The sequence below is a fragment of the Amblyomma mixtum genome, chromosome 3 (assembly GCF_055824585.1).
Source record: "Amblyomma mixtum isolate Tamu chromosome 3, ASM5582458v1, whole genome shotgun sequence".
In the NCBI taxonomy this organism is placed as follows: Eukaryota; Metazoa; Arthropoda; class Arachnida; order Ixodida; family Ixodidae; genus Amblyomma; species Amblyomma mixtum.
Genome location: NC_143014.1, coordinates 105019376 through 105163554, shown reverse-complemented (window position 1 = coordinate 105163554; position 144179 = coordinate 105019376). Strand labels below are relative to the sequence as shown.

At 45.2% G+C, this 144179-nt stretch overlaps 2 protein-coding genes, 1 long non-coding RNA gene and 1 pseudogene across 5 annotated transcripts; 2 read left to right on the top strand and 2 right to left on the bottom strand.

Annotated features, from left to right (window-relative positions):
* Positions 1-20142: 20142 nt before the first annotated feature.
* On the bottom strand, positions 20143-31962 carry LOC149351247 (uncharacterized). 2 transcript variants are annotated; one of them, XR_016290557.1, is made up of 4 exons: positions 31398-31962; positions 29290-29616; positions 26497-26582; positions 20143-26417 (listed from the first exon to the last, which is right to left on the bottom strand). It is a non-coding gene; the product is annotated as an uncharacterized LOC149351247 (long non-coding RNA). The 2 variants fall into 2 exon arrangements; XR_016290558.1 differs by lacking the exon at positions 26497-26582 and having other exon boundaries at positions 31398-31956.
* Positions 31963-67700: 35738 nt separating this feature from the next.
* LOC149351246 (uncharacterized) lies at positions 67701-109293 on the bottom strand. Its single transcript, XM_089580528.1, has 10 exons — positions 108881-109293; positions 107864-108087; positions 105277-105395; positions 102234-102403; positions 98015-98254; positions 92923-92995; positions 90878-91080; positions 84661-84912; positions 80862-81112; positions 67701-70705 (listed from the first exon to the last, which is right to left on the bottom strand). The coding sequence occupies exons 1-10, from the start codon at positions 108894-108896 to the stop codon at positions 70349-70351; spliced, it is 1905 nt and encodes a 634-aa protein (XP_089436654.1). The 5' UTR covers positions 108897-109293; the 3' UTR covers positions 67701-70348.
* Positions 109294-109408: 115 nt separating this feature from the next.
* LOC149351244 (solute carrier family 66 member 2) lies at positions 109409-143802 on the top strand. Of its 2 annotated transcripts, XM_089580529.1 has the most exons (6): positions 109409-109505; positions 111687-111948; positions 113886-114022; positions 118616-118684; positions 134965-135181; positions 141121-143802. In XM_089580529.1, the coding sequence occupies exons 2-6, from the start codon at positions 111710-111712 to the stop codon at positions 141317-141319; spliced, it is 861 nt and encodes a 286-aa protein (XP_089436655.1). In that variant the 5' UTR covers positions 109409-109505; positions 111687-111709; the 3' UTR covers positions 141320-143802. The 2 variants fall into 2 exon arrangements, with proteins under 2 accessions (XP_089436655.1, XP_089436656.1); XM_089580530.1 differs by lacking the exon at positions 118616-118684.
* Positions 127080-130309, top strand: LOC149351245 (uncharacterized; annotated as a pseudogene).
* Positions 143803-144179: the final 377 nt, after the last annotated feature.

Below are 144179 nucleotides of genomic sequence, written 5' to 3'. Positions count from 1 at the left end.
GCTGCGCGTTTTGCCTATGTCGGAGCCCGCAGTCAGACGGCATGAAGCTGCATTCAGGTTGAAATCTTCTCTACATCGTGAGACCGCAAAATATTTTCGACTGCTTCAGTGGCAAGGCAGAATGACAACACAGAAAGAAAGGAACCAGCGGGGATCAAGTACTGATAAATCGGTGTTATCAGGTTATCTGCTATGTCAGCCAACCATGGTGTTCGGTGGTACATATATGTTACCACCAACCAATTTAAATCAATGATGCAAACCACAGACTTTCTCAATATCACCTGTTTCTATCGTTTATGTCTACGTTTCGAATGATTCTACATTTTCGAATGTTTCTATCGTCTCAACTTCATGCCTTCTTAAGTAAACCATCGTGCAAGAAACCGCGCCAGACTGGGGCCAAATTACGGATCGCTTTCAATATCAAAACAGTCTCAAAATGTTCTCAAAGCCCCGTTCCTATTGGTTGGCCGTGACTGGCGGGCATATTGGTCTTTTGCGTCACCGGCAGCAGCGGTTTTCGCCGTGAACGTGGCAGGACTGATGCTGTTGCGCACCTAATTTTGCCAGCTAAATCAGAGACTTTTTTGCGAGCGAAAAGGCATGTCTCAATCGTTTGAGAGAGAAAATGGCGGCAGTATACTATCCTATAGGCCGGTTGCGTCGACGCGAGCAACGGCGTAGGAGGGTGCACGAAGACGCTTTTGACTTGACTCGAGAAGGAGACTGCGCAGTGGCTGTGCTACGAACTCGCCTATGAACTCGAAGGTGCGCAGGCGAGTGGGCTGTCAGTGCGGCGGCAGGTGCTATAAAACGCGAAGCATGCACAGAAGAACGACTAGTCCGTTCGTCTTTATAGCAATTCCATCCATCATTTGGTAACCAGTTTTTCAAGGTTTCCTGCACAGTCAACAACCAGCTTGCCTCCGTTCTTGCCCTGTTAATTTATCATGACCCGTGTAGGCTTTCGCCTGGAATTTAACAAGGTATTCTGAAAACGGCTGCCATAGACGATTACTATAGCTATTACCGTGTAACATATTAGTTTTCTACGTAATGTTAAATATGCATGTACCGTTTCCACAACGATAAGTCGTATTCAGACCTGCTGGAACCCATGTGAGTATTTCGACCAGACAACATGAAAACATGCAAACTATCGCTTGCAGCTTTCCAGATCCAGAGTCGTCCCTGCGTGGTCTGGCGATCGTGACGTTACTACTGCAGGCGGGCGGCAGGATATGTGTGCTTTGCGACATAGCACTGATGCACGGCGGTTCGGTCCTCCTCCTCCTCTGAGCCAGCTCGCACGTGTTCGCAGCGTCGCAGCTCGCAGTGTCGCATGTGTTCCAGCCATGCGTTCCGGTGTTCTCATGTCTATTCATTTAAGGCATTTAAGCCAGGGATCTTTTCTGATGAGATAACCAACTTTCCTCCATCTGCACGTTCACTCCACCACCGATGACCCTGCTCCAAAAAGGGAGCAGTCAATCACAAATTGCTTTTTGTAACGTTAATACGATAACTCAATCAGTGAGCGGTAATAAAAGACGGAAAGATTAAGGTATGCTTAACCTACAGTGAAAGCACGGCCGGTCACACGAACTGGAGGATGTCAGTTTGGTCACACTTCGCTTCAAAACGCGGCTGCCGCGGCAGGGACTGACCTAGCGCTGCGTGCGGGTGGAGTGCAGGACACGACTAGAAAGCGCTGTGCACGAGAGACGCACGCCTGATCTAAAGCGTTATTCTGCACCGTGGACAGCCCCTTTCAATCCCTCCTTCCCAGCACAGTCCACGACCCGCTTACACAAGCAAATTAGGCAGTCTAGTTCCAAGTCCAGCCTTATTCGCAGTTCAGATGACGGTGCTAGAAGTGGTCTAGACCCTCCGCTGGATTTGAGGAAAGGAAAGGCGCATAACTGGCTCACTTTGCCGATGGACACCTCAACCGCGCCGTGAGGGGAAAACACGAACGCTAACTGGAAACAAGCTTTTAGTCGGCGTTCGTGTTTTTCTCTGAGGGCCTGGTTGAGCTGTCCACCGGGAAAAGTGTAACTCGTGATTCTGGTGGTGTGACATTGACTCGGTCGTTGTACCCCCTGTGTTTGGCTTTTTGACTGAGCTACTACAGTTTTTGCAGAAATAGCAAAGACCTTCGTTATGTACCGTACAGCTTGAGTGCATAACACTTATAATGAGGCGTATTTTTAAACAAGAGTTGCAAACACATTTTGATGACGCATAGATCCGCTTCTAGAGGCCTAACAGTTATATCAGATTATCTTAGTATACTTCGCGCATGCGTTTTTTTTTTTTATTAGCAGACAAGGGTAGCCTCGCTGAGAAGAACCAGTAACTTTCCTGAATAAGGCCTAGTGAAGAAATAAGGAAATCGGATAAATGAAAGCATGATCGAACATGAACGGGGACTCTCCGTGTCCTCAACGTAATTAAGACTCGGCATACGTTCCGCAAAAACGAGTGGCAGTTACCAATCAGTAGAAATTTTCTTTGCGTTAGCCAAGCAACCGTCGTTTCGGCGTTGTGAGTGTTGCTTTGAGAAAAGGATAAACTTAACTTTAGCAGAAACTTCGGAAAATTGGAAACTTCTCAGCCATATAAGTTCATGTTGTCTTTCTTCAAGTTACAATGTCGTGTTAGCGTCACCCCCGCGAACAATCACATAATCACCTCGATCTGTGTCACCCGTTTCCAGCCACATTTGCTGTTGCGTTGCATTAATAACTATTGCAAATAATACGTTCAACTGCAACTGATAGTTGTAGTAGTAGAACCCTTTATTTCAGAACACAAATCAAGTGCCCCAAGCGTGCTTCGCCGAGCACGTCCTCTTCACGAGAAGAAGCCAGCGAGTTATTAACTTTATCTTTAATTGAGAAGTAAGGTGGCAGTAATTCCATTACTTTTAAACCCCATAAACCATAAACCAAATCGCCTAATTTTCATTTTTAGTGCAGCGAAAATGGTCTTACAAAGGTTTAAATGGTCTTCTATTCCTCCATTTACCGGTCGATGCACTTTGGATTGGAGGGACATGATGTAATTGCAAGGGTGCGAAGAGTGTCACTTTCACCGTTCACCAAGACTTTCTTCCACAAGCTGCACACTGTGACATGTCCGTGAAAATATTGCTTCAGAAAAATGACATTTATGTGTCGTCGGTAAATTGCCGTCTGTTTTACGCTCTAGAGACATTTGAGCATTGTTTCGTCAATTCTTTAAAAACGTCGATGAAAAACCTCGTATAATGGACCGGCAATGTGAATCTGTTGTTGCAACAAAATTACCTTTGAGCAAACGATTGTTGATCTTAGCGAACTGCATGACCAGACAACCAACCGGACTGACCCCCCCCCCCCCCCCCCCACACACACACACACACACAGTAAGTAGCCCGAGCAGGATTTTTACTAGGTGGAAGCTAGAAGACCCCACAGTGCCCGACGAAAAGGTCGTTAGAGGCGACGCAGAAAAAAATGCGCCACGACAAAGAGTTGAATCGAGGGCACAGGATGAAATGCGCACTCAAAACTTTTTCTCAGCGTAACATGCAGCTGAGTTTTATCTGGCGGTTCTTTGTCTGCTGACATTTTTATACCGCTGGCTTCAGGTCATAATGACCGCGAATGAAGCCAACTTTACAAACAACAAGCTTGAAATCATCTCACACAGTCTTTCCCGTGCAGTTACCTTGACAGTGGAGCCACTTTCCAGATTCCTGCCGCGGGGTGGCAGCGATATCACTCTTCCATCGATCTGGGAGCGCGTGCCCGAGGGCTCCCCGAGATTAATCCTCTTTTCTTAACGGGCGCCGAAGGCATCCCGCGCGGACAACGCTAGCGCGGGGCCCCGCTCGGGCACGAAAGGGGTTCGCGCCTCCGCCGCCACAGCTCGGGGCGGGCAAGGGTTGGTTGGCCGACTGTTCAAGGGTTCCTTTGGGGGAATCAGGGGCACGCAGCTGTAACCCCGGTAGCCACGCTTCCGAGCAGTTGGGCCCTGTTTTAATTCGGCAGCTTAGCGCCGGGCCGGAACTCGCCGGGCAGTCTGCACGGCTCGGTCCTCGTCGGGGAGCCTCCAATTAGCAGCGCCACCTCGCCGCGGTTAGCCGCGCGGCTTCTGTGAGCTGCCATACAATCCTCCCGGACCTGACCGGACTTTTGCAGGGCCTGCGGGAAAATCTCCTGGAGATAGGAATGCGGACCGGCTCCTGCGGCCGGCTCGGATTAGGGCGGCGAGCTAACAAGGATAGTTTCCAACCTGCCGAATAATATCTCTTCCCGGCAACAGCGTTCTCTCTGCGGCAGCGGGACAGGTCAAGTTTTCCTTTCCCGCTTCACTGGGGAGTTGGGCCGAGAAAAGCCGGCGCGATGAGAGCGAGTTACTACTTTCGAAACGAGCTGCTGGTCTGGCGTGCTATCCTGCTCCCCTGTGCAGTGTCGGAGTGCCTGGCGAAAAGTAAAAAGACAAAGCGCGGAATCTAAGCATACGTAAAGCAATAAGATGAACTGTAAAGAAACACTTCATCCTTCGAACTGAGCCTCGACGCATACTTTGCTTCACTTTTGCTGCGCGGTGAGTGGTGCAGCGTCATTATCGAAGGTTATATGCTGCCATCATACCACAAAGCATTCTGAAGCATTTCATTCGCAATGCTTCATTGACGCTGTTAAACGAAGTTTACTGAGACGAGCCGCACCTGCGCTTCGGCCGGCAACCATTTTTCTGGATCACGGTCTGGGTGTAAACATGTCGGTGTTCATGTCACTATCAGCAAGTTTCGTCGTCTTGTACGGTATCATTGAGACGTTAATAAACGTTTTTAACGTACCAGAGACGATTAGCGGAGACGCATACTGGTTTACCGGACGTCGGCTGCGCAGGCGCAGTGACCCCGCCTAGCCCCACCCATGTCGCTGCACGTGTGCAGCAGTCGCCCGGTGAACCAGTATGCGTCTCCGCTAATACGTCTCCGGTACGCTAAAGACGTCTGATATGGAAGCAGAACGACTGCTACTGTGACAAGCTGCTGTGTGCGAGACGAGCTGAGACGAAAACACGTCAAGCTTAGACAGCATACGCATGCACCACCAATTACGCAGAAAAACACGCATTATGCGAACTCGAATCAAACGAGATGCAATGTAGATAGTACATACAAAAAGAGAAAACATTTATCAGCATAAAACGCCGCTAAAAACACCCGCTTCGTGAATAAATTCATTTCAGCCGCACTCGCTCACTTGCTGTCTACGTATGCGCTACCCTCAAACAGTCTGCTTGGTTGTCTCTGCCAAAGACAGCCACCTTCTGTGCCATCGACAGCGTTCGGTTCTGTGCCGTGCTGCCAATCAAACAAAAAATCAGGCAACATGACATTTCAACTTTAGATCCCCCAGATAATTTTATGTTCTTTGAGCTGCCTACCATTATACTGGTGGTGGTGGTGGAAAAACTTTATTGTCATCAAGACAAGGAGGGTGAGCGATTAGCTAGGGTCGTCAGGAGGCGGGAAGTCCACGTTTCTGGGCGACCTCTAGGGCCCAGCTGACTGTCCGGAGTTGTGTCTCCGGATCCGAGATGAGCAGCGCAGTCTCCCCCTGATTCTGGCTTGAGGGTTGGAGTCCCTGATGGTGGTGTAAGTCATTAGGTCACTCGTATAGTATATTAGAGTAGCTTTAGAATGATTACATGAAATGCAGCGGGGCTGATATACACGGGGGGAGGGGGGGGGGGGGGGGGGGGGGGGGGGGCTACATATGAGGGAATATATATAAGGGCACGGGAAAGTATGGGTTTGTAATTCCCTCCAGGCAACCTGTTCCTATTTGGTTAGGGATTTATGCAAGGAGGGGTGGGGGGGGGGGGGGGGGGGGGGAGGATATATTAATTTATTCCGGTAATGAAGTGTCATATCATGATGTGTGACCATGCGCTCTCTCGCCGATCGCAGGTGCGGGCCGCCCACTGCCCGGTCGTTATACTGAAACAAGCGTCAGTTAAAAGGTCATATCCGAGTCCGATGCGCGGTAAACAGTACATGGTGGCGCTACGGCTATGCTGAAGATTACAATCTCTCTCGCTCACACGTGCCGCCGCGGTGGCTCAGTGGTTGTGGTGCTCGACTGCTGAGCCAAAAGACGCTGGTTCAATCATGGCAGCGGCGGTCGCATTTCGATGGAGGCGAAATGCTAGAGGCCTGTGTGCTGTGCGATATCAGTGCACGTTAAAGAACCCCAGGTGGCCGAAATTATCCGGAGGTCTCCACTACGGCGTCCCTCATAACCTGAGTCACTCTGGGACTTTAAACCCCATAACACCAAACCAGCTCTCCCCCCCCCCCCCCCCCCCCCCCCCCCCAACACGCACACACTCGGAATTCTGCGAAAGGGCTCCAAATCCTGTCCAGAAATGGCATGGGTGCATGACAAAAAGAGAACTAGACCCGTGAGCCTCCGTGGTGTATACTTCACTCATTGACACTGTGAAATGTTGTTGCCTTCACATTCCCACATATTTTCTGAGGCCGTCCCATGCCCACATTGCCAACGCTTGTTATTCATTCGTTAAAGCTAGCCGCGGTATAGCTAGGTGGTTTTGGTGTTCGGATGTTAAGCCCATGATCACGGGACGGAATTTCGGCCGCGGCGGCTGCATTTCGGTGGAGACGAAATGCAGAAACGTCCCCAAGAACGCCCGGCGATCGACGGCAGCAGAATTTTACACGCCGGAAAGAACTTTCCTCAAGCAAACTTTGCCGTCGCCAGCAACTCGCTGCCCGAGGCGTAGGCCGCTCTACATGTCATGCCTGCATTCGCCGCAAACACTCCCGAATTCGCTAGACACTGCCACGAATGGAGGCGCCCCCGTAAAATGGAGACGACCTCGTGCTTAACGCCATTAAGTAACAGCATTTGCACACATCGCCGAACTGAAAGAGCACCGCGATGTGGCTGTGCTATAAGCGAACCGCATGAAAGAGCCTCTCTATTAGTATACTGGAAAAGAAGAACATGTTGCTATGTTATAACATGAAGGTGCCTTTTTTCAACAGACAGAGTGAAGCATAGCCACGTCGACTCTAAGATCTGGAGGCATAGTTAAGAAACTTAAGTTTCACTGCCGGCTGTTGAGAACTATAGCTTGTAGCGCTTGCTCCCCAAACGAAAGAAGTGCGTCAGCTGATGCATTTGACGCTGCCGGCGCTGATGACACCATTGACTCAAGTGTGGAGGAATGCGTGACTGACTATTATCGTGCTGACAAAGTCAACAACAAATGTTCTGTAAGCTCCTGAAAATGACGGCGAAAATCTTCCATTTCTGCAGGCGAACACTGCATGGTACTTAAAACAGGGGTAAAGGGGCGTTGTTTCTACCTCAGTCATGTCTCTTTCTCCTCTTACCTTCTGTTACTGAGTGTACAGAAACGCAGCATATATGCCATCTCTGGTTTTATAGGGTTTAGTGTCCCAAAGCGACTCAGGCTTTGAGGGACGCCGTAGTGGAGGGCTCCGGATAATTTCGACCATCTCTTTCTTTCTTTAACGTAAATTAAAGAAACGTTCAACGTTTCTTTAACGAACCCGCTTAATGGGATTCTTTAAAGTGCACTGACATCGCACAGTGTATGGGCCTCTAGCATTTCGCCTCCATCGAAATGCGACCGCCGCGGCCGGGGTCGAACCCGCGTCTTTCGGGTCAGCAGCCGCGCACCATAACCACTGATAGACCGCGGCGACTTCTTATATGTAGTCTATCTGCGGAACAACGAATAGGAAGAAAGCAGACTAACTGGGCCAATGGAATTGGCATGATATCTGCCTAATTCTATTTCGTTCCTTATTTTCAGTCTGCTATCTGAGAGAGCGCCGCTGGTCCAACGTCTGGCTCACAGCAGCGTCGAAATCTGCGGCACATTTATTTTTTTTTTAGTGTGTTGCAACTTAAATACAAGATAGATTAAAAATGTATGTAAAAACATAAATTCTCGATACTGCGTGGTACTCCGATATTTTTGTTTTTGATGCGCGGTATATCTAAAAATTAGAGGACGCTGAAGCTTCACCTTTTAGAGTGGAACGCGATAGCGTGTTGCAGGTTGTGGTGGTGTAAATGAACGCATTTTTCATTTTTTCAAATTGTTTAAATTAATTCATTGATCGATTACACACTCTAAATTTTCTTAATTACCATCATCAAGCATTGGCTTTTCCTTCTGAGCATTTTGATACCTTTGAATTCCCCTTTTTCCATTTTTTCATTTAATTCCATTAATTAATCAATTAACTACAATGATTTCATTATTTTCTCATCGCCTATAACACAGCAATCAATCATCAATCACTAGAACCACAAATTACTACGATAAATTTTTTTTTTACGAAGCCACAGATTATTTCCGAAACGCGGTGCCGACTACTACTACGCAGACGGTTTTCTACCGAACGAGCTGTATACGCTGTCGCGTAGTACCGTACATTAAACGTATCGAAGCATAGCATCGAAGATACATGTATATCTTCCACACTGCCCATGCCTGCCAAACGGCAACTTGTTATAGCAGTTGGCTGGGCCTGAATCATCGGATGTCTGGTGCACAAGTCATACAACCAGTTGGTTGTTTTCGTGCATTGCATTCTCGGATTCGCATTGGCATGTTACTGCTCAGACTGCCACTCGTAGCAGGCATATCTGATGTTCCTATATCTTGCGAGAGAGAAACTCTGTATCATGGCAAAAAAAAAAAAAATAAAAAAATGAAGGGGAGATTAGCCAGAAGAGCTAGTGGCATATGCTTCCGGTCGATAAATGGCCTGCTGAAAAAGGCGCAGCAAAAGGCTCTCTCTTGTTTCCGGGGGACCGCGTCAGGCCACGCTGCAAGCGAAGCCGGACACGTCCGCCCGTGATGCCGGCCGCGATGAGCGGCGCTTTCGCCCGCAGCGGCCGCCCAGCAGTTTGAGCAGCGCTTGATTCAATTGTCGGTCAGCAACGCCGAGACAGCGCAATTCCCCGAAACGCCCGCGGACTTCCACGCTGGCCTGTCGGGGAGAGCAGCACTCATCGGGAATACGGAAGCAGAACATGTGACCCCCGGCGCCGTGCTTAAAAGAAACAAGTCAAGTTTGTCACAGGAAAAGAGAGGAGCACATTGTACGCTTCTTTTCCTGCCTTCGTTGGTTTTCTATGCGCGCGCGCAGCGACGCTTGAGGCAAAATTCTCTACCTCGATTCCCTGACAAAAATGCGGAAATCAACTGCATCCGTTTCGAGGTTCCATTCGCCGAAGTCTTTATTTTTCGGGTGTTCAGTGGGATGTAATTTGAAGCGTGTAGGCAGGGAAGCAATAAAATTAGCCAGCCTTAATTCGCTTTTCGACGCAATGCAAATTACCTGCGCACTTTGATTTTCTTTAATATAAAGCGACGACTGGGCACATCAAGTTGAAATTTTACATATTCTTTTTTTACTTCTAGCCGTGCTCGCACAGCGATGACGGAAGTGAGGTTCTAAGTTGAGACCAGTTGAGACTGGGCGTCGCATTTTAGTTGCTAGAAACGGGAAATAAACGGGTCCTAGATACTCAACGCATGTCGACAGTCATGATAGACTGAATAACATGGACTCATCAAACGTGTCGTCACCTATTGGACACGTGGTGCCATATAGGGCCGGTGAGTCACTGGCGTCGAAAGTAAGCCACGGGTGTGAAGTTGTCACGATCCGTTCTGATGTGGGAACGGGTTAGAGCAAATGACTGTATGCTTCGAAAAACGTCATTCGAATTAAATCAATTCAAATTTATTCCGCAACAAAAAGTTACGAGGAGGACAGGTAAAAGCTGTGAGAACAGCTTGAGGAGCCCTGACCCCCTAGCACACGGGGCAGCATATAAGCGTGCGGCTAAGGAAGTACAATATACTAGGCCGAATACATCCATTAGTTATGCAACATCGCTGGAACAGTGAATTATAAGGCAAAGATAAAAAGAAGTCGCCGTATCACATCATTATACAAACAGTGCACGCAGTTCTTTTGTGATATACCAGGTGTATCAATGTTAATATCATTTATTATGCGATTTACAAGTGTGGGCAATTGAAATTTCAACATTTTATGGCCATAATTGGTTCTGCATTTGGGGACATACCACACTTCAGAATGGCGTACATTATAAACAGGGAAGTTTTCCTCTAGCGATGCTAGGCTTGTTATGGCATCATTATTTTTTAATAAACCGAGTTTATACATACGGCATAGCTTGTAATAATACACTGCTTAAAGCTGAACCTGAATTATGTGGTGCTTCTTGAATAAACCTGCAGTGTGAGAGCAATCTAGGACTTACAGGCTAGGCGTAAAGCTCTTTTTTGTAAGACGGCAAAGTTTACTAATGTTTCCAGCTGTTGTTCTTGACCATACAAGGCACGCATGACTTAATAAAAAAGAAAATAAAGAATTCTATAAGAGTATGTTAGCAGAGGTTGGGAAGAAGTAGAATGGCTTCTACAGCTCCCACATCGGCGCACTCTGATACGCCGCCAGTACTGCCCAGCAGTTCGCGGAGTTTGAAGAACAGTTTTAGGTATCAGTTAGGGATGATCTGCGCAAACTTCATGACTAGTTTTCAAGCGCTGATTCGGCCAACTTCGCGCCTCCTACTACTCTCGGCCGATGCTATGGACACGTGCCAATGCACCAGCGCGAACGAAAGTGTTATGTGCTAGATTGTGGCGTTTTAACACGCATGAAGAGGAATGAAGTCATGCCAGAAATTGACAAAAGGTGACGTAATCGGAAGTGCGAAGCTGATTATCGCATTTGGTCAAGGCGTACAGTTTATCGCTCGTATTCTTCGTTTAGCAGCGGCGAAAACTACGCGGAATCCTGTGCCTGCTATGCCCTACTCCGCCCTGCGTTCCTCGCTGGCGTTTGCAGAATGACATAAACAATAGCCGCAAAACTTCGGCGAGTTGTGCGCGAGGCAAGACAAGGGCAACGTTTGTGGTAATCTTTATAGAGTTTGAGTTGTCGGCAACGACGAGGTAGATATTTCTAACGAACTTCACGTTCTTTGTTTTTGTTTTTTGTGGGTGGGAAGGGGGTGGGGCGTTTTTAAGTAGCAATATGCATGCATACTATCGGCAGCAAAAGTTTACGGGTGCCAGTTCTTGGAGAAATTGTATGTATCGACACTTCGCGACCCGGTCGCTTGGTAGTGGTACCAGCTGATGGAGCATGCATGCCCCCCACACCTTCAAACACCGTGGGAGTCAACTGCATTTGTACATGCACTTTCTCGACTGCCCATGCCCCTCTACTAGGATATAGAATATATTGAACCATGTGCATAATCTTCAACGCGCTCCGTCCTTGTTTTGCTAGCTCCAGCAACACCGTTCGTCGTAAAGCATTCTATTGAGCTGCCTTCACTTTTCTCGACCTTGAACTGCAATACTGCAGGGTTCAAACTGGGGCCTGATGCTGTCTTTTGATTGTTTTTGCTCTGCAAACAATGTCAATGCAGACTCATGCCTCTCGTATATATTTCTCGTATCATGTCTCTAGTATACGAGGGGGGACCCAAAAGAAACCGAACTGAGAGCGCGCTGCCATTCGTAGACGTAGTAGAGAGTTCTACCGCTAGATGGGGTTAGTAGAGACACGGCCGCTCAATGGAGGCGCACTTGGTGCGGGCGTAAGGCTAAACGGAGGAAGACGATCCTCATGTCACGTGACTTTTAATGACGTCATTCCAAAATGGCGTTTGTTTAGGTACATTTCTGGGTACTTTTTGTTGCAAAATTAGGTAAAAATGGCGTCGCAAAATTTTGAAACGTCCCTAGCCATAGTTCCTAGGTCGCTGGCGTCTCCACGGTTGCCACGGTGACCATCGCTGTCATCGCCAACGCCACGGTGGTTTGTTGACATGGCTGCGATGGCTGTTTACCGCGCGGTGCATTGACGTGTGGAGTAAGTGCTGCCGTGAAAGTCATCAAAGGTTGGTGCAATGGCGAGTAATATTGACCGCGCTAACGTCCGGACTTGTACCCCAGTGCCCTAGTGTTGTCTTTATTATGGAAGTTTGCAGTGCGACCCAGCCGTGGTATGATATCGGAAGCCCCTAGAGACGTTTTGCAAGGCGGTGCTTGACTGAATTTGACGTCACTTCAGTTCTCTTCGGCACCTTTCGGTATTGTATCTCGTGTTTGAACATTGCCTCCTCTAGAAGGAGGCAGTGGTTTGAAGCATTGGATGAGTGTCGAAAATTATGTTTCCTTGTGTTGCGTGTAACTGATTCTGACCTGTACGTACTGATAGGATGAGCTCGTATGCATAAAAATGGTGGGTACTGCGAGCCATTTGGCAGTTGCGGTGCATATATGCTATGTTCCTGGAGTCCTGCATGTGTGCCCACCGGCGACAAGCTATGCTAAAAAAAAAAATTTAAATGCGGAAGGAAGGCGGACTGGACGTACACGCTAGCCATTGAAAGGACAACACATCTTCCGTCTTAATGTTTAATATGCCTGCAGTGTCTACCCACAAACTAGCCAAGCTGTAATGGATTACTTCGCGTTGACACCCATGTTGCGCAAAGCACGCGGTAGGCCACAGCTGCTTTGTACGACGCCGTAGCGTTGCTCGCGACGCATCGTGCCACATGAACTATGGTACGCCGCTTTCTTCGCTGATAGGCGTTTAGCAAATGTCGTAGTATGGTCACACCACCGAACCTTTGAATATCTGGAAAGCTGCTTTTCTTTTATCTATTTGGTGAAGTGTTTTTATACTCATCAAGTAGAACGTGTGCTTCTTGGTGTATTTCTTTTAACGTTCAGCATTGGAATAAAGCCAGACAAGGCCGAAACTTGTTTTGCTTGCTCTGTCATTTCTGTAATGGTTTGTGATGAAGTGGGAGGCTTGACTTAGGCTTTCAGCATCCGCGTAGCCAGTGTGGCCCTTGGGTTTGTTTGGGAACGATGTTGGGTTATTGCAGCGTAAGTAAAACACAACACAGAGAGAAACGTAAACACTCCGGATGATCAGTTTCTTGCACTTTCTGTGTGTTACATTTTCTGAGCTTCAATTTCTAGACGCCGTGAATGCATTCCAAATTTCACAGCTGTTTTTTCTGCTGCAGCAGTTAGTAAAAACATTGACTGATAGGCAAGTTGGTATGACATAATAAGGCAAAAACAGCAGACCTGCATAAGGAAGATGCTGTGTCTTGTCTCATCTTCCTTGATCCTTGTGCAGGTGCAGTGTTTTAGCCTTATTAGTAAAAGTATGTTGTACAGGGACGTTGGATGTCATGCATGCCATAATGCGCTGCATTAACTTTGTGCTAGCATTTGTAGCTAGAAGGGTTTCTTTTTGACATTAGCATTGTATAAGTGAATATAATTTGTGCGCATACATGAATAGCATGCTGGCTTGGCCTTATGTAGGCGACTGCATCATTACGAAGTGTATGAGGTGTCACATTAATTGCACGCCTGCTTTTACTGCACGTTGCCAGTTTTGAGGGGAACATCTGTTTTGTGTGGAGTCAGCAGTGACTAGGCAAGCGACCTTTAAATGCAAATAAGCTTGCTCCATAGATGGCAGCTCTGTGGGGCAATGGACACACACAAAAAAAAAGAGTAGCCATGACCTTTCAATATAAAGTGAAGAAGCAGCATAAACCAAACATCAACACGCCATGCATGTGACATGCTTCTCTGCATACAGTGAAGAGCTTAAAAATGCATGAAATGTAAACATGGCTTGTCTGCTTATATTTGGTTGTTCCTTTTAGAGGGAAGCATTTTGACAAATTTTTCTCTGGTTTATGGCAAACGTCTAAAGGAGTGTGGGATTTCAGTAAGGAAACATTTACAGTTGGCCACATAAGTTTGAAGTATTCAAATTAGAAGGTCTGAAAAAGCTCTGTGCCTTTTCTTTCTAGCTGCATTCTAATTTTCATTCTTCGCTTGCCATGCTGCTGAATGGGTGGGTCTGCTGGTTCCTGAATTACTGTTTTTGTAATGTGCACAGTCAGAACATGTGTATATCACGAGTATGAGGCAACATATTTAAAAGCACAATGTGAAAAGAGCTTGTGGATGCATTTTTGAAGGTTGGCAGCTCAGTTCGCTGATATGTATAGGTGCTTTTTATATTGTCAAGGCCCATTAGGTATTAAAGGAGTAGAGACAACAAAATTTTAGTTGTTTCTTTCGGTTAGAATGATGCGCAGTACAGCTGCATGGATTGCGACGACAAGAGGCGATATATTTATAATTGCATTTTTTCTCTCGCACTGCTTTAGCTTAAACAACCGAAAGACGACTGTGATGTCAGGGATGTGTTCAGGTCATGTGAGGCATACAAAGACAGCAGTATTGTTGCAGCTTTGTTCACTGTTATTTGCATCAACTCGTACACAAACCTGTCTAAGAGTTGGAGTCACATAAAGTGAACAGGCAGCGATTATATCTCTTTTTGCATGCCTCATGTGACCTGAACATGTATCTGACTTCAGAGCAGTCATTCGGCTGTTAAAAACCGAAACCAGATGACACGAGAAAAAAAAATTAAATTGTAAATTATTTAGCTGACAAAGTTAAAATCCACATGGTGGCTTGTGTACAGCATTGCCTAGTGCATCACTGTAAAGAGAAATGTGTATCCAAAAATTTGGTTTCTCTACTCCATTAAAGATGTGGCCCATGACATGTTTGTGGCAGACCTTTGAGTTCATCATTCTTTTATGAGAGTTGTGAAACTGGCTCACTAGAGTGTAGCATATCAGGAGTCAGTGTTACTGGAGTACTCTGACCTCATGGTGATTAAAATAGAAGAAAACTAGTTGAGTCCACAAAGAATGAGGTGCTCCTTTCAGAAGCAGAGCTGCTGTGAAGAATGTTGTATGAAAAGACAACCATCAGCTCTTTGCTACATTTCAGTTTATTATTTTCTTGAAGACCTAGTAACGGGTATTACAGAAATGATAAGAGGTATGTTACAGAAATAATTGGTACCTGCATATTAGCACGACAAGGGGTGACTAATAAAATTTTTGTAGGGGTCTATAGAATTTTGTCTCCATCGAAATGCGACCGCCACAGCCGGGATCGAACCCACGTCTTTCGGGTCAGCAGCCAAGCACCATAACCTCTGAGGCACCGCGGCGGCCAGTGATGTTCTATTACTGGCCCTCGGTACGGTGGGTTCACGGTTTTGCGGTAGAAATGTTATTGGCTACACCTGTTGTGTGTATATTGGCTGAATATTTTTGTTCAAAGTAGTGCAAAATTTGTGAGTTCTTTTTTCTCTTAGAATCCACAATTCATACTGTGGCAGCTGTTACACTTGTATGACACGTTGATAAAACTAGCCAAAAATTATAAGCTTAAGCGTGTAGCAAACCAAGAAGGGCATGGGACTATTATAGTAATTTAGATGGAGTGGGGAAGTTGTCTATCGTTAATTTTTAGATTGCAGATATAGTAAAAGTAGACGATACCTAGGCAACATGGAAGACATAAAGCAGAGACCTGGACTTTTGGTTGCTTATAATGTGGTCAGCCGTTGCCCCGCTGCAATGGCTGAGTGGTTAGGGTGCCCGCTGCTGTTCCCAAGGACGGGTTCGATCCCGGTTGCGGCAGCTGCCTATCAGTGGAGGCGAAATGCTAGGCGCCTGTGTACTGAGTGACATCAGTGCTCGATAAAGAGCCCCATGTGGTCAAAATTAATCCGTAGCGCTGCACTATGCGTTCCTCATAACCCATGTTGCCTTCGGACATTAAACCCCATATTCTATACCATACCATAACTTTGACGTGTTCTGTGTGCTTGACCATTTAAGCTGCAGTAATTGCTGAGCACTTGTTAAGTTTTCATGAGTATTTTTATGTGCAAATGCACAGTGTGTGACGGGGTGCATATCGATAATTACGTATGCATGGCACTCATGCTAAGACTGGCGTGCATGTGAATATTTGTGTCCATCGTGTAAATAAACGGAAGTTGCATAAATAGTGAACTAAATGTAGTGTCAAAATGTCTGTGAAGAAAAAATTCTCATGTTTGCATGTGCTGTTGAGTCATTTTGATTGTAATGGCAAGCGTGGTTACGTTCAAGATTGCAGCAATATCTCGGCACATTATGATTTTGAATGGTAAAATTTTGTCTGTCTTGCATCCGTTGCAGTTTCAAGTAAGGTGGACGCACACAGTTTCAACATTGCTGCCAACATGATTTGTGTGAATGGCTTTGGCACTGTTGGGAGTAAGGCTTCTAGTCCATCTGAAGTGCTCTGATGAAAAATACCTTTTATAATGGTACTTGTGGTTCTTTCATGTCATTAAAACTAAACTCAAATAATAAATAATGTGAGTTTGAGCTGCATAAGTGAAAGTTATGTGACCGCTTTGTTCATGACAGTACATTTGGTTCGGTTCAATCCGCTACAATGATAGAAGACCATTCTGCTTTGAAACAGCAAATTGACATGCATTCAAACTTGGGATGAGCAACAAGAGAGAAAGCGTGCATATTGTTGACGATGCAATGTTGACCCTTAAGTGCCCCTGTTACGTTTTCAGTTTTCTTGCCTTAATTTTCTTATAGTCGCACTGGTATAGAAAACTGCCAAAAAATAGTCGCACGTCCTAGCTTTAGTCAAAACCAAGGAGAAGAAAACATGCATATTTATATTTTTGTTTTTTTTTTATGAATCAATTTTATTGGCGTTTCCTTTGAATGAGAGTGTTGATTTTCGTCAACTGCATAAACGACTTTCTTATTTATGTTGCAATTTTTAACGTCTAATGCTTTTTTTTTTCTAGTTTATTGCTGGTTTCGGCTATTTGTATATACTTTTCTTTGAGGGAACGCGCGATGATGATGATGCTAGCGCTCTTACAGCGCCCCCTACAGTCAGTTAGCAAAGAAGGCAAATAAGAAAAAAACAACATGGCGGTTGTTTACGTACGTTCGAATCGCGGTCCGCGGCTGTTGCGAGTGAAGTATTCGTCGGTGTCTCGTGTTTGTGGCGTGTGTAGTTCTTTAAATTTGCCCCTTTTTTGTTTGTGACCAGTAGACCGCCTATGGAATGCGTGTTTACCTCCCATGCGTCCCTAAAGGTGAGTGAGCAGGACGCAAGCCCGTGCCGTCAAGTACTGGCGTCCCTGATCTGGGTGTTTCCAGCTCATTCTGAAAATATCTGTGCATATAACTCTTGTTATAATCATCACGATGCAGTGTGTGGGCTGTGATATGTCGTCGCATTGACTATCTCATGATGCAAGGGTTGGAGAACATTGCAGCATGTCGTTTCCAGCCCGCCTTCGATCCTTCAAGACACTGATCTGGACACCAAATGGCGACAGTACCAGTTGACGACTTTTGTGGGTGCGAGGTGGCGTAGATCTGCTAGATCACAGAGAGAAGCAATTTCCGGCAGAATAATCGCAAGACTAACCCACCTGTGGCTCGCAACAACCTCAGTGGACTGAAAAATGCTCGGGACAGAGCGAAGCAATAAAGCTGCACGGTGCGAACGCTAGATACGTTGCTTACGTCTCATGTAGTACCTATCTGAATTGAGTGTTCTGGAATGCACTGGCAGTGTGTACTTCTGCTCTTGGGCCGAGTCGTCCTTCATGGCGCAGAAAGAGTGCACTGAACGCATGTGCATACGCCGGGCGGCGCACCTTAAAAGTAAAATTGTTTCCATGTTCACTGCATGTTTTCAAAGGCACATGAGTTCTAAGGTAATCCTCCGAGTTCACGTTCTGTTGGTATAGTCATATTTGGTCTGTGCAATCAATGACTCTGTGCCCACATACTGTCAAAAAGCAAGATTTGTCAGATCTTTGTCAGCCAGAGATGATGTGCTGGCATGCATAAATTAATATATAGCATCGTAATAGTGTGACACTAAACACATTATTAAGATGTAATAGCAAGTAATTTCGATGTTTGTGTAGACCAGTGTATTTGCCTTCATTGAAAAAGATATTCAAGAAAGTGCTTTGGTGTTCGTATGAGGCGGGACAGAACTTGTGTACTAAGTATGTGATAGCCAAGTGCTCAGGGCGAAATGTCACCTATCACTGCCTCTCGCCGGGGCAGGTGGCTCTCTGGAATTCTTTACTTCAGCATACTGCAAAACTAAAATATGTGAAGAGCTGCACTCAAATTTCGCTTTACCGACTGTAGTTATTGGCTGTTGATTTTTTTTTTGCACGTGGTTTACTGCTCATTGAATAACACACATGGCTCAGTCTGTGCATTGTACTGTGTGCTACTTACTGCATGCAATGCTTCAAAAGCAAGGGTTCGGGCAAGTTGTTTGTTCTAGTTAAGGTTGGTCGCCGAACAGAAAGGGACGACACGGGAACCAGACACACAGCACCGACTGTCGAGATTTCTGTCAGTGCTGTGTGTCCGGTTCTCATGTTCATGCTGTCTTTATTTCTTTGCAATGTGACCAACCTTAACTTCAAAAGCAGTCTTCGCACTACGTATAGGGAGGGTGCACAGAGAGAGCCTGGTAATAAGCGTGTTCATTTTGTGCTCGTGTCTGTGTACAGCACCTGGTGCTAACTGCTCGCTATACTGCACATTTAAATTTAGGTGCCAAATATACTTCCTTGTGTTGCAGTGTGTGCACACCAGGGAATGATCTCGCATTTTGCATGGTGCAGCGAGCACTCTTCTCCTTAACATGTAACAAACTGTAGCTGTCTTTCAAAAATATCATTTTAGTGCATCAGCATCAGAACCCCTCCATGTTGGAATAATCCGTCGGTCTGAAGCCTCAGGTGACAGAGTGGAGGGAGTGAAATCCACCTTCACGAAATTGCAGGGAAGAGGGAAGAAGAGAGGGCGGGAGGAGGCGGTTGGCAAGCGGTTGCAAATCTGAGTCGAAGGGTGGAGAGAGTGGATGTGTCACTGATGGATGGGATTTCATCGGGTGAGTGGAGTGGGGGTGTCACGTAGTGATTGATGGTACCCATTCATACAGTCTGACCCTGTCAGCGGCTGCTCGGTCCGGCAGGAACATAATGCTAACTTTGGCTTATGGGGTTTAACGTCCCAAAGCGACTCGGGCTCTGAGGGGCGCCACAGTGGAGGAATCCAGTAATTTCGACCAACAGTGGCCCTTAACGTGCTCCGACATCGCACAGCATCTGGGCCTGTAGTGTGTCACCATCGGAATACAACTGCCGCAGCCGGGATCATACCAGCGTCTAATGGAATTTGTTTAATTTTGTCGTTACACTCACAGCAAGATTAGTCTTTCCCAAGTACAAGTTGTATTTAATGTCAGAGTCCAAAGAAGGGCAGCTTTCCAAAGCCACAGCTGGGCTTGTACGGCGTAATTAAGCAACATTAACATCCTTTAGAATCAACGTGTTTGTACTATGATTACACAATGGACACAGTATTTATTAAGGCAAACAATGGCAGCGTATATATGCCTGCAAATGTTTAAATCAAGAATAGTATCTGCTAGCTTATTAAAAATATATCATTTATAAAATAACCGTCCAACTTCTCAGAAGTACCAAATCTGTGGAGAAATACAAATTGCAGATTGCCAATATGCCTAGGAAAATACATTTTGGCTGTCAAGAAAGGATTAGGAGCACTTTATTATTACGCGAGGATTGTGGAAAGATGGGTCGGGTCACACCCAATAGTGCAAAACATGAACCCTTGGTAAAGATGCGAAGTTGTGGCGCCTATGCACTCATATGCTGTGCATAATGGGCTGCCTTGCATTACCATAACCTGTCCAGGTAGACTGCCACAAGTCAATAAAAATCTCCAATATATACAACCGCAGTTTTCAGTTAGGTACACATTTTATTTGCGACATTCTTAATCTAGCTGGCAGGCTATCGCCAGCCCGAGGTGAATGTGACGTGCAGGATGAAACGGGTGCCATATGTGGATACTGGAGTAAATGTGATGTGATGAGCCTTGGGAGCATTCCTCTTCACATGGCACCAGGCAGTCTTGCGGCCACATAATACGGCTGGCAGTGCTTCATTCTGTAACCTGTAATACTGCAGTTACTTGCATCATGGATGCAGTTTCTTGTGGGAAAAAATTAGAATGGTAAGTTTGGTGCATTTATTACATGGTGTGATCAGTTGAACTTTCCCCAGATTTTGATGATTGATGTAGGGAGAGAGAGAGAAAAACTTTATCATGGCAAGTGTGTTTAGACCCCCCTTGGGTCCCTGGACCACCGCACGGTCCCACTCTACGTCGTAACGTTCATGCGGTGTTTGTCCATGACGTCGGCACCCCGAAGCACCGCAGCAAGCTGCGATGGCGGGTCCGGAGACGAGAGCACGACCTCCCAGTCCTCCCAACTTGATAACGCGGGCTGTCCCTGCGGGGGAGGATCAGCAGGGCAGCCGAAAAGGATGTGGGAGAGTGTGGCGTGATGTAGGGAAAGCATTTATTATGCAAATGCATCCATTATTTAAGTAAATATGGTGTACAAGAACCTGGAATGGAAACAGAAATCAGCATCTGCAGGATTGAAACAAATTCGTAACAACTTTGCCGCAGCACCATACCCATGACTGCCAAACCACATTTTAGCCCCTAGCCTTTCACTCTACACTGTCCTTAATCTGTTCATTCCCAATGGGCCAGACATGAGGCCGTATGGCACTCGGGTATCCGTATCTGCCTATATGGACATGCCACGTTGTCTACTATACAGCTTTTTAAACACTTGTAGCAACAGTGTCAGTTTTCTCAGAAGCATGGAACTTTGTTACGATTAGTTTTATGACACACCCAGCACATTAACAGGCATTCTAGCCAAATTATAATTTCGTTGCAGTTGGGCTTTGAAGCATTTTTCATTAATGAGTAAAAAGGAAATGACATTAACTGGGCACTATATGTTTCATCTAAGCTGCCTTGTATTGAAGAAGCGTAGCTTGTTGGGCCAGTTGGTGCATGGTAAGTAGAACACCAGCGAAAAGGACGCATTCACAAGGAGGAGAAGCGTTGTCCTGTGCACTTCTCCTCTTTGTGAATGCGTCCTTTTCGCTGGTGTTCTGCATATCTAAGCTGCCTTCTCGACAAATAGGGGCATTTTAGAATTTCTAGGCAACAAAGTTGGCACAGTGTTCCCATCACACAACAGAAGGCTCATTGCTTGGAAGGCTGGTTGAGAGACACTGTGTAAGAGCCAAGCAAGTTCATTTATGAAGTGCTTTATCATGTGAGGGAAGGCTATTCACGGCTGTTTCTATCATGGCAAAATAAGTTCGTGTCACAAATTGCACCTGCAATGTTCTGAAAAATGAGTAATACTGTTTTTCTGTTGCAGCAGTATTCTCTTTGCAAAATAAGATGAATAGTAGTTTTGCGCTGCAGCTTTCAGTGTGCAAGATGACAGCTACGGCTTAGCCTTTTGTCAAGAATACTTTTTTCTCATATGCATTGCAGAACTGTAGAACCACATATTGTCAACTGTCCTAAAAGGCAAGGTGTGTTGCGGGGCGAGTTGGTTGGGGTACATCTTGAGAAAAACAGCGCTTGCAGACAAAGGACCAGAACGAGAAGGACACACAACTGCGCTGTTTTTTTTTCTTTGTGTCCTTCTTGTTCTGGTCCTTTGTCTGCAAGCGCTGTTTTTCTCAAGATGTCCTAAAAGGGCGGTGCACTGTGACAGCACGACGCAACAAAGAGGAATGCAGCATGGAGCGACACTTCATACTAATTTTATTGAAGAGCGCATGCCTCTCTCAGTGCATCACATGCAGACAAAATGAAATCAAGCAAGGATGACGAAGAAATAAAATTATAGTGAATGCAAGGCAGGTATGAACAAGAAAATGAGTGCACTAATTTCCCAAAGATGAAAAATGTTTGCCAATTGTCAGAAGTTCTCTGTTGAGCAGTGCCAGAGAGGGCGTACTCACACAAGCAGATTCTGAGTAGGGAATGAGGGGCCTGAAATATCTCAATTTCTTAATTGTCGTGTTTAACATTTGGGAGTGACACATGGGCTATGAGGGACACCATAATGGAGGTCTCTGGATTAATTTACACCACCTAGGGCCCTTTAAAGGCCTACTTGACCGAAATTTTTCAAACCGTAAAAAGGTTGTTTTTTCATAGTACACCCCCGTATTATGCTACCCACAAAACATTACGCTCCAGTTTCAAGCAGTTACGGTGAAAAAGGCACGCAAAAATCGGAGTTTTCAATACCGAAACTGGAAAAACGGGCGCCATTGCCGCCCGCCGGAAGTGACGCATGTTTGAGACTACTCCGGACGGGTTCGGAGCGTCTGCTCGTTGCGGCTCGAGCAAAGCGCTGGTAGCGGTAGCGCGTGCAGCACTTTGTGCGATAAATACTGGTTATATGTGAAAACCCACATCTTGAAACGGATGAAACGCCCTAGAAAAAGTTTTAAACGTGTTTTATTTGCTGTAGTAGACTAGAAAAGTCCTGGCTCAACCTCAGTGAAGATGATCGCGCCGCAATGCTTGTGAGCGCTGTTTGCCTGGCAGTATTCGATTACAGCTTGTGCAAAGTTCGGATATAGCGGAGAAAGGAAGCATATTCAAATGGAGGCCAAGTAGAAGTGTTTGTATAATAAAGTCGGCTTTTCTGAGCGGGCACACGCGTGCCAACAGCACATGTGCGCTCTGCTGTGCGTGCAATATGGTTTTTGTTGTCTTGATAAAAAAAAATGACCTGCCTTCTCCTTTTCCTTCTCATTTTTCTCCCCCGTCGAAAGGTATTCCTGCCTGTGCACAGAAATTTGGAACAGGTGCTGTGAACGCCAGTTAAATCAATAAAAACAGATGGATGTGTAAAAAGAGAGCTGAAGAGAATTAAGTGCTGCGTTAAGCGAAAGAATATGCCAGAAGCAAAATTTGTGTTGCAAAATAAATATATATTTTTCTCTTCGAGGACCGTGGCATCAGTGCGGTGCCGATGGTGGGCTGGTTTATCTTTGCGCGCCTCGGTCGGGCAAGCCACTGCGCGTTGCGAAATACGTGTCGATTCAAATGAACAAAAACTTATGCGTTGCGTTCATTACAGTATTTACCTAGAACCACTTAAAAGCCCGTGTACTGCAGGGACGGAAAGGTTTTTCTAATCTTTTCAAACCACACAGCTGGGCAGAACGACGTGGTTACCGAACCCCAGTCGACCGTATACGCGTGCACCGCGCAAATTACCGTAAGTGTCTCTAACCAAACATATAAATTTGATACTTATATGTTATGGATCACCAACTAGCCCGCACCCTTACCCTACTAAATAAAATCAAAATTCTTTGAAAAGATTATCATTCAAATAACATGCGTGCAGTTCTCTGGGGTCTTGGAGACGCGTCTCGAATGGTAACGCTGAAGCTTCCTGTAATCGATCTAAAGTGTGATGGCGTGAGGCAGTAAGAAAGTCGACGTTTTCAGTAACGCTTGTGTGGCCTTCCAGGATTCTCAGGCTGACCTGCAAATCTTCGAGGCAGCAGATACACTCGGCGCACGACGGCATTATTGCGCATTGGGCAGAGCTGTACCTGCAATAAACGGGTGTGCATATGTTGATTCCTTTTCAGACGAACCAGACCTCTCCTTAGACCTCTGCCTGGTGTAAATAACGTGCCGTCAAAAGGGCGTTGCTCGATGAGCAAAGCCGTCCACTTTAACTTCTGGACCGGCTTAGCTAGCTTGTGACAAGCGGTTCCCCCCTCCTCTTTATTCTCCCGATTAGAGACGCCTCGAAGCCTTCGGTTCGTGGCATGCTTTGCCGATCGGGCCAGAAAGACGTAGGTGCTCTGATGCATGATGTAGACCGGGACAGGTCTATTGACAAAGCCCAACCCACAAAAGGGGTTAGCGCGAGGCAGAAGCGTCAGTCACCCACCATTATCTTTTTTGAAGAAGAGAGGGGAATTCGCGTTAAAACCTGAGCTCCAGACAGCTGACAGCAGCTTTCGAGATCGGGGGTGAAGGGCAGTGGACGAGAGGTATACATGGTACTTTCCGCATTCCTCGTATTCCCTTCCGCGGCCATGCACTTCGTCTACATGATGCCAGCAGTTTATTTTTCTCGGATACCATCGAGCTTCGCGGTGAAAACAGCCAGAAACGCGCCAGAAGAAGAGCTTACAAGGCGCGCGCACTCACTTCAGAACGCCTGAAACTGGCGAGCCGGCGATGCCGGTGTCTCAAATGTGCGTCATTTCCGGTCAGGTTTGTTAGTTGTTCAGCACACCGCTAGGGGTCTGCGTCGTCTGCTACAGAGGTTTTTAAACGCTTCTAACTGAAATTCTAGACACTTCACAGCCCTAATATTAAATATAAATATTGATAATAACATGCACACTATATCGAGGGCAAAATTAGCCGAAGTAAAGTTTCGGTCAAGTAGGCCTTTAATGCACGCTGACTTTGCACAGCACATGGCCATCTTTGTATTTTGCCTCCACTGAAATGTGGAGGCACCACAGCCTTCAATCAAACCCACAGCCTTCGGGTAAGCAGTATAAGAATGCCAGAGCCACTGAGGCGCCGTGGCGGGATGAGTTCTCCATTCCTAGGAGGAAAGTTTCGGGAAAAAGGAATGACTAGAAAAGAAATACCTAGTGTACCCTCAATGGTGCTGCTTGATATGGGATGTGATGGCGCACCTTTCTCATGACGATGTGGGCTTCAAGAAAATTAGCAAATGGCATTCCTCTTCCCTGCTGTGTCTTGAGCTTGCTATGCTAAAGCACTTTGTCAGAATAGCCCGCCAACTAGCTCATAACATAATTCGTACTCATCGTCAACTGCATCGACTTCAAAAAAAAGATTGAGGCCATCCTTATGTATCCTGTAATCTTTATGTATCCTGTAATCTTTATGTATCCTGTAATCTTTATGTATCCTGATCTTTATGTACTCTGTAATCTTTATATAATCTGCATGTAATCCGCCCATCCCTCATGTAATGCCCCACAACCGGGGCCTTTGAGGTAATAAATAAATAAATAAATAAATAAATAATCCCTCACCTGAAATCTGCCAGCTTCAGCTGGCAGGGCCTACAAACGCCAGCACAGTCGGATGCTACTTTCTGGCTGCTCTGCATCTGGCACGAGTGTAGCTCCATTATAGTAACAGCATGCATGTGCTTGCACATGCGTTGCATGGTCAACACGTACATGTGTACATGTTGTGGCAAGCCTCGCACTGCTCACAATGAAGCTCGCAGCCACTGCACGATTTGCTAGTTCTTTCCACTGTGTGCTTGAAGTTCACCAAACTTTGTGACTTTACATGCCACTGGCCATCTCCCACTCTCTCAGTACTGGACTTAGAAAGCTCAATCCCCACTTTATGCTTCCTAAATAGGGCAGATTTGCGGTGGTCTGCTCCTCCTTTGACACCTGTTGTAAAGTTTTTCCGATGTGAAATTGAAGAGTACTTTGATTAATGTATCCAATCACCCATTTACCTTGCCACCAAAGTGAGAGTACTTCAGTGCCTTGACTCCAAGTGATTATTTGTTGTTAATCCAATGTACTGCCGATAGCAGTAAGCCCACTGACATGCCCTCTTTGCGTATGTTTTCTCAAAATTTCTGACGAAGCCAAAGGCAATTAAGCTGATGCTCTTTGGAGTGGATACCAAGAAGTGCAGGAAGCAACTGTTGAGACTCAGTCTCATCTGTCCACTTCATCAGAGTGTGCAGCATGTCCCTTGTTGTACTCCTGCAGTCCTTGTTTGTGACTGTATTCAGGTGCGTGCTCCAGTTGTGTAGCACCTGCCAGCTGCAAAGCAGTCGACTCCTCAAGGGACCCATCACCTGCTCCCATGCACTGCCATAAACAGGGGCATCATCAGACATAAATGCCTGACATGGTATTGTGTTTTTTTCTTTGATGGCCTCGAAAAACCTCACCACAGTGCCCGTGTTCACCCTTTTTGAAATCAAGTAGGCACACGGGATACCAAAGGCATCTTGAGAAATTGTGAGCAGGGTTGTCAGTTGGAGTTAGTACTTATTTATGCCATGGGTGGAGTCAGTGCACAGTTTCGCTGCCCCCAATTCATAAAGGAGCTCTCGTTGTGGGAACGTCATTAATGCTCGCTCAAAGTCACCATCATGACTGTTGGGGTCACCCTTCTTCCTGTAATACAACAGTGGCGACTCATTTTCTGCCCTCCTTTCTTCGACCCATAATTAAACACTCTTAAAATTGTCTGCATCTCTCTGCTCTGTTTTGCCAATCCTAAACTTATCTGCAATGTTACGGAGGTCCTTAGTGGTCACAAGTTGCATCCGTGGGCTTGATCCACTTGTACCTGCTCGGATGTTGTGCACAATGGTTTTTTCTGGCACTCCTTCTGCTAACCGGCCTGAAAATGGTACAGAAAAAAACTGTTAACATCTCTGGTGGTTCATCTGCCTACAGCCATGTAATAAAGTGACAAATACTTCTGGTCGGATTCCTTCGTCTTCCACTTTGTTCCTTTTCACAGGTGACACACAGTTCATCTTACTTTCATTTCACTTTTGTGGCACTGCAAAGCACACAACAAAATGGTTGTTTCAAAGCCAGATGGGCTTTATTTTTATGAGCTTGAGTGTTTAAACTTGCATACTGCAATGCAAAACAGGGAAGTTATATACAGCGTGTTATAAATGCGGAATATAACAGCACTGAAAATGTGGACAAGAAAAGAATAAGGACATGTGCTTCTCATCCTGTCCCATTTCATTCTGCATATTCAAAAAATGCACCGATTCGCCTGACAGCAACCTTTAAAGGAGTAGACACACCAAATTTTTGAACGCGAACTTTGTTTCTTTGGACTTGTGCACAAGACAATAGTGTGCACGAGTCACAATGTAGAATTCACTTACGCCAGGTGAATAATTTCTAAGTGAATATTTTTCTCATGCTGTTTCAGTTTCAACACCTGAATGACTGCTGCTAAGTCAGAGACAATTGGAGGGCATGCCAGTCATACATAAACTGAAATATAAATGCTGCTTGTTCATTTTTTTTTTTTTGCTATTTCAACTCTTGTGCAGGCTTGTGTTTTATGTTAGTGGTTTTTGAGGAAAGGAAATGGTGCAGTAACTGCCTCAACCATGCCATGAAGGAAAGAAGGAGTGAAAGAAGCAAGAGAGAAAGAGGTGCTGTAGTGGAGGGCTCCGTAATAATTTCGACCGCCTGGGGATCTTTGGGCACTGACACTGCGCAGCACGTGGGCACCTCTTGCCTCCATCGAAACTCAGCTGCCGCAGCCGGGTTCTAACCCGGGTACTCCAGCTTAGTAGCTGAACACTCAAACCACAGCCGTTCCTGCGAGCGTTACTGATGAAGTGCCAAAACAGCCAAATAATTCTAATTAATGAAAGTTCACTGCAGACGATCTGTCTTATGAGAAAAAACATGGCCTTTATACAACCATTAGACTGGTGGCGTTGCTTTGATCAGCAACAAAATGCCTACGCTTTTGACAGGCAGCCAAAAAAAGAGGCTAGCATCGAGTGCAACTGTCAGTCATTCAAGACACGTTTCATAGAGCTCAAGCCGACTTCTTACGGATGAAGTTCAACGTCAGCCGATTGAGCGACAGACCTAGGATAGTCAATGAAACCAGCAGAAAAACAAAAGAACAGACATTGGAGTAGTTCAGTGCTAAACGACATTCCTAATTATGTTCAGTTCGAAAGACTGGACCCCTTCCACAAAGCATCTCTAAACTAAACGGCATGAAGTTCGTACAGACTGTGCTGTGCATGCAATGTGCCGTGGATCAATTGTTTTTCACCCTTCGATGCGACCAAGTAGGCTCAAGTGAATTGCACTACAGTCAGATACAACTCGAGAACGAAGTGGCAGATGGCCCTTAAAGGGTCAGTCTACTCACCGAGATGAGTGTATAAATAATGGCATATTCTGGTAGTTGGCACCCTATAACATCAATAGCGAGGGGTCTGCGCCCGGTTTAGGCAGGAATTTATATTTTATTTCGGCGTTAAAAGTCGCGTAAAAAAGCATGGTGGCGACCCCAAACGTTCATTTTGTTCAAGAAAGTGGTAGTCTTTTTTTTGTAGAAGCATAAGTGAATATACTACGTACCATTTGTATGCCCCAATGTCAGAGAAACGTACGTTTTGTTCTAGTAAACTGTAGAAGGCGTGCCGCTCGCTTTTTCTGTGAATCACATGAATATTTATAGTTACACGTACGCAAAACGCAGGCACATTCCAAATTTTACTTCAGCGTATGCTAGCAGAGACGCAAAAATAAACTCAGCCTATAGTGGCGCCATCTGGTCGTCAGGACGGGAACCATTGCTGTAAACAAACCGACTGTCCACTTAAGCCTAGGAGCGGCAGAATCGTCACTCTAATTATTAAAATAAAGCAAATTTATCTCTTATATGTTTTCTTCTAGGCGAGGTGAGACGAAGCGAAAGACAGGCGCCCCATTTATGGCCAGTGAACGCACTGAAAAAGGCAGCAAAAACGAGAATTCAGTCCGAAGCGAGAGGTCCGGCTTCGACAGGCGCCGCCATGTTTGTCGCCGCGCGGAGGAAATCCAGATGGTTGCCAGATGAGACTACCATCTCATACAGATGTGTTCCCACATTAATAAATTATATTTTAAAATGTTCTACTGCACTCCTTGGCACCACAGCTGGCTAAACGGTAATTTGAGTAAAGAGCTATCGGTTGCCGCAAAGAAAATATGGTCGATAAAATTCAGTAGACTGACCCTTTAAAGAAGACCCCCCCAGTCAATGGCGTCAGCTGATTTTCATCAGTTAACCCAATTAAAGCCATAACTAATCCCCTTTCATCTGCCACCCTCCTGCAGTGCTACCCCCTAGGATTAACCATGACATCATGAGAATCGGTCGACGCCATTGGATGGCAGGCTTCCTTTGAGGGGCATTGGCCACTGGGTTCTTAAGCTGTGCCCTACTATAACTTCTTCCGCCCCCTCGTTTTGTGGGACATGCCTTCTCCCACTTTACAATAGGCATTTTCGTGTTGTCCCACCTCTTTTGTGCCGTAGATGCATCGCAGAATAAAAATCATTGAAATGATCACTCGAGTTAATGAGCAATATCTTCCCCCTAAAATACATTTCTATTGCACTTTCGTCTCCCATTTATGAAAGGTTGGTGGAGTGTAGCTTCTAAACGTTTTCACATTCTGGTACAGTCAACACAGCATGCACAAATGCTTTGTACAAGAGGAGTGGCTAACCTGCAAGCCCTCTGGCATCATCCTGGGACAGCCTTTGGTGGCAGGCCTCATTGAAGTGTCCGTAGTGTTTCTTTTGAAACACTACATATACCTTGCCCTCTTTCTCCATGACCTCTAGAGTAGCAAAGCAGTGTTTGCTGATTTTGCAGCTTCCTTGCCCCTTTTCCTGCCTTTGGCGCTGTTCTATAGGAAGCTCTTCGTACGAGCCGGAATGGTGGCAGTGCAGGTAGCGTTTAAAAACCCTTGGTGCACATTCCTTCTTTCCTGTAGAAGCTATAAAATGGCAGCAAGTTTTGCTTTCTTCTCCGTCTTTCCAGGCGCAAAATCCTGAAACGGAAAGATTGTAAACATAACTAAGCACTCCACATAGTATTAGTTAATTATTAGTGTGAAAGCACAATTCCGAACGGTAAACCCCGAGCAAGATCCTGCGATGTGTATGTGGGTTTGTGCCAAGAGCATAGCAACGGCGACATAGCAACCACAGCCTCACAGCAGCATTGCAACATAGTTATGACACGATGCCAACATATGATGTTAAGTCCATGACCACTCATGACTAAAAAGAAATTTTAAAAAATTGAGGCGTGAACAAAGGTGGGCTCCATTTTGATAAAAACGTGTACACAATGATAGCACATGAATAACGGCATAAGGCATCCTTAGAAAGCCAACAGTAAAGTAACAAGACAAGGCAATGTTCATGAAATTCTGCTTTTGCACGTTTATAACATTTCGGCAAAACTTCTCTGTCAATTTTTTGTGTATCACACTACTTTCATTTTTTGAAAAGCAAGGCCAAATTAAAGTTTGTACTTTTTACATACACTAATGAAAAATGCATGTGCTATGGAGTGGGCACATATGCAGTACTCGCACTACTACTGGCGCTCTGCCTCTGCCAAGTGCGCATGACAATCACAGATTTAGCTTCACATTTTTAGCCTTTTGCCTGCAGTGCAGAACTGCATTTCCCAGCTTTTTTATTGTTAAAAATTTATCAGTCATTCGCTTACTGGTTTTTCCTGCTATAGTGCATGGGGAACAATTTTTGGAGAAAATTATTAAGTTCAGGTTAAGTTATTACACGGACTGTTACATGGAAGTATTTCAATTTTACTACACCCTGCAAAAACTCATTCCTGCACAGCAACCTTTTACATGGCCCTGTCCTTTGACCACACATTCAGGTCAGCGCTGTTGACTTCTAAAGGCAGAACAATGCTGGGCATTCTTCCTACACACTTCTGCATGTTGCGATTGCCATGGCTTCAGCGCTGCTAAGCCAGTGCATGCCGCGACAATGTTGTGTGTCCTGTCGAGACATTGCAGATGCCTGCAACAAAGCATAAGCAAGGCCTGTAGCAGCGAGTCTGCTGCAAGGACCAGTTTTTTTCCTGCAGTGGCCACTTTAAATATGAAAGAGAGTGCACTGCTTGTCACTTTGCTTATGGAGGAGCTAGGACACCAAAAAAAAAATTCTGCAGACACACATAAGACTGCTTACCAGCGAGAATGCCAAAGCATTAAAGTGCACAGTCATTCTATGTTGCAGAATGACGAGTCATGAGTGCAAGGCATGACTACGCAACTTTGTACAAACTCTGCACACCTTATGTTACTAGTAAAGTGCTGAGTCATGCTACACTTCAGAATGATTAGGAGTCAAAACTATGACTACCTAAACTTTGTACAAACTATACACCTTACATTACAAATAAGTGCAAAATGACTATGACAAGTCATGGCTTTCAAAGGTTATAGTACGTTACGTTTCACATTTCACTCGAATGCCCGCAAAGGCTACCTCTGCAGATCTGTCGCACTAGACCAAGCCCATTGAAATCTTCATGGTTCCTTTAAAAAACGTGCATGTCATCGCTAAGTTTTTGTGCACAAAACCACGTGCAAGTTTCCCCAGGTGAGTGTAAGCCCGTAAATAAAAAAAAAAAAGAACGCGCTTTGTGTTTACAAACTTAAAATGCGCGCACTCGAAAAGTCAATAAACTGCAACTTTTCAATCGGTAATCTAAGCGCGCGACTGCATCCCGCTTTGGCCCTTTATTGCTTTAATCACAGCGTGCGTGCATGCAGACTTCGTTTCTTACCTTTATTAGAGTCGAAGACTAGATTCTCCACCTCTTCCTCGAAGTCGTGGTGCCGTCGCAGGTCACGAAGGGCGACAAAATGCTTCGGACGTAAGTCGCACAAGAACGGCCGTGCCTTACTACATGTTGTTGTTGTGACTGAGAGAAGGATGCATGGGCCTGCCTACTGGCTGGAGCCGAGCCACCACCGCTGCCGCGTGCAGATAGAGGAGAGATCAGAGGAAAGAGAACAAGAAAAGACGCGTCGCAGCAACAACCGCGTCCTTCCCCACGAATATCCTTGATGGGTGTTTTTAAATTACTAGTATTGAAGAACGCCTTGTCGCAAACCGCTGAAGCAACGCCATCGCACGTGTCCGTCTCCATGCTCAAGGCAAAAAAATAAAAAAAAACAAGCGAGCAAGAAATGCACCTTGGGATACCTTGGGATATTGAGCAAGGATTTTCAAGAAGAGTTGAGATTTTCCCTGTCGGTTGAAGCGCAGTGTTCCCCAAAAGTCCCCACAGAGTGACGTAGAGTAGAGCAGTGACGTCTGTTCTCGGTTGGCCAATCGCAACGAGGATCACCTTCCTCTGAATACGCCCTCCGCTTGGTGCGGCCCGTCGCGTCGCGCCTCAATGGCTGGGGAAGCGCGTATTGGGAGAAGTTGAAGTTTCCGCCGCTATTCTCCGCGGGGGCGCCACCACTCCGTGACAAGCCGCCGACGCGGAAGGAGTGCGCTGGCTGTGCTGGCGCGTGTTTTCGCTGTAACTACTCTGCATGACCGCGTGGTTCTGCTAGTTCTGCGTGCTTTTCATCGGTGCCTGCGTCAACAGCGTCCAAAGCGCATGCGAAACCATGCCATGCAACTGCTGCGTGCCGCTGTGCAACGCAAACGCAAGAAAAGATCCGAAGTTCGGTTACCATGAGTTCCCGCAGAAGCAATGTCCGGAGTTGATTTGAGAGAGAGAGAGAAGACCGCAGTCACACCGAGGACCTCTGCAAAGCCTTTATAACCAAACTAATGCGACCACTGCTGACCGATTTGGTAGAAAACATCAACCTTACGGTGGAAAAAATCATACTTGCTCATAAACCGCTTTCGAGGAAAGTTCTTCGCTTGTAAAATAGGCTTGAATTCCTTCGGTGCATCACGTGGCTTCAAAATAAAACGAAAAACATTGGCTGAGCCTGCTGGCGTCTGGTTGAACTGGCTGTCTTTTGTTGTTTATTTTACAACTGTTTGTTTCAGCAGTATATTTACGAGGGTAATCCCAAAAGTGAGTTCTCCAAAGGGCTGCGGCCGCCGAGAAACTATGTGCGTGGCTGCTCGCTATACTGCTGTGTTCATTGTTCCCCGTCTTCCAAACAAGCCATGACTCAGCGCGAAAGGGACTGTCAGACATGGCCCGGCAACCATTTGAAATGGAGCTCCCGTTTGTCACTACCGCCAGGAGCGAAGTTCACGCAAATGGCGTTCAACCAATCGAAAATTATCGCCAGTTGACGGAAGTGTACGGAGAGTCTTGCATGGATGTTAAAAACTTCCCCAAGTGGTGTAGGAAGTTCGCAACTGGTCGCACTTAAATTTACGACGAAGAAAGAAGCGGGAGGCCGTCAATTTTTGATGAAACAGTCGCGAAGGCCGAATAAATGATGCAGCAATAACGGAGGATCACACTCGACGAACTCTGCATTTTGGTTCCTGGCGTTTCTAGAAGCACTATTCATAAGGAGTTTAACAGCAAAGTTGAAATATCGGAAGGTGTGCGCAAGACAGGTTGCGCGAATGCTCACAGACGACCATCAACAACAATGCGTTGACTCCTCCTGCGAATTTCTTCCGCGTTCTGGAGATGAAACGGAGATATTTGCATTCTATTGTTACGGGTGATGAAACCTAGACATTCCACTTCACGCCTGAGACCAAACAAGAATCACGTGAGTGGCGGCGCTCATCTTCGCCCAAGCCGCGAAAATTCAAGCGAACACAGTCTGCCGGCAAAGTCATGGCAAAACTCAGGAAAAACTCAGGGGGGCGATTCAAGATCGCAGAAGAGGAACAACGCCCCACGTTGCCTGTCAAACCATCGCTCTCCTAGAACAGCTTGTATAGGACGTCATCATGCAGCCACTCACCCTACAGTCCGGACTTGGCACTAATTGACTACCACTTCTTTCCAAAGCTAAAAGAACACCACGCTGGAAGGCGCTTCACTGATGATGACGAAGTGAAAGATGCGGTCAAACGCTTCCTCAACGGCATAGCGGCGAGCTGGTATGACATGGGCACACAAAAACTGCCCCAGCGTCTGTGAAAATGCATAGACTCCAACGGCGATTATGTGGAAAAGTAGAATGATGGTGTCCCTTTTAAGGTTTGGTTTATGGGTGTTTAACGTCCCAAAGCGACCGAGGCTATGAGGGACGCCGTAGTGAAGGGCTCCGGAAATTTCGACTACCTGGGGTTCTTTAACGTGCACTGACAACGCACAGCACGCGGGTCTCTAGAATTTCGCCTTCATCGAAATTCAGCCGCCGCGGCCGGGATCGAACCCGCGTCTTTCGGGTCAGCAGCCGAGCGCCGTAACTGCTGAGCCACCGCGTCGGAGTGTGTTCCTTTTGAGTGATTTGTAATTTGCTTAAAATAAAAATGTCTTTCGATTGATAAAAAAAACTGCAGTCCTTAATTTTGGGATGACCCTCGTACGGGGTGGTACCCACTTGAAACTATTTCCAGCGAAAACGGAGCAACAGGCTGAATTATAATGCTGGACGTTACGACCTCAAACGTAAGTTTACAAAAAGTGCATGTTGAATAAGTGGCCCGAAACCTTGTCCCGAGTTCAAGATTGTAATATGTAATAAGTTATTACAGTGGTTGAAACGCCTGTCACCGAATGGGTGACCGCTCGGCGAAGCGCACTTCTGCCTCGATTCTCGCTGTAAACGCTCAGGCGATTTGGAAAAGCGCAGTGATGGTGACATGCCGCTATCACGCTATCAATAGCAAACTTGCACGTGGCATCACCATAATCTGTGAAACGCAGCTTGTAAATGCTAAAATTATAAAGCGCCTACCGCGCGGACGCCTAAACGAAAGCACTGCTTCGGCCGCTGCGCGCAGCTCTCCGCCCGGACTCGTCCCGGAGCGGTGGCGCCGCAGCGGTGGCGATGAGAACTAAGCGCGATACGGCTCTTTCGGGCGACGCGACGGGCCGCACCCAGTGCGCTCTCCATTGAGCGGCCGTGGTAGAGACCTCCACGAAACAGCTGTGCAGACGACATAAATTTGTAGGCAAACATTTGAGCGTAGTGTTGTGTTTCGCTTGCAGCTATTTTGTTCCGCCTGCGAAATCTTTATGGCGAATTTAAAAGAACAGAGAGTGTGTTTGAAGTTTTGTTTCCTGCTTGAGAAATCGGCAGCGGAAGCTTACCAAATGTTGCAACAGGCTTTTAAAGAGGATGCTATGAGCCGCACACAAGTTTTTGAGTGATTTGGGTGCTTCAAACGTGGTGAGATGAGTGTCGAAGACCATGCTCGTCCTGGGCGTCCTTCAACGTCTCGAAACGATGAAAACGTTGAAAAAATCCGTCAAGAAATGAACAAAGATCATCGATCGACCAAATTTCAAAAGAGGCAGGGGTGAGTTGGAGTTCCTGTCAGCGAATTTTGACTGAGCAGTTGCAAATGAGACGCGTTTCCGCTAAATTTCTTCCTCACATTCTCACACAGGATCAAAAGAACATTCGATTAAATTTGAGTAGGGATTTATAAAAAGAGATTGAAAGTGGTCCAAAGTTCTTGACCAAAGTCATTACAGGTGATGAGAGTTGGTGTTAAGGGTATGACTTAGAAACTAAGCAAGCGTCAAGCCAGTGGAAGTCTCCCAACTCTCCGAGACCAAAAAAAAATCAGGGCAGTTGAAGTCGAATGTGAAGACAATGATCATTGTCTTTTGTGATGTTCGTGGAATTGTGCACCAAGAATTTGTTCCCCCTGGCCAGACTGTTAACCAGCACTTTTATTTGGAAGTTTTAAGACGTCTGCGAGAGGATGTGCGGAGGAAACGCCCGGAACTTTGGCGATCAGGTGACTGGTTCCTTCATCACGACAACGCCCCCGCACACACGGCCTTACGAGTGACCCACTATTTTGCCTCTTGGGGATGGACTGTCGTTCCCCACCCTCCATATTCACCAGACCTAGCCCCGTGCGACTCTTTCTCTTTCCGAGAATGAAGAAAAGTCTAAAAGGGAAGCGTTTTGGTGATGGGGAGGCCGTACAAACAGCTTCGCAAAGGGCACTGCACGATATCAAAGTTGAAGAGTTCCAGAGACGCTTCAAAGAGTGGGACAAAGGACTTGACAAGTGCATCGCATTTCATGGAGAGTACTTTAAAGGTGACTGAAGGAATTTTGTGCAAGAGTTAATAAATAAAGTTTTTATACAAAAAAATCCGGTTTCTTTTGGGTCCCCCCTCGTATATACGTACCAAAAACCTGGTTAATCACTATTTTCTAGTTTGCAAAAAAATTAAAGAAATAAAACAAAATCACCAGGCCACCAGCGCAGGTGCTGCGACTTTTAGAGCTAGCCGATCGTTTAACCCCACCTGAGACTGGAGAGCGGATAGCTACTTTAGAAACGCTTTCTGACGGCCTAAATCTTGCGAAAGAAATCCTGCTTTGGCATCAATTCGTTAGTCAAGAACTGAGAGATCTATGTTAAATTGAATTCAGCGGAAAAATACAGACAAGGGACAAAGAGAGACACACTGAGACGTTCACGAGCGCTAACTACCAACTGTTTATTCATGCTGAAGTACAGGGGATATATAGGAAGGAAATGAAGAGCATGCGCGTAGCGAGGTACAGATAATGCACATCCGTCAAGCAAACGAGTTAATCAAAAAACGAATCTAAAAAAGCACATTCAGATGAGTATATGTGTACCGACGTGTCACTGACACAACGTTCGGACAGCTTTCTGATATAATAAGCTTCTAAAACGAGCCTTGCCTTATCATTACCGCTCTTGCCAAGAATCGTGGTCTTCTCTAATCCCGCCCTACATTTACACGAAGCAAGGTGCCGCACAAGATTCACATTCGTGTCGTTATTTTCTATGTTTTTGGCATGCTCCCGTAGCCGGTCATTAATACAGCGGCCAGTTTGGCCAACGTATGAAGCCCCACATGAGAGGGGGATGCAGTACACCACACCTATTGCACATTTGGCGTAGGCGAACCCATGTTTTTTGTTGCAGCCCCTGCCGGAACAACCAGTAATGCGAGGGCATAGCTTGGACAGCTTGTTTGGAGCTGAGAATACCAAGGGCACGTGGTGCCTGCCAGCCACTTTTTTGAGGTTGTGAGAGAGTTGGTGTACATAAGGGACCACCACCGGCTTAGAAGAAGGGGTTTCATGTCTTTTCTGGGCGCCTTTATGCTTCTGCAGGAGGGTTTCGGCAACAGCTGAAATGACCGGGCCAGGGAAGCCTGCTACTGAAAGTCGCGAAACCTGATCGTTCAAACTCTGTAGCATTTTATGTGGGCAGGATTTTCGAAGCGCAGATTCCAGGCAAAGCGACGCAATAGCTCGCTTTACCACCTTGGAATGAGCGGAATCAAAGCTGAGCAACTCTTTGTTGGCTCGGGGGGAGTACATCCAGCAGGTATGGTCTCGGCAGAACGTGAGCTTAAGGTCTAAAAAACGCAAAGTCTGACTTTCAGGTAGTTCATGGGTAAAAACTAAACCTTTCCCCAGTTGATTAAAAGTAGATAAAACCAGTGAAACAATATGGTCGAGGGATGTAAAGTTCCCTGACCTTAAAATAATTAAAAAGTCATCAACATATCTAAAAACTTTAAAAACTGGCCCCCCTTGAAAAGTCCGTGCAAGAAGGCGGTCAATTGAAGATAAAAATATGTCACATAAAATGGGAGCTACACATGAGCCGATACAAATGCCCTTACGCTGCAGAAAAAACTCGTTGTCATGAGAGATAAAAGTTACCTGCAGGTAGTATTCTAGTAATTTTAAAAAATTGTCGACCGAGATACCAGCTGAGTTCTGGAAAGCCACAGCCCCCGAGCCTTCAATGCTTTCTCTGACCGAAGCTAACAGCTCAGCATGTGGAACAGAATAGAACAAGTCTTGGATGTCAATGGAAAAGGCTAAATCCATCCGATCGTTATTCTGCACAAAATCGGCAACTTCTTGTGACTTCTTTATCAGAAAGGGGTCATCAACAGGAATGTGCTTAAGCTTGCTGAGCAAAAAACGACTGACGTTGTGTTGCCATGAACCCTTCTCGCTAACAATGGCCCTGAATGGCATATCCGGTTTGTGCGTTTTTGCCGCGAAAAAAATATCCAAGGAATTCTTTGAGCTGGCATTGATGGCAGTTGCCAGAAAAGACAACTGTAGGCTGCTACAAAAAGCAATGAATTTAGTTTTCACCCTGGTTTGGCTTCGTTTGACAGGCATACAATTTTTGTGAACCGCTTGGAGAGCTTTTTCTTTAAAAAGGCCGTTCGGCATGACAACAAACATGCCTTCTTTGTCAGATTGCAATAAGCTTAAACCATGGTCCTTAAAATATTTAACAACGGAAAAGACATCAATGGAACCAGTCTTACAGTACATGGGATGTTTAGCACACCTTTTTAAGCAGTCCACGCCATCCAGTAGGCAACGTTCCTGGTCTTCGTTTATCGCCTTTGAGGCTATAGTCCTGTTGATGGCGAGGAGTTCATGGGCGGGCACCTCAGGTTGAATGCCGAATTTGGGGCCTTTTTCCAGGACGCGTGAAATCCTTTCAGGGATTTCACGCGTCTGTCCCTTGTCTGTATTTCTGCGCTGAATTCAATTTAACATGCTTCACCAACTAGCCCGGCAGCTTGCTCTCCTGAACTGCATTTCTAGTACAGCGGGCCCATCTTTTTGTGTGTCACCTGCTTCCCCTTCACGCATCGATCTTCTTGTTCAGCACATCGTCAGCACAACATGTCAAGCACGTCAGTTAGCCTTCTGCCTCCGGAAAGGGGTCACGCCAGACATTGTGAGTGCTCTTTTTGGTCCCGTGAAGCCGTCATGGGGCCATGTGAAGCGTCTTGTTAAGATTATGCGGTCAGAATTGTGGCGACAGATCCGGCTTTACCAAGACTGGCTGAGGGTTTTGTGCCAAAGCTTGTTCCCTGTGGGTGTGGAAGATAACAAGCTAATGGACTCGAAGCTTCAAGCATCGAACCTTATTGAACAGCGATGGAGAGCTGTCCTAGGCCATCTTCTAACCACCCACTCCAAGAAAAGGCCGAACCACGAGAAGGAGCGTGTGGTCTTCACCGGTGGGGCAAGCCTCCCTGAAAGGATTTCACGCGTCCTGGAAAAAGGCCCCAAATTCGGCATTCAACCTGAGGTGCCCGCCCATGAACTCCTAGCCATCAACAGGACTATAGCCTCAAAGGCGATAAACGAAGACCAGGAACGTTGCCTACTGGATGGCGTGGACTGCTTAAAAAGGTGTGCTAAACATCCCATGTACTGTAAGACTGGTTCCATTGATGTCTTTTCCGTTGTTAAATATTTTAAGGACCATGGTTTAAGCTTATTGCAACCTGACAAAGAAGGCATGTTTGTTGTCATGCCGAACGGCCTTTTTAAAGAAAAAGCGCTCCAAGCGGTTCACAAAAATTGTATGCCTGTCAAACGAAGCCAAACCAGGGTGAAAACTAAATTCATTGCTTTTTGTAGCAGCCTACAGTTGTCTTTTCTGGCAACTGCCATCAATGCCAGCTCAAAGAATTCCTTGGATATTTTTTTCGCGGCAAAAACGCACAAACCGGATATGCCATTCAGGGCCATTGTTAGCGAGAAGGGTTCATGGCAACACAACGTCAGTCGTTTTTTGCTCAGCAAGCTTAAGCACATTCCTGTTGATGACCCCTTTCTGATAAAGAAGTCACAAGAAGTTGCCGATTTTGTGCAGAATAACGATCGGATGGATTTAGCCTTTTCCATTGACATCCAAGACTTGTTCTATTCTGTTCCACATGCTGAGCTGTTAGCTTCGGTCAGAGAAAGCATTGAAGGCTCGGGGGCTGTGGCTTTCCAGAACTCAGCTGGTATCTCGGTAGACAATTTTTTAAAATTACTAGAATACTACCTGCAGGTAACTTTTATCTCTCATGACAACGAGTTTTTTCTGCAGCGTAAGGGCATTTGTATCGGCTCATGTGTAGCTCCCATTTTATGTGACATATTTTTATCTTCAATTGACCGCCTTCTTGCACGGACTTTTCAAGGGGGGCCAGTTTTTAAAGTTTTTAGATATGTTGATGACTTTTTAATTATTTTAAGGTCAGGGAACTTTACATCCCTTGACCATATTGTTTCACTGGTTTTATCTACTTTTAATCAACTGGGGAAAGGTTTAGTTTTTACCCATGAACTACCTGAAAGTCAGACTTTGCGTTTTTTAGACCTTAAGCTCACGTTCTGCCGAGACCATACCTGCTGGATGTACTCCCCCCGAGCCAACAAAGAGTTGCTCAGCTTTGATTCCGCTCATTCCAAGGTGGTAAAGCGAGCTATTGCGTCGCTTTGCCTGGAATCTGCGCTTCGAAAATCCTGCCCACATAAAATGCTACAGAGTTTGAACGATCAGGTTTCGCGACTTTCAGTAGCAGGCTTCCCTGGCCCGGTCATTTCAGCTGTTGCCGAAACCCTCCTGCAGAAGCATAAAGGCGCCCAGAAAAGACATGAAACCCCTTCTTCTAAGCCGGTGGTGGTCCCTTATGTACACCAACTCTCTCACAACCTCAAAAAAGTGGCTGGCAGGCACCACGTGCCCTTGGTATTCTCAGCTCCAAACAAGCTGTCCAAGCTATGCCCTCGCATTACTGGTTGTTCCGGCAGGGGCTGCAACAAAAAACATGGGTTCGCCTACGCCAAATGTGCAATAGGTGTGGTGTACTGCATCCCCCTCTCATGTGGGGCTTCATACGTTGGCCAAACTGGCCGCTGTATTAATGACCGGCTACGGGAGCATGCCAAAAACATAGAAAATAACGACACGAATGTGAATCTTGTGCGGCACCTTGCTTCGTGTAAATGTAGGGCGGGATTAGAGAAGACCACGATTCTTGGCAAGAGCGGTAATGATAAGGCAAGGCTCGTTTTAGAAGCTTATTATATCAGAAAGCTGTCCGAACGTTGTGTCAGTGACACGTCGGTACACATATACTCATCTGAATGTGCTTTTTTAGATTCGTTTTTTGATTAACTCGTTTGCTTGACGGATGTGCATTATCTGTACCTCGCTACGCGCATGCTCTTCATTTCCTTCCTATATATCCCCTGTACTTCAGCATGAATAAACAGTTGGTAGTTAGCGCTCGTGAACGTCTCAGTGTGTCTCTCTTTGTCCCTTGTCTGTATTTTTGCGCTGAATTCAATTTAACATGCTTCACCAACTAGCCCGGCAGCTTGCTCTCCTGAGAGATCTATACTCCGAAGTAACTGCTAAAGCCCGGAGCTTGCAGTATTGTCTGCATTATACTCAACGCTCGACGTTATCATATGCTTTGGGAGGATCTCCAGAAACATGGCGCAGTGTATTGGATTCTGTGCCGAAGAAGCTGCATGATGCTGTCCGTCGCACTTCTAACACCTCGTTCTGAAACCTATTTGGCTAAGATGTAAGAAATATTTCTCCGAAATGAAAGGAACAACGCAGCCGTGCAGCACCATTTCTATGAATACAAGAAGCTAGGTTGATTAACTTGGCCTGGTGTTGTCTTAATCGCATCCTTAACCTTGTTTATTTACAAGTGGTGTTAGGTTCGTAAGTCTGACTGTAAGCATTTTCTCCTAGGCGGGTTTCCAGCGCATTACACCCGCCTGCACCCTGCTTTCTACCATATCCGTGATGGATTGCCGTTAGGTGCCTCTATTACGAACACTGAATTTTTATTAACGCCTGCTAGCCCCTGGAGAATGCTTATTCCTTTCTTCTCAGTCCGTACCATCGATAAACCAGCAGGACCGGACATTAAGTGTCCTTTAAACTTGTTGCGATTAATAAAAGAGCGCTGGTGACCGCAGAATCACGATATCAAAGACCCCAAGGCGATCGCTTCTTGTGGCATAGTGAGGAGTCGACTAAGAAATTCCAGCGACACCAGTACTGAAAAGTGTTGTCTCTAATTCTGAGCAAGACTGGCCACGGGCATACGCAGCAGAACACGACTTCATTTTCGCAAAACTATGACAAGCCCCCAGTTCCGCAAGCATGCATCACGTGTGTTCGTACTGTGAAAGCACGGTGCCCGATTCGAATTTAAATGCCGAGTAAAAAGCGAGAAGGAAGCCAAGAGACCGCGAAACTTGTTACCCAAGAAGGAACTTCGATAACGAGAAGGGCTGAAGCCCAAAGCTTGAATTTCACTTGGACGATTCACATATTTGAAACGGTATTCTTGACCCGTTTTGCCTGGCAAAAGTTCAGAGACAAAAACAAGAGAACACCGTGCTCCGACGGACGGTCTAACGAAGAGAAAAAGAAATTTATTATTACATACAGTTAGACACGTTTCTTGAAGCGTAATGATATCCATATAAAGCTAGTTGCACCGATATACCAACTGGATCCGTTGAAGGCTTGAAGCATCTTTTCAAATTAGATGCGTCGTATATTTAAGAATTTAAGAAAGATGAGCGATAGTGGTTTCTAATTAAATATATTTGCAGGGTCACAAGTTTAAGTACATTTACCCCTTCTGAAATTGAAGGTTCGTAATTAAGGGAGATATCTTAGGAAAACAGATAAGACCCATGCGTTAGCCTTATGGAAGGCCAGTTGTACTACTAACTACCAGGCATTCCAGCCAAGCCCGCCCGTAATTTTTAAAAATAGAATTTCTGACATACAAAAATGACTTGTCTCGAGGATCCGGCTCGGGGTTGCCCTCACTCCTGCCGTCACCCCGGGCAGGTGCTGCGCTGACTTCTGTGGTAACGGCCTCCTGGACATCGCAGACTCCTCATCTGACCTGCACCTTCTGTCCCACTCCCGCTACAGAGGCGACGATAGGTGATTTCTTGACAACTTGCCCTGGATTTCAGGCGGCACGCAAGCTGCACTTCGGCAGCCAGGAGTATCACCCCAATCGGCTTGTGTGGTTCTGCATCTGTTTGTTGTGTCTTGCGCTCTGTAGACTGCAAGACACAACAAACAGATGCAGAACCACACAAGCCGATCAAACATAAGATTATCTGGGTACCGGGGCACACGGGGGTGGCAGGAAACCAGGAAACCAGGCAGGAAACCTGAGCCTACTAATGTCGCACTGAGTCTGTCCGCTGAGGATATGAATGACTACGGAAGAGTAAAGACAGCTCTGTTCCGTCACTTTGGAGTTGAAACAGAGTACCTAAGCGGCCGGACGCGCTCCAATGCTAGAGTGAAAGAACCATTTAGGCGCGATGCCGCTTCTGTCCAGACAGAACCCGCTAAGCATCAGACTGTCGTGGAGTGTAAAGATATCAATGCTGCGAATGCGAAACAGGCGCGTAATATGCCCGGGTGGGAACGAAACGCGTGCCGAGCATCCAACGTCAACGACCTTGCGGAATCCCTGCCAGTACCTCAGAAATACTCGGCCATACTAAACAACTACAAAGGCAGCAAGATTCGGTACCCACCACCGCACAAATCCTTAAAAAAAGAAGACGCTGTCACATGGAGACAACTACAAACGGGGTCATATCCAAACCTAAACACACTAAGTAAAATTCACCCCACACTTTACGACCACAATTGTCCGTGGTGCCATGAAAAACCTACACTGTATCTCATAACATGGGCATGTCAAAAAATTGACGTCGTTCCAATTATACCAAACCCAAGTGCGGAGCAATGGGAGGGTCTGCCCTCCAGCGACTGCCCCGATGACCAGATCGGTCTGATACAGCGAAATCAGCTGACGGCAGCATCCAGCGGAGCCCTGGAATAGGGGCAAGCGACCGTTGCGGAGATCTGAAACGCATAAAAGCACTTGCGCTAGAGCTAAATAAAGTTATCCTATCCTATCCTATCCTATCCTATCCTATCCTATCCTATCCTATCCTATCCTATCCTATCCTATCCTATCCTATCCTATCCTATCCTATCCTAGTTGACCACCAGACACAAGAATCTGAACCCGTGGGCCCCCAACATCAGGCCTTGTTTGCATTTATAGCTGCAGGTCTGCTTATGTACATCTCACTTATCCCAAAGGGCACATTTCCAGAATAAAAAAAAATCTGGCTTCAGCTCCAAGGATTGTTTCCACGCCGCTGGTTTCAGTATGCCAACCACAGGAGGCAGAAGCCGACATTTACCATCCACTGGGGGTCTGTGACGACAAGAATCCGGCGCCACGCCGTAGCGGGTCTTCCGCCAGGCAGTTTTTCATCATATGATGCTTGGACGCACGTACCGCACCATCGGTCTTTTCTAGACTTCGTTCGATCAGCCAAACTCTTAATTTATATAACTATCCTTGTTGTTTCATTCACATAACCATTTCCACTTATGCCGTGGGGCAATAAACACCGCTGAAAAAAAAGAAAGAAAACTCGTCCAACACGCCATCTTGCTGCTGCGCCTTGAAGATTTTCGCTCAAAATGCCGTGGATGAAGCAGGACCTTGGAGCCCAAAGCGATCCGGCGAGGTCAGAGCGAAAACGCTTAGCCCGCCACGGTTCGAGGCAGCGGCAAAGCGACGTAAGCGAGAAGGCTCGTCGGTTCGAACAGCAGAAGCGAAGCGGACAGTTTATGTTGATGGGCGATTTTAGATTAAGATAATGCAGAGTGGCTGTCAATATTTTAGATGCGACTAATATTTTAATATCTCACTGCCTGATACAACCACGATATTAGAGGTTCACAAATCAGAAAAAGTCTAGGGTGGAAGCTGCGGTCGGCACATAGAAAGATGTTCAGATTGAAGGTTTTACATAATGTTAACAGCTATAACGCAGGAATCGACAAAACCATATATTTAAATCAACCTCATTCTCAGTCCAAGAGAAGATCGAGGCAATATAAAAAAAATCAGGCCATATCAAAGTCGCATAAATGCACTGAAGTTTTCGTTCTTTCCACGAACTATAGGAGAATGGAATTCGCTCCCGGATGAGATAGTGTCTGAACCTAACTTTTCACCTCACATCACATCACATCACATCAATCTGATTTATTTCATGCTTCCAGTGTTCTGCTTTTTGAATTGTGTAACAGCTTTTGTAATTGGATACCTTCTTTCCTGTTCAATGTGTCGTCCTCCGTTCTTATTTAACAGTTGTTTGTATTTTCGTTTATAACTGATTCGTTGCTTTTGTTCGTGCTCTTCTTTTTACCATTGTGTTTGCAAGTAGCCCCCAAGCGATAATGCTCGAAGGGCGCTGTAGGTATTTGTAATAAATAAATATCTCACTATCTCTCCACTCTCCACACCCCCCGGATTCATTTCTGCTGAGCTAGACTTTTTCTTTTCACAGTTTTGCAGACCAACCGGTTAATCAACTTGAGCGGCCATCATGCCTGGACAAGACTCACCCTCCCCATCCTAACACCTTTGCCACTTCACGTCCTCCTCTCCTTCACCGGGCCTTCCTCCTCGGAGTGAGGACCCTATTTAAACCCCGCCAATGATCAAGACAATGCCAATGATGATGAACTTGTCTTCGTATGAGCGAAGACACGTCCTCTTGTGGAAACGTTGGACAGCACCCTGAAGCTTTACCCTCCCTTGCTCACTTTGTGAGTGCGAAGAACCATCTGCCTACCGTTTCTCTACCATGCCTGATGACTAGAAATAAGGGATCTGCCATTACTTTTTTTTTAAATTTACTTCGAAGAAGAAAAAATCTTTCATCGAGAAGAGATAAACTCCCGCGCTCACATGCACTACTGCTTTTGTCGAATTTAGTTACGAATGACTGGAAATATGTAGAGAAGAGGTGCCTGAAAATTTATACGGTATATACTCTAGAGGGTGCGCAGTGATTTTTGTCGATTTCTAAAGCTTTTTTTCTCTAAAATTTCGCAGACTTGGCGCACAGAAAATTTTTACTGCTAACTTTGGAGGTATTTATCTAAAAGTAGGAGCTACAACTGCAAACGTTAGTTCTGTATTCTACAGAAAATTATCTACTAACTAATGGAAAATTCGCCAATATACCTGTATTTTATGGATAAAGAAATACTGTTGCCCAAACTGCAAGAAAGGACAAAATCACAAGAGCTTTGGAAGACAGTGATTTGAAATGAATAATTTTTATAATTTTTTATTCCATCCAGACATTGCGCATTATGTAAACATATTGCGTAATATTGCTGGTGGAGTAGATACAGCACCTCTTGACATTGTGGTGTTTTCCTCCGACTTCGCCACCCACCTCACTCGCCTTGAGACGGTCTTGAAGTGCCTGACTGACGCCGGTCTGCAGCTCAATCTCAACAAGTGCCATTTCGCCGCCCGCCAACTCACCATTTTAAGGCTTTCCGTGTCAAAAGATGCCATCCTTCCTGACCCAGCCAAACTCCGAGCTATCGCTGCGTTCCCGAAACCGACTTCAATCAAGCAACTCCGCAGCTTTATTGACTTGTGTTCTTACTTTCGGCGCTTCGTCCGCAAACTTTGCGGCCATCAATGCTCCTTTGACTCAACTTCTTGGCGGCCACAACGACCTTTCTGTCTGGTAGCCATCTTGCGACACTGGGTTCACGTAATTACGCACCATACTTACATCGCCTCCCATTTTACGCCACTTTTACCCGGCTGCGCCTACCGAAGTTCACACCGACGCCATTCACGCCGGCCTCGGCGCTGTTCTGGCCCAACGCAAACCTGGCGCTGAATAATACGTCGTGGCGTACGCCAGTCGGACTCTAACCAAGGCTGAGACCAATTATACCGTCACCGAAAAGGAATGTTTGGTCATTGTCTGGGCGCTTCAGAAATTTCGGCCGTACTTATACGGGGGCCCATACGATGTTGTTACGGACCACCACACTCATTCTTGGTTATCTTCACTGAAAGAACCCACCGGTCGTCTCGCCCGCTGGTCGCTTCGACTGCAAGAATGTGATATTCGCGTCGTCTACCGGACTGGGCGCAAGCACACTGATGCCGACGCTTTATCCCGCTAACCGTTGCCCCCTGACGTCCTGTTGCCGCCTGCCTCCAGCTCTGTCTTTTCTTCCCTGTCCGTTGACAACATGCCTGCAGAACAACGGAAAGACCCCTGGCTGGCGTCACTCGTCGCTCTCCTCACCAACTCGTCACCCTCGTCGGCCCCTCGTGCCCTTCGTCGCCAGGCGCAGCACTTCGCTCTTCGTGACGGCCTCCTCTACAGATGCAATTATATGCCAGACGGCCGTAAGTGGCTGCTTGTCGTACCTCGCCACCTCCGTAGTGCTATCTGCGCTTCTTACCACAACGACCCCCAGTGTGGCCATGCGGGAGTGTTGAAGACTTATGAACGGTTGCGACATCGCTTCTACTGGCACGGCATGTGTACGTGCGCTCCTGTACCGACTGCCAGCGTCGCAAGCCTCCTCCCCCATATCCTCGTGCTCCGCTACAGTCTCTCCCTTGCCCAGACCGACCATTTGATCGTACCGGCATCGACCTGTATGGGCCTCTGCCGTACACGCCAGCGAGGAATCGCTGGATAATCGTGGCCGTCGACCACCTCACTCGATACGCGGAAACTACAGACAGCACTTCCGGCCGCTACCTCAACTGATATCACCTCCTTCCTTCTCCGCCACTTCATTTTGAGACATGGCGCCCCTCGTGAGCTTCTGAGCAATAGAGTCAAATCATTCTTATCTCAAGTTGTTGCAGCGCTCCTCCATGAATGTCACACAGTCCACCGGACCACCAGCGCTTACACCCCGCAAACCAATGGGCTCACCGAACGCTTCAATCGCACACTGGACGATATGCTGTCAATGTACATCGCCTCCGATCACTCCAATTGGGACCGAATTCTACCATTTGTTACATATGCCTACAACACCGCTGTTCAAGCAACCACCGGATTCTCTCCATTATTTCTCCTGTATGGTCGCGAGCCTTCGTCTCCGCGAGACACCATCCCGCCCTATCGACCGGACATCTCAGAGTACACGTTCGTTTCCGAAGCTGCCAGGCACGCTGAAGAGTGCCGCCAAATGGCCCGTTCCCTGACATCAGAAGATCAACGCAACTTCTTCACTACACTCTAAACAAATCCTTTTTTTTTATGCACACTCTTCTATTGCCGATTTTGGTTGTGAATAACTTGATATATATCTTGTGAAGCGTCCTTTAAAACTTTTAGAGGACAAGTCTAGTTACCATAGATGTATTTATTTTACAAAAGGAATAAACAATGACCAAAACTATTTCAAACTGCATTCTATGCACGCTTATCTACTAAACGGTACAAAACTTACTTAGATATATTTCACGGATAAGGATATGCTATTGCTGACACTTCACGAGAGCACAGAACAAAAAAAGATTTTGGATGATGATTAAAAGCTTCTTTAATATTGTTTTTTTATTCTGTCCACGTATTCTGCGTTAGTTTCATAAAAATGTTTAATATTGCTGACAGATACAACACCTGAAATTAGGTCTTTCTGCATAGCTCGACACCCCTTGTAGCTGTGAAGAAAACCGTTTTCTGCAACGTCGATGAAAGGCCGGCAGCTCTTTCGAAGGGGCAGTTAAGTTAAATAAATTAACTATGTCATTGTGAAAACCCCATAAATGGCGCAGTACATGAAACACCACCGTTACAAACAGCCAAGGCTTCATTTCATATAATAGATATGCGGGCATTTAAATTCGTATAAGGTAAATAAATGCAAGATGCCGACCAGCCACCCATACCAAGATCTTATCTGGAATCGTCACACATTTATTTGGCCACTTTGACCATCGAGTCAGTACTATGTTGCTGGCCTGTATTTTGCCAGTCTCACGTAGGTGTCAATCCCCAAAGTTAGGCCAGGCTCGGCAGCCGCCCTCGGCCCGACTTGACCCAATATTTAGGACTGCTTCCCCTACCGCGTATGATGACGTTGCTGCTGCAGCCTCAGGGAAAACATTTTAAGCCGATAATGAGAGCTGAAAACATTTTAGCTTTCATTTTCGGCTAATTATGGCGAATATCGTCCGAAGCTGACGCTGAACATGAGGGCGAACTTGTCCGAAATATTTCGAAACTTTCTGTCTCAGTGGTGTCCAGCAGAAAAGAACCTTCAGCCTATAGAGCCGGATTTGAACAGTCGGTGACGCAAATAGATCAACTTCGAATGTTTGAGAAGGCCGCTAAGAGAAAAATAAATCTTCAGGAAGGGAAAGGCACAGTCGACCACTACCGCGATCTGCAGAGCGCGCTGACGCCACCTTTTCTTCAAAGGTCGGCGCTGCATGATCACGCGGCACCCGGGACGCCGCGCACCAAAAGCGGCGAAGACAACCGAACGCACTGTCGCTCGCTATGAAAAGCCAAGAAAAGCAATGTGGCTGACGACGGAGGATGCAACACTCGAGTGCGGCTACCGCCATCTACGAACCGCACTCGAATGCGCGACGCCTTTTCTGCGATGCACTCTGTCTACATCCACTCTCGGCGCCCAGACAAACTGAAATTTTTCGGACCGGCGTTGACACAGACTACATTCTGACAGAATCTGGTAAGTACTGCACTCAAACATGGTATTAAACACAAATCACTCCCAAACGCCACGTCTTTTCGAGCTCGAACACTCTCTTTGAGCGACGAAGGGGCCTTATGGCACCCAATTTATTTCCCATACGTCAAATTGCAATTCCCCGAAATATAAGTTGATTCGGTGCAGTGGATATTCTTAATATAAATAGTTTTCGTTTTTTTTTTGCAAACAGCTTGCTGGTCTGGCAATTTTTATTCGCTGACGTTGAAGGACGCATGAAACCCCGCGTCATTTGCAGCGCGCTGTTCGCCGTGTTGTGGTGCTGGCACGCCGTGGATGGGGGCCGCTCGAAAAGTATTTTTTTACTTTAGAGAAGCATTCATTTTTCTGTTTTCCAGGAACTTTCAGCGTGGTATGCGAGCTTAGTGATATCCTTGGAGGAGTAGGATAAACTCGCGGCGCCCGTCTCGAGATTGCCGAAGAAACGAAAATCACCAAGCCGTGCTGTATTTTAAATAATAAGTGCAAAAATTGGAGGGGACACTTGAGCTCCGCCTTAAGGGTATACCCTTGACACGATAGCTAATAGGTTAATGCCCCTATATGCAGAATTTGTCTTTCTCTACTTAACATTCATAGAAACGTGGAAGTCGTGGTTAAGCTGGTTAAGCGATGCGCCACTGCCCTGGGATTGCAGGCGCTGCTACCGGTGGGACTTGTGCGATCCAACGTTATTATATATATAGTAACGTTGGCGCGAAATATTTTGCTCTTCTCCAGCAACTTCGCGCGACTAGCTATTAATTTAACCGCCACCTGCCACGGTGTCCGGTTTGCTCACAATCCGGTGGGCAGGCTGTGATGACGCCACAAGGATATACATGACCTATAGGTGGCCCAGCTGCTTCCTATAGGTTGTTTCTGTGGGGATTTTTCGCGGATTTTTCGCTCCCGTCAACGACGCCGACGACGCCGGATTTTCTGCGGCACGCTCCTTAACGCTCTCGCGTTAATATTCTCGTGTTATGAGAGTAGCACTTTTCTGTCAGCCAAGTGCCCGGCGTATGTAACGCGGGACATCCCGTGGCTGCCTTCGCTGAAATGCTCCTCGAAGAGCGTCAAGGGGGCTCTGTCGACTACCAAGTCGTTCCCGCTGCTCCGCCGGCTAGATAATTAAAAACCCAAATAACACACGAGAGCACTATTAACTCTTTCACCACGAAAGAAGCCGATATAGAATTGTTGAATGCGACGGCGTCATTCCTGCACACATGCTTTCGTTCGTTCGTTGGCTGTTGTTTTCCAATATGTCACACAACTAGCTCAGACACAAGCCCTCATGCTTTAAAAACGGTATGTGTGATTATATGATGAATTTTTATGGCGCAAGGGCACCTTTGGCCAAAGAGCGCAAAGGCACAAGGAGTCCTTCATCTACTCAAGGTGGGGTCAAAGACCAATTTTCTAAGCCTTTCACCCCGAATAAGTAGAGCACCAGGCCAAGGGAAAGCTAACTGTACCCACCCAGACAACACCAAAGGTCCTGAGGATGTCTTCAAATGACAGGACATTCTGAGCCCTTTGATTGCATCGATGGCTAAATGCCCTCATGAGGATGTTCTCAGTTCGTACTTTGCTGGACGGCTCGAGAAAAATTCCTCAAATGTCTTACAATCGTCTATATATCGCAGGATAGTACTGTGGAACTGAATTGAGATCAAGGCAGTTTGCCCTCTTGCACTGGGCCCTTATTAATTAAAAACTGCAGGCGTATTAAACAATATATATGTAGAATAGTGACCTAATTAAGGAAACCATTTTGACCACCAAAATTATATGCCTTCAGGAGATATCTTAAAGGGACACTGAAGACAACGCTATAAAAATTTTTTTTTGTCAGTAAAACGCGATAGTTAAGCATTTTGTGGCTTTGTTGCCGCTTGTCCGGCCGCGAAAGGTGCATTTATTGCTAAGAGATTTGGATTCGAAGTTGAAAACCTTTTTTCCCTCCGCTACGATTCAAACTCGGGACACTCTGATGACGAAATAAGACAAGAGTGGCGTAAAGCGGCGGAAACTGAAACGAGTATTCCGTGATTGCTGGCGGCGAGCGCAGTGCTCCCGCCAAGCAGCAGCCGAAATAAAAATTGGCTGTGGTTTAGCTCTGGCTAAACCTGGCAGGTAGCGAGAGCTACAGGCCATGACTACGCTTAGGCTTCGTTGTGGTTAAGCGATGTAATGCTAGTGTTGATTTACTTGGCTAATCTCTGTCTATATGCTTGGAGAAAGACACATGGTTAAGCAATGGTTGCAAGTTTATTTATCCCAATGAATACGCTTCGGTCGTCAGTAAAGTAGTGAGACGCTGAAGCCTGGCTTCCTGCAGAGGCGACGAACTCGGCCCGTCGTCTTCGACCGTCACGGATTCACTGTCGGAGGCTAAGCGAACTCGTCTAGCCGCGTCGTCATTACGACGCTTATCAATACGTTTGACACGCTATTCTTCAGTCTCTTCGTCACGCTGTCTCCTCCTTGTTTCGTTCTGGCACCGAAGACTGGCTTCTTTCAGCCTATCCGACTCATCGCTCTCCATAACGGCTCGCCTCCCGCTACGCCGAACACTGCGACACCCCGTCTCCCTCTACTGCGCATGCGCACAACTGGCGAGGCGAGCGGCGTCTGCTCCATGACGAGCGCAACGGCGGAGTGCCGTCATGCCAGATGTCGCGCCGAGCTACAGAGTCTAGCCTCTGTAGCCGAGCGGCGACGCCCGCCAGCTGCGGCGGTTGCTAGGCAACGGCTCAAGGTCGGTGCAACCACGGCGAAAGTGCGACCATGCTGAAGAGGCGAAGCAGCTGGCTTAGTGGACGTTGAAGGCCCATGGGCGTCCGGAGGGGGGGGCAAGGGGGGGCGGCTGCACCCCCCTGGAAAATCACTCACTCTAACCGTGAGTGATGGCCGCACACCAGGGGCGGCGGTGCGCTCAGCAAAAAGAGTAAAAGCGGCCCCGCTTCCAGCTTTGGGTCACATCTGCGAAGTGCCGCGTCCGGGGACGCGTCGTTGCAGACATACAGCGGCACCGGCGAGCATGTGTTTCGAGGCGTCTTGAGATGGGTGCCTGTTTCTTTGATCTCTAGAGAGATAGCCACACGGAGGCAGACAGTGCACAATCCGGCCACCGATGAATTCTTCAGGAGGGAGGGACAAATCAGCCGTGTCCACCCCCGCTTTGTCGGGCTGCTCAAGGGCAAGCAGGCGATGAGTTGGCGCCGCCGCCGCTCGCTGTCTCCTCCGATCCACGGGAGAGCGCAGTTCGGTAGAAGCGCCGCTTTCAGAATCTTCGGCAAAGGGGATTAGCAGTTGCTTTTGTTCACGGCGACGCAGTCTCCAGAGGCGCCCCCACACCAGCGTTCCTTGCATCTTCTCCGGAAGCCAGCGCCTTTGGTCAAGGCAGCCCGATGGCGCCTGACTGGCTCGCCTGGCTCGCCTGTCACCTCTGGCTGGGCCTCAAATCCCAACAGCGCCCATGTACTGTGCGATGTCAGTGCATGGTAAAGAGACCCAGGTGGTCGACATTATCCGGAACTCTGTACTACTCCGTCCCTCATAGCCTGAGTCGTTTTGGGGCTCTGAACCCCATAAAAACACACAAAACAAATTTTCCGACCGGAGTGGCGAGTGTCCCTTCCCCTAGGAAGTCGCGAGGCGTTCCTTTCACCCCCAAAGTGCTATTAGGAACGACGACAACAAGTCTCGCCGGGTGGCCGCCAGCACGCCTGTTTCTACTGTGTATGGCTGCTAGCGACTTGAGGGTGATTGCTTTCGGGCCTGCCGCCATGGACCACAAGCACCGAGAGGACCCAGGTGCCAGCTGACTTCAATTACGGAGTTTGCCCGGTTGGAGTGCAGGAACAAAACCAGACCCCCTTCACAAAGTGCCTGCACGTGTAGAACGCCGCCGCCGCCTCGGGGAGACGAACGTTATCTTCCCCATTTGCCGTGACCGTGCCAGGGAACAAAGGGCCTCGTCTCCGGTTGCTCTTTGGCGTGCCCAAGCACCGCGACAAGCTGGCGGGCCTCATCTCCGACCCAAGCACGAGGAACCACTTTCGGCGTTTTCGTGACCTCGCGTCTGGCCTCGAGCGGCGGGTGGCATTTGATGATCAACAGATGTCGGTGACCCGCAGAAACCTTCGGCTGGCCGGAGGCCATCACCTACCGCCGTCAACGCTACCTCGACGACAACCTTCTTTCCCTCAGACTCCACATGTGAAGGGGGCGTGACCATGAGTGCAGTGTCGTGTGTGTGCGCACAGGTGAAAGCTCTAGGCCCCTCCCCCTCCGGCAAGGGCGTCCTCAACCTAGGGACTTTAGGGAACAAGAAGGATATAAAACTCGACAACGGATGCGGCAGAATCGTCTCACTTCTAACCACCAATGTAAAATGTAAATAAACCTATTCTCCTTTCGCCATCTACCTCTTCGCTCAGCGGCACTCCTGTCCTGAACCCTCAACTCCAACAGTGCGTATTCGGGGATACTGCGGCAAGTAGGCCCTTGCATGTGTGCGCGCCTCTGTGTTTGTGCTTCGGTATTTTTAGTGGCCGGTTGTCAACGAAGCTGAGAACAATCAAGACAGCGGACGAGAAAACGACGAGCGGCGAGTAGTGTGTGTGCAAATACTCGACTGTGCGGTTGCGCGAGCAAGATGGAGCGAGGTGTATGAAGCTGCGAGCGTGCATTTATCTTGTAAATAAGTTTTCGTTGTATATATAGTCATTTTTTGCTTTCAACGTACGCATTCAACCGTTTTTTCAATCAATGTGTATATATTTTTAACACTACCAACCCCGAAGAACTCCATAGCCAGCTTTGTCTCGCGCGGTTCCGAATGATGGACATTCGGCGCTTCTTCAAGCGTCAGCGGTTGTCTGACGAAGCGTTATCCAAATGCGCCCCTGCAGATTCTGGTGTGATATGTGACAACGGTGTAGCATTTGAACAGAGTGATGCAAGCTTTTATCACCGGACAGTAGCTGATGTCGTCGACTCCATGGAAGGGACTCTGTCAACAGTGAGTTCAGGTAATGCAGCAGGCCGAGATGATTCCATTTCTCCTTTCTTGGGATTTAAGTCCGGATTTGACCAGAGCGATGCAACCTTTCGTCACCGGACAGTAGCCGACGTCGTCGTCTCCATGGAAGGAACTTCACCAGCGAGCTCCGGTCCCGCAGTAAGCCGAGACGATTCCCTTTCTCCTTGCTTGGGATCGAAGTCCGGAGACAACATCAAGAAAACAAATAACTTGCCTCAAGAATATGACTTAGGAGAGTTTCTAGGCAAAGCTAAACTCACTGGCATACCGGACTTTTTGAAGTTACGTCTTCTTACTAAGCCATGGTCACCAAATGTTACATACGATTTTAAGAAGGATGTAACACCTGGAAAGAGGCCTTTTCGACATCAATGGCTGGGAGATTACGCCCCCTGGCTTGCGTACTCAGCGACAGCGAAAGGCGCTATTTGTCGTTTTTGCGTCATTTTTCCTCCACGTGTTCACCGGGGTACTCAAGGAAGTTTTATCGTGCGCGTTTTCAGTAACTACAGAAAAATGCACGAGGCGTGCAGGGATCACGTAAAATCCCAATGGCACCAGGAGGCAATGACGGCCTCACAGAACTTTATGGATGTGATGAAAGGCAAGCAGCTACCCGTTGTAGAGCAGCTGAACAGAGCACTCCACGCGCAAGTTGAAAGGAACCGTGAGAAACTATTTCCAATAGTTTCCACCATTGTCTTTTGCGCGACGCATGACTTGCCAATTCGCGGCAAGCAGTCCGATAGTGGAGTCTTCAATGATCTGCTTGACTTTCGTGTAGAAGCTGGAGATACTCTACTTCAGGAGCACTTCGCTTCTTCTGCTGGCAATGCCAAGTACACTTCTGTCCGCGTCCAGAACGAGACCATCACAATCTGTGGCGACATCCTGAAAGAGCAGATAGTTACCGAAGCTAACAAAGCGTTTGCTTTTTCCGTTCTTGCTGACGAAACTGCAGATATTTCAGGAAAAGAGCAGATGTCTATAGGCGTTCGCTTTATTGACAAGGCGGGAGCCGAAGTGTGCGTTCGAGAGCAGTTTTTGGGATTTGTAGAGCTGGAGCAATTAAACTCCGCTTGCATCGCCGCGGCAATCTTGAAGTTTTTGACGAATGTCGGGCTGATTCTTTCGAACCTCGTTGGACAGGGGTACGATGGATGCTCTACAATGGCTGGAAAAGAAGCTGGAGTGAACAAAATTATACAAAAACAGTTCCCGAAGGCACTATTTTTCCACTGTGCAAGTCACAAACTAAATCTCGTCATCAACGATCTGAACGACGTCTCTGAAATTCGAAACACAATTGGCATAATCAAACAAACCATAAACTTCTTCCGCGAGAGCGTACTCCGGAGAAAATTGGTGCCGAACATTCCGATGCTGTGTGAGACAAGATGGTCTGCAAAATATAAGTCTATTAGGATCTTCTCTCAGCATTACGTGGCCATAGTCGAAGCACTCGAGGAGCTCGCGTCCACGGAATCATGCTCGAACGCTGCAACTAGACAACGAGCTCACATCCTCTACTGCGCAACAACAAGCTCATCTTTCATCGTCTGCTTGCATATTGTAGCGAAGTACAGCGCTCGGCTCGAACCAGTTACGAACATTCTGCAAGGTGTATCCATGGACTTCCATTCTGTGCATGACCACATCACTGAGCTGCAACGTATTTTTCGCGGCCACCGGACGAACGCTGTAGAGGAGTTCTCTAACATCATGAATGCAGCAAGGGAGGCAGCCAATCACTTAAATGTGGTGATATCTGTGCCAAGACAAGTCTCTCGTCAGGCCCACCGAGACAACTACGGGATTCAGTCGCCGGAGGAATACTACCGTGTGGCAATATATGTGCCGTACTTGGACTCCCTCACTGCTTCTTTAGCTCGGCGCTTTTCTGAAAGCAATGAGAGGAGCTTCAAACTTCTCCAGCTGCATCCATCAAAAATGAAGCACTTGAGCCGTGTTGAGTTCGCTGTTCTCGCCGAAGAACTCCAGTGCTTTTACGGCATCGACAACTTCAAGGAAGAGGCCATCTCTTGGTACGAGATGTGGTGCAACAAAACTGGGGACCCATCAGAAATAACTTCCTGCGAGCTTCTACATCAGGCCAAGACATTCTTCCCTGGTGTTGCAAAAGCCATTGAGGTGGCTCTGGCTTTGCCAGTTACTACCTGTACGGTCGAACGCTCCTTCAGTACAATGAGGAGGGTGAAAACGTGGCTACGCTCAACGATGACAAACGACAGACTGGACGGCCTTTGTATGATGAGTGTGCACCGAGAGCGTGTAATGAAGCACAGGAATGAATTTATCACCCGTGTCATCACGCAATTCGCCCAGAAAAATCCGAGGCGTCTACAGTTGCTGTTTACTGACTGACTGTCGTTGCGTGTTTGTGAACATATTGTGCTGTGTGCTGGTCATCAATCCGGGTGTGTCGAGAACCCGTATGCAGCAAGACTGAGCACTCTTCTCCACGAAGTGATAGTATCTTTTTGCATTTTTATTAATTTTAATTGTTTCTTCGTTGATAAACTCCAATGTATCTCTCCTAGCCACGCTTTAATTTGCTGTTTGTAATTTTTCTTTCATGTGTGTATTTTACTTATTTATTTTATTTATTTATAAATAAATAAATTTACTCCGCAAATAGTGCCTTTTTGCTACGAACATAACCCCCCCCCCCCCTCCGGCGCCAACAGCCAATGGGCCCCCCCCCTGCAAAAAATTCTGCGGACGCCCTTGTGAAGGCCTCTAATAGCCGTCATCACTTCATTTATGTTTGCACCAACGTTAAGATGGATCCCGTTCCCAATTATCGATTCCGACAACGAAGTTCTCGCTAAGAACTGCGGCCTGCATTAAAGGAACTATGCAATAAATTAACTGAGATTACGTAAAGCACACGAGAGATAGGCATTCCATCACTCGTCACCTCAGCGCAAGAATTTTTCAGCTAGCATCAATAACAACAATGTTATAGACGATTAAAAATTACGCTCCTCCATTCCCCCTCATCTCGTACACGCGGGGCACCAGAAAAAATAAAGAAAACAGCTCTGGAACTGGGCCCCGCCCATGAATACGTCATTCGCTGACGTTCGGTTTGCGACTGCGAGTGGCTCCCGAACTCCCGGCAGAAAGAGGCGGCAGAGGTAAACTGAAACCATATGCGCGAAGGCAATGCCCTGGCTCGCGCTTGCCCGAGGGGGTCGCGCGGCGGCACGAGCAGACGATTTTCACAGCTACCGGAAGTGTGCCCACGACGTCGTGGCTGCCGACGTCACGGGACTAGTGACGTCTATTTTCACGATTTTAGTTTCAAAATCGGCCACTACGAACACACCAATCGGCCCGCGGATTTTAAAAAACACGGTTTTTAAAAAATTCATAATAAATTGCCGGCTCAGTTCCGAAGACTCATACTTGGTGTGAATGGTTCTTAGCATCATTTTTAAGCATTGAAAACATTTACAGGCGACTTTTAATTCGTTCCATAGTCCCTTAAAGCGACCTCGAACCCGCACAGCGTGCGACGTTTTTGAGGGCGCTGAAGCGGCGGGTCTTGCAAGAAAGTCCTAGCGCCGAGGAGTCGGCAGCGTCGCTGTCACCACCGAGCCATCGACACGACTGATATGTAGCTACTGGTACGTGCGGGAATATTTAAATTCTGTAATAATAGTCCTCGTAGGGCTGGTTATGCAGCCCAGCGTCTTGGTACGTTGACGATGCGAACACTCCGAGCGGTACATTTGCTAACGTTAAAGGGCGTTCAACATTGGCTGTACACAGCTTTTTTCTTGTCGAAGTTGCGTGCCGTTGCACGAACTTCATCCGAGGAGCACTTAGAGAGGCACCTGGAGGCCCTCTGCTGCTCCGCCCTCGTAAATCGAGGCGCATAACGAAACCATGCGGGCACGCAGAACACATAGCCGCGAAGCACCCCAAAACATATAGAAACTCAGGTGGTCGCCTGCTGTGCCGCTAACTGCAGGTTTTCTTTGGCATGCAACGTTCAGGCTGCCTTTTTTTTTTCGTCTTCCTGGTGTGATAAAAGTGCACTAGTGGTTTCAAAACAAAACTTATATTCTTCAGTATCGATCAAACACGTAACCTTCATGCATATTTGTCAGCCTCAGAGATCTGTGTCTATTCTTGCTATTTTATCATCACACTTGTACTTACGAGATTGGCCTGTGGCAGCGAAAACTGCATTTTAGTTCTTGCTCTTTTCTAACTTACAAGAGCTTTTGTTTTTAGAAAGAGCGGTGTTCTTGTGGTTAGGAGCTGGTGTTCTATCGATAAAAACTGACTTAAGTTTATCCTCAGTGTCCCTTTAAGATATTTTTAATTTTACACCAGTTTGTATGCATCGCATGCTTCTGGTGGAGTTGGACTGTTTAGATTTTTGGCCGCTCATCTTTTCCACTCAAGCAGAATTAAAGTCCAGAGAGCTATTCCCTGCGGCCCTTGGTAAACACTTCTTTTTGCCTACTCTGATTACCTTTGCCTATTCTGGTTACCTATTCTGAATACGCCACTCCCATGAAAAAAAAGGTCTTGATACAAATCCTGAAGTAGTACTGAAACCGTCCCCAAACATGATCCTCAAGACGTGATGAGAAGGCGCAACGGATGCACAAATGGATCCCGGTTGGACTGCTTGAGGACCAGTTAGAGGCAACCTGAGGACGTCTGAACATCCTGACGCAACAACCTCAGGACGTCTTTGCGTTGTCTGGGCAGTGTATTACCAGTGGGTACCCGGTGGCACTGGAGATCTAGCCCACACATTCCGCATGAGAGGCGGATGCCCGTACAAGTAGGCCACCGCTGCGTGCGTGCGTGTTAATCGAACATGCAATCTTTTAAAGCTAGTAGAGCCCTGTTGAAAAGAACAGAGCTTCTTGGAGCCAGTGTCCCAGTGCCTTGTCTTATGGGCCCAATATATGCCGCTAGACATCGGGATGCAGTTGTAAAGGTGTAGGTTGCGCAACCACAGGACAGACCTTCGTTGCGCTTGTGTGTGTCTCTGTGTCTTTCTTCGTAGCGCTTGTGTGTGTCTCTGTGTCTTTCTTCGTGGTTTGTCCTGTGGTTGCGCAACCTACACCTTTACAACATCATGTACCAACTAGGCCCAACGCAAGTTTTATCGGGATGCAGAGTTTGGAATGCTGGGTACTAGTTGCTGGGACGAAAAACTAGAGACTCGGAAAAAGAAATCATTGCGAAATATTACTGCACAATCTTCAAGAAAGCACAGAACCCCAGGATTGATTGACTGAACTTTTATTGACGAGGATGGCAGCTGGACAGCTTGGGTAGGCCCTCAGTCCAGGGAAGCTTCTGCCGACCTTCTGGCGATGACGAGGAGCGCTGTCTTGTCGTCCAGGCGTGAGCTGGTCAGCTTCCCTTCCCACAGCTCCGGGGCCGCATTACGCGGATTAGATGGTGGGGTTTTGAGGGACATGTCCATGTGATATGTTAGGGTGTTGCCGCACCATGGACATTTACCGTATTGTGCGTTTTTATTGTAAAGACTTTCAAAATTTTTCTTACCTCAACCGCTGGCTCGTTCGCGGTGAAACTGCACACAGAGCTTGCGTATTATGGTAACTTTTGTATCGTAGCAAGTTTTACAACGGTACTTAATTAGTTCAGCCGTGCATGATGCAAAAGCGCAGTCGTGTGCGTCGAGATCGGCGTACCGAAGCCCAAAACACCGTTTTTTTGCTGAAGGGCGGCAGTAGGGCCATCTGTCGTCTGCAGTGAAAAGCGTCACAAGGCGAGCGTTGCAAGGAGCGCGGGGGCCTTTTCGTCTGCTTCAACTGAAGCGCTTCGAACATTTTCGGCCAACTGAGCGGAAAAAATGCCAGAATCAACTCTTTTAACGATGCTTTGCCATTAAAAGAATATTGTTTGACGTCTTTTTTTCGTCCAATGATTTTATTCAATTCAGCTTATATCGTCTGCTTTCGTGGCTCTCCTAAACATAGAGTTTCTTACGATTACCTAGAGGGAAAGCTGGCGGCGCTGCACTTCAGCCACCATGAACGCTCAAAGCATCATGGGGCGGTGAGCTACTTGTTGCGAGACAGTCGTAGTCTTTTGGGAACATAGAGTGGCACTACTAAAATTTTTTATTCCGAAAACGCTGTTCGTGTGTGCGCAGACGACTTTCGCGCGAACGCAGTGGGCAAAACCCATAGTAGTGAAAACGCGACGCCACACGACGCCAATAAAAGGTTTTACTTTTCCAAAATGCCATTAAGAAACCTCTTATAGTATTTAAACAACAACATCTTTTATGAAAACATATTTACTTTTAAAAGTGCGCCTGTGAAGTACGAAATATTAGTTTTTATAGTGTTCATTACTAGGCCAATAGGAGAGCGAGTCGTCTCTAATTTTGGGCAAACTTTGCACTTAAATGCTTTTCTGCTCGTTTGTTGCAATCATTAGACAAAATTTTCAATGTTAGGACGTTTGTAACTATCAAACAGCTTTATTTTTTATTATTTTTTGGCCAAAAGTTGCAGTTCCGCAACAAGTAGCTCACCGCCCCATGATGCTTTGAGCGCCCATGGTGGCTGAAGTGGTCTCGAGGGGTCGCCATGCAAACTCCCATAGACGGGCTGCCAGCTTTCCCTCTAGGTAATAGTAAGAAACTCTATGCTCCTAAAGCGTCGGAGGACGACGTCGCGTAGTCCTGAGCTGTGTTCTCCTTGTTTAATTTCGTTGTGGAAGACAGATGGCGCTACTGCCGCCCTTCAGCAAAAACTCGGTGTTTTGGGCTTCGGTACGCCGATCTCGACGCACACAATTGCGCTTTTGCATCATGCACGGCTCAACTAAGTAAGTACCGTTGTAAAACTTGCTACGATACAAAAGTTACCATAATACGCAAGCTCTGTGTGCAGTTTCACCGCAAAGGAGCCAGCGGTTGAGGTAAGAAAAATTTTGAAAGTCTTTACGATAAAAACGCACAATACGGTATATTCGTAAAGTGTTGGTGCCCATGTAAGCGACGTAAGTGGTGTAGGCTGGGGTAGGTGTTTATCTGAAGACACCGTGGAGTCTCCAGAGGAAAGGGAGGAATGAGGGAGAGAGTGGAGGAGTTGGGTGTCTGTCTGGGTGGCGAAGTGGCAGGACAGAGGGCATAGGGCAGGAGGGGATGACCCCGCTCGGTAGGTATATTCTCGAGCTAGGGTGCCCGCCTTGACGTTGCCATCGAGGCCCTCGTGACAGGGGACCCTGGTGATAATGTGTCCGAATATGCGTAGCGCCTGTCGTGGGGCTCGACCGCTTGGATATATATGCTCGACAGGCGGAGTCGATGCATATGTGAGCGCTGTTGGAGTGGGCGTCGCTCATTTTTATGGCGAGGGCGATGGTTATCGCTTCAGCGGCGGATGAATCTGGGGCTCGCACAGAGGCTGCCAGAAGTGGGCCGTGTGTTGGTGCTGTCTACGGCTGCACAGGCGAATGTCAATGGGTAGGCGTAGGAGGCAAGACAGTGGTGGAATCTTGTCTGTACTGTCTTCGCAGATGCCGGAGTCAGTCTTGCCAGCCTTTTGGAGTTCGCGGTGCAGGTGTTTCGGTGCAGGGCTTGGGTGAAGGTGAGTGCGGATGGTGAGGGGTGATATTCCTGTGAGGGCGTGTTTGCGTTGCTTTGGGATCCCCGATGTGAATGAGGATGGCCCGTTCCGCTGAGGTAATGAGTAAGCGCATGCTTTGGGAGGAGAATAGGGTGCCTCGATGCGCGCCCGCGCATCGAAGCACCCTAGAGGAGAAGCCCGCACCTCGGATCTCGTTGAAGGTCTTGTGGATACTCACTGTCACCAGTCGAGATGTTGACGTGTACATCCATGGTGAGTCCAAGAGCGCTTTTGAAGAGTGCGGATGTGGAGTTCACCCTTGAATTCGTTGGTCTTGGTGAAATGGAGGTATGGACTTAAATGCGGCTGACGGCAAGGGCCTGGACAAGTTGCAAAGTGTCCTCTTTGTCCATGCCCTTTTCTGTGCCACGATATGCGGTGGACCATGCCGGTGATGTTGAAAACCGAGGCGCGGTGAGTTTGAAGTGCGGTTGGTTTGCCGTTGCGAACGTTTTAGAACTTCGGACGGCATTAAAGAAAGGCACTGTTGATATTTTCATATTTTGTCCAGATATTCGGCCTTATACAAACATGCATAGGCACTAAAACATATGTCGCATAGTAATGCTGGTAAAACAGATACAGCCTCTAAACAAAGCCTTTCTACGCATGCTGCTGTTTCTGCCGACTTTAATTGTGGAGAACTTAAAATGTCTTGCAAATTTTTCGAAGAAATTTCTGGTTATACCGTAGAATGTCCCAAATTGTTCTCAATTTTTCGATGTTATTGTGTTTCTAAAATTTCGCAAACTTGGCGCACCGAGAGGGGGGTCACTGCTGGCCTGTATCTGGCCACGTTGCGCATTCGTGTTGGCGCTCTACGCTCTGAAGAAATCTGCACCCTTTAAAGGGACGCTGAGGAGAAATTGAAGTTCGCTTGTATCGATAAATTACCCGCTCCCGATTACAAAAACGCCACTCATACTGACAACAAAGCTCTTGTAACGTAAAAAAAAGAGCAAGAACCAAAATACAGGTATCGCCGCCACAGGCCAAACTCGCAAGTATAAGCGTGATGACGTCATAGGACAAGACAGTGTTACTAGAACCAATGGTTCTAGCAACACTGAGACACGAGAAGCCAAGAATCACTGAGGCTGGCAAACGAAGGTTGCGCGGTTGAATAAGTTTTGTTTTGAAACCAATAGTGCGCTTTTATCACACAAGGAAGACCGACAAACGACAACCTGAATGTTGTAAGCGAAGAAAATCAATACTTAGCGGCGCCACAGGCGGCCAGATGAGTTTCGGTATATCATGGCGCTTCGCGTATGCGCTCTGCATGGCCGCGTGGTTTTGACGCGCCCCGATTTACAAGCGTGGAACAGCAGAGGAACTCCAAGTGCCGCTCCAAATCCTAGTTAACTTTTGAAGGAGCCTGTTTAAGGTTGGTAAGATGATCGCCACGGTCGATGAAAAACTATGATGGCACGATTTTCGGTGATCGTACAAGGCAGTTTGCAGTGTAAAGACCACCTTGAGTCTTCGTACGCTCACCCGGCGAAACGTTCCCGGTTGTGCCAGTGAACTTCCAACTACTTGACGCTCTGTGAGGCTGAGGTCGCTGAAGTGCAGGCCGAAGTTATTAGACACTTTTAGCATAGCGTGTACCGTGTTCCCGTTACCGGTACCTGAGTTCCGGGAGCCCGCGCGCAGCCAATGCATGCGCAAATCTCCTTGACGTCGCCAGGTGGCGCCACGTACCCTACAGCTACGCGCGCGCCTGCAGCATCGGAACCAATCAGCGCCTGCTCACCGGCGGTAGGCGGGCTCCTGGTATTCCGCTAACGGTAACAAGTATACTAGTAACAAGGTACACGATATGCTAAAGGTGTCTATTTGCGAGAACTTCGTTGACTTCGAGAACGGAATCCATCGTTACGCTGGCAAAACGCAGGTGCAAACGTAAACGAAGCGACGGTATAGCGACGGCCGCAATAGCCGATACAGATGCCTTCAACGTGCGGCCGGCCGTAGCTTTCTTTTCGGCTGCTGCTATGCCGCACTGCTGGCCACCAGAAATCACGGAGTCTGCGTTACGTCATGTACACGTCATGTTTCACGCCACTTAGTCTTGTGCCGTCATAAGAAAGTCCCAAGTTTGAATCAGCGGCGGGAAAGACTTTTTCAACTTCGAATCCAAATTTCTTAGAAATAAATGCATCTTTCGCTGCCGGCCAAATGGCAGCAAAGCCACGAAATGCCGAACTATCGGATTTTGCTTTAAAAAAAAAATACTAATAGAGATCTCCTCACTGTCCCTGAAAAGGGTGTTCGACGTTGCCTATAATACGCTTGCATTATGTAGAGTACAGGCCACCGAGTGTTCATGACGAGCACTGAACCCAAAAAGCGAACCGATCATCTACAATATAATTTTAAAAACTTGCGCTTCCATGCCTCGCGGCGACCTGCAGTGCCTTTCGCCCGAATCCGCGCGCAACGCATCATGCTGCGCTCGTTACGTCAGCAGCGAAGGGCTGTCATTGGTTCGCAGTGACAACTCTTTCTGACGTCACGCAGCTCTCATGGCCGCGACCGGAAGCTCCGCCCCTCCCCCTCTCCTCCCGCGCGCGTCGGCAGCCGGCGGAGGGACCGAGTGGGTGGGGCCGGCGAAGGCGCTGACATCTCAGCGTGCAAAAAGTAACGAGATGAGAGAGAAAGGAGCGAAGACGCGTAAATTCAAATTTTTACTGCAGATAACTCAGCTTCCACAAAATGCATTAAATAAAATTCTTGCTGAAGGATATTTGTGAAACAGCGTCCTTTAACATTCTAGGCATACCGCAGCTTTTATTCAGAGCCCCTTTAAAATAGTACAGACACCTAATTTTGGAGGAACGTTAAATATGACCGCTAAATAATTTATAATCGAATTTTTCTCTCGTGCTGTCTTGGCTTCAACAGCTTTGAGACATCAAAGTTCCGTATGGGTCACATGAGGCATAAAAAGACAGCAGTATAATCAATCGCTGCTTCTTTCGTTTCGGCTCTTAAGGAAGGTTAGCTTTAGTGTTGTAGCAAGTTAAGAAGATGACGAAGCCATGATAATATCGCAGTTGCTTCATGCTCCACGTAACCTATATGCAATCTTGACTTCACAGCCATCGTTCGGCCGTTGAGACTGAACCAGCATGAGAGAGAAATTCAATTATCAATTATTTAGCGCTCGAAGGAGAATACCACATGCCACGCGGGGCCATGGTCTGCGGCGTCCTGTATTACTCCACTGGCTAATCGCAACAGTAAACAAAAGCTTATAATTTTTTTCTTGTGATAAGCTTCTTGTTTAATTAACAAGAAAGGTTTCAACAACAGTCTACTTTTTCGTCGTGGAGGAATTCTGTGCGGCAGTCCTGAATGTGGGCGGAGCTTCCTTGCAGACTTCAGTTGCATGCACCTGTAATGGCTTACGCATCATTATGAATAAGAAAACATGCACCCATAAATTAGGAGTACATACTCCTTTCAGGATGTGTTTCCATGTCGACTGGTCGCACCTTGCAACCCCGAAAATTGGTGTAAAGTATGGCTGTCACACCCAGACGTATGGGTGTGATAGCTACAGTTGTACCCTTTTCCGAACTGCTTTGCAGCTTCACAGGTTTTGACTGCAGTTGAACAAGTATACCTGCTGTTCTATAAGACGCTGGTCTGGCGCGTGCCCTCTTGGAGGGAGTCTGTACAATTCGTACGAAAAGGCCAACGACCTGTCTCAATATGCACTACAATTTCACGGCGCGTCTGCACCTGTCTGCAGTGGTGGTGCATTTCTGATGTCTGCATGAGGTTCACAGCATTTTCTGGAATATATTCAAAACAGGAAAAAGAAAAAAAAAGAGCCACCAAAGAGCTAGGCCAGCCGTCGGCAGGCCCACTCGTCACGTAATTATGCTTGAAGGTTAAAATGCGTCATATAAAGATACTGTGGTTAGAGTGACACACAAAAGACACCACCAGCACGCGCCCAAGACAGGCATACTTTCTCCACATTAATACAAGCCATTTGAATGAGTCCCCATTTGGAATCAGCGGTGCTTAGCCTCAGTATTGAAACGCACCTTACAAAGATACTGTAGTTACAAAGTGTCGCACAAAAGACACCACGGGAGCGTGCTGAGGTTGGGCCAACCATTTTTCGGTCTGTAGACGCTGGCCCGACTTTGTGCCGAGGTTGTGTTTGTTGGGTTACGACTAGTTTCAACAATGTATAAGAAGCGTTTTGAAAATAAATGGTCAGGGTAGCCTAGTGCGACTGAAAACACCAAATTTTCAAACAGAATCGCATGCCTTTAAGAATTTCCGGAATCATCAAAGGTAAATCTGGAAGTTCCAGGCACTGTATATAAGCTTAATTCCAGGAAAACTTGTCTGAGCTATAAAGTGTGGCTTGCGGCATCAAAAACCACCCTGAGCAATTTCCCGAACCAGCTCGGAGTGGTTACACTTGTTCACTCCAAAGCAGTGCGAGTTGCACGATAGCGGAAAAAATTTTGTAATTCAGGCTCAGTTCTGAGCAAAAATGCAGGTACAGTTTTGGCACAGATCAACATCCTGCTTGAGGTTGCGGAACACCAGGCTGCAGAGTTTATTGCCGCTAGTTCCGGTGGTTAGAACTCATGGCACAGCTGAGGCAACTAGTGCTTTTCCTTTTTGCTGTCCATAGTTTTATTGGCAAATAAGTTGGTGCAGGTCAAAACATGGAAGGAAACACTTTATTAGCATACTTTGTTTTTCAAATTAGTTCGCCTGCAGACGCATGTCATCCCTTCATGCCTTTTAACATTCTTCACTGTAGTAAAGTTGTTCTTCACTGCAAAGTGCTTTCTTTCAATATTATTGTAAGTATGTGCATTTGCTGCAGTGCTTTGAGGCAGTCATATGGAACACAAAGCGACAGGTGCAGCAGTGCCATCAGGCGACATTTCTAAACTTTCTATTCCAGCTGCGGCCACATCTTTGTGAATTACCCAGACTCATCCCTACTGGAACTAACATTACGTCCTCTGCCATACTAAAAGAGCATGACACTGCAGCAGCGCTCTGTGTCAAGATCCCAACAACCAGTGGGCAGAGTGTGGAAATAAACCGACATATGCTTGTGAACGCACAGGTTGCAGTCATCATCGACTGCATTGGACAAAATCTATAGCGTGCATCCATGCCTCCTCCTGCTACCACGTTAACAAAATACTACGCAGCGACATCATGCTACTGGTGAGGCAGAGCCAGCCACTGATAAGATTTTACTAAGTCAAGGCCACAGCTGGCATCCTAGCTGCCAGCTACTGCTGCCACGGTACTCAATGACAGTTACCATGCCTTTTCGTTTTTCATAACCTTCTCTTTCGCCGCTCCCGCGATGCTGTACATAAGTCTTCATATTAGGGTCCACCTCATATAACCGATATAAAACTAATAACAATCCTTTCCTCTGGTCTTGTGCTTTTTAACAACACAATTTTTGCCTGTGTTCAGTCCCGTCTACTTCAAAATTTTCCTTTCCACGCTTCAATTTGAATGCAACACCTTTGAATTCCATTACTAAATAAAAAGTTTCAACCCTGAAAGCAAAACACACTGTACACACTTCATTACAATATTAATTGTACCAGGCTCTTCACCTTAGAATGCAAGCTGGTAAAAAAAAATGACAGGTGTGGCTTTCCAAATAACAAAAAAGTTAAAGATACTAAAGAATTTTGTTTCATGAAAATGTGAGCACAGTTAGAAACCAAATCTGCGAATTTGACATCAGTAGAATGCTTTTCTCAATTTACCATGAACCAAGAGGGCATATGTCAATGCAAATAAAAAATGCCAATGAAAAGACAAAGAGCGCTGCGATTTCATTTATTAGCAATGTGCAGTATACATGTTGATTTGCTCATCATGTGATACAAGTTGTGAACAAGAGCAAAGCCATGGCTTTGTAAAGCAGAAATATCACTGTTTGACACATACGATGCAATAGCACTAACAGACGGGACAGGAAAGAAGAAGACAGACGCATGCGCGTTTGTCTTCTCTCCCATTCCATCCATTAGCCCTGTTACATCATATCCGTCAAGATGAACCAAACAGCCCGACTCAGCCCTCTTCTAGATGTCACTGTTTGAATGCACCACTGTACTTAATATACACACAAAATGAACAAGGAAGGGGAAAGAGGGGAGGCCTTCCCTCCTTTCTTCACTTTGTGTGTGTGTGTCAAAAAACCATCTGCATGCCCTCTCTCTACCATCATGCTTAATGTGGCCTGAAACACACCAGTGGCTATTACATTGCAACGAAACAGGCAGCGACATTTCAGGCTATCCTGCGCTTTTGTGCGGCAGCTATATGCAAAACTTGTCAGCATTTATTAGCTTGTGCTGCTCCATGAAGCAAGCTCTGTCCACATGTTGTGCGTTGTAGGTGACATGAGCGTGACTATTTTTTGAACAGCTCATATGCCTTGGCCTAGCTCAAAAACATCCTCTGGATATTTTTGTACACATGCAGCTTTCAGTTCCATTTTTCAGAGAACTACAGTAAAGAGGCTTCGCCTACTTAAAACACAAAGCAGTGATTATGGTTAAAGAAAGAAAACAAGAGGTGGGTTCTGCAGGGTAAAAAGCTGCTCCACCTAAGAACAAAAACTTCAGTAACTTGAACAGCCAACATTACTCATGTGCTAAAAGAATTCTCTTGGCATCTGGGCTGATCCTTATTTTTGTGTCTGTGAGCCATTCCAGCACCGATTCATGACAAAGAGTCAAAAAGCAATGACACACTGGAAACTGCAAAAAAAAAGGGGGTACAAAAGGGGAAGGACATGTGCACAACATTTTTAGAGAAAAAACATGTAACACCCATGCACTCAAGTCAGCCCATACCATTCAAAAACTGTATTCCAAAACATTAATATTTGTGCTGTGAGCAATACCTGAAATCTCTTGCACTGAATTCTGCAGCAAATGAATTCTGAATTCTACTGCAACTGAACTCTTCAGCAATATCTGCTGCATTCAATTTCTGAAACACGAATATCAATACTCAGCTCAAAAAGTCATTACAATCACCAGCCTTCACCAAGCAAGAAGCAATATTTACAAATTAAAGCAGCAAAAACAAAACCATCTCTACATCATTAAAAGTTCCTTTTATGCTCCATCACAGCCAGAGTATAGTTTTACTAGCACAGCCATCTATGCAACGATACAACCTAAACATAGACATTATTACTGTTTAGAGAGTAAAAATTACAATAAACTTAAGTAAAAGAATGTCCATGAAAACTACTCTTTAACAAAAGAGCAATCAGTATTGCAATCATACTCATAACAAACATGCACCCCTTATCAAAAGACTTCGGGCCAGAAGGTTTGCTTTTCAGCCATGTTGTGAAGCATTCAAAGCACCCATCATGACGTAAACTTCTATAAGGCTAGAAGCACCCTTTTCTTGCCTTTTAGGGACCTTTGGTCTATAAGTGTACCATGACTGCTCCAATATGCAGCTCAAAAGCAGATTGTGCGACTGAAGATTTTTTGTCAAGACTGTACATGTCATGACTGCATTTACTCGCGTAATTTGAGCACTTTTTTAAAAATAAAATGCTTATTAGCATATTCTTTCTACAAATCCAGACACTGAACACTATGACACAGGTAAAACAAACACTTGTCAAATGGAATAAAATTGAGCTAAACAACACTTTGGGACTTATACTTGGCGAGCGGTTGTTTAACCAATGCCGTAATTCCTTTTCCTAGCCAGACGAGTTTTTGTCGAACCTAGGACCAATGACAAATCAATAGCCATAAATGTTTTCTTCATTACTCTACAGTGTTAGCAGTATTGTAGATGAGAGCGGAGGACTAAAAAGCAGCTAGGGCAGCACGTGCACATTCAGAAGGCACAGTAGAATTTGTAGATCAAAAGCTTGCAGAACCTGCAGAAGTTGTATGAATTGTATACAACTTGCAACCCACATTATATCAAATTCTGTTTGTGGCTACACATACTGCCCTAGGAATATGAAAGGCATATAAGAAAATAAAAAAAAAATGTAGCGCTGCACTGTCAGGCTAGCCATTTTCTACAAGATATGCCTGACAATTTCCACATCCACTGGTGTAAACATAAACTCCACGTTGACACACAGGTACATAAACTCCATGTTGACACACAGGTAAAGTGTAAATAATTGGCTCTGAGTGCAAAAAGCAGCAATAAAAAAGAGAGCATCATGCCCAAAATTAGCAAAAGCCAACAGAGAAATAAAGAAAATAATAAAGCAAAAAAACAGCTTTCCAAGCACAGTTTCTCGACTCCTTCAAGAAATTCATCATGTCATGAGAGGCAGCTGCTATGTAAAATGACATGTACGAGCAGTAACAAAATTATCAAAACCCAATGCTGGCAACTTCAAAGTACATCAAAAACTATAAACAGGTTATCTTGCATCTTTCTTTCTCTCCACTTTCCAGCTGCTGTTTCTTAAGCTGAATTCTCAAGGGTGGCTACTGGCGGTGATGCCCAATAAGCTGGTTGTAATGCCGACTCTAGCAGAAAGAGGTTGGCAGTAGAGGCCGCAGCTGAATCTTGTCCAGGAGCTAAGAGTAGCAGCTGCTTGTCTGGAAGAAACTCTACTGTCACAGGGTCACGCACAAGACACTCAAGCACTTGACTTGATCCAGTGGCATCCTCTGATGGGTGGCACAATGGCTGCACATCTTCAGATGCCGCGCACACTGTGAAGGTAGTTGTGCTTGTAGTGGTAGGGACCAGGCATGTCGAATCTAAACCTTGTTCGATGCTCTCGTTTGTGGATGGCTGTATAACTGGCAACTGTTCCTGATAGAAGAGGTACAACATAAGCAATAACATAAGAACCAAGCCCTTGTGCTAACGCAAAGCAGAAAATGAAGTTACCATTGCCAATTTCATGTCCATGTCAATGGTGCTATACTTGCAAAAGTGCAAAAGGGGTTCTTTTCTAACAATGCACATAAAAATGAAATACCATCCCCTATGAGGTATTTACTAAAGCTATCACTTACCTACATTTGCAGCATCTGCAGTCTAATGACTACTGTATTAACACTCACTGCACACCACAATGCCAACTTGAACACTACATATATTTTACATTTTCTGTGCAGCCTTTCGCTACTCTTGTTTGATGATTATTAGGCATAAAGAATGCTCGCTTATTATAGACGAGGCCGGTGCTACCATCAAAATATGCTTGACAGCAACAGCAATTCATCTGAAATACAGCGAACAACTTTGGCTGCACCATTCGGTTGTACCAAATGATGAGCCACTGTAAAACCTCCTCTATGGTTAAAAACTCATTCTTTCTGAAAGCGCAGAGATCGAAAGCTCCCGCAACACCACCCCGAAAGGAATGTGGCGACCCAAATAAGTTACCCGCCGTGGAGGCTCAGTAGTTAGGGTGCTCAGCTACTGAGCCGGAGTTCCTGGATTCTAACCCGCTTGCGGCGGCTGCGTTTTGATGGAGGCGAAACACAAAAGACGTCCGTGTGCTGTGCGGTGTCAGCACAGGCTAAAGATCCTCAGGTGGTCGAAATTATTCCGGAGCCCTCCACTATGGCACCTCTTTCTCTCTTTCTTCTTTCACTCCCACCTTCCTCCCTTTTTTTACAGCACAATTCGGGTGTCTACCAAGATGTGAGACAATTAATGCGCCATTTCCTTTCCTCAAAAACCAAAACCAAACAAACAATAAAAAGCCATGAAAGCAATAGAAAGGCGCCATTGAAACTGTAGATAACCACTGGCCAAGCGAACGCCAATGGCTTACTAGGTCAATCATTGTGTGCATATGTGCTGCATGGGCAAAGCTTCCAAAGTGGAAGTAGAAGCGCGGTGTGCGGGAGACAGGCAGCATCGAAAGCGAAGATGCTGCACACAGTCAACAGAGGTCAACTAATGCCAGCGATTTGAGAAGTTTGAATGCCTTGCTGGACATGTTCGTCAAATGGTACCTCTCGTTTGCCCAGTCCGCTCTTCATCGTTGTGCTGCTACCACATGCAGGCAGCACACATATAGCAGACAGCAGCTCATACACTCTGTGCACATGTGTGCTGCACTACTTTTGTCATTGAATGGGCCAGGAACAAGAGCTGACGCTGTTGAAAACCAATGTGATCAGATGCATGTGGATTTGTGGCAACCTGTCGTTGACGCATAGCTAGCAGAATGTCTCCTGGGATGACTTTGTTCGTGCAGACGCCAATGCTGAAGAACCGTGCTGACAAAGCCGCTGTATGAAAAGTACAAGAGCACCTCAACCCCCAGGATTCCGATTAAGGGCAAGAAATTTTACATCAGAAAACCGTGCAGAACTTCATGGAAGGAGTCCATCCCCAAACCCCTCACTCCAAAAGTGACCCATGAATCTGTCCCTTGGCCTTGCCATGAAGTTACTCAATATCACAGTGTGGCAAGTTTACAATGTGACACCTGAAACGTTTCTTTCACATGTTTCAGTGCTACATATGAAAATTCAAAAGCATATAGTACTAGACTTTGAAAAAATTACGTTTATGCCTGTTGTGTAAGTGGCGAAATTCAGCGGCTAGCGTAAACATTTCCATTTTTTTAAATCTCTGCCCCCTTTACTCTTTCTTTAATACCTTCCTTCACGGTATGGTCCATGTGCCCATCTTATGAAGTAGGACTACTACTGCACCTTTTGCTAACAACTGCTTATAACCTCTACACTGATGCATACTCTCAGTGGCTTCAACAAAGCAAGGATGCTCGTGTCTCAAGCTACACTATAAATCAAGTGTGAAGCGCCACCACTGCGAACAAGCGATACTGCTATCTTCGAGTTTCCCGCATTACACAGCACAGTGGCATGCATCTGGATCCATGGTGCAACAGATGATACACCTCACTATAGATCACAAAAATCGAGGTTCGAATCCTGGCAGCTAGTTTTTCTTTTAAGGCCGCATGCAGCAGGTGGTCACAAGAGGTGCAGACATCTGAGGCGGCACTTGATTCAGGGAAGTTGCAGATACAGCTCTTGCAGTAAAACTTAAAATTTTAGGATACTGTGAATAAATGGCAAACATGGCATGATATGTGGTATGTGACACCAAAGTCTTTGACAATACTGGAAGAAAATCAGAAAAATTCCTAATTCCCAGCAAGTGATGTCACCCAGTGACATCATCGTACGTTAAGAATCAGACTAAGGCCCCTGATTTTAGCAAAAGAAATGTGCTTTCTAATGCATGCCTATACAGTAAGACCTCATTAATTCATATTTCAAAGGGCCAGAAAAAATGTCAGAATTATCCGAAAGTCAAATTATTGAATGGCCTCAAAAAATGTCCGAAACTGTTCGCATCACGGTAAATTTATTGTTGAAAGCTTGGGTCACCTGCTTATGGTATGAAAACTGTGCAGCTACAAAGATTTTTTTCAGTTTTGTGAACTGCTTTACTGCATGCATGCTGCGGGAAATGCTGAAGCAGAACTACTCCAAGATGGTAAAGGCCTACATGGCCCCCTTCATGGTGCGACATGGTAGCGGTGGAGCCTCTTCACAAGTGCTGTCATCACATGTGAGGAGGCTCCACTGCACTAACTGCGAACAGTACTTGACGACCGCGTAGTTTTGGAGCAGTGGAAGAACTGAAGAACCACATGGAATGGAAGCACATGGAGCCCAGACGTCTCATAGGTCACAGTGTTCAAAGTGTAGGCGATAATAGGCAGTACGTTGTCTCAGTTATGATCCGAAACTACATACATTAAAAGCAAGTTAATTAGAGTTCTGTTGATGCACTTAGTACGTCATTCGTTTGTGGGTGGTAAGCCCTGGAGTGGCGAAATCTTGTTAGGCATGGATGCAAGAGCACCTCCATGACATCTGCACTGAACTGACGGCCTCAGTCACTAATTATAACTTGAGGTGGTCTATGGCATAGGATGATGATGCGGAGTAAAAACAGTGAGACTTAGTATGTGGTAGCTGATGGGAGGCAGGCTGTTTCACAGTAACGAGTAAGATATTGGCACAGACAACGATCCATCCATTGACACTGGACCTTCTTTGGAAACGGACCCAGCAGATCTATACTGACTTACTCGAACGGAGCGCTTGGAGAAGTCACAGGCTGCAGCAGACCAGCTGGAGTGGTCGCACGGCATTTGTGGTAATGACATTGCGTGCAACTGGCCACATACTGTTCAGTTGTGGATTGTATTTTCGGCCAGTAAAACCGTTCTTGTGTGGGGCGGAGTGTTTGAGCAAATCCGAGATGACCAGAAGTAGGGTCCTCATACATTACGCATAAAAAAACAGATGGGCAAAGGCTTTTTGGAACCATGAGCATGAATCGTGCACCCAGGGGGAAGTATTTCTTTTCCCACAAGAAGCTATCACGTACACAAAAATGGCCAGTGGCCCTAGGGCATTGCGTGGTGGTGAAGAGCGGCTTGAGACCCACATCCTTTAGTTGTTCAACTTGTTCAAGATGTGAACATCTGGAAATTCCGGTGCAGGGAAAGAAATGTAATTGTCGAAATTGCCAGCATCATACTCAGTGGTGGCAAGCAGAAGCCACGAAACACAGTTTGTTTGGTTTATTCGGGTCCCACGGTGACTCGGGCTATGAGGGACGCCTTAGTGAAGGGCTCTGGAAATTTCGACCACCTGGGGTTCGTTAACGCGCACTGGCATCGCACAGTACACAGGCCTCTAGAATTTCACCTCCATCGAAATTCAGCCGCCGCGGCCGGGATCGAACCCGCGTCTTTCGGGTCAGCAGCCGAGCGCCGTAACCACTGAGCCACTGTGGCGGGGTGAAACACGGTCTGTGTCGGCATGTTGTCGACCTCTCTTGTACACAACAACAAAATTATACTCTTGTAGGCAAAGGGCCCAGCACAAGAGATGATCACTGGGATCTCGAAGGTTGACGCCAGCAGGAATAGCGAAGGTCAGAGAGGATAGTGAATGGGTGTCCATACAAGTATGAGCGTAACTTCTGGATGGCGAAGATCACTGCAAGACATTCCTGTTCCGTAGCCGTGTAGTTCTGCTCCGGCTTGCTTAAAGAGCAGCTTGAATACGCAATAACATGCTCTTGCTTGTCACAGTGTTTCACCATAGCCGCACCAGTGCAAACACCACTTGCATCCAGGTGAACATTGGTTGGCACAGAAGGATCAAAGAGCCAGAGAATAGGATGCGACATTGAGGAAGTTCAGCTGACGAAAGGAGGCGTCGCACTCGGCGACCCAGGAAAAGGTGCACCTTTGTTTGGTTTGGTTTATGGGGGTTTAACGTCCCGAAGCAACTAAGGCTATGAGGGACGCCGTAGTGAAGGGCTCCGGAAATTTCGACCACCTGGGGTTCTTTAACGTGCACTGACATCGCACAGCACACGGGCCTCTAGAATTTCGCCTTCATCGAAATTCGGCCGCCGCGGCCGGGATCGAACCCGCGTCTTTCGGGTCAGCAGCCGAGCACCATAACCACTGAGCCACCGCGGCGGGGCGGTGCACCTTTGTGTAGATGACACATCAGAGGGTTGGTGATGTCAGCGAAGTAGTGTATAAAATGGCAGAAATAAGAGCACAACCCCAGGAGCCGGCAAAGCTGCGACATTCTGTGGTGGTTTAAAGGACACAACAGGCATAGTTTTCTGGGGATCAGGCCACATGCTCTGACTGTCAACAATATGTCTGAGCGCCAAAAATTGGTGCTCGCCAAACCGGCACTTCTTCGAATCGAGAACTAGACCAGCGTGACACAAGAAGTCCAAGACAACAGCTAAGCGTTTGTTATGCTCATTGAAGGTCTCATAAAAATTAAAGTACCATTTTAAGCCACGCAAGACTCTATCCATAAATCGTTCAAAGGTTGCAGGCGCTTTGCAAAGTCCGAAGGGCATAGCACTGAATTCAAAAAGGGTGTTTTTTTCCTCATCCTTGGGGTGCACAGAAATCTGCCAGTAACCGGATCTTAGGTCTATAAAAGAAAAGTAAGAGGCAGCAGAATGGCAGTATATGGAGTTATCTATATGAGGCAGTGGGTATATATGCCTTTTATGGTGATGGCAATCAGAGGGCAACGATCCATGCAAAACCTCCACATACCGCCCATCTTACGCATCAGAATTACTAGAGCAGCACAAGGGCTGGAAGACTCCCAGGTGATTCAACGAGCGATCAAAGATAATTCAACTTTTCTGTTTTCTTGATTCACATTATTCAGCAGGCCAATAGTGCATTCCATATTGCGAAAATGCTAATATATTGGGAGAAAAAAAGTTATGAATGACCGTATGGCACAGGTAGTGTTCTTGCACACGGTACTATTTTGCAACTTGCAATAACGTACGAATCCGTGATATTCTAGTCATGATGCATATATTTTACGTGCTGAAAGTATGCTTCAGAAAGAATGCGTCAGGTTTATTCCCGCCACTATGAGGAGGTTACCACTTCTTAGAAAAAAACCTCGAAAATGCCACAAGTCTCACATAAGGCTACAATCAAGAATTTTTTTCTCTGCGACTATAAGTCACGTCTCCCTGAAATTCACAGGATAGATAAGTACCTAATGGCTAAAAGAGTGTACTGACTTTCATTGTTGTATAAAAAAAGGAAACACAAGAAACAGTGCACTAAATCGGGCATTTTGAATATGGCAGTTTTTTACAAAAATCAAAGGAAAAGAAACCCATCCCTAATTTTTCTGAAAACTTCTGAAACAAGACTCTAGAAGGAGGTAAAAAAAATATATGAAAAAACATGTTGTATTGTACTGTTCAGAATAATGTTATCCAAGCTCAAACCTGTAGCTTCGCGAACATTAGCAGGAGTATCTTAAATGAAGGCGTGGAAACAGCAAATTCAACCTCCACTGTTCTCAATTATCCCCCAATGCCAAGATCGAGACCTTTTCCACCGAGAAAGACCATACCTTATAACATTTTTACGGACAAGCACTGATCTGTGACATAAGCAGGATTCAGTGGTGCTGCTATTGCCAGGTGCAGGTAACAGCTGGGGTGCAGCCCATACGATTGCATGTAAACAAGAGTTTTAAATGTCATTTTCTGACTTCACAGTGCACCTATGACAATGCGCGTGTCCCCAGGCCATCACTTCGTTGTTCCACTGCAGGCATACCATGTCTCTTTTTCTCCTCTAATTTGCATTTGATTTTAAAGTACATTCGGGGCTTTTTTTAGTTCCTCTTCATTTATTTTGAGCAGACAAGGTAAGGGAAAAGAGGGGCTCGTTATGACATACATGATGGAAGCTAACAGTCACCGAAACCAAGTAGCATGGGGGTTGTTTTTTTTTAATTTTTGGTGTTCATTAACGGAAGATTAACAGAGCAATCCTTTTTTTTAAAGATAACTGATTAGAAAGCAGAAGAAAAAACAACCACATGCCGCCAGAGGGATCCAAACCCACGACCTCCGAATTACGTGTCTGAGCTACAGCGGTGGCTGTCCAATCTTCTGCTTTCGGTGCTTTTATGTATTGCGTGTAACGTAAGCTTGAGGTTGTTCACCACCACCGCCCTCGTCCATAGCGGTGGACATAGTACGTCCTGTATTACCGTGAGTTTGACGTGGAAAACGTCATCGAACGGTGAGGGCGGAAGCGTTGAGGGGAGCTGAGCGTGATGTTGACCATGTGAGTAACTGTACATTCAGTGGATGAAGGCTCCATGGGGTCAGCTGGAGCAAACTCAACCATTGCCATAGCGGAGGGCGCATTGTGTCCACAGGCGGCAAGTTTCAAGCCTTGGATGGCGGTGAGGACGGTGAGCGGCAATGGCAAAACCACGAGATGTGGCCAGGATTCCCATACTGGATGTAAACCACAAGGGGACGAACGGAAGTCCATGTCCTGAAGTCGTCATCATTGTTTGGACCCAGAGGGAAGGCACCTCGGCATGCATTTGCTTCACAAATGGCTGCTGACCACTCAGTGTAGGGCACATGATCTTCCTGATGCGTCATATGTGGTGTGGTTGTGATTGCTGGGGCGCCCAGTACCCCACAAAGTCCGCTGCATTGACAGATAGGGGGGCTGTGGCTCATCCAGAGGGTATGCAGATGAGAGCTCAGAGGGATGACAAGTGAGATCCTAGCAATGGACTAATTCTTTGCAAACAATCTGGCGAATAGTGGCGGCAAGACTGCTGAAAGAAACTGTGTCAATGGCTGCCACCGTAGTTACATTAGCCAGGTGACCAAACCTTGGCATTATTCACCGCATCTTTAAATTCTCATATGTGTGGCAGCGCTTGATGATGTCTGATACAGAGCAAAGGCTCTCTTTGCTGATCAAAAAAATGTAGATGTCCTCGGCGAAACCTTTGAGCAAGTGGCCCACTTCGTCCTTATTGGACATGTGCGGACCGACAACCTTGCAAAGTTTAGGATCTCCTTGATATACTCAGCAAGTCTCTGCACGGAGCTGTGCCCTATGAGCCAGTGTCTGTTCGGCTCGCTTCTTCTCTGCAGCGGAGTCGCCAAAGAACTTGATCAGTTCCTGCACTAAGTGTGCCCAGGAGGTGAAGGCATCTTTGTGGTTCTCGTACCAGGTAAGAGCAGTCTCTCAGCGTGAGAACACCCCGTTGGCGTTCCACTTCGTTATATCGGCTGACCTGCTGGTTGTGGGTGAGCCACTCATCTACATACAGTGGAACCTCGATTATACGACGTTCAGGGGACCGCGCGAAACCGTCGTATAATCCGGGTGTCGTATAATCGAATATCAAGCGTGATATTTTTTAAAGGCTGAACTTCATCGGCATCTTTTTTTTTTTTTTTTTTCGGAACACAAATGAAGCACATTTTGCCGGCACAGGGCTAGTCTTCAACAAACAAGATAAAATGGCCGTTGAGGCTGCCGTGAGCAGCGGGGCAGTGAGCAGCGGGGCAGCGGCTCGCTTGCGCGGTTTTCTTGATAGGTGGAAAGATTAAGGCGCACCGGTTATCGGCTGGCTAAAGTGTGCCTACCGTATTTACTCGATTGTAAGCACCCCCTTTTTTACACGATCGCGATGCCCTAAGTGAGAGAGGGTGCTTATTCGAAAAATCTAAACTGACCCCCCCCCCCCCCCCCCCCCCCCCCCGGCCCCTCTTTTCGTGGCGAAATCTCGATGAAACGGGCGCGAAAAAAAAAACATTTTATTTAGGAAACATTCAAAAGAAAAATAGCTGCAGACAGTTCTGTGCCGCCATCTGTTTTGTAGTGTCGGAACGCCATCTGTCTTGTAGTGTCGGAACACAGCAACACAAAAAGCGCCGTAGACGCCGCTGTCCTCGCTTTGGCAGCGCGGCCTCGCCCGCTTATCTGCTTTTTCAGCAGCGTCGGGTCCGCCATTGCTGCGACGCGACGCGCGTCTTATCTTTTCTCTTTATCTTTCCTCTGATCTTTTAACTCTCCTCTATCTGCACTTGGCAGCAGTGGTGGCTTGGCTCAAGCCAGTCGGCAGGCCCGTGCAATTTCCTTTTCATCCTTCTCTCAGTCACAACAACAACGCGCAGGCCGCGCCTCCTCGGGACTCCGCGCCTCCTCGGGACTCCGACTGCACAGGCTCCACGAAAAAGAGAGCAAGTGCACTTGGCGGCCTCGGCAACGCTCTCTTCCGTGCAAAAAAGGGGGTGCTTAGATTCGCATGCAAAGTTTTTTTTTTTCCGAAATTTTTTTCCGAAAATAGGGGAGGGGGGGGGGGGGGGTTAGAATCGCGAAAATACGGCACATCCCGGCCTGCGTTTGCTGACGACCTTTTTTGACGGACGGTACGAGCCAAGCCAGACGTCGTACGAAGCGGGGTCCTTCTAAAATTTGCGTCGTATAACCGAGGTTTTTAATGCATTGTCTCTATGGGGGTTTTGCCGGGACCGCACAAATTCGTCGTAAAATGCGGGTCGTCGCATGACCGGGGGACGTATAATCGAGGTTCCACTGTACATCCTCACCAGCTGCACCCATGAAGGGATGGTGCTCACAGTAACGTGGCCGGAAGCTGCTCAATGCTGGCCTGGGAGTGGCGTCTCCGTACAGGGACATCTCAAGCACAGGAGCTGGCAGATCGGCAAGATGTCAACTACGGCAAGGCTTGACCTGAAGGGCTGTCGTTGGTTAAGTTGTACTGAGCACCTCCACGAAGTTGTTACGAGCACAAGCCTTAACGACCGATGAGGTGGAGTCACAGGTCCTGTGTCAACAGCGAGTCGCTTGAGAGCATAGCCTGAGAGAGGGCCAAGAATGTTGTTCTCTTTCGTACGCACATAGCACTTCAACACCTTTACGGCCGTTACACCATCGTATCTAAAACTCTTGCATGAACAACAGCTTTATAATTTTCAGCACCATTGACTAAAGTAAATACAATTAGTTGAAAAAGTGTTTTTACATGTACCCCTACACGAGCAACTGCACTGCGCTTACAAATAATGTAGGAACAACTTATTGTATGTTGCAGAATCACGAAATGAACAAACTTTATTTAGCTACACAGTGCCACTGGTACATCAAGTGGCACTGTATTGTATGACAGTGCACATGGTGGTGATGCTTTTGCACGTTCAGTCAATTTCAGAGGAACACAAGCTATCCACACCTTGTGTTCCAGGCTGGTGTGGCTCAACACTCTGGGACGCTAGCCTTCCTGGGCTAATGATGTGGTAGCAAAGCTTGGTTCGGCTCAAGGGCCCACACTTGTGGCCAGTCAGGGAAGCCAGTTCAGCAAAACAGTTCAGGCAAAAAGCCAGTTCAGGCATTTTGAAAATGCCTACTGTGCCATTTAACCTTTTTTGTGTGCCAGAAGCATTCAAAATATTCACTTTGAAATTGTTCGAAGAAAATTCTTTGAACCAAAAAAACACTATTTGTACATGCCTAGATTAAACTAAAGGACTAGAAATATGTTAAGTTTTAGAAAGTAAACAATAAGTTAAAAAACCCACTCAAAGCAACTTCACTCACACTGGTGAGAAGCTCACTGGTGACTTGTACTGGCTCTTCGGGAGGCGGTAGTAATGGAGCAGGCGGCAAAATACCTTTGCGGTGTAGCCGGCAATGTGAGCGCAGCGAGTCTTCTCGTACGAAAGCTTCTGGGCACTCACTGCACTGAAAGGTGCGACTGCATGACACCGCCTGACGGGCATTGGCTGCTCCATTTCTGGCCTTGGATGGCTTCTTTGAGTGCTTGTTTTTTATGTGGCTGCGCAAGTTGGCTGAAAAAAAGAAAAAGGAGAGAAACTCATATTAACAGCTGCGAAATTTTAGTAAGAGACAGTATTCACACGTGTTAATGTTGAGGCTTAGGGTGCCTTCTGCCACCAGTTGACAGACCCTCAGATGTCGAAAAGTAAAAAAAAAAAGGCAGACCAGTCTCTTGTGTTCTACGTACAAAATTAGTGAACTAAGGATAATGCACATCGTTTGTCGCATGAGAATGCGTCCCTAAGCGTTGCCCTTTGTCATACTGTGCACTGAGTCTGTGGCCACAAGATAGAGTAAAGTGCACTTTTCACCATGACTGCGTCATAATAAACCACAATATTTAAATGGCAACTGAATTTAGTTTGACAAACTGCTCTACTGTTGTGAGAGGCACCATTTCGGCCTCTCAGGTTCTAACACCCAGTGCTCATGCTAGCACCGGAACAGGCTCTACTCACCCTAATTTTATGCAATACCTTAACTCACGTGGCAAGGGTCCCAAGCCAAGATTTCCTAACATTACATAAACACTTCATTCTATCAAGTTACCATTGTAGATTTCTTAAACCTGCAAGAAAAAGGCATTTGTTTTGTTCAGTGCAATTCAAAGTAGTGCCTCAAAATTGGTGCAGGTTTAATTCTAATCCAGATTTAAGATTCTTTTTTATCTACAAGTGCCGGAGTTTACCCCATAGGATGCACCGTGCACTTGCAAGGCAGGAAAAGGAGGCCACTGCAAACACATAACAGCTGTTGTGCACTATGTAAACTCAACACAAAAAAATCCTTGCACTAGCAGCCCGAAAAGCTGGGTTAAGCCTTCTGTGAAAAGCCTTGGCATTTATAAGAAGGGGACCTCCCAGGAAGCTTTCTTCGGTGAACAGTGAAGCAAACTGTTTCATTATGCCAAGCTGCTCTAACTGCTGCACTGCTCCTTTGTAGCGGCGTCCAGGAAACTCCCAGAAATGCATTTATGGGAGGTTTCTGCACCTGTTTGAGCACCCCACAGCATAACAGTGGCTTTTTTTCCATGGTTCAGGCATTATGTGAGGCAAGAGCTCCGATTTATCACGATTATCATTCACCATGCATGCCCAACTGCTTATAAAAGAAAGGAGAAGGGGCGTTGGTAGCCCTGACAATGTTTCATGTTTCGTACAACAGGCAGCGCACCCCTGCAATGCTCGGGGTGTACAACAAACCGTTTACCGTCATTACAACTAGAGCTGACCACCTCCTTGAACTATGATGGACATAAATGGATAAGACAAGACAGAATGGAATAGGTGCACAATTGAACTTTGCGCAAAGTCTTCGGTTGTTTCTTAAAATCAGCTTCGTGTATGGATGCAATCTTGTGCAATGTGTCATTTTTACGAACATTTAATGCAAGCGTGGCGAAAACTTAAGTGCTACCATTGTCAAATTGAGCGGAGTTTGAAAGTGATGCATGTGATGAGGTCACGCTGGTGACTATGGAAAGCCTAGCATAAAGAGCTTTCATTAAAAGAAAGGCATGGAGGTTAACTAAAGGTTCCAGTTGGCTGCTACCGTGCACTGGGGAAAAGAAAAAGGAATGTAAAAAAGAAAGAGGATAGTGATAACACAAGGATGAACGACATGCATGTGAAATTGTCATAACCCATCACAAAAAGTCCAACACCCTCGGAAGGTGGAGCAGTGCATGGCCAGCCTTCAGGGCTGACGATCGCTGTAGCCACATCTGCGGTTTTGGATTCTGTCAGCAGGTAAATCGCTTTCAGCTCTCAGCAATATATGCAGGGCGTACGCAAAGTATATGTGCCATCTCCTCAACAAAGCCATAGGTGCTAGAGGGAAGGAAATAGGATTTTCAACATTATAAGCAAGCAAGGGAATGAGCACAAAAAAAAAGAAGCAGCTTACATAGCCACATACTATAAAATGAAACAGTGTGTTATGATTCTTTGCATTGTGCACGCACTTTTTATGTGCCTCTTCCTTGTTCCTGTCATAGTCTCAAGGCACAGCAGTCTCCTTGCTAAAGCTTATCCTACATCAGTATAAAACTTCAGCTAAGTGCCATCATATTCTACTTTGTCTACTTGCTACCTAGAAAGAATAAAAGTGCAATTGTAAATACAATGCCTGAGCACATCTATACCCTACTCTGGACAGTAGCTTGTCTTCCTTCCAGGTAACACAGTTGATCATTTGCTTACTCTACAATTACCATGTATGTACCAAAATGAAACACTGCTCAACTTGCCTACAGGACCTGCCTACCTGGTCATTGTACAAGAAAGATACTATACAAAGCAAGCAAGGAAGAGACAACAGTGACTGCTCAAGAATTAATGCAAAACTGTCTGTAGCATCACCACTTCAGATGCTCACAAGCAAAACACTTTTGCTCTGCAACGTTGCAACCAGTGTTTGCATCAGCGAATTCTGAGCCAAATTCTGCATAAAAATTAACAGTCCACTTTGAACTGGTCTGCACTGATAAGCTGGTAAATGGCCCTAATAAATGATGGGCTTTCTATTCCATTGTACTCACACCATGTGGGTGCTGAGAGTACTGAAAGCACACTGCGATACTACCGTATTTACTCACATAATGAACCCACCCACATAATGAACCCAACCATAGTTTTCTTGTTGAGAATTTACTTCTTTTTTTTTAAGCATTAGCTTTTCTTAGCTCGTTCCTCAGTTGCATGCTGCATGCAGAGCAGACACTGTCAGTGCATCAAGATGCTGCTTGCAATAACATCACAGTGCGTTTATCTTTTGACAGCTCTTGCGGAGGTGGTACACTCGGCGGACTTGACAGAACGTCAAAGGAGTGCCGGGGGTGGTGGCTTGCTTAGTGCGCTGCTACGTGCCTCAATGCGCCAGTGCATACTTGAAAAGCCGACGAGTGCTCAAGGATCAGAGAGAAGCACAGCAGTTTAAACCAGAAGGCTAAAAAACGTCCTCTACGCTGAAATGCTATAAAAGAAGCAGGACCTTCAGACCCCCAAGCAAGCTTGAGAGCGGGAGCGAAAAACACCCAACCTCCTGACAAACATTCGCATTACACACTTGTAACTGTCCTGCGAGTTTTTTTTTTAACCTCATGTAAAAAAAGCGCATTCAGAGCAGGTGTTCAGCATGTTCGATTTATCTCGCCACGATTGGACGGTGCCGTTGAGTATCACAAAATGGTCTGATCCCACCGTGATACAGCAAACACCCTTTGAAGCAAATGATGCTAAAACCGACGGCATGAACGCACCTGACCGCATGCTTTTGTTGGTGATGGATGGATGGACAGATGGGTGGGCCGGTAGATGTATGATATAAATTTCGACTCTAGCAAAAAAAATCTGCCGAGTCTTTTTTTCCCCACATAATAAATCCTCCCCTCAAATTGATATCAACTTTTCCGGAAAAAAAAAAGTGGGTTCGTGCCGCAAGTAAATACGATATGTAGCTTTTCAGCACTGATTTCTCACCATCACTTCACCTTAGGCACAAAATGCATTCCACATAAACAACATGATGAGAAGAACAAGGTGGGGCACAAGAAACCAACCGGGGTGCTTGGATGCATATGAGCAGGTCTGGCACTGGTATGGTCGAGTTCCATCATGGATTCTCATGTGGCTGGTCAAGGAGCTGCGCCGCTCGCACGTGTATGGGCACTCGGTGCAGCGCAAGCTTGCTTCCCGATGGCTTGCCTTGTGCAGCCGCAGTTCTCGCTTCGATGAACAGGTAAACGAGCACTGGTTGCAGTGAGCAGTGTGCTCGACACTATGCATTGCCCGCTCATGAGACCGCAGGTTGCCTGTTGAAAGACAAGAGTAGCTTTTGCAATCTTATGTTAAGAATACAAAGTGAAAACATCCCATCAATGCCAGTTGATAACAAGTGCAGTGAAATATCAATTACACAACTCCTAAGGGAATGCACAAAACTGTTGTTTTATTTTAAAGAAAAACGTTGGACTGCTTCATACAGAATAAACACAAAGAGCTTGTGAAAAGTCATTAAGGAAATGATCGGCTTGACTCAGAAAACCTCCAGCTATGAAACAAATAAAAGTAACATAGCCCTTTCTTTCTTATAACTCCTCATTGGCACCATCATGGTGTAATACTATAACCACTGTTAGTGGGCAACAGCATCTGCACTAATCCATCATGAAATTCTTTATAGTAGGAGAAGTGGTTGCACAAACTAAAACATATTAAACAATGCTGACTGTAGTCTGTGTTGCTCCAGTTTCCTGTCATCGTATTGTCCAGATCCTCATGTATTGCTCACAGGTCTTTTGAGCACATTCCACAAACAACTGCATGCACATCAAGCTTACTCCAAAATTAATTGTTGGAGGATTGCCGATGAAATGTGGAGGTGGCCGCTATGTGCTGAAGGTGTGCTTGCTCATTGGCAGCTTTGGCCCCATTTCAATGAGCATCCAATACAAGTGCCTTTGCTTCCAGAGTGACCTAATGCTGATTTTTGTTTGTGTCAAATGAAACAATCAACAGCAGCTCTACCATATACACTGCATGACATAGCATAGCTTTCTTTGAATGTGGCTGAATTCAACACCTCATCATCAGCAGTTCTGCTTACTACAGCAACAGCTGTACACTGTTTGCCGTGAAGGGTGTTGAAAGTACAAGTGAAAAAAGAATTTTCCTGCCACATCAGCACTATGTTTTGCTATAAACTGCAGGCCTGTTTCAATAATTGGCAGAGTATGTTTAAAAAATTTTCACTATGAGTGCAGTGAAGTCTCTAAAGAGAGGTGCTGTGAGGTACCTGTAAATGGTTCGGTTTATGGGTTTTAGCGTCCCAAAGTGACCCACGCTATGAGGGACACCGTAGTGAAGAGCCCCGGAAATTTCGACCACTTGGGGTTCTTTAAAGTGCACTGACATCGCACAGTACACGGGCCTCTAGAATATCGCCTCCATTGCAATTCGACCACTGCGGCTGGGATCGAACCCGCGTCTTTCGGGTCAGCAGCTGAGCGCCCTAACCACTGAGCCACCATGGCGGCTCCGGTACCTGTAAATGTCGTATCATACAATATGGAACCATAGCACCAGTGTGCCAGTGCAACAGAAATGTTTACAGCTAATCTGATGCCCATTTGACATCACAGCTCCAGAACACTGCTTGGAATGAACTTTGGCAGTTTTGTTACGACTGTAACACAAAACGACACAATTAAACACAACTGAAATTTATGGGCGCTGTTTGTAGTAACCCATTCAAAGTGCACTTTAAATCTACCTTATGCTGTGAAAATAGCAGTAAATATAAACTCACAATATTTAGGAAACAATTCCTGGATCTGCAAAGACAAGGCTAATATGAAGTCATCTGCTGGAAGAATCAGCGGTTACTGAGGGATATACCAATTGCAGACTGTGGGGATACTTCGAATCCCAATTTCCTGTTCGCATGCGGCTATGCCTAGCCACACAATGTGGCCCCCGAGAGCTGCCACCTTCAGCAGGTGACATCAGCGCTAGCTCACGTTACTTGCGTGACACAACTGCTTTCACACCCTTGACCCTTTGTGTGGACAGTGCTGAAAGAGATGGCGCTAGCAGACCTTCAAGACATTCACCCCACAAGGAAAAGCTCTCCCTTGCTTGGAGAAAGCATGGTGCGCCATAGTGCCTGTATCCCATCTCACTTCTCTGTGCTGCCTACAACTAGGCTGGTCACATGGTTTAGGGGTTTTAACAGCGGCTCCATTTATTTAATTTTCTGCCTATTTCAGCATGTCCAAGAATGAAAATCTGGCTCTTGTCAACGCAAAAACTTGAATCAAATTTAAACACCCGTGCACTGCCTACAACCTAGTGCTGCACATCACGTGCTACACACACACGCTCTTTTTATTTTATCTTGATAAATCACGAAGACTACAAATTCAGCAGTCTGACAACACAGTGGCATCGTGGCTATCAGCCACCTAACTACTTTTACCTTTGCCAACTGCACTGCCATTTCTGTGCCAACTACATAGCACTACAGAGTTAGTACTTCACATCCTTAAGCCTACAGTGTGTATACAGTAGAATCCCATATACGCTTTCCTTACAGTGCTTATCCAAATCATTAAATTCAAACGATGGTGCGAAATGGCCCATTCTGAACAATCCGGATTGCTTTCAGACAAGTTACGCTTTTCAGTGAGTTGCAAAAAGCCTGTACTACTTCAATATCGGACACGATTTTTTTCGTTAGTCGCAAGTGGAAGAATTAATGAAGTTCCCGTCAAACCTGTCAATACAGAGTGATCATGATGGGCTTAGAATCCAAGTTGGCATCCTCATCTCCCACCGACCCTTAGTAATGGTGGTGTTCTTGTAATTCCGCAGCATTTATGATTCACTTTGTAGATGTGTGAGGCAGCTTTGTACAGAAAAATGACGTCCATTCCTGATTTTAGCTCAGACAGAGATGAATGCCCCGCCCAGTGCAGACCATCGACAGGTGCTCGTCTGCAACTTTAGTTTTTGTCGTTGCCGAGGAGATTTGCTGCTTTCTGGGCCTCTTTGAAGGTGCTGGGCATGTTCTGAATGATTCAGTGCCACCAGCAGTCTAGCAGATCGACTTTTCTCACAGACGGCCGGGTCTGGGGTAGACCGTGGCACTTGACTGCAGAGCAGTCCAAAGTGCTTAGCGCAAGCAATTAATTTTGTTTTTTTTACTAATCGGAAAGTTTAGCATGAAAATTTATGCAACTATGAATACTCGTTTCTGACGTCGTAATGCACAAAACTTACATTCAAAATTTTTTATTTCCTATTTTATAAGATGATAAGACAGAGAGTGTGAGAACATTTGGCTGGTTTCCCACTGAGACAATGCAAAAAAATGTTAAGAAGAACGGCGTCGCTAGTCCCTTTGGTTAAGATAAACTTTAGCAGGGGGTCCTGAAACTCGGTGACTCCGTCTATGGTACTTGCGAAGTGCCTCTGTGTCACTTGTGAGGCAAGCCAGGAAGAAAAAAAATACAAGAACGCTTTCCCGAAAAAAGCATACCCTTGCAAGAAAGCTCCCCCGCACAGTTGCACAAAGGTGTGGTGAAGCTTTCAATCAGGGGTGCACTTTCCAGTGGGGAACCGTCTTTGCGGGGGTTCTTTCTTGAGGGTACGGGGAAGGCAGGGCACCAGCATGTCTGCCTGCACGTGGCACGGATTTCTGACATGGCCTAACCTCTGCATCGCGGACGAAAAGGTGTGCAGTGCGTCTGCTCGTTCACTCGGGGTTAAGTAGTTTTACAACTGACTCGGCACTGCAACATGTTGTCTTCAAAACTTCTTTCTGGGTAAGCTAGTGCATCCTGAATCTAAGAAATGGAACAAAGCTAACACATGTGGTTGCATGTGTTAGTGTTGTTGACTCACAACATGTTTTCCCAGTGCAGAGATCTGACATGGATAATAGCGCTGCATGCATGTTGCCTGCGCTGGACAGAAAGATGTGTGGTGCACCTGCTGTTGAAGAAGTGAAACGGAGATCAAGACAGAAAGAAAAAAGTAATCATGTGATGTCAGAGCCTGTACTACACGGCTAGCCAGCTGGGCACCTTCAAAGCATTTGGGGCTGGGGGAAAGCTAGATTACAATAAAATAACACAAATAGAGGTCGCTTTGAAAGAGAAGAAAAAAAAGACTAATGCAGTTTTCAAGTGGAATGATGTGTTAAAACTGAAAGAAAGTTGGGCGAGTTGCTAAGTGTTCACTGTGCCTCAACATCACACAATGAATACTTACCTGCAGTGATTGTGTGCTTTGACGCACAACGAATATTTACCAACTTGCTCAAATTTCATTTTTAATCAGTATGGTTCCTAGTACACTAGGCTCTCGTGCATGTCAGAACTTGTCTGTGTTTCTGTCTTTGTGCTGTCTTTTTTTTTCACTGTTAGCACCCAAGAGATAATGTGAGCTTGTTTCATGCTCTCACCCTTCAGCTCACTTCATGCGTAGTGAAATAAATGCTGTCTTTGCAATTATTTTCTCACTGAAAGGTAATTTTATTGACTGATCTCATATCTGGATGCACCTTGCATACTCACATAGCCATTTTGAAGGCACTTCTTATCAGGTGAACATACCTCATGGTCCCTTCATGTTCATCTCAGACGGACGGGTAGTTTGTTTTTTTAATTCTGTAACAATGTGCACAATCATAGCATCTTCAATGGTAACTTCAAAGCACTACAGAGCACTCCAGCCAACAGCATCATACTAGGCCAGTCAAAATAGGATGCCCTTGAGGCGTTCAACAGGTTCTTTCCGAGCCCTTGTCTCTGGTAAATTGGTTTTTGAGGAAAGGAAATGGCGCAGTATCTGTCTCACATATATCGGTGGTCACCTGAACCGCGCCGTAAGGGAAGGGAGGAAGGTGGGAGTGAAAGAAGAGAGAAAGAGGTGCCATAGTGGAGGTCTCCGGAATAATTTCGACCACCTGGGGATCTTTAACATGCACTGACATCGCACAGCACACGGGCGCCTCTTGCGTTTCGCCTCCATCGAAACGTGGCCGCTGTGGTCGGGTTCGAACCCGGGTACTTTGGCTCGGCAGACGAGCGCCTTACCACTGAGCCACCGCGGTGGGGCCTCATAGCACTCTGGGGCACTCTAAGCCAGCAACGTCAAAGCCACGTGCTCTGGGTCACTCACGTGGGTACTTTCTACCAATCCCAGCGCAACACCAGGATGCCAGCAATACATGACGATGCAATCACATGGTGGAAATCAGCTGAAGTTTCACATACTTGAGATCCACAAAAGTTTCAAGCCGACCAAGTTCACCAGTATGCAATTGCATCCCAAGATATTCCTTCATGGTGAGCAGCAGCAGTGATCACAGTGCTAAAGTCTATGACTGCCTCATCTGCCTTCTCAAATATAGAAAAGGCTTAGCGTAACGCCATTTCTCCATGTTTTCCCTGCTGCGTTTTTGTGCTCTGCAGTTACAGTAAATGTGTGCCGTGTAAAAAGTGCATATGTGCATTGTAAAATGCAATATCTTCATAGTTTAAATTGGCAGTGACAGCTGGCTGAAGGTGCAACATGCTGGCCAAGCTTGAAAGTTATGAAAAATACAGCTGTATGTTGGCAAAAAAGCTCTTAGATAGGCTGCTCTTACAATGACATACAGCATTTATGAAATTGTGGGATGTGGAATAAATAAATGTATTAAATATTGCTACCAATTGGTGCTATCCAAAGAGCTTTCACACTGATCTATTTCTGTCATGTGGCCGTTCTGAGAGTGCCTTGCGTATTCGGCTTAGAGGTACTTCCTCCAGCTCAGGTTTAGAGTATATCTGCCTTATGAGTCTAAGAATCAAAGTGCCCAGTCAAAGGTGTCATGAGACACTGCCACTAACAGCCCCTCAATGCCTAATGCAGCATACTGTTATTAGCAAAGTGAAAACATGAAAACAATTAATTTCACATATACACACATGAATTATGCAGCCACATCTCCACATCCACATTCTTACAAGCATTCTTACATTCTTTATTTACGAAAAAAAAAAAAAGCCAGTCTTCTCATTCACTTACTCCAATATGAATTCTGGCAAAGAACTGCCTATAAAACCTGAGTCAGAAGCTTCCTATCTCTCTTCAGACATGCATCAAACAGGCATCACAGACCTGAAGCATGATGAACATGGAAATAACAATTCTGCAGGTAGAAGAAGCACTAAGCTAAGCTTTGATGGCATCCAAAAATACAAAATGTGTAAATACTGGACACTCAACTGAGCACAGAGGCCTGGTAGGAGCAATGGTGGCATGCATAGGGCCGTTCGCCTGTGTGGGTTCGTAGGTGACGCTGCAGGTCGCAGCTGATGCGGAATCGAGCAGAACACTCGGGGCACTGGAAAGGCGCATCACCTGTGTGCGTTCGCAGGTGCACCAGGAGCTGGTTCTGGTGGCGACCTGCAAAGGGGCACATCTGGCACCTGCGCATGGGGGAAGGCCCTCCTGATGAGGACTGCCAAGCAGCTCGCTAAAGTGATCAGTGAAGCAAGGCTTACTCAGGGGCAGTTCTTCATGAATTACCTAGAACAGTTTCATTGAGGATAAGCTGCCCTATGTCATAATCTCCCAAACGCAGAAAATGGCAATAACCTTCTCATAATACAGCACATTAAGTAGCAATTCAGTAGCAATAAAGTTGAAATTATTTCTTGTCACACTGATTCCTGTTCCCACAGTTTTATTTCATGCACATCGCAGAATAATTGGAACCGCCTTCCCGGACTTATCGCCACCGCTGAAGATCATCAACGTTTTAAAAATGCACTAGCTAACATTGTATAATTAGGAGCCTAACAACCAGCATTTTTTATTTTGTTTTTTGTGGGAGCGGCGGCACCGATAACTTGACTTTTGGATAATTTGGGCATTTTTTTCAATCCCTTGAAGTCAGAATAAATTAGGTTTTACTAGCCATCATGTTATTTTTAGTTGCCAGTCATGTGCCATTTCATAGATTTCATTTAGTCACTCTTCTTGCATGACCACATTGCAGTTTGCAAATTGTTATCCTGTCGAATCAACCAATATACATTTCTGTGCACGTCATGTTTTTATATAGTGCTGAGTCAACTTAGCTTTGCTCAGTTTCTGTTGCAAAATTCATACGTCATTTTGAAAAAATAAGGAATGTTTACTTATTTATTTTTTTCAGGAAACTTATTTTTGTATTGAACAGATATTCAATTTTCAAAGGCAGTCTTTCTCCATATTTGTATTGTATTCGTATTCGAAAATTTCAGTGTTCCCACCCTTATTGATTTCTCATGATGCACAGCAGGCCACTGGTGGGCCACAACTACCTTATCTAGAATAATGGCTGGGTCTCTTTACAGAATCAAATACAAAAGTAGTTTTCCCATCTGTTCTCACATTACCATAAAAAAGAGGAATGATGCAGCACAGCCGGAGTAAGCAATGTGATGCAGTGAACGCGCTAAATTTATGTGAACAAGAACACCAAGAGGACTTTTCCATAAAGCGATATCACAATCAGCTTTTTTTTTTCCCAAGACGCGGCACAGAAAACTGGTTGCAAACAAATGCCATGTGGGCACTGTTGTGCCCACCATAGGTTTGATCCACTTCCACAAGGTGCCCACTGCATTTTACACCAACATGAACCCCACATGCAACACATTCCGTGGCTAGTCAGTGCTTTGTTTTCAACCAGTCCAGCATGGAAGAGGGCTGAGGAGGACAGGAGGACAGCATGCATGCGCAGTACAGCCACGTGAAAAAGACAAACTGTCTGTTGTTGTATCTTGGCTTCTTTCAAGACACTAACAAAGCATGACACAATAATGCAACATACAGCCCCTCTCTGAAATCATTAGCTATTGCACTTGTTTACTCTGCAAAAAAATAAAAAAATTGAAAAAAAAAAATAAAGCAGGCAAGGAAGATTGGTTTGGTTTGGTTTATTGGGGTTTAACGTCCCGAAGCAACTCAGGCTATGAGGGATGCCGTAGTGAAGGGCTCCGGAAATTTCGACCACCTGGGGTTCTTCAACGTGCACTGACATCGCACAGCACACGGGCCTCCGGAATTTCGCCCCCATCGAAATTCAACCGCAGCGGACGGGATCAAAACCGAGTCTTTCGGGTCAGCAGCCGAGCGCCACAACCACTGAGCCACCGGGACAGGGCGCAGGCAAGGAAGAAAGGCACTGCTTAAGTGCAAACATATTCATAGCATTACAGTGCTTCCTTAAATGCTTGCAGCTTGAAAGAAAAGTTTGGCTTCAAAGCCTGAATGGCACTAACCTATATGGTTTGTCATCAATGTGCACCCTCTGATGCATCTTGAGAGTCCATCTATCAGCAGCAGCGTAGTCACCTGCATGAACCACAAAGCCTTCTTGTACAGACCATCCTCACTGGCAGTAAGCACAGCATAGGGGACAAGCATCCAAGCATTGCTCTTCTCCTCTCAATGGCTGAAACAAAGAAGAGCAAGCAACAGACTGAGTGTACATTACACCGACATCAAAAATGGTGTATTCCATTGGACCTTTTGTCCAATGCGCACAGACTTCATTCTCTGAAGGTTTCCAACAGCTCACTTAAAATTTTAGTACCAACATGTGTACTAGCCATTCAGCCACAGCAAAGGCACCCTTATTGCCTTGAATAAGCTGCTTAACCCTAGGCTTCCTCATTTGAGCTGAAAGTATGTTTCACAGTGACCTTCTGTGCAGTGCTTTATATTAACATAAAAAATGTGACAGCACCAAGTAAATTATTCAAGAGCAGTTAAAACCTGGTCTAAGAGAAGTTTACAGGCGCAGGAAAGTATTAGACTATGACTTTCATTAGTTAATAAAGTCCCCTAAAAATTCTCAGCAGATTCCCGAGAACAATGCTCATAAGTGCGAAGTGTAAAGGGTTCACACTGAATGAGGAGATGTGGGTATAATCTTCATAAAATTTATATATTACCATAGGCATGTGCACAGAGGGGCCAAAGGAGGCAGTGGCCCCCTTGCAGACATGGGGAAGGGGGTGCAAATTTTGTACAATATTGCTCCCTACTACTCAGAAGACAAGAACAGACACTACGATGAACTTCACCTCCCCCCCCACTTTCAAACAACCTGTGCCTGCCTAGCATATTATACACAAAGCACCTACTCCAACAAGCATGTATAAATGTTCACTACCTCTCTCTCACATACACACACATACACATGGTGAGAGAGGACAGACAGTCTCCACTAATACTCTGTTACACACACAAAGATGTGTCCACAATCACTATCTCACTGAGACACCTCCTGCAGTAGTTGTAGGTTTTGCAGCTGCTGCCAGGTCTGAAAGGAACTAATGGTGCAGAAATTCGCCATTAGGCACTGCTATTTGAGGTACTTCTATCGTACCTAACATGATGAAATGTACATGCTTATACGGCTGTCTGTTCATGCACTGCTATCCTTATTTGAATGCAAGTCATGGTTATTTGTTGAAGGCACACTCGTCCCTTGGAGCTCCAACAAAAATGTCATTTGGACACAAATTTTCCTCATTTTAAAATTGTTTGAGGTTACTGCTATGTAACAAATGTAGATGTAGAAAGCTACACATCTTAAATGTTTAATGCATAATTAAGATCCAGAGAATTTCATATCCTGACTTGTGACTGGTGACAAGTCATGGCTGCATTACCATGATATGAACCAGAAGCGAAGCAGCAGTCCACGCAGTGAAAACACATGGGAAGTCCACCACCGGAAAAATTATGGACAGCACCACTGGCCAGGAAGCATATGGTCATAACATTTTGAGAAACGGAAGGCACTATCCACACATCCATACTGAGAGGCTTGAACTGGGGATGCCCTTCAACAGCACCACTTAGTATGTGGCAACCCTACGCAAGCTCCAATGTGTAATTCAACAAAAGCGTCCACAGAAGTGGGCGGAAGGCATACTCTTGTAGCACAAAAACGCCCGCCCCCCTACCAGTAGCAAAACAACCAAGGCACTCGCCAAGACGGGCTATGATGAGCTGCAGCACCCAATGTAATCTCCAAACTTGGCCCTGCGGAGTTACTATCTTTTCAGAGCCTTATAAAGACCCCTGCGTGGTCAGCATTTTGCAAGCATTCACAAACTGCAAAACCACTGTCCAGGCATAAGTGCGCAACACACCAAAGGAGTGGTTCTTGTAGGGCCTAGCCAGGCTCCCGCACCAGTGGCAAAAGTGCACTGCTCTCCAGGGTGATTATGTCGAGAAAGTGAACCTTTCAACAGATATGTAACACACTTCTTTATGCAAAAAAAAAAAAATGAAGTGCAGAAGTAATGTGGAGTGAAGCAGTAAAGAAAAGTGAAAAAAAAAAGCATGAAAAAGAGGCCTGTAGCATGCATTGCACAGACAAGTGATTTGAGGTGCCAAAGTGAGGGAATTTACTCTAGCAGGCACTGGGTGTGTTTTTTTTTCAGCGACTGCGTGTGAAAGGGCTGCTTGCGTTGATTGTTCCTTTCCTCTTTCTCGTATACCTGAGTAACCTCCAAGCTGGAAAAAAGTCAGGAAAATAGACTATACACTATAGGTCACACCCCACCCCCCCCTTTCTGGCTGTGTCCCTGCTTCGTATATAAATTTGAATATATGTATATAATGTATACCGATGCATATGTACTGTTACTATTTATAAGCCTGTTAATATTTAGTTGCACGGGCAAGGGCATGTTATTTCTAGGTCTCTTTAGGGCCCTACCAAAATTTCTGTACACTAAGTATGTGTAGTCTAGCTACATTATAAAAGGGGTGACTGTAACAGACAATCAGGCATATGGGACATTTTTAATACCTTAGTTCCCCATCCTATTGCTCCCATTAAGCTGAACTCTTTTGTAAAAGATGTTGGGTAACGACAACATTCGGCAATAAAGAACAGGTTACTTTTAAATTTTGATCAACAATCTCAGTTACAAGATAAATTTTAACCTAGAGGGGTTTTCCCTCCACTCCATGGATGTGGCACCATCGTTCACGAACTATGGTCATGTCCATGCTAGAGGGAGACTGCAAGGCGTCATCACTCATGACAAATTTATTACAACTGCAAATAATACAGAGTGGAGTGGCTAACTGCATGACACCGAAGAGAGGCTCCTTAAACTTTTGCGGTCCTTAGTTGGGCCCCACCTGACATTACGCCTCGGCTGTGGCGGTCTGTTGTCGGGCGCCGCCCGACAAGCTTTTCTATGGCTGAATTGCGCGCTTTTTTTTTTCCTTTTTGCCATGCAGGATGTGCTATCTCTTACACAATTATTAAACTAGATTTTTTTTGTGTTTGTATTTTTTAAACTAGAGGGCAGCCCAAAGTGTTTTGGAGCTTTGGCATGTGCGAGTGTTTTGCGGTTCTGTTTACGCACCGCTTGGCAGCATAGCATAGCTGCGTTCTCACTGAGTGCTTTCTACGGCAAAACTTACCAAGCTTTCAGAGAAAGCAACAATGATTTCAGTTTGGAAGACAACTATGTGCCTCCATCAGATGATGGAGACAGCGATTCCACAGAAATAAGCGGCGGCAGCGATGACAACAACTGCGCTGGAGACCCTGGCTCTGGTGACATGCCAGCATGAAATGGTTGAGGAAGCTGTTTTTCTGGCTTCTGAAGTTTCCATCGTAAACAGTTTCGTTTTGATGAGAATGCAGCAGCTTCTGCCGGAACCTCATTGAGCAGTGCAGGTTGGTGATGTGAAGGCCCGAGCTAAAAAGCAGGGGCCCATCTGCACATTTGAACGGCGATGAAAGGCTAGATGGCAGGCCTCACTTCAACCGAACGAAACAGTGTTTTTCTGCCAAACGTGCCGTCAAAATCCCGGACTTCACCCAGGAGAATGCTTCGAGCAGTTCCACACACTGCCAAAATACTGGCAAGAGGTTTGGGCAGGCACAAAAACCTCAAAAATAAACATTCACTGAAGTATTTTAGAACAGCTGTTGTTTAGCAGCGCAGAAAATGGGCAAAACACTAGTTTCGGACCGGTACGGCCGCGAAACGGGTAAAAGTTTCAGACCGCAAAGAGTTAAATGCAAGCGCTGTGTAAAGGAGCACTTCCAACCTACCAGCAGAGGTACAAGCATCCGTGTGCATTATTATACTGCCTTGTCTCTTGCTCTCTTGAGCTGCTAGTATCGACTCTTACTCAATGGTGACTACACCAACCTATATAGCTTGGTGAGCATGATTTTTCAAGTTTCAACTTGTAGACAATGTCAAATTTCTCTTGCTACTACATGAACCAGGTAAGTGCTAATGACAACAGTATTAGTATACAAAACCAACGACAAAAAAAGGACTTCTATCTATGCAGATTTTGAGTTCAATCAACTCAGTAAAAGAAAAAAAAAAAGAAGGCAGTAAAATAATAATTCTAGTGTCAAGAGGAAGATAGGGAGCGGCGGCAGCCGCACCGCCAACACACGATGCGAGATCGTTGCTTTGATGATCTGAGCTTGGACCGCCATTTTGGCTAGCTCGCCTTAGGCTTTTTTCCTTATAAATCCCGTGACAACGTTAACGCCTTTGCTACCTCCATCGACGCCAGTCTTGCCACACCACAGCGCAACCAGCTTCTTCACTTATTGGACAAATTTTGCTCCTCTTTCGACGTAGCTCAAAGCCAACTGGGTCGCACGTCTACCGTGACCCCCCTGATTGACACCAGAGCCCACATGCCGCAGTGTCAATGCCCGTACCACGCTTCGGCAGCCAAACGCCAGGTTATTTACATGCAGGTGGACAACATGCAACAGCAAAGCATAATTCAACCCTCTAGTAGCCCATGGGTCTCTCCTGTCGTCCTGGTGAAGAAAAAAGATGACACAGTATGGTTTTGTGTTGATTATCGGCGGCTTAACAAGATCATCCACAAATACGTTTATCCACTGCTCCGAATCGACGACGCCCTTGACTGCTTACAGGGCACGGAATTCCTTTCATCTTTAGGTCTGCGATCGGGGTATTGGCAGGGCCCTGTGGCAGAGGCTGACTGTGTCAAGACGGCTTTTGAGACACCTAATGGCCTGTACGAATTTAACGTCATGCCTTTTGGCCTTTGTAATGCCCCAGCGAATTTTGAGTGCATGACAAACTCCATTTTATGCGGCCCGAAGTGGAAAACATGCCTGTGCTACTTAGACCCAGCCAAAGCTGTGGATCAGCCCGTCTCTGTCTCTCTGTCATCTATGACCTTATGACCATTCCTGTGATCACATCCACGTGACAATATAGATGTTGTTGGCTGTTTTAGCTTCTGTATCCATTTTTTTTTATGCATCAGCTAGCACGTTATTTCAGCTGGCATTTAAATGGTTCAATGAAAAAGAAAAAAGCCACTTGCATTGTCCACAGCTGAATGGCCTTTCTCCCAAATGTCTCCGTCGGTGGTCCGCCATTTTATCTGACCGGCTGAACTCTTTTGAGCATTCAGGACACTTGTAAGGCTTCTCGCCAGTGTGGATGCGGCTATGCCTTTGCAGATCTTTTCTGTAACGGCATGTGAAGCTACACCCGGGCTGGCTGCATCTCAGGGAGGCAGGCTCTGCACAAGACTGCTTCTGTCCGTGCCTCTTCAGGGACCCTGCAGTGATGATCATCAGAAATGCCAATCAAAGACAGCACCAAATGAAAAATTTGCCACCAGATGTGTTATGGCATATAACATGTCAGAAAAAAGCATGTAAGCTGACCCCACAGTTAGCCTGCCCTCTCCCACACATGCAGATATATAAGCATACACATGGGGAAATACACCTCAGCCTTAATACAAATAGCAATTCAAAAGAGCTGCAAGATATTTTGTTAAACCAAAAGGCTTATCAAATTTAAAACTCAATGAGATTCATGACTATCTGTGGGAAAATTTACACAGATATTCAGTTCTTTCGAAGTCCTAGCTCTTCTCATGGGTGTCCAAGCCAAGTTAATAATGGCAAAAAAACACAGCGAAGGGATGCTGGTCAAAGAGAAGAAAATGACCAAAGAATTGCTGTTTTCACTATGAACTCAAAACCAACTTCCCCAGCTTTCTGCCACCCTGCAGGTCAATAATACTTCAGCTTGTTTAGTGCAGCATAAACCATTTGAATATGCACCACCGGTACTACCAGTAGCTTGCATTCAGTAGAGTTCAAACAACAACAAAATCTTTTCTCATTTCTCATAAGCATTTTGTTAGGATCTTCACTTGAGACCTTTTTATCTTTTACAATTCTAAAACCAAGTACTACTTGCAGAAACCCACTCATAAGCAGTGACAATTTAAACCCAGCCCAAAGAACACTATAACAGACTGCTTAACATTCAAAACTGGCTGAATGGTTTGGTTTATTGGGGTTTAACGTCCCAAAGCGACTCAGGCTATGAGGGATGCCGTCGTGAAGGGCTCCGGAAATTTCGACCACCTGGGGTTCTGTAACGTGCACTGACATCGCACAGCACACGGGCCTCTAGAATTTCGCCTTCATTGAAATTCAGCCGCCGCGGCCAGGATCGAACCCGCGTCTTTCGGGCCAGCAGCCGAGCGCCGTAACCACTGAGCCACCGCAGCGGGGCTCAAAACAGGATGAGTATAACATAGTCTACCAATACCTCACATACACTGGCAAACTACCTAAAATGTACTGGCACTCTGTATTAAGCACCAAAGTGTGAAGATACTTTCCCAAGCGTCTTCAAACACAAGCCAACTGGAAAATGAAAAAGCCTACCAAGAACTAAACAGCATGACATCTTAATGAACACAAGTTTTAATGTGGCAGCGTTAAGGGCCCCGTGTCGCAGAAAAGCCAGTGTCGCTGGCGGCGGTGTTGGCCGTGAGCGAAAAATCCCAGATGCATTAATTAATAAATAAAACCGAGTAGGAAATTTGTCGAGTTGGGGAATCGAACCAGGGCCTCTGGAGTGTGAGGCGAGCACGCTAACCACTCCGCCATGCCAGCTCGATGGTTTGGAATGAACAAAGGCGCATCAAGTGAATACGGGTGTTGTCTTAAAAGGGCGCTTTAGAGACATGTACTGTGATGTCCATTCCTTTCGGGTGTACACTGAGATATGAGAGACAGGCGTATTTCCTTTCCTTAAAACCAATTTTCATTTCATTTTCCTTAAGGCCCTTACAGCACGGTTCGGGTGTCCACCGAGATACGAGAGAGAGACAGGCTTCATTTTCTTTCAACTTTCATTTCATTTTCCTTCCCTTACGGCGCGGTTCGGGTGTCCACCAAGATATGAGACGCGCAGTTTCCTTTCCTTCAGGGAAGGCATGGCGCCAAATGGGCGATGGCGTTTCTGGACCCCTTGGCAACGCTGCAACACGCTGTCGCATCCCACTCTTAAAGTCTACGCTAAAGCGTCCTCCAAATTTTTTCATGGTCAGACTGCTATCTATGGTTCTGAGTGAAAAACAGCTTCTAATTAAAAGGCAGAAAATTATAACTGCCTCATAAATCAACTGCTGATAGTTAACATTCAGTTTATGTGTCTACGATTGCATCTGAAGAAATAAGATTAGCTACAGCTGAATTCTAGTGAGTTGAGACTAATGATTAAATACAACAAAAAGTTATGCAATAAGCAGCTAAAACAATGCCCCTTGGCATAATTCTTCATAAGTCGAACCTTGTTATAACAAACGGTTTATATGAAATAATGAATATAACGAAGCAATGATGATTCCCCTTGGAAGCTCGGTCAACGCGGGCTATAGTAACATGCACCATGAAATGATAAAAAGTATAGACTGGTCATAGTAGCTAGAACAGTCCTGCCACATACATTTAAAGTAATTAGGCCTGAGTGAATATTCGATAATTTCGAATATTCGGTCTAATAGTAAAGTATTAGATGTTCGACTCGAACCGAACGTTCGGTATTCAAAATCTCAAAGTATTCATCCCAAACGAATAACGTTTCTGTAACTCTTGCGCGGAAGCGCGGCGCCCACATCTGTACTTGCCAGGTGTTTGCGGCCGCACTACCCGCAGTGCGCACGCGCCGTAACCACGGTACAGTGGCATGCATCACTAGAGAGATTTAGCAAAGCACTATCTGCTTCTGCACGCCGCTAGTGCTTGCGTACCTACTGATTGGTCCCAATGGGGCAGGCATGCAAACAGCTGGCCAGCGCCTCGCGCTTTGTGGCATCCTCAGGGCGATCTGCACATGTGCAGTGGCTCCTCATGGAATGGAAATTTCTCTAATAGGAGGATGTGAGGTTCTCTTTATTTCCGCAGAACAAGTTTGAGCAGACTGCAGGTGCTGTAGCCGCTCTTCTCCGCATGAAATTCGTGAATCAAGTGTGATGGCGCGAGCACGAGGGGAAGCTAGCATGAGACACATGTATAACGAGTGCCCCTTTCCGACGCCAGACACGGGGTGGCACTCGGCGTACTTATACAGTAACTCTAAGTGCGTACGCCTAGCAGGCATAGGCATGCGCACAGGGGGGGGGTGACTTCCTTTATCTTCTAATGGGGGCGCCAAGTTTCCTCCATACCTATACTCTGTCGGACCTGTTCAGTCATTATTTAAAGTGCAGGGTTATGGCCATGCAGGTTTTCTGAGGTTTTATGAGTGCAATAAAGTTAAATGCTTTCTCTCTTTTTTTTTTTATGGTAAAGGCCTTGTGTTTTTGAAAAATACATGATTTTTAAAATGCCTATTGTGCCATTCAACCTATTTTGTGAGCTAGAAGTATTAGAAATATTCATTTCGAAATTATTCGAAAAAAAGTAATATTCGATTCAAATTTGCTTTGAACGAAAAAACCACTATTTGCACATGGCTAGAAGTAATTTGAGCAAGCTTGCTTTTTACAGGTGTACAGCCTGTGTACAGATCTTAATATCCACTCCTAAATGGCATCTGTCCATATAAAAATATTGTGCTGTGCACATTCTACTTAAAGCAGCTGCGGACATCAAAACAATACACAGAACAGATGGTAAACAAATACTTTCAACAGAATTTAATAAAAAAAAATGGTGTAAAAGAATTCATGGTATCATATATGAGGTTCGGTTTAATGTTCCGAAGCTGCAAACAGGCTAGGAAAAAGACGTCTTAGTGGAGGGCTTCAGGTCAATTTGACCACCTGAGGACCACCCGAGAAGCGTGCACTAACATCATACAGCACAAGGTTGGTTTTGCATTTCTCCTGCATTGAAATGCAACTGCTGAGGCCAGAATTCAATTTAGAGCACTTGGGCTCAGCACCTGAATGCCAATGCCATGAGCCACTGTGGTGAGTCGAAGTTTAAAGAGAGAAAAAAAACAAACAAACCTAAAACTCCATTTTCCTGATAAAGAAAGTCCATGACATATAATGTGTAAATAAGAAATAAGAATCCACACCACCTCCCCCCTCATCCCAACCACCTCCTCCAAGAGTCAGTCATAAATCTGCCCCAGCCTCCCTCCTACCTATTAGATTAGCAGGATAAAAAAAATGGCTCCAAGAGCTTTCTACTTGAACAGAAAAAAACAGTTCTGCAACTGCTAATATCAATTCAATCGTTTACAATGAGAATGTCACACATGTATGAACAGTAGCCACTGACCTTCATTCTGCTTTGAAGAGGACACATCTAAAGCAGTCGGAGCAGTACTATAGACGGCAGCAGCACCAGTGCTAGATGTACTATGCACTGTGGGGTGGGCTGGCCATGACACGTCTGCAGGCAGCCCTGAAGCCTGCAGAACAGCTGCAGAATAGGCTTGTTCAGGTGACCTGCACACACGGAGCGTGGAACTGAAATCGTCTACAAAGACACTGCAGCTGTTCATTAATGCTGTAATAAACCAGTTACTCAGTCTCTCCAAGAATTAAAATGAAGCAAAGAGTTGTGTGAATAGTCCAACATTTCAAATATCAAAGCGAATAATGTGGTAATAGATACAGGCTTCCAAGCAAATAGTAATATTTGGAAACCCTGAATATTTTCCAAGTATTTTGAAGTTCGACAATGCAGGAAATTATGTCGTTAATTAGGACAATGAAAAATCAATCATAAAATACAATCGCCAACCGATTATTCCGACAAAAAAAAAAAGACAATGCTTCAACTCCAAATTCCAAAGCTGCTAGAAGCAATTGATGGTTGTATTTATGCACGTTCTGATGCCTCCACACGATCACGCTGCTCAGGATGCCGGCACGCGCTGTGCACACAGACGGTAGAACGGTAGCTGTGTCTGTGTCCACAAACTGAACCTTCGACTGCTGCTGTCCGGCACATCGTGGTCAGGTGAACGTCAACACGCCAATGCATGAACTTCAGAGGGCCCGAAACGGAAAAGTGAAGGTGACAAAAAGGATAAGAATGCTGAACTACCAACATGCCTGAGGCAAGGCAGGAGTGCTGCGAGCCGGCCAACGACGTGTATTTTCTGCCTGAAGTTGTGCATTAACTATATTTAAATAAGGCTAAAGTACACAGCCCCCATCAATGACTGACAATTGGAAAAAATGATTTTAAGTGTTCGGCAAACATACACGTCAGAGATATTTTCGTATACCTAGTTAGAACAAGCCTGACCCGTGCAGTGCACAGGTACTGAAATCCTATCAGCCACTTGAAAACTATAGGACCTCGTGATGGAAAAGCACGATGGCAAGTAGGGCATTTCAGACTTCGGCATCAGACACTGCATCCAAAATGTCCTTCATAGAAGCGATGGCAGAGCCTTACGAAGTGCACAATGGTGCTCAAGAGCCAAGGCAGCAGTGGACGCATGAGCGCATGCTTGGCTGGCTGATTTTCCTCTCAAGTACGGCCATTTCTAGTCTGTCTCATTTAGATTATGCTACGACCAATAAACACATATCATTGCTAAAACGTCCGAAATTTGAACCACGATTCCACAGTGAAGCCTGTTTCACAAGCAACCGAAAACGCTCACGATTTCTGCCACTGGGGTGCAAAAACCTGTTTCGAGCGGCCAGAACAATGAGGTTCCAACAAGTTAGAAATTTTTCGCCCCGTTGCTCAGTCGCTCAGTCCATCCAGTTGCTTGCATGAGAAACAGCAGTTATGCATCAGCTCTGTGGGGTGCCTGACTCAATTCCTTGGAAGTCTTGAAAACGAACAGTGCCCAAAAAATCAATCACCAACTCTTATATTAAAAATGAGCAGCATATGAAGAATCGCGTAGTAAAGGCTTGAGACTACAACATTTAGTGCACTTTGGCTTGCTGTTGATTGAGCACAGCTGCACACAAGTTTAAAAGCATTTATTTTTATTCGGCTTTATTTTAGTATTTCAGTTGCCTCAGTGCATTTTGCAAGCCACATCATTCGGCATACACTACTGAGTGCTAATGAACCGCCTCTTTTTCTACTATAGTCACAAACTATTCGCTTCGATTTAGAAAATATCCACTTCACTTCAAAATTATTCGAACAGAATCCTTACCTGCTTTGAACTGAAAATTCATTATTTGCACATGCTTGAAATAATACATCTAAAAAGTCCACAACACAGAAGAAAATATCAGCATAACAAACATGCACATGTGAACATCATCCCCCGATACTTTCCAAAATTTTTTCCTCCCATAGTATACCGGAAAGGTGCAGTAACTGTCCCACTCACTCTAGGTAGACACCATAACTGCACTGTGAGGGAAGAGATCAAGGAGTTGGTGAAAAAGGACGAGAGAAAGAGGCACTGTGGTGGAGGATCTGGGTTAGTTTTGACCACCTAGGGATCTTTAACGAGCACTAACATTACACAACACACAGGCATTTTTTGCATCCCGCCTCCATCAAAATGTGGCTGTGACTGCCGGGTTTTGGTCCTGTATCCTCGGACTCAGCAACTGAGCAGCCTAGCCACTGAGCCACTATGGCAGAATGTGAGCTGCTCAAATTTGGCCTTAAAACACTAACTATTGTGACTACTGGGCCCGTACTCTGAAAGTGTACACTTCAGTCCACACTAACTGGTTGCAGCCCCAGAGGCAGCCATGACGGCTGCATGACAACTAACTCTTCTTTTTTGTTATGTCATCCTGGCTGCAACTGCACTTATCACTGCATCAATAATTGTAGCGCAAAAAAGATTAATTTAAAATTTGTGCTATAAATACAATTTGTATTAAAGTTTTCAAAAACAGAAATAGACTGCTGTCTTAGATATAATGGCGGCACAAACTTCTATGCAATTATCTCCAACCAAGATGTTGGAGAGAATGTTCCACTAAGCCACGGTCATATAAATATTTCCAATTAATAGACACTTCCAGGATATTTCCCTCAACAATGTGCGCACATGAATAGGGGATAGTTTCTGGCTATTCAAGTGCCACTTTATATTAAATAAAATTACCTCAAATTTGACACCCTTAATAAACTTTAAGAAAGTTTGCTTGGTTGACATAAAAGCGCACCCATCTATTTTTTCGTACACTTCAATGAAATTTTTGTGCCAATATTTTTCTGGGTTCCCAGCAATTCTGTTTTGCAAATACTAGTCAGAGTATATATGCCTAGATCAAGTGTCATGTTGACTTGCCATTTGTTTCATTCCACCAGTTTATGAAAAACCTTCAGCGCTGAACTGGGCCACATTGAAGCAGTGCATACCTCCCTCGAGTTTTACCTTATATTAGTGAGCACATGGGCTGCTGAAGCATGGAGTTCATGGCCCCTCTCAGCTGGTGGTCCACTGCCTTCTTGGTGAAGGGGCTGGCCATCATGCAGTAGGTTCTGCTGAATGCCCTGAAACAGTGCAATCCAAATGTCCTAGGTAGCCATACCTGTGCTCAACATGCCACTGGCCAGAGAGGAGGGTGGAGCTCTGGAAACAGGACCCTTTACAACAAACCAGAGAGAAAAGTTGAGTTACGGCTTTTCATTTATATCTGACAGCTGGAACTCATCCAGCCTAGGTTACTCAGAAGGAATGCCTAATGTATCCTTTATTTCCTTTCCTCTACTTGCCCACCTACCGTGAAAATAAAGACTACCTGTAAGTACTAGTGACACTAATTTATTGCTGATGTCTACGCAGACAGAATACAAAGCATAACAGCAAAAGGTCAGCCCATAAGTTAGGCTGCTTCTTCGCCATGCTTTTGATGTGTGAACTGAAAATAAAGAGTTTAGCCTGCGGTAATTTCATTAAATTTACAAGCAAATTTATTTTAAAACTCAATTTTAAAAAATGCACACAGATAAAAGAAGGCTACTTTAGTAGCAAGCAGAATCCTATTTGTGCACAATTACAGACTGCTGACGAAGACAAAGCAGCACTATAAGCAACATCAAGCCTCAACAGTATGCACATGTATAACTAGCTGATACATTGTAGTTAACAACGCCGAATGTAGCTGTGCACCTTGAATAATATGAACATGAACAAACGAGATCAAAAGCTTCGGGGACGTGAGTCTTTGGAAGGAAGTTTCTTGGAGGTCTGCCTTGCGACGAAGTTGCGTGATATCATTATCAGCTGATAGAGTATGCATGTGCCCTGATACCCTGAATTGATTTACATGCCTGCGCTGAAAAAAATTTTTTTTTTTTCTGCACACTTTCGGCCCGTAAACTTTTGATCACGATAATAGTACCTGAAGCACTGTGTGGACAAATTAGTAGGCTCTCTGTTTGCCTCGCCTAATTTGCACAAAAGCCTCCTCCTATTTTTTTTTTTAAATAGCTCTCATGTGGCCGTGCACAGTATCAGTACTTTTGAACATGACTGCATAGCATGCCTCTCAGCTCACAGAGATGTGGTGGATGCAAGTGAACATAATCCATGTTATCGTCTAAGAAGTCGTTAAGCTGGTTTACTACTAAAGAAACAACAAGAACCAAAGTTGGCCTGTATCGACCGATTACTGCGTTCTGATGACAAAAATGCTACTTTCACTGAAAACAAAGCTTTTATCAGTTTGAAAGGGTAAAAAAAATCAAATTCAGACATTGCTATCATCAAACATTTTTGCAAGCAAGCTGCGGTGTGTCAAGAGTTGTCACACAGAACCCCGAGGCTAGGCTACACCACCGTTCACTTCCAAACAGTGATCTTGTCGTCATGATTTTGAACTGAGTGGAGAACTTTTAAATCTAATTTTTTCAGCAATAACTATATCTTTTGCTACCGGAAAAACACCTATGTAGCCATAAGGAGCCGCAGAATTAACATTTACTAAGAACAAAAGTTTAATGGAGTTGTCCTCAGTGTCCCTTTAAGAGTGGAAATAAACTGCTACACAATTTGTTTTTAAATGTTCCGTACACAGTCCTTGCTTTTACTACAAGAGGTGACTGCAGAATCACTAGTTATGGTTTTATAGCGCAGCTCTTCGGCGCCCGTTCCTGCATTCCGCACCGTAGTCGGCATTGCTACCTAACATGCCACCTGGTAGGTGGCATGTGACAGGTGCCGTGTTGGCAGCAGTAGCACAGCGAAATGCCACCTGCCACAACAAGAATGGAGGAATGAACAACTGGAAGATGACTGCCACTGGAAGATCCCAGACGGTGGCTAGCAGTGTACATGCCACCTGCCAGTCGTGAAAAGCTGCACTTGAAATTCCCCATTACCGACTACGACTATCATAATCGTTTGTCAATTTTTAAAAGCAGAGGCAAACTGATCTTATTAGAATTTCAAATACTGAGCTGGAATTGATGGCACATAAAGTTTTAACTGCAGCTGCACTAGTTGCCTGGTCTGTACACAGCAATACTGACAGCTAAGGAGATGCGTTTCACTGAACTGAACTGGACAGCTGCTTCAGAGGCTTTCATGTTTCATACAACACGAAACAAAATGAACAAAGGCCAAAGGCAAACCTCAGTCCGCTAGTTTTGCTTAGTTAAAACTCCCATCTTCCTTCCTTCCAACTACCGTGGATGCTCCAAATAAGGTACATTTTTCTTCCTGTTAGAGCCTAGTAGGGGCACTGCTTTAGTTCTCATTGCCTGCATGTGCATGTGGACAAAATAAGAGCACACATGTAACAGCTCATACAGTCAAGTTGGGAATAAGTGCGATGATGCTTTGGGAGATCATTTGCTATTAGCATTGTAGCCGTTTTAAGACTACAGAAATGCGGCAAGTGGCAATGGGCAGGCAGTGGCTAGAATTATGAGTGACAACATCTTGTCCATGCAAAAGCACTTTGTAAAGCTATATGAAGGATGCCGGAACAATACTTCATTTGAGGCTACCCTCTCACCAGTTGGGCATCGAACTGGCTTGTGCTCTTATCCAAGCTGCTTGGTGTAGTTCCCGTATGCTGGCTTGTTAGAGGAAGCAGGGCATCTGCACTTTGGGACAGCTCTTCTTGTTTTTTATGAGCCAGAAAGCTCTGAATGTCAGAGAAGGTAGCATGGCATCTGCCACATATGTGGACATCTCCAGATCCTCCTGGTGTAAGTGGCATTGTCACAAGTGCTGCTCCTGTAAGTATAATTATCCTGCGTAAACACAACTTGAAATTTGTCGTCACTTTACATTAAAGCAGAGTTTCACACCCATGACAAAGACTCATACACTAGAATGCATGCTGTAAAATTATAGCGCACAGTTCAAGCAAGAGAGCCTTCAAATAAAGAAAAATTATGCATATCAGAGTTATGTTTAGCATGAACATCCACCATATGTGGCTCCGTTTTGCTTCATGTGTAATGACACTAACAGTTCTACATATGCAAGTGCTTCATGTCCTTCGAGATGAAAACAAGAGATGTCGTGATGCACTGCAATCCAGCTATTAGCGAAAAAAAAAACAAAAAAAAAACTCCTTCCGCTGTTGATTTTCATACAACGCTAAATGAATTGTTCCCAAGTGGCACCAAAAAGTTGTTTAATGCCCAGTTCTAACATCCCGCGCGTATTTATCTGCATGGGTGCTACTAGAAACAAGGGGCTCTAAACCACACCACCAGTGCTACACACACCAAGGCAAACATTAAGTGCACAGGCGCAAAGAGCGCTTGACACCACAGAATACGAGTCGGAAGTAAGGCCAAGAGCACTACATGTCATTAACAGCGCGAAAGCGCGCATAAGAGAAGAGCACGGGCCCTTTCCTTTTAGACTGTTGCGCCCTTTTATGCAGCTCGGGTGTTGCTTTTAAACTATAAACGTTCCCTTGAGGCAAGATACCGAAAGCAGAGTCTGAAAACTGCGAATAGCAACGGCGACAGTCCACAACTGAGACTGATCACACAGAATCTATCAATTTATTTACCGGATCTGTCAATCATGTTGCTTCCTAGCGTCAATGCTGTGGCGAGATTCGAGGACTCGACGTCTGTGTTCCCAGAACTTGTAGTATAGCATAACGCAATATCAAATCACAGCCAGAAAAACACGTAACTAAGTCAACGAAGCTTCGTCCACATACTGCCACTGTAGACACGGTGCACGACCCTGACAGCATATCTGCAAATACGTGAACCAACTTCGCAAACTGGATGACCTGCACAGCCTGCGCAGCGCCCTGCCTGTCGAGCTGAATTTCTACGTCACAGCCTCTTTGCTCCGCCTTTTTCGCTGGTTCTATGCACTAAGATCGACCGCCCCGACAAAGCGAGCATCGGGCTAGGCCGGCCTGGTGTCCAAGCCAGCCGAGCCAGACACCTATGCCCCATGTCCCCACGAGCCCACGATTCCACTGCTTCAGCCGTCAACGCGCCCGACAAGCCGTGACGTGAAAATTGCAAGAACTGCACATAGGCCGTCGAAATAGCGGCACCATAAGGCAAAGCTAAAGGCGGAAGCGCGGAAGCACAGCGCACGGTGTCCGGTCCACCAGCTCTGCGGAGCTCTCCTACTCAGCGATGACAGCATCGCAGCGGAGCCGGTTATCATTTGTAAGTGCAAGAAACGCGCTTCGTGCTCTCAATGGCTTTATGCAGCGCAATGTTCGTTATCTTCGCCCGCACTCAGTTGCCACTTGCACTGTACTATTCGTAGGTGTGTCGATTGTATTTGTGCGCCGCTCCAAACAGCTGTTGATTTCCGAACAGCGAAGCGTGGTTTTGATATTAGCTTCACTTATATTTCCAATGCATGTGCAACCGTCTACGCGCCAGTAAATATGTTGCATTGTACTGTGAAATTGGTGTACTGCGTGGTTAAGAAGTGCAGCTGTCAGTTCATTCAGCTTGAAATTTTGCCACGTAACCTTATGATTCAGTCTCAGAGCCTGTATTCAGTTCGTGCCTGCTGTTTTATACAAGCTAAACTGATCAAGCAAAGATCATTGAGGGGACTAACGGAACTTGGGTGCGTTGCACAAGTTTACTGCTGCGTTTTGCACCGCTGCCGGCATGCCTGCTTTGTTTTCAGGTTATGGGTGATGATACGTCAGTTTAGCTTTGGCTTATGAAGGCGTTTACTAGTTTGACTAATCAAACACAGTCGCTGTGCTTGGCAGTGACTTTGCATACACACACAAATTAACAAGGATAATGAGACATGACTTATCTAACTTGGGTTCGCTAAAATTTGGCAAATATTTACAGCCGTGCATTTACTGGTTGACGTTTGTCTGCCATCTGTTGTTTACAACACTCATGACATACGCGAACGAGATGCATTAAAATGATTCACTATATTTTTTCGTCTGAGTTTCCTGTGATTTTGTTAAAACTTGCATAATGTGTTGCACTTTAACACATTTTACCACTGCAAGAAGGGAAGCAAGGCTGAAAACCGGTAATCTCGTGTTTATGATTCCATTGACTGTACTTAGATATTGTGTATTTTCTGTGTTGCTTTCTCTGCTACGAGTGCTTATGTCTTGCTTACAGTAGATGTTGCAACAGCGATGCTCAGTGCACAAAATGTGACCATTTGCTGGAGAGCTCAGCCTGTTTATATTTATAAGTCTTTATTCAAAGTGTTACTGAGCCCTGTAATGAGCAAAACATGGTGTACCAGGGCATTTTTTCATTTTGCATCAGTCAGGTGGCTGCATGCACGGTGCCATTCATTTATTATGACCATAGCATGATCGCATACATTGAGCAGGAAACTGGGCTGTTTATATGTGGAATGCACCAGATTTCACAGAAAGGGACACCCCAGCCCTGTTAACTTGTCCTTGCTACAACTGCAGCTGCTTTTATATTCGTGGTAAATGCATGGGCAGTCTAAATGCCTGTTGAGATAGGGGCCGTCGAATATTTTGAGGGGTATTCACACATGCCACTGCCACACAGCTAACTTCAGTAACCATTTAGAAGTGAACATGCAATCCGCCTGGTGGTGCAAACCTATGCAGCAAACTAGCCAAGTTCTATTCAGTGAAAATGTTTGGAGTGAGGCAGTAAGTGGACCAAAAGTCGTACATTGTGGTAAGCGTAATCAAAAGTTAATTGTTTGTGAAAAGCCTTTTAAATACCACTTTGGCACAATCCACAAGCTACACTGGTGGGGCAACGGTGGGCCACAGCACTTCATTTCAGAATCATTCATTTTTCGTCAGTGAAGCTGGCGCAAATTAGTGACCTGATCATAGCTGCTATTACTGCAGCACTTTGTGGCACTCCTCATACTCAGTCGCAGCAAAGCACACTAAAGGTGAAAATGGTCAAAATCCAGGGACACGGCACACAGCAAAAACAGAGTTGTATGTCTGACAGTCTGCAGATCTGTTATTCGGACTACTGAATAAAATTTTGTGAACAAATTAACATAGCCTTCAGTTTATATTATGAGATGAGAAGACTTTCTCTTTTTTGAGCTTGTATATCTTTCTTTTTCAATGCATAGTGACTGCAAGGATATTCTCAAGGGTTCTTGAGATTTCAGTAGCCATATTTCTGAACCTTCAATGAATCGGTCCTCATTGAGTTGTGTGGCCATTGAAAACCGCCGTGTGGCACCATCCGATCCTCATTCAGTTTGGTGGCCATTGGCTCAATGGAGATTGGCAATTCCCACATGAAAGGGGTATTAGAGTGGCAAGTTTTGCATTCTGTTGAGGGAAAATGCTGCAGAGTGCATTACTTATCAGCACTGTCATTTGTGTTCAACCACTCTTGCAGGTCATGCTTCAAGCAAGACAAACATGACCAGTGTCACCAGTGCTGACCTGTTTGGGGCTATGCAGCCTCTGGGTGAAACTCTATTCATGGCTTCTCTCAGCCAATGGCTTTCATGGGGTGCATCCGCAGCCATCATTTTTGGGGGAGTGGTCCCTTACATTCCCCAGTACAGAGAAATCAAGAGGACCAAGAATGCAGATGGTTTCTCAACATGGGTCTGCCTGGCTTTGCTTGTGGCAAACACTCTCAGGATACTCTTTTGGTAAGCACTGTATCTGTCTATTTAATAGCTATATTTGCCTTAAGGTGTAATATCAAGTTTGCAGTTATGAAAGACTGAATAATAGGCATTGTTTTTGTCAGAATTTTAGCCTTTAGTTCTTTATATTATTTGATTATTGTTATCATTACTGAGATTAAAATTTCTTTGCATTTCTTCAGGCAGTTTTTCGGTTCTTTTGTATGACTCATTTCTGATCACAAATTGCTTTTGTTTTTGTTTTCTGTCTTCCTTTCGAGATGTTTTATATGCACCATGCATCTACCCGGTACTTCCATCATTATATTGTAGTGCATTGGTGTCCATGTGCAGACAAATTGTGTAGTTGCACAACTGAATTTCACTAGACTAGAGGTTTAGCAAAAGGAAGTTGACCTCTCATGCATTAATGCCACAGCCAAACTGATATGTAACCTGTCAAAGGCAAGACAAACCCACAGAAAGAACGCAGAAGGTGTTTGTAGAATGGTTTGGAACATGGTAGTGAAACTGCTTCCAATTTTTTTCACATTTTCATATTTTTTTCACATTTTCACCACGAAGTTTTCTTTAGCAGGTGTTCCCTCAACCACATAATAAAACATTCCCTCCCATTCCGATAGTCAAATCCTGGACGCATTTGCTGTGTATCGATGCTCCCACATGAGCTTGCACAGCCCCTTTTTCTCCCTTCACCTCCTTTGTTCACACTCCCTGCTGGTAATACTCGCCTATGGTACTTAAACTTCTCTGACAAAAAAGTTTGCATTTGGGCTAAGGACAGCTGAGTGAGTTATGGAAAGTAAAATGATAGAGATAGTATTAAGATGTAGAAAGGGAGCAGTGTGGGTTGGGAGTGAAATAAAAATCAATTATATCTTTGCTGAAACCACGGAAAGGAAATCGACTGCATCAGGACATGCAGTGCAGGGAACAGACAAAAGTAGTCTTCTCGGGTAACACAGTAGATACCAAGAGAAGTGAAATGCAGATGCGGAGCAGCAAAGAGTAAGCTGGAGATGCGATATTTGCGGTAATAGGATGGCCGCAGCTGGTGCAAGATGGGGTTGATACAGGAGATGTGGTAGAGGCTGTTGTCGTCTAGTGCACTTAACCTGGCTGATGATGATGGTGGCAGTTGCCCTTGGGGAGTGGTGGTCCCTGTTGCTGAAGGAAATACTCTCCCTACTTTCCTTCTGGCTTAGGATATACAGTCGAGCCTCGTTATGACAAAATGGTTTATAATGAAGTAATGGATATAATGAAAGAATGATGATTCCCCTTGGAAGCTTGGTCAACATGGAATATAACGAAGTTATGGCTATAATGAAGTAATCACCAGGCCTCTTGAACTTTATTTTAACGAGGTTCAACTGCAGCATGCTTTTGCATTGTTGCTAAGAAATTACAAAGCAGGAGAGGCTAGAATGTCCTCTCTTTTATCCTTGAGTGACCCACATGCATCTTTTATGGCATTCTTGTGCCAGTGCAGGCTTCTAGAGGAAAGGAGTTACACAGATGTAACTCACCGATCTTGTATTGAGGGATTGTAAAAGGCAAGGTGTGTATTTAGGAATGGGGGGGTATGGATATGAAGTGCAGTGATACTTTAAATAAGACAGTTTAAGAGAAGTGGGCCCACTCCCCGTGAACCTTTAGTAAGGCTCCCAAGTGCAAAAGTGTTTAAACAAAATTCATGGGTTCTTTGTTAGTTTACTATGAGCAAAGGATGTGGTTTAAGCTTTTTAATGAACTTTATAAAAGGGATATCTGGTAGCTTTGATATGCCTCCCAGCCATAAAAATTCGAAGTATTGCCGCTTTGTTATGCAGCACTCTTGTGGTACGGTTTACATGTCCTGTTTTTCTTCTTAATAAAAAGTAACCTTAGCAGGGACATTTTTGCTTGTGCCCAAAACTTTTTTTTTGTTCTATTTACAGGTTTGGACGTCCCTTTGAGCTACCCCTGTTGGCCCAGAGCGTTGTTATGTCATCATGCATGCTCCTAATGCTTCAGCTTTGTGTAAGGACACGCAGCCTCAGCACCATTGTGCCTCACCCAAAGCAGAGGTTTACAGGTAATTCAGTTTTATTCCAGCTGAAGTCATCTTTTTTTCTCATTACCACTCATTCAGTCTATGCTTTGTGAAGGAAGCCTGGGCTCATGTTCACATATTTATCTCTCTGGTAATTGATCTGCAACTATGTGCCTTGATTAGCTGAGGCAGCAGCAGTGGTTCGGCTGGTCCATTTGCAATGAAAACATTTTATCAGTGGGGCTGTGTATATTGTTACCAAGGCATGCTCAACATGGCACGTCTGTATAGCTTGCTTCATGGCTTCCAAAATAGCAGGGACAGCAATAGTTGTTTGTAATCTTGGAAGTGTGCTACTTTCAGAGAAAAAGATTGTTCATTAAAACATGTTAAGTGGCACATAAGGCATTGTGATGTCACCATATCTGCTGCTATAACTGGTCACTACAAAGTTACTTGCTTTCACTTACAAACAGCATATGCCGTATAAGCACGTGTAAAGGCCACACTTATTTTTTCCAGATTCAAGGGTCAATTTTCGGGGTGCGGCCTATATACGCGATGTGCGAAAAAAAAATTAAATAAAAACACACCAGTTAGGGAAGCAGTGCTATTTATTCTACATTCAATCGTCACTCGCAGTCTTCCAACTCTGAGCTGGTGCTATGCTCTGGTGCATGCTCATCCATCAAGAAGTCGCACAGCATGTCCATTGTCAATGCGTAGCCGTTGTTCCGCATTTCCATCACACAGCAGAGCAGCTTTTCTTCCAGCAGGCAGCAGGCTTGCCTCGGAAAGCGCACTTTTTGCTACTTGTGTCCTCAGTGCATCCTTTTGGTTGCACTATTGTCGGGCACACTTCTCGTCCACGTCTAATTTCCTTTGCACGCTTGCTGTGTTCAAGAGCTAACTTCCAGCCGTGTAGCTATTAACGTGCTTGCCCATCGTGCTAAAATTGCAATGCTTGGTTGCAGCACACGAAAGCCACAACTGCAGTGGACTACCACGCTACCACAACTCCTGTGCCTTTGACAGCCACAAAAAGCTGGAGTTGGTGATACTGATGCCGATATAGATAGCGGAACTCGCGGCGGAAGGAAAAGTTGATGACGATGATGATGATGACTCGCGGCCTCAGGTGCCATCCTTGTGTGGTACCTGGAAGCTCCTGTGCGCATGCATTTCTAAGGCTATTCCTGTGTGGGTCGTGGAAAGTGTGGAAAGTTTGGGTGTGGCCCTTACACAGGTGCAACCCTTGCACGCGTTTATATATACTCCGTCTCACAAGATGTTTGCAGTACTACGAAAGGTAGAGCTCTCTCATTCAATCAGGATGGTGCTCTACATTAGTGTGTTCCTACATGCCTGTTGCCCCGCCAAAACTGACAGGTGGCTCCATCCATGTGAAAGATGGCGTACTAGTAGTTAGCTTCTTTCTACCTCTAGCAGGTGGCGCTTGATGTCTTTTTATTCTTTAACCTGTTTTTGTACAGGCTGACGCTCGTTCCGAAGGGACTGGCCCCACTTCCTCTTTTTTTCTTTTTGCTGCCACCTGTTCGTATTAAACAGGTCGCAGTTATTTTCAATGTTCCTGTCATGTGTATATAGATTTATTTATTCCAGCGTGGTCACTACACTATTAAGCTAGGTCGAATGCAGGCCGGGGTAGCCGAATGTCGATGGTGGCGAAATGCAAAACAAGCCCATGCGCTGTGCAAAAGTTAGCGCACAAGCGGTCAAAATTAATCCGGAGGCCTCCACTACGGCATCTGCCACATCTAATGAGAGACAATGTCGTTCTCATTTTCGTTACTCACTGCGACAGTACTAAACGGTCCCGACTTTTGCGCGCACATTAGCACGTTAATGGAGCTCATCTCATCGTCCTTATCACAGCTCCATTCAACACTGCTGGTTGTGTTGTCCTCCAGGTTGACAGCAATAGCCGGTCCTTGGTCAACAACATTGTCGATGATGTTCCCTCATCACATCTTTCTCTTTAATAACATGCTGCACGTAATTCTTCCATTTCTCAGCAGTCACTTGCATGATGCCTTGCCAAACCAGAGGCTCCACGTCTTGGAGCTTAAACGTCTTGTTTTGACTGGTCACGAAACCCTTGACATCGCTCCAAACAAGCTCTATCGTGTTCACTTGGCAGTGGTAGGGTGGCAGGCGCACGAGATGGCCAGCAGCTTCGGCGATGCAGTCCACATGGTATCGGTCCCCACCTGTGTTCACGTTGTTGACAAGCTTCATGAGCTCGGCGTTCACCATGTCGCTGCTCCACGTGACACCTTGTCCGGACAGCCAAGTCTGTATGTCCTTTTTGAGGCTACTCATCTGCCGCTCTCTATTTTCTTCATAGAATGATATGGCACGTTGTCCATCACTGTAACGCTGCCGGCTTCTTCGGGGACAACATTTGGCCCACCTTTAACGTCTATGTTTTCCACTGGTAAAGTGTTCGCTCGCTCACCTGGGTGTGTTTTGATGTCCTCTTGATGAGCGCATTCGTAGTTGAACTGCCTCCGATCTCGACGCAAAGCACTTCAAGAAGCCAACTGCAATCGCTTGCTTGAAAAAACAGCGCACTGTCGGTGTAGGGCACACAGGTGACACAACCGACTCGGCTGACGCCATGTTGGAAAATGGCGATGCATCACTACCTCGTAGCAGGCCTCCGCAGAGCTGTGTACGTACGGGCTTTGTCTGTTCATTTCACCAGTGATTTAAGCACTCTCTACTATCTAAATCTACCAGTCCAAACTATGTTTAATTGCTGTGCTTATTGTTTGATTAATAGTCCTACACTGCTCAAATATTCGAGGGACTATTTCTTGTGTTCCTGCAGCCCTGATTGGATGAGAGAACTCTGCCGTCTGTAGTGCTGCAAACATTTTGTGAGATGAAGTATAGTACTTTCCAAACTTTTTTATTTTCCAAACTTTCCAAACTTATGCCTTTTTTTGACCATTCGGTCATGGAAAACATTTCATTTGAATTCCATGGCATTACTGAAATTTTTAATGCAAAAGCACTATTCCAATGGGTAAACCTCAAGCAAGATCTTGCGATGCTTGTGGATTTGTGCCAAGTGAAATAATTGAATTAAAATAAATCAAACAAATATTGCCACAGCTGGGATTTCAATCCGTGGCGGCGCGAACAGATCAGCTTCAGTGGCCAGTGCTCGAAAACACTAGGCTATCGCCACAGGAGAGCATGCCTCGTGTTAAACTGCAACACACCCTCGCACTGTGCATTCCACAACGTCGTTTTCAACTTCCATCTATGGCACAAAGACGCAGACTGAGAATTCTCTGTCTTCGTTGTCATTATCGGCCATGCAGTTCTGCTTTCACACGTTTATAGAATTTAGGCAAAAATTTTCTGTAATTTTTAATTTGTGCATCTGGATGTTCTTCATTGTTTTGATTCATTAACCAATACTTAGACCTCAGGTTTTGATGCCATTAATGCAGAAATGCTCAAGAATACTAGAAATATCTGCAGTGTCATTCTGTCACTTATCTTCGGCAATCGCTTACAACAGTATCATTACCATGGGACTGGCAGATTGGTAAAGTCAGCCCTGTATTCAAAAAAGGTAGCTGTTCACCCCGTAAAGTTATCGCCCAATTTCACTCACATGTGTTTGCTGCAAAAGCATGGAGCATATTTTATACTCACATTTTGCTACCTTTCTAACTTCTGTAAATTTATGCCATCCTAATCAGCAAGGCTTCCTCAACAGTCGCTCTTGTGAAACTCAGTTTGTCCTCTTTCTGCATAATTTACACTCATACTTAGACTGCAGTATGCCATGTGATGCTCTGTTCCTAGATTTCGAAAAGGCGTTCGATAAAGTTCCTGTGGATAGACATTGTGCGCGCATGCGTTCAGTTGGGCTGTAGACGTGAAGCTGAAACACCTTCGCTGAGTAAATGCATGGTGTTTAGATTAAATGTGCAGGAGAAGCACCATAAATCTCATTCTATTGTTTTTTCTTCAAAAGGTAGTAATTTATATAGCAACAGCCGTAGGTATAGTAGTAAATTTTTTTTTCACTGTGAACACAAATGCAATGCTGGAAGCCTGCAGAGAAAAGCTGCCAGACTGATGACAGAGCTGACAGGCAACTTCGCTAGAGCCATAACATGGAAGAGCACATACAATGTCACACTCAGAGCGCCTGTATAAAGCACACTGGTAGAAAACATTATTGTCTTTCATTGAGTCCACAAAACAAAGTTGGCTTTCTTCTCACATTCTCTGTCATTCTGATGAAATTATGCAGCAAAACTTCCTACAGCGCGTACGTCACTGAGACATTATAATGTCACCAGTGGCGACTTTTTTTGTGTGCTATGTGGGGGGCACTGTTTTCGGACATATGTGGGAATGTCTTTCGCCATGTGCCTGATTGATGTTCATAACCTTAGCAAGTGAAGTTTTTCTTAAGTAAAGCTTTTCTCACATGTTTTTGGATTGTAGTGGCTCTTGCTCACCGCTTGGACTGCAGGTTTTAGTGCCTTGAGATGGGGGGAGCAAGCTGAGGTTGCCAATGTCCCAAAGCATGGTGCCTGTTGCTGTGGTTCTAACCTGGTGTCTTTGTGTTGGTGGTTGGTTTAGAAAACCTGAGCGAAAACCCTCCCTGCCTCCAGGCGGCGGATGTGGCCATTCGGGACCTCACCCTGTGGGGTAGGTGTACCCAGCCTTTCTCACGTTGTCGCACTGTCATACCTCTCACTGCACGCTGTCGCATGGTCCATGTGCCTCCCTTCATTTTCCTTCCTGTTCAATAACAAGCCCTTTTCCTTGCTGTCTGCAGGGAGTGTCCATCATCGCCCTTTGGTTGAGAACAAAGTTCTCTCTTCTGGGTTGGATCTATGCAGTCCTTTCTTTTTTCGTGTGCATGTTTCTTCCTATTCATTTTCCACGAAGTCGTTTTCCTTTTGGCCACACCGTTCATTTAAGTTCATAAGTCTTGCTTTCAATTCTTAAAACAAACAAACTAGGAAATCATGAGAGCTTTACTGGCTTCACTATCCCTATTAATTCCTAGCTAAGAAATGAAAAATGCTTTGCTTGGTTTTGGGGCTTGCAGCAGTTGCATGTTGTGTTCTGGAGAAGATTTTAAAGCAGAATAATTTTTCATATTTAGCCTGACAAAGCTTGGTGCACGTGTAATATGCTTTAGTAATAATATTAGAACTGATTTCGGAGATAAAATTTCTGCATCTAAGGCAGATGAGTGACGAGGCCATTGAAAAAACTGCATGACTCCTAAATGGTAGAATCCAGCTGAACTGAACGCGTTATTTCAGGAAATGCACCAAGGATCGAGCAGACAATTGATAGTGTATGTTCCATTTTGGATCTGCTCTTTGTCATAGTTCTAGCGGTACTTGTGATTAGGGATTCAGTCACTTGTTAGTCCAGTGATGTACAGTTTGTGTCTCCATTGTGTAGAGCACTTGAGTGGTGCTCTCCCCTGCGTAAAAGTCGACACCTCGTCGTAGCGTCCAACTTTTAAAGGCTACGCTTGCACAGAAGTAGAGCCACATGCACCTGCAAGCAATGTGTGCGTAAGCAATTTGCACAAAAATCAAGGACTGCTTTTTAGTTTCACTTTTGACTGTGTGGTGCAGACTGCTCGAATGCTCTACACAAGGGTAAAAACGCGATTATCCTCGGCGCTGTGGCTTGACAAAACTTGGCGACATCATGCCAAAATACATGCGCTTTCGAAAAGCCTGCAGGCAAAGCAACCTTTCCAGTGCATGTAAACTAGTCAAAAAAGTCAAATTTTGTCAAGCCACAGTACCAAGGGTAATCGTGTTTTCTAAATTCTAAAAACTGATATGGCTATTACTAACGACCAGCTACAAATCTCTAATTGCAACTAGGCACCTAACTCTAATAGTTAAAAAACTTATTATTGAAAGTTAGTTAATCAGCTTACTACTTGACATGATTTACCGGTTTTCTGGTGTCTGTTAACACAGATAATACTGTGCTGAAAAAGCCATATTTTTACCTCTAAAAGCTTATTTCTGAGAATTGCTTAGTCTTCCCTGAAACACCCTGTACGGCCGATGGCTTACTGCGCGGTAAGGGAATAGTTAAAGATAAGGTGATCTTGATGGTTTGCTTGTGCCTGTCTGTTGGCTTTATGATTGGGTAGTGCATGCAAGTTGACTGGTTGAGAACCAGTTTTTTATGCAGTTGGCTTTTTCAGCCTGGCCATTGATTTGCAGAGCAGCAGCAGTGGAGTCACTGGCATTGGCTGTCTGTGCAGTTTAACGTTAAACGCTGTAGGGATCCCTTTGCACTTGAAGAGTGGGCCACAATTTTAGAACAGTAAATGCCAGATGCTTAAAGTCTCCTGTAATGTCACGTAATTCTGGTTGGAACTGACCAAGTATATCAGGTGTGCACAACCTGGACCCATGCCGAACTTCTTGCCTGACTTGATCCTTTTTTCTTTCTTCTTTAGTTAGCAGTTATTCATGGCCCATCCTGTCGGAAGAATTGTTTCATGCGTGTGTTTCTGCTGGAACTTATGTTTGGTCTAAGCCAAATCACTGAGTGGCCTTACAGACTTGGACGCAACTATTCTTGTGGTGCTGAGCAACCTGTACTTAGCACGAAGGTTTTTTTCACATAATTGCTTTTTTGTCAGTGACAAGTGAGTGTTGATCTAGGCTGTCCACAGGGGGGCATAGTATTAAACCTAGCTCTGTGTGGCAGTTTCTATATCTTACTGGCAGTCTAACCTGCTTTCAAGTCACTAAAAGACAATTTTTCGTGTCCCGATCTGTGAGGCTAGGCTACATCACTATTCATCTCAAAACTGTGATCAGGGAGCCCATTTTGGTCTTAATGACTTTGGATTAAGTGGCAGGAAAATTTTTAATCCAATTTTCCCAACAATACATATCTCTTTTACTGCTGGAAAAACATCAGCACAGCCAGAAAGGGCCACAGAATCAATTTTTACTGAGAACAAACGTTTTATGGAGTTGTTCTTAGCATCTCTTTAACATTCCAGAGCTGCACATGGGCTATGAGGGACACTGTAGTAAAGGCCGCTGGATGGATTTTGACCACCCGGGGTTCTTTAATGTTCACCAAAACCACACAGCATATTTCATTTCATTTTATTACCCTAAAGGCCCAGGAAGGCATTACATGGGGGGGAGGCATCATCAAACTTCATCAAAGCATTACCATGTGTCATCACACGTTTAATAATATCAACAGTTAAAGAAAAAGAAAAATACATTAGGTGCGGTGCACACAAGTAGCATATACAGCAGTAGCATTTACATACACAAGTAATATATGCATGAGTCATTTAGAGCACAAGTAGCAAAAAAAAAAAAATCAGTAAAGCAGAGTAGGTATAACAGCTCTCATTCAGGTTGGTAGTTCTACCTAATCAGTTGGTTTGACCAAACTGTCTCCAGATTTTTCATTGCTCGGGATGCAGACATTATCTTTATAAAGGACATTCCATTCACTAATGGCCAGATGAAGAAATGAGAACCGTAATAAATTTGTTCTAGCAAATGGAGGTTCCACATTAAGATTATGGTTGATGTGAGGAAAGATATGAGTGCAGGTTTAATTTTTTCTGTAGTGTAGTCAGGAGAGTTGTGGTAAAGCGTGTGAAAAAACATTAAACGATGAACTTTGCGCCTAGTTTCCAACAGTTGAAGATCTAAGTCGCACTTAATCATTGAGATGATGGAATACAAGGGATAGTTACGTGAAATAAACCACGAAGCTTTGTTTTGCGCAGATTCTAGTTTGGACATTAGGTACGATTGATGAGGGTTGCAGATTAGAGAAGCATATTAGAGTGTTGGTCATATAACAGCATTGTAAATGAGGAGTTTAGTTTCTTTGTTACCATGATGCAATTACCACTGAATGAAACGTAGAGAGTTGTAAGCATTGGCTCATATGCATTCAGTGTGCGCGTTCCAAGACAGGTTAGTCGTGAAGTACACTCCTAGGTATTTATGACTGTGTGGGCTCTCAGTGGCTGCACCATTAATTGTATAAGTGTTGTGTAACTCCTGATTTTTCGTTGTGAAACGCACAAGTTTAATTTTTTTAATGTCTGTAGTCATTTGTAGTCATTTTCCAGTCAGAACACCATTTAGTTAAACTCTGTAGGTCATTTTCGAGATTCGAACTGTCACTAAGGTTAGTCATTCACTGATAAATGATGCAGTCATCAGTAAGCAGTCTTAATGAAGAGGTAATAGTAAGTGAGACATCCTTAATATAGAGAAGAAATAATGTAGGCCCTAAAACGGAATGCTGGGGAACTCCAGATTTTATGGCCTGAAATGTAGAATGAACATTCTCTCTTTTAACGGCCTGACGCCTGTTATTTAATTTTCCCTTGTCCCAGTTTGCTACAGTGCTGTCAATGTTATTTCGCCCATTTTAAGTATTAGTTGTTTGTGGGCAGCATGGTCAAAGGCTTTCTCAAAGTCAATAAATATGGTATCAGTCTGTTCTAAATTGTGTACACTGCAATGGATATCTGTGGTTAATTCAAATATAGCTGGTTTTCGCATGACCGGCTGCACTGAAATCCATGCTGATTAGCAAAGTATGTTTTAGTTAGAAAGTTGATGATTTTTAAAGGGCTCAAGTAATTTGCACACTACATATGTTAATGATATGGGCCTATTAATTAACATGGGCGTTTTTGCACTTCGTCTCCCTCAAAATGTGGCTGCCTGGCTGGGATTCAATTCCATTATCTTGGGCTCAGCTGCAAAAGGCAAAGCCACCAAGCCACTGTGGTGGGATGCTGTGTTTATTACACGGTGTAAAATTTACACTGTAGTGAACTCAAGTTTCTCCAAATTTTAAAGACTAATGAAGAGGGTGCATCTATTGCACGAGTAAATAACAGTACTTCCTGTGGCCACTCTGTGGAGGTTAGCAGATGAAGGTGCCACCTTGAACCAACAAGTAAAAGTAGTCGCATTTTATCATCATTAACTTTTGGGCACTACATTTGTTTGCTTTTTTTTTAATCAGTGAAATTGCATTGGTGTACTTTTTGTTGCTGCTTTTGGTTTACCAGATTTTGTTCTGCTTTTGGTTTGCCAGATTTTGTTCGCAAGTACAGCTGCCTCACTGTGCTGTGTCAACCACCTTGGAGACTGTAACATATGCAGTTCGTTTATGCACAGATGAGGAGGCGCAAAAGTCAACTTTCCTTTGAATTTTAACCAAATGAGACCATCGGATTTTGATTCATAGGCCGTCTGGGCACTTTCTCAACTAATATGATCAAAGAGCTCTGGTTGTTGGTAGCGCATTCAGTTCTGGTTCAGTTAATAAACAACATTAATTGTGCCATGACTACAGCACAACGAACGGGACAAGAAGAACGGGACACACATCAGCGCTGTGTTGTGTCCCTGCCTGGGTCCTCCTTCTTGTCCCGTTCGTTGCGCTGTAGTCATGGAATATTGGAACCAACTCGCCCAGCAACTTACCTTGTCAAATTAATTGTGCATTCATGGAGCCTCACATACTTGGGTTGACAACTTCAATAAGATTTTTCAGCAACACCACTGATTTGTTACCACCCAAATTTAGCACAAATTTAAATTTGCAGTCTAATTTTTAAACTTGTTTTGCATTGGCACTTGCATGGTCCACGTGGTAGGAATGGGAAACGGCTGTTGTGCATGAGCTGACTCTTTGAAGGGCAAGATCAGCCAGCCAGCTTGACTGGCCTTGTGGTCTGCTGAGAAAGCCCTGAAAGCAGTCGCAATTTTATTTTCCTAAAGGATGGCGATATGGCTCCACTTAGTTAGCTTAATTAGCTGAATTCACTCTTCCGAGGGCTGAACTTGTAGCCAACAGCAGTCTTTTGTTTCCGCTGTACAACTTGAGAAGTACCAGTGTCAGAAGCATCAAATTGTACCGTCATATTTGGTCTCTGTGTGTAATTTTGGTGCAAACGAACTAGTGGTGTATGATAAACAAATTATTTAATGTGTCGAGCAAAATAGGTAGATCAGTGTTTTGTGTATAAACTACCAGTGTGCATAAAAAAGGCTATTTTGTTCTCTTTGACCATTTTGGGCAGCTTTGCGGTGCAAATATACCTGTGGCTTGTAAAGTGTAAAATAAATGTGCAGCCTGGTTAATAGTTCCTTGGTTTTAACCTGTGAACTGTTTATTTTTTTTTTTTATTCTCAGTGCCCTTTTACACCAGTAGCAAGAGATAGTTGACTCTTGATAATTCGAACATACAGGGGACTGAAAGTTTGTTTGCCAGCCGCAGTGGCTCAGTTGTTGGGCCCTCAGCTACTAAGCTGGAGGAACCAGGTTCAATCACAGCCGTAGCGGGCTGCATTTCAATGGAGGCGAAACTCAAAAGGCACCCATGGACTATGTTCAAAAACCCCGAGTGATAAATTAATCCAGAGCCTTCCACTATGGCATCCCTCATAGCCGATGTGTAGCTTTGGGACATTAAAGCCCATAATTCAAATTTAAAATTTGTTTTGTGTTTGAATAAAGGAGTCTCTTTAATGCGCTTGATTCTCGTAGCACTGAAACCATTTTTTTTTTAATTGCAGAAGTTGATGCTTGTTAGTATTGCATTTTTTTTTAATGTATCTATGTTTTTAATATATAGTGAACTCATAGCACACTTCTGCAACACGCATAGCATTCGTCGTACTATGGAATAACTTGCAGTGCCATCAGCATCGCCAATTGCCTCTTTCGTGAGTGCGTTTATAAAACTGCATCCACACCACAAGCACTTCACTGCTGCTGTACTGATGCACACAAGTGTCTTCACTCATGTGATGCAAGCAGGTAGCCTGTTGCTTATACATATATCGCAACACATCAAGAAGATTTCTTCTTATGTGCTGCCGTTGTGGTGGCTCAGTGATTGTGGCACTTGGATGCCGAGCCGAAAGAGGTGGATTCGATCCCGGCCACAGCGGTCGAATTTCGATTAAGGCTAACTTTTAGAGGCCCATGTACTGTACGATGTCAGTGCACGTTAAAGAACCCCAGGTGGCTGAAATTTCCGGAGCCCTTCACTACAGCGTCCCTCTAGCCTGAGTCATTTTGAGATGTTAAACCCTCATAAACCAAACCTTATGTGCTGATGGAAGCTTGTCAATCAGCAGAATTATCTAATGGAACTTTTCCACTGTTCACTATATGTTATGCATAATGGAATAGGTCTGTCTACCTGCAGTGTTTTTATTTATTTTTATTTACAAATACTGCTATCCCAGTTGGGACATTGCAGGAGTGGTACAGAGGATGGAAAACAGATAAAACAGTAGGAAAGTGCATAAACAAGTGTGAATCGGACATTTTACATAAACAAAAGTGTGCTATTAATAAGAAAACACATGATTAGACAATTCTTGCACAAAGCAGTCAACAGACATCTGACGTAATGTAATATCCAAATTATTCCATAGCTCGACTGTCGAAGGAAAAAATGAATATTTGAAACAGTCCAAAAATGGCATAAACGGCACAATGTTAAGCGGGTTAGTACGGCGAGTGACACGTGCTGAAGAACTGGCGAAAGAAAAGAAAAGCGGGGCATCAACATAAATGCATTTGTTGATGATCTTGTGAAGAGTGATAAGGCGATCACATATGCGTCTGTGTTGAAGTGTGTCAAGTGATAAGGTGCGGGCATGAGCTGTGGGAGAGAACTGGCGGTCATAACGTTTATATATAAATCTTATTGCTTTATTCTGCACATTTTCTAGTTTAGTGATGTCTTTAGCAAAGTGCGGTGACCAGACTGCCGAGGCGTATTCAAGCACAGGCCTTACCAGAGATTTGTACGCCGTCAACTTACAGTTTTTAGTCGAATCCTTTAAGGTACGTTTTAAAAATCCGAGTTTCTTCAGTGCCTTGGAGCAAGTTAAATCGACGTGCTTTGACCAATTTAAGTTAGAACAAAAGGTTACTCGTAGGTACTTGAACTCGTTTACGTGCGTTAGTTGATGAGTGCTGTTAGTGTACGAAAAAGTGTTACAGCTAAAGTCAGTGTACGATTTAGTGTTACAGCTAAAGTCTTAATCGGATACTACTAAAATTGCAGAATTTAATTCTGTAATAGCAGCTGTTAATGCATTAGACTGTATTGCCTTTTCAGAAAACAGACTAATAGCTTTATTTGTAGATTGCCGAAGTTTGTGGATACATATCTTTTTATGCAAAACTGCTTAATCTGATGTAGGTACTATTAGTCTGATAATGAAATTTATGAACCTTTAATTCTTGCTGTGTATGGCCTATTAGTCTGATAGAAATTGCCTGTTAGTCTCATAGAAATGACAGAGTTGCAAGAAAAACTAGTAAAATAAATCTACATTCCTGTTACACTAATGCAAGACTGTACAACTTATGCAGCACTGTACTAGTACTTGCTGTTGAACTTTTGAAATTGTAGGAAAAAAATATTCATTTTTTACAACCCTACTATAACCAAGTTAATATTTGTAAAGATCTAATGTTCACATTACTCGCGAGTTGCGTTCAGCTCATAATGAATTGGTCCTGCTAATAATTTGGGCAAAATGTTGACCAATAATTGTAATCTGTAGCCCCTGCCCCTTACGTGAAATGTTTGGAATGTAGTGATGAGTACAAAAAATATCAGGGCTTCTTATGACTTTTGTGAGTTGGATTTTGGATTGAGTGGAGTGTGTTTATGAAGGAAATGTGTGTTGGAACAGCAGAATTTGGCAGCCTTGGTTATTACTTTGAGAAATTTTCTTTTCTAGGAACATTAGTCATTAGCTTGTTTTCTTTATCTACTAATGACTTACTTCAGCATTCGGTGTCACAAAAGTGGGGCACTCGGCCGATGGAGGTGAAATTCGGCCGATTGAGGTGAAATTCTAGAGGCCCGTGTGCTATACAAAGCTCATATGCATAATCTCCATGATTTCTTCCTGCTACTGTATGCTAGATATGGAATGTGTATCTCATAGGAGTAGTCACATGTGCAGACGCCTTCAGGGTGTCTACCAACCGTGAAAACCGTGAAAACCGGGAATTATCAGGGAATTTGGATAATCTGGAAAAACTCAGGGAAAACTCAGGGGATTTGTGCTTATATCAGGGAAAAATAGCTGCATTTCTACATAAAAAGAATTAAAGGCGCGATAATGCTGCCTCGTGTAAACGATGCGGACTGGCATTGCACAGATTGTCCACTGCGGCGTTACGCGTACTCTCCTCAGCGAGCGCCGGCCTCCAACGTTTTGACGTCAAGTGGAGCATCCCAGCAAGGCGCCAAAAAGCTTCGCGGCGCCAGCGGCACTCCGAATTTTGAAGCGTACTTTCCGGTGCTTCTCCGGCGCTGTGGCCGACGACAGAGTGCGCGCTTCTTACGGTTCGCACGTGCGCTGTTCGACGGCCAGCGGCCTCCCCTTGTTTTCCGGTGTTTCTGCGTGAACTCTTCCTCCCTGCGCGTCTCCCTGATGGAAGCGTCCATTTCTGCCGCAGGGGGTGCACACACGCGATGCAGGCAGCGCAGCTTTGGGAGAGGGGGAATAGTTTCCCGCCTTATCGCGATCTGGCGACGCTGGCGAAGCAACGAAGTCTGTCCGTACTTAGCTGCGCCGTTTTGAACCGACTTAGTTTTAATGACTGCTGTGGTGCCGCAGGCAAGCTGTGTGCGACGTGTCAAGCATGACGGCCTTCAAGTGCACTTTCGTCCAGGACTGGACGAATGCGAAACATTGCGAGTTTGCAGCCTGGATTAGGCCCGTCGAAAGTAACCCAAACGCAGCGTACTGCGCGCTATGCAGAAAGCAGTTTTCGCTCAGCAACATGGGAAGACGAGCGGTGACAAGTCACGCTGAAAGTAAGAAGCACCGACTGGCCATTACCGGCGCCGGGACACCCTCTGTAGCCTCATTTTTGACACCGCCGGCCACCGTTGTGACCAGTGCCGAGCCAGTGCCGTCTGTTTCTGCGCATCCTTCAAGTGCTTCAACTACGGCGACGAACGTCCAGCCCGACCGTACAGCAAAGGATATCTTTCAGCGTGACTTAGAAGTCGTAAATGCTGAAGTGATGTGGTGCCTCAACGCTGTTATGACGCACTCATCACTCCGTTCTGCCGCGGCATCAGCTTCTCTGTTCCCTTTGATGTTCCCATCATCAGCTACAGCCAAGAAAATGCAGCTTGGCAAAGACAAGGTAGGATATACGATTGTCTATGGCCTCGCACCTTTCTTCAAGGAGAACCTCATGTCGGAAGTAAGCCAAGCCGCCCACGTAGTCGTGGCGTTTGACGAATCGTTAAACAAAGTTGCACAAAGAGAGCAAATGGACGTGCTGGTTCGCTTTTGGTCGGATGCAGAGCAGAGCGTCAAAACGCGCTACTTGACGTCAAGCTTTCTGGGGCGCACGCGGGCGGAAGAATTGGTCTCCGCTTTTAAAACTTCCACAGATGGACTCTCCCGATCAAAAATTCTTCAGATCTCAATGGATGGGCCAAATGTAAATGCAAAATTTCTCCGTGAGATCAAACAAGAACTGTGTGAATCCAGCGACGGCCGTCGTATTCTCGAAGTTGGTAGCTGTGGCCTCCATGTTGTGAACGGCGCTTTCAAAACCGGACACGCGGCAAGAGGTTGGCAACTCGTGGAATTTCTTCGGGCTTTGTACAACTTATTCAAATGTGTACCTGCCCGACGCGCTGAATACGCACGCATAACCGGGAGCAACATTTACCCTATGAAGTTTTGTGCTGTGCGGTGGCTTGAAAATGTTCGTGTAATTTCAAGAGCTCTTGAGATTCTGCCGTATGTACCTAAAAGTGTACGTCGAGTCGTGCCGAAACGGGGATAACCGACCGACCAGCTCCAGTTACTGCGTGGTCGAAGCAGCTATTCGCGATCCTCTGCTGTCTGCAAAGCTAACCTTTATGCTTGGCATCGCGGAGGAACTGCAGCCGTTCCTGGCTGAGTTCCAGACCGATTCGCCCATGCTTCCATTTCTTGGCGCAGCATTGGAGAACCTTCTACGATCACTAATGAGTAGAATAGTGAAGAAAGAAGTAATAATGGCAGCGGACAGTCCTTTGAAGTTGATCAAGGTGGACATGGACCTGACTGCGAACGTGCTTGCGACGCCCAAGGTTGACCTTGGGTTTGCTACGAAGAATGCGCTCCGAAAGGCCCCGAAACTTTCAGATTCGGCTATCTTGGGGTTCAGAAGGGACTGCGCCACTTTCGTGAAGAACTGTGCCAAAAAGATCGTGGAGAGGTCGCCGTTGAAGTACAAGCTGACGAGGGGATCGTCGTCTCTGGATCCCGCGTGCGCGCTGATTCCCGATCTCGGGGAACGGCGTCTAAGTGATGCATTTGAAGTTTTAACGGAGCACCAATGGATGACAGGAACAGAAGCTGACCGGGCGATGCGGTCCTACAAGCATGTATGCTCCCTAGCCTCGACGCAAGCGACATTGAAAAATTTCAATAGGAGCACGCATCGGCTGGATGCCCTTTGGGCAGGCATCTGTGGTTCGAACAAAGAACTCTTCACGTTTGTTAAAATGATTCTGTCTCTATCGCACGGAAATGCGTCTGTCGAGCGGGGATTTTCTATTAACAAGGAATGCCTTGTTGAAAATCAGAAGGAGCAATCTTTGGTCGCCCAGCGAATCGTGTATGACGCCGTAATGTCGGCTGGAGGAGTTGCCAACGTTCAGCTGACCAAGAGGATGCTCCAAATGGTCCGTGGGGCGAACGCACGGTGGAAAGAGGAGCTGGAGAGGACGAGAGCAGAAAGGGCTGATGCACTGAGGAAGGAACGGGAAAGGAAGCGTGCCGCCGCTTCTGTGAAAGAGCTTGAGCTGAAAAAACAAAGTGTTGGCTGATGCCGAGATGCAACTGTCCCTTATCCAAACTAAAATAAACTCTCTAAAACAGTGAAACAACACTGAAGCGTTGTGCACGAACTTGAGGTTGACTTTTCAGTGTTACATTGAGGTTTGTCACTCTTTCATTTCTACAAACTAAGATTTCTGTAATCTGCAGTTCATCTGAATAGACTTGCTGAGAGAGAATCGCACCATTGCGGTTACTATCAGTAGATAAAAATATCTCACATTTGAAAGTATTTCTTTCCGCATGCATCTTCCTTTTATTTCATATTTGAAAATGTTCAATTCGATTCGCAGTTTGTTTTAGCATTTTTTCGAAGATATTCGATTTGTTGTGCATTTTGCTACTGTTTCCCTTATGCTTTTTTTTTTTTTACAATGAAATACCGTATTTACTCGCATAATAGGCGCACCCCGAACTTGGCACTGTGATCAATACTGTATTTACACGATTGCAAGCCGACACCTCGCCACCCCCCGTTCCCCAATCTTTATTTTAACAAAGTTTTTGCTGAACTGACTACTAGTCCTGCTGCGGACCCACAGCACGTACAACGACATCGCGTAGATCAGCCGCACACAGTTTTCAGGGATGCTCACTTTAAACGTCTGTTTGGAAAGCTTCATCTCCAGCCGGAAACGTTCCCGACTTAGGTCCGCGAAAACCTCGGCGCTTGGAGTCGCGTACGAAAATTTAGGGACGCCGCAGTCGCAACTGCCGCACTTCTCGGCCACATCGTATTTTCCGACCTGCCGTACGCTAGCCGTACGGCAAAGCCATAAACCACGATGAACTATCTCGCTACCGCAGATCCCGGCACTTGACAGCAACAAAAAAAAAACAAAAAAAGGCGAGCTAGAGATGCTGATGGCGATATGGATAGCGACAGCTCGCGGCGGAGGAAAACGTTGATGATGATGATGATCAGCTCTACCTCGGGCGCCCTCCGTGGGTGGCATCTGGAAGCTCCTGTGCGCGTGTGTGGCCTCCACGATCAAGCGCCCGGTGCGCGCGGCCGGAGCCGATCGCAGAGGCCTCGGCGCGTACATTCCGAAGGCTATTCCCGCGTGGGTCGTAGAAAGTTTCGGTGCGGCCCTTACACGGATCTTTTTTTTAAATATTTTCTTCGGGAAAACGGGGTGCGGCCCTTACACGAGTGCGTTTACGCGGTGTGTTCAATTTTGAGAGTCGAAAAATTTCCGGAAATTTTACCCCGCGTAATAGGCGCACCCCGAACTTTGAGCCGAATTTTCTGGAAAAAAAGTGCGCCTATTATGCGAGTAAATACGGTAAAAGCTACTCCTTACTATTCAAATAAGACTAAATCGTTTTTTTTTTATTTTTTAACATGCTTACTGGAGAGTGATAACATCAGGCGGCTTTGTGTCAGGCTGTTTTTGCATAAACCAAAGTAATGTGTCACTCAGGAAATTTAACAAATGCACTCAGGGAAAACCTGGAAAACTCAGGGAATTTGGAAACGTCAACTTGGTAGACACCCTGGCCTTATCTCTTTCCTTATTGAACTTGTTCAAATCGATCGATTCGACCAGCAGCGAGAAACAGCCCATTAAACACGCTTGCAGCCATTTGCAGATGTGCAGTGCTGTGCTATGCATAGCTGAGAAACTACTACAATTTCAGATACAGTTTTATCGTTCTCTCCAATACATTTCTTTTTTTTTTTTTACCTCTTTTTGAAGGCTGTCCTTGTATATAGATTGTGTTGAGCAGGGTGTCTTCATTCTGTGCCGACCACGCTTAAAAACAGCGGTTATATTGGGATCTCAGCGCATTGATTCTTGACTTCTTTGATGAAAGTGGTAGTGACAGGTGTGAAGAAGGCAACCATTCAGCAATTTCTTGACATCGATGTCCAGGGGTAGTCAGCCTTAGTTGAATCATGAAAAGCCTATGCACCAGCCTTATGTCATGAACGGGCATAGAAACTGCAGGCTTTGCTATAGAAAGGGCGCAGCTGAACATGAAACTAGCATTTTTAGCTCTGCCTATGAAATGTAAACTGGCTTTTTATAGCCTCCAGGGACCCCACAGTGGTTCTGAGGCTAACTTTTTTTTTTCTGATGAGGAAGTTTTGCACCAAACATTTTGTGACTTTCTACAACTATATCTGAGATATAATAAGCTTTTAAATATACATTCAGGAATATTTTACTCCCGATTTTTGGCTCTAAAGTTTTTGTTTTGGTCACCTAAATTTTGCCATTAAAAAAAGTTTTTTTCATAATATGCTATGACTATACTGTTTTCTTCTTTAAATTCTTGAAAATAGAGTTTTTTTAGGTATGTTTTTATATCCTGCAATAAGCTAAAATATTTACATTTACAGCTCAATAAATTTTTCACGCTCTCTTTTTCCTGCGGTAAGGAAAGAGTTAAAGTAGTTCAGCAAGGTCAGACCTGGAGTGTTTAATGGTGCTGCATTTTTTATGCTTCAGACATTGAAAAGGGGAACTAAAGCGGCAAACCTTCCTATTTCCTTTCTGCCAGGCAAGGAGGAGCAAAGAAGCCAAAGTGTGCTCCTTGCTATTGTATTCACGACCATACTTTTCAAACTTGCCACAAGGTTAGCAACCTCACAGATGTCAAGTGCCAAAGGAGGTTTACTATCAGCAGTTTACTTCAAGCACCCACTGTAGGACAAGTTCAACTCATCCTTTCTGTTCTTTTTTTTTTATGCCACAGCGTAGACAGCTCATTCGATCGGAAAGCCGTCGGCATAGTCGGCACCATGTGTCGGAAATAATAGGAGGCTGCGTAAAAAAAATCGCATCATGCCACCCGTTGGCCGCAGAATGTTCTGGATGCTGTCATATGATTCAGCGTTCCATGCGTCATAAACTGGCTAGTTAAGGTAGAGCCTAACTCGCTGCAGGGATTTGAACCGGCGACCTATAATCAAGGGCTGCGTAAAAAAAATCTTATCATGGTAATTTGTGGTTCTAGTGATTGATGATTGATTGGCGTTTACGATTCAGTGTTTCGTGCAGCATAACCTTACTATAGTCGGCTACAACTTAAGTCTGCAGTGAAGCTCCGCCCACATTCAGCCTTCGTGCACAGAATTCCTCCACGACAAAAAAGTAGTCCGCTGCTTAAACGCTTCTTGTTACCTAAACAAGAAGCTTATCACAAGAAAAAAAATTATGAGCTCTAGAATTTTGATACATGGATTGTTTGATATAGTGAAACATTAAAAAGCTGATTTCGTTTACAGTTGCGATTGGCCAGCGGAGTAATACAGGACGCTGCGGACTGCGGCCCAGTGTTAGCAACTGCTATTTTTTTAAGTTGTATCCTACTATAGTTGTATCCTACTACTATAGCCTGTCTCACGGCAGGGATTCAAACCAGTGACCTATAATCGTAGGCTGTGTAAAAAAAATCGTATCATGGTAATTTGTAGTTCTAGTCATTGAAGATTGATTGATATATGGTAAGTGAAGACGAGTTAATGAAATCATTGTAATTAATTGATTAATTAAAGAAGTGAAAAACAGAAAAAGGGGGTTCAAAGCTGTAAAAATGCTCAGAATGAAAAGCCAGGGCTTGATGATGCTAATTAAGAAAATTTGGAGTGTAATTGATCAGTTAATTAATTCAAACAATTTCAAGAAATGAAAAGCATTGGGAGGTGTCAAACTGCCCAGAATGGAAAGCCTAACCCACTACGCTATCGCCTCATACCCTTAAGGCAGAGCTTAAGTGCCCTGTCCAATTTTTTGTTTTTCCACGTGGTACATTAGGCTTTCTAAGCCCTGGCAAGCCACAGTTTCATAGAAGGGGCTTTTTTAGGCAAGAAATTAGATTTAACCTGACATTTATAAAGTAATCAAGATAGCTGGGGGGGGGGTTAAGAATGGGTAAAAATACCCTAACACAAAGGGCCTACTTAGAAAATATCTAAGTGCTGCATAAAATTTCCTGATTTTTTTTATAAGTGAAGGTGATTACTATTTCGTATTGTTTTACCTACAAATAGAGGAGATTATGAAATGAACTCTAGGCAGCAACCTGGTAGGACACCGTTTTTCATAACTCATGCTTTGCATTGCATTCTACCTCCCAAATTGCTCTTTCTGGCAAGAGGGATAGTATTAGTCATGCACAGGTTGCTACATTCAGAGGCTGTTGTCACCTGTGATTTTTCATTATTAATGCTGTTTAATATTATTACAAAAAGCTAAACACAACTAGCCATTTAGTCACATTGTCACTTTGACTTATGAAGGCCTGGTAGGTTTTAGTAATTCTTGTTAGAAATATTGGCGTGACTTGAGATCAGATTTGAAGGGCTTAAGCATTGGGGCCATAGTAAAGCTATAAAGTTAGTGAACGATCTTCAGTACAGTTGTTTTAGGCTGCTTCGAAACCCGTTAGCTGTATATCTCATGCAGTTCAGTGCTCACATGCGAGTAGTACTACAGCTTGGTCATTCCATCCAAGCCATACTGCCACTTACTGCTTCTTGCTTTTGTCTTCATTGCTTTGTTGCTGCTTTGTTGCTGCTTTGAGCACAGACCGTGACACCACTGATCATTCCTGACACGCATCCCCTCTCACACCGCTTTCCTTCCCCACCCCCGGGGCCTTCCTCCTCGGAGCGAAGGCCCTATTTAATCCCTGCCAATGATGGACGCTTTGCCCAGACGAAGACAAGTCCCCTTGTCGAAACGTTGGCTCAAGCAACCTGAGGTTTTCCCCTCCCTTGTTCATTTTGTGATCGCCAAGGACCATCTACCACACCCTCTCTCTACCATTGTATACGTAAGGTAGCACTAATATTTTAGAGAAGTTTACCATGTACTAGCATAATGTGATAAACATATAGGTGATCTGGTCACTGTGAGCAAGTGCACTGAAGAGCCCATTGTCATTGATGTGCGCATGGTAATCTCCGTAAACACTGAACTATTCTTCTTGCTATGTTGAGTGCTGCTGGCCGGCATCATATTGTAGTCTTGTGTGGTGTGTGTGTTAGAGTGTGAAATTGATTTACTGTGTTTTTGATTCCACTTGCAGAGTCTCCCTGGCGGCACTTTTGGGCCTGGACAGATTTTCTGAGCTACGTTGAATTCCTTGCCACCTTTGCATTCTGCTCGGGAGCTCTCTTGTACCTGCTGCTCGATGTGGAACTTGTTGTTGAAGCTGTGGGCTTTGCAGCTTTGCTTACTGAGGCACTGCTGGGGCTCCCTCAGTTCTGGCGTAACTTGCGTAACCAGTCTACCCACGGTATGAGGTAAGCTACCTTCTACTAAACCTTGGAAGAGTTTCAATCATTCTTTGGCTTTCAGGCGTGGATCAATTTCCATTACCAGGGATAAGTGTAGTAGACTTATTGTGTTCTCATTTTCGTGGCGTGGAAAGGTCATGCAAGTGGGTGCAAAGAGTCATTTTTTGGTTCTATATGTATAAAAAAACTTAACAATTGAGCACCTCATGTCTTTTGATCATAACGTGGTGTAGCTTGGCTAATATGCTGTATGTGTTATTTTAAACAAGGGAACTAATGGTTGCTTTGTACAGATTTTTGCCACATCTAGAAAGCGGGAAGTTAAAGAGAGAACAGTTACTGACAGATTTTTTCACTATTTGCACTAATACAATTTGAAGTCTTAAGTGCTAATTCTTGTCCAACAGAGCAGTATTTGGCATCGACCAGTACTTTTTGGGCTCTTCTTTCACTAGAATTATTTTACCCTGAACCGGGGTCATCACTCTTGGATTAAGAAAAGGGGAAGGAGTGAAAGCCATGGCTTCCTGAGTCGCCAGTTTCCCGTAGACACCAAGTTGTTTTCTACTGTGGCATGAACATTCATAATGTGGTGAAGTTTAGGTCATGGCATATAGGATATGTAGCAGTCATAGAGCATGTTGCAGTTTTTGGGCCTACTTTACCGTGGTTCACTTGAATGGTGGTGCTTATAGAGTTTCAAGGCTTTGGCTGTAGTGCTTGCATGATATATGTGAAGGATCAAACAAGGCACGCTGCCATTCCGTTAAACGTGCCCTGTTTAATCTCCACCTCTTCGTCGCCTTCTTTTTACCTCGCCTCTCTTGCGATCCTCATCTCTGCTTTGAGCAGCACAGACTATTATGTTCGGCTGCGACTACGAAGGGTAAAGCTTGCATCTTCACTGCTCTTCTTCAGTTGATGGCCTCCATAGCTGTCTCCTCGACTTTTGCGTCGTTTCTTGCAACCATCAATGACTGTAGGACTAGGCATGGAGGCAACTTCTCTGTGGGGGAAGTCGAAAGCCAAGGGTGAAGGCCAGTGGCTGAAGTCTGACTTCAGTGGCATATTGTATCAGAAACATGTTGAACCATGATGCAGCGAATATATGAGCTTGCTGCCTGCCCACACATGTCACTTGCTGGCATCATTGGAGTTTCCTTCCAGAAGCTTCACATCAACTTTCTTTCCGTCAGTCACATTGAACTCGGCAACCTTCCCTTCACCAACACAACGAATCTTCCATGGCTTCTCATGCTCAGTCATGGTACAGTGAGCAAAGATGTCCTAACTGGTGTCGGTGTGGTTGTTGAAGCCATAACCTCTTCTTACCTTGAACCATTTGACCGTGCACATGCTCCAGGGCATCATGGCGCATGATCAGTGCTGCACATCCCTGTGTTGATATTGGGTGCATGGACCTGTGGCAGACTGACCTGGGTGAAGTGAGCATTCTGCAACAACTTGTGCAGTGCGGTGACCTGGTGCACAAAAGCGAGGATGGTAGCTTCAGTGTCCTGGGTAGCCACAATAGTCGCATGGGTGGGATCATGCATGGCGTTGACAACATACTGTTGAGCGACAGGCATGGACCGTGTAATAATGCATGCCTTGAGGAGCCAATTTCTCAGTGACGTAAGTGTCGATGTCCTCAACCTGAGCTTGCTTTCATGACTGCATCCTTATGGACTGGGCATTGTAGGTGCTGGTTGGGTCGACGAAAGCAGAAATGAGGGTTGCAGTCTAGTCCCACCATGTGGGGTAATGGTGGCTCTCGAAGAGGCTCCAAGTTTGAATGGAACCTCAGAGGTATCCTTCCACAAACACTCGTGTGATGTTGGGAGGCCGAGCTGAACGAAAGGTGGAATTGTCCAGAGCCTGGATTCACACGTCAGGGTCGTCAGGGAAGCCGTGAAATTCCGGAAGGTTTGCTAGTATTAAATATGCAGTCAGACGCAGTCAGCACGGAGCAGTCAGTAGTGGCTGTGTGAGGTGGAGGCCAAGTCCTCTAGCAGGCGGGAGAGTGCCGAGATGGCCTTGCTGAAGAGGTGTGGATGCCGTTCTTGAGTGGTGTGGGGTTTGCCTGCAGCAAGGAAGCTAGCTATGGGACTTCCTGCCTGCACTGAAGCTCAGTGGAATTTGTGGAATCTTCTTTGGTCCCACCACTGTTAGGCCATTGTGAAGGATCAAACAAGACACACAGTCATTCCTTTTTTGAGCACTCTCTGTTTAATCTTCTCCTCTTCGTTGCCTTCTCTCCTTTCTACCTCGCCTTTCTTGTAATTGTTGTCATTGGGGCTTTGCATAGTGCATGCCATTACACTCGCCTCGACTGCAAAGGGTGAAGAACATGGTGCAGTGTTTATGGTGGACACTTTTTTGCACACCTGCGCCTTCAGTACATTTCTTTAAATGAGGCACTTGTTCCCAATGACCTTTGTCTGAACCATGCTTTAACTTAGTTGCCCACTGGGTGCAAGCATGCTGATAGGTATCTGGTTTTAGAAAAGGCATGCTATCACCACCTTGACTGGATCACCTTTTTGATTCATCTGCTGCAACTGTAATGAACTTGATGGGAGCACCAACCTCCCACTTGGGAACATGAAGCATCATGTAGTTAAACTACTATGCTCCAATGTTTGCCTCTGGCACTTCTGCTCGGATTGTATACTATGTGCTGTCAGTGTGTTAAGAATGCAGGTTAAAGTTTATTTCATAATAAGGTAATAAGTACTTATTAGCATCCACCCACGCTGCAAAGAAAAGCTTTGTTTCCATATAGCTGCGCCTGGGTGGATGCTAATAAGTAGTCCCTTATTACAAATCAACTCAATGTTGGGGAGTTCCCCTAAACTTTGTACTAAGTGGATTCATGAAACTTGGCTCTGGGTTTCTTGACTTCATATCCAAATTTTGATTTCCTGGCCTTAAAAGGCAACTCTGATGTCTTTTTATACCTCTACAGATTTTACTGAAACTTTCAGAGTACGTTCTATGCAGTTTTCTGGTCATTTGTACCAAATTTTGCAGCCAGGAGACATGTTGTTGAAGCACAAATAACAGTAAAAAATTTTTCATTTCATGACCCCAGTTGGGGCGATTTCTCCAGGCAACCTTGCGTGTGTGATGTCACAGGTTGCACGCTTGTTGATATTTGCTCTGAATTCGCTTAAAGAGAGAATTTCGCACCTGTTTTTGGTCACTTCAAACAAATGATGACCCAAGCTGTCGCTTACAGTCGCCAGTTTTGCCAGTCTATGCAGACACAATAAGTTTTGGGACAAGTACGCATGACATCATAGCCTGGCCGAAACCTATTTTCAGTTTGAGTATCCTTATTTCTGCTGTTCTAAAATACTTCTACTTGGTGTTTTGAAAAACAGTTTTTTGTACCGGAGAGAGGGGACTTTAAAGATTGTAATGTGGTTATCAACTCAAAATGTTTAAAAAACACTCAAAGTTGCCCTTTAAGGTATTAAATTCTTGTACTTATGAGCAGAGTGTTACAAAATATATTTGGCTTTCAAACTTTTTAAAGGACTGCCAGGAAAATATGCAAAAAACTTTTTTAATTTAATGTTTGGACTAGCCTCTCATGCACTTGCAGGTAAGGTAATCAGTGTGATTGAAACACCTTGAGGCCATCTGCATCATCATATGAAAGAAGGAGAAGGTACTGAGTTTTCTTGCAATGTAGGATGGCACATTGCTGCATTTTTGCATTTGATCTTTGAAATTGCTCATTTTAGGGAGGAGCTGCTGTAGTGGCTCAGTGGTTATGGTGCTCGGCATCTGACCCGAAAGACACGGATTCGATCCCGGCCACAGTGGCCACATTTCAATTGAGAGGCCTGTGTACTGTGGGATGCCAGTGCACGTTAAAGAACCCCAGGCGGTCGAAATTATCCAGAGCCCCCCACTACGGCATCCTTCATGGCCTGAGTTGCTTTGGGACGTTAAATTCTATTAACCATAAACCAGTCATTTTAGGGAGGAATTTTGGTTCCCATGGACTTAGCAAACCATGAATCAAGATCAAATTTCAGTTTGGTCAAAGGCGCACTTACCTGTGAAGTGCTTTGTGATTGAAAGCTCCTTAAACCACCTGAATTTCTTGTGTGTCTAGAGCTGCAGTGGTAACCTGAGGGCTGAGCACCTGCCTTGCATTCAGAAGGCTCTGGGCCTAGTTGCAGTACTGATAGGAACTCACAATTCTTTATTAAGAAGTCATTTACTGACCAGGTGCTGAGCTTTCCAGAGCACTCAGATCTCAATAGAGGGCCAGAGACTTGCTAACACTGTAGGCAAAGTGCTGCTTGTGATGGATGTCAGGTGACATTATCATGTGCCTGGTTGACTGTCTTTCACTATTATGAGTGTGCCTAGGACATTTGCAGTCATGCACCTAGTCTTGGGCTTAGAAAGTAAATGCTTGCCGGTTAGTGGCACCATGGGGTGTGTCCATGGAGTGCTGCAACAGTTTCTCTTGAAGAAGGGATCCATCTTAGGTTTTGAAAGAACTTATAGCTGGCTAGTTCACTGCAAAGAGCAAAGAAAGGTAATCTCTTCAGGCTCTTTGGTAATGCACTGTGCTTGCACATTCTGGCCACATCATGGCCGGGGCCATGGCCTGCATTGCTTTCGAAAACACAGGGTTGTGACAGTGTAAATAAAACACTGAAAATGAAAAGGAAACAATATGCATGAAGCTATAAAGTAACGCATTGCATAATACTGCCTGCTTTTCAGTGCTCCATAGTTTTGTTTCCAGCAGCCAGTGGCATCAGTTTTGCAATTGTATTGTTTTTGCTTTCTATACAGTATTTCACCTATGAATGTCAGGAATTTTTTAAAAATAGGCGTTTTGAGTTAAAAGAGTGCTTTTTTCGGCACTGCATTGTCATGGTGTGGTGCATCAGGATACAGCTGAGACGTGCTAGCTAGCAGGCATCATACATCAGCACGCCTGTCATGTGCTCTTTGCCCTCTCGCCACTCCCAGTCGGACACTGTGAAAGAAGCACATGACACCCCCATCGCTGACACCCCCATTACTAAAGCCCCCATCGCTGTGTGACGCATGCTTGTAGGTGTGTCAAGCGCTCTTTCTGGCCGCATGGTTTTGCTTTCACCCAAGCGTGGCCTCAAAATTCCTTGCACTGCAGTGGCGACGAGAATGACATTTTCGAAATTCTAAAAACTGATGTGGATATTGCTTACGGTGTGCTACTAGCCTCTCAATAAATAAAGAGCCTAACAATAATAGCCTAACAATAATAATAAAAATAAAAAAGTTAACTTTTCAGTATGAGTTAACCAGCCTACTAGTTAACACGTCTTAGCTTTCTGATGCACTACACCGCTGACAATGCTATGCTGCGCTGTGCAACCGCTCTTCTATCTCAAAAATCCTATTTTTAAAACATTGCCAACAGTCTTATTTGAAACACCCTGTGTAGTGAACAATATAGCGGTTAAACTTACGAATATGCAGCAGTTTTTGTTGATGCCATTGTTACTGTTGCCTGTGAAGAGGAAGGTTTCATCACTTTATTGCCAGTTAGTACCATGCTGGACTTTCATTTCATGTTGGGTCAAAAGTACAGAGTTCCAAAGACTTGATGTGTTCTTTTCGAACTACCTGAGTGAGTTTTTAAATTTAAAGGTGCAAAGTACGAGTATTTTGTGTATTTTTATATTGTGTAATTCTTTTGCTTTATTTTCTTTCAAAGTGATCTGATGATAACTGTGATTTAAACAATGATGATCTTTGAGTGCCAATTTTTTTTTTTTACCCTTATTTCTGAAATCACAATCCTGGACTTCTATTTACAGTTGATGAAGCCATATTTATGGTTCATTTTTTTCTTCTCTCTGATCCTGATATACAATGCAACTTCAAACCAAGGAAAATTATGCCATGTTTTGTTTTGTTTCTTTCAGCACTCAGATGGTGCTCATGTGGACAGTGGGTGATGTTTTTAAGACAGCCTACTTCATTGTGCGCTTGGCACCAGTGCAGTTCTGGGTGTGCGGTACTCTCCAGGTGTCCCTAGATGTTGCCATTCTGACACAGGTGGTGTGGTACAAATACCAGCCAGCATCTGCCAGAGCATCCAAGCACAGTACTCATATCAGCTGACAGTGCCATCCATATGGGGGCAGTATTCATGAGCCTGCAGTTGTAGCTTTTGCTGCAGTGAACTTCTTTGCCATATAAATTTATTCAGCTTTGCTTTGTTTGATATACAGTTATATCTCAATGTTTAAGTTTTTCACTATTCTTTGTACCCCTAATGCCAAAAGTTCTGTGATTTTGTGATTGTCAACAATGCTTTTGTTATCTCTGAAAGAGGGGTATCTTGTATTTTGAAAAACTTTATGGTATATTGACTTGATTTCTGCCAAACATGGAATGCAAGATGCTGCAAGCAGCCACAGCTGCAGGCTGACAATAACCTTTATCAATGCACTAGTAAGCTGCTGCCGTTTTCGCATATTATTGACCTGGTTATTTATGCATTCTTAGGGACCTTAATATCGGCTTTCATCACAGTCCTTGATGAAATGTGTTGCACTTTTTCTACCCTTTTTTGTTAAAGTAGCTTGATCTCACAAAGTATAAGTGAATTCCTGCATAAGGAGGAGGTTGAGGTCTGATGGGCTGACTGTTATTGTTACTCGATTCATTGAGTGCCTCAGGTAGAAACCCTGTAGTAATGTTCATTAGCCAGCTGGGTCAGTTTCTGCTGATGTGGCTGTTCTGCCACCTATGAAATGCCAAAGTCTGCCTTTTTCTCTACAGAGATGACATTGCAAGTTAATGCCTTGTGCTTGTTGTGTGCAGGATGTGGTACAGAGTGCAGAGAACACTAAAAGTTGTGAAATTTTTTACTGTAGTCACTGGTGTGCTCAAGCATACTCTGTTTCATTTGCTTCGTGCTTTAAGGCATGTGAATGATAATAACTTCATACTTATACCTTAATCTTTTTGTTGTTTTAATCTTTGTGACAGAATGCAAAAAAAAAAAAAAAACTGATTTGCCTGACAGTTATTTATATTTGTGTGGCCCATTATTATGGTCTGTGTCAGGGCTTTCAAAAATATTTTCTGCAAGGTTCCTAGCTGCATTTTCTTCTATTTCTTTTTTTTGTGTGTGTGGGGGAAGCAAATCGTTTTATTTCAGCTTATGTAGGCATTGTTTGGTGTTTTGCTTATTTTCTCACTTACTTCATGTAGCTTGGCTAACCCTGTATTATATTAGACGGACTCCTTAAGATAAAGGGTCATTAAATATTTTATACGGACCCTTACTTTATACTGGTGCAAATTTCTTAGACTGGACCGCATTGTGCCTGAAGTTTTTTGTTTGTTTGTTTTTTCGTATCAAGCTGCCTACTTGACTAAATCCTGTGAAGCACACCAAACCTTTCTCTTAGCAGGGGAAGGTTTGATAATTTGTGATCAACTTGTTCTCTTCCTTCTTCATTTCCATGAGTTTTTTAAAGGTAAGCTTGATGTCTAGCTCACCGATCTGCTTATAATGCACACTACATGTTGTGAAAACATAATGACAGATGTAGTGCAGATTTTCGGGGCATATTTTACCACACTATGTACTCTCTCATTGTAATGGTACAAGATCTTTTGGCGGGGGTGGATGTTCATTTTAGATTGCTGATCAAATAAGAGAGAGCTTGCAATATTGGTGTGAAATTCTGCCAAGTTTTATAAATTCTGCTTTTTTAACTCTTTGAAGTTGCTCCCACTAACACTGAGGCATGGTATACATTGGGGAGAAACTAAAATTTAAAACCTTTTTAACATCTTTTTTGAAGTAGTGGTTTTTTATGGTACTTTAGTTTTCTAGACTATGTGCAATAATGCAAATCTTCTGAAATATTATAGGAAAAGATGTGTGGGTGCCACAAAAAGGTGGGAATTTTACAAAACAGCCTTCATTAGCTTGATGTACTGCACCAAACTTTGTAAAAGCAAAAAAAAAAAAGTATTTTGTAGAGTGTGGGTATACTGGATGTTGTGGCAGGATTTGCCTTGTGCCAGTGTTCAAGAGAAGTTCTGGTTGTAGCTCTAGAAATGCTCATATCATCGATTAAGCTCTAGAATAGCAGTTCTATACTTCAAGTTGCCTGTTGTTGTACCAGTGGCACAGCCCAATTGTACATTATTTTTATTACTGTTATTAATATGTAGGCTCTATGGTTGTTTGTTGGCTGAAATTGTCGTCTGTCACAGTTAACAGATATGACATCAGATTTCTGGTGTTTCTACAGCGTGTTATAGCAGACCAAGCTACATGTACCTAGATGCGCACTACTTTTCAGGAAGTATGATTTCTTGTGGCTCTAGATATATTCCTCTTGGTCATTTGGTCATTTGCTTTACTGGTGCCTGAGTATTTCATTGTCACATGAATGAAATGTCTTGCATATGGTTAACATTCATTAACCCAGTCTTGCGGTTGTGATGCTTTTATGCACTTTTTACCCTGCCTGTAAAAGTTTGGTGTGAAGTGTTGAAAGCATATACCAAAGATAATATATTTGTTATGTGATGCAAAGAAGCCTATTGTTGATGCAAACAATAAAAGGTGCTGTATCATGCTTCTGAAGTATTTATTTTTACTGGCCTAGCTGATGGAGTTTTTATATTATTGAATTCATTGTCACATCTGGCACACAAAACGAAACATGTTTGTTATTTCATATAAACAGAAAACCAAGTGCTGTGTGCTTTGGCAAGAGTTTCTTGCTACTGTTCTTCCTGGTTGCCAGCTATAAGAGCAGCTTAGGAGAAGCTGTTTGCTACGGCAACAAAGGCAAACGAATAGTATGTCACTCTTGAAGTGACCTTCTGTTGGGCAAGCTAGGTGATTGCAACATGGGTGTATTTCAGACTACTTTGTATGTTTCATTTTTTGCCTTTGACTCTTGATATCTCCGGTGAATGCCATTGCCCAAATTCCGTTGTGCTGGACAAT

Excerpts from the sequence above, each read along its gene's own strand:
- LOC149351246 (XM_089580528.1), bottom strand. Across the intron at positions 98,255-102,233 it reads CTCTTCAAAGCAGAATGAAG|GGTCCCTGAAGAGGCACGGA; the intron begins GTCAGTGGCTAC and ends TCATCACTGCAG. Across the intron at positions 91,081-92,922 it reads ATTGATGACAAACCATATAG|GTGCCAGATGTGCCCCTTTG; the intron begins GTTAGTGCCATT and ends CCCCATGCGCAG.
- LOC149351244 (XM_089580529.1), top strand. The coding sequence starts at position 111,710 with ATGACCAGTGTCACCAGTGCTGACCTGTTTGGGGCTATGCAGCCTCTG. Across the intron at positions 111,949-113,885 it reads ACTCTCAGGATACTCTTTTG|GTTTGGACGTCCCTTTGAGC; the intron begins GTAAGCACTGTA and ends TTCTATTTACAG. Across the intron at positions 118,685-134,964 it reads TCGGGACCTCACCCTGTGGG|AGTCTCCCTGGCGGCACTTT; the intron begins GTAGGTGTACCC and ends TTCCACTTGCAG.